The sequence below is a fragment of the Drosophila pseudoobscura genome, chromosome X (assembly GCF_009870125.1).
Source record: "Drosophila pseudoobscura strain MV-25-SWS-2005 chromosome X, UCI_Dpse_MV25, whole genome shotgun sequence".
Taxonomy (NCBI): Eukaryota; Metazoa; Arthropoda; class Insecta; order Diptera; family Drosophilidae; genus Drosophila; species Drosophila pseudoobscura.
The window spans coordinates 63,752,117-63,871,023 of NC_046683.1; the positions used below are offsets into that span (position 1 = coordinate 63,752,117).

Below are 118,907 nucleotides of genomic sequence, written 5' to 3' on the forward strand. Positions count from 1 at the left end.
AATAAACCCAAAAACAACATTGAAAATCATCCCAAAGACCGAACCCATCTTCAAGATACGAAACGAGAAGCAGCAGCAGATAATAAATTTGAATTTCAATAAATTATTTTGTTGCTACAAGACACACAGAGCCACAGAAAGAGACCCGAGGCCCAAAGAGGGTCTGACTTCTTTGGGCCTGGTCCTCATCCTCGTCCACATCCACATCCACATTCTCATCCTCTCGGTCTCTTCTCTTCTGGCACTGGGACTGGCACTGGCACTGGCTCTGGCTCTGGCACTGGGACTGGCACTTCATTGGACAATGAATACTCGTAGCCCCGATCTGAATGGTCAACGCGTTGATCTTTCGCTTCTTGCGTGAATTTCATTCAACAAAAATGTTTTCTGTTTAGCAATTTCTTTTTTGGCGTTGGGTCGTCTTTCATTTCTTTTTTTCTTTCTTTCTTTTGTTGTCTCTTTATTGTTGGCCAAGGCTGTTGATCGGGTAGTAGGGGTATGGGTATGGTTATGGGTATGGGGTATGAGCCATACCAAAATCTGTTGTAGTTATGGTCTGATGAAGTGATCAGGCCTTGACATTGATCAAATGCCAAGAGGTACACCATACACACACACACACACACACACACACTCCATGCGTTGTGGGCGTAGAAACACACAGTTTTGGCTGTTTCTGAGATTCATATATGGACAAGTGCTCAGGAAATGGGTGAAACAGTGATCTCTATATTGTTTGTTTGAAGGTGAAGCGGTTTTAGAGGTAGGATCCCCAATGAAAGTGATCGATGGTGATCGTTTTTGGTGATATTCGATCTCCAAAGAGATCTTAGAGGTAGGATACTCGACGAAAGTAATCGGGAAACATCTGCAAAAGATTATTTTATTGGTCTGATCTGTGGAAGGAAAAGTTTGTTGCCCCCACCGAACCACTAGAAAATATAAATCATATTAAAAGGGTGTTCTCGGAGAAAATATTCTTTGAAAGTGGAATACTAAAGATCTCCGAAAGAAGAACCTTTTACAAAACGTTCAGCAATATGATTTATAGCTAATTTTTTAGTGTTACAAACTATAAATCATGTAATGAATAACCATATTTTCTTAGCTTCATTAGGGGAAACAAGATCTAAGCCATAGATCATCTTTGGAATTAGATCTTAAGATCTTTTCTATTACAATCTTTTATTAGATAGATTCCTGCAAACTAACAATCAATCCCAAAGAAGCCGTAGATCATATTAGAAGATACAGAATGAATCCATTGTCTTATTCAATATTAAATAAAAGACGTTTGCTACTGAATTGAGTTCCGTTTATAAATCCAACCAAATCTCAGCTCATCCCAGAATAGTGGCAAAATTTACCGCTCGAACAAAAATTTAGGGCTGGACACAGCTTGACATTTCATATCTTCCGAGATGTATGCATATATCCCATATTTGAGGCACACACCTGAGGAGTGGACAGCATAATCCGGCAGGCAGCATTAATTCATGGAAATTCCGTCAAAAGAAATTCCCTCCTCACCAAAAGCCCACTCGAATCTCACTCTCGCACACGGTAACCAGTTTTCTGCCTTTGGTTTTGGGTTTGGGCCTGAGTCGGAGTCTGGGTTTTGGTTTTGGTTTCTTCTTCTAATATTTTTTCCAACTTTTTTTTTTTTGGTTTTTTTGTTCTTTTTTTTTGGCAACGGCGTCAAGTCAACTGACAAAGCTAACAAACAACCTTCGTCATTAGCCAAACTATGGCATGTCAACGAAAATTAGCATTTTTTTTTTACAGCGGGAGGCCGCAGCGCTGTGACTCTGACTAGAAAGAGAGGGGGATAGTGGTGTAGAGAGGGAGGGGGAGGGGGAGAGAGGGCTGGTTAGAACTCGATTTACACAGTGGAACACTGCTTGGCCCGAAAGCTATGCGTAGGTAAAAAGCCCGAACCAAACCGTACCGACTGTTGATGAACTATATATCCAAGATATATCCACACAAGCACACACATTCGATGCCACATGCCATGTGGTGTTGTTGTCGCATTTGTGCCGCTCGATGGAGCAGCAGCAGACCCGGCAAACGTCTCTGTATCTGAGTCTCCGAGTCTCTGGGCTTCCACCTCCGGTATCCAACCGAGTATGGAGCCTACGGCCTACGCATCTTTTGCAATATTCGTTTGAGACGCCCACGCATACCCGAGCTTTTGCTTAGAAAATAACCCCCAGCCACAGCCACAGCCACAGTCACAGCCATAGCCATAGCCATAGCACAACCTACAAATTCGAAATTAAAGTTGTACATATTCGCGTTATTTCGATGGATAGTAGTATTTTGTGGAGGCTTTATGGCCCATAGATATACATACAATATAGTTTAGAGACCGCCCGAGTGCCGAGTGCCGAGTGCCTGTCAGTCTGCCGCAATATGGTCTACAACATTTACCACTACTTCAGTCTGTCGTCTATCTCTATCTATCTGTCTATCTCTCTGTATCTCTATATCTGTGTATCTGTATCTAGCCATCGGTTAAACCTCTAAAGTGCCATAGATTATTATAACACACGCGCTATTCGACTATTCCTGCGGTTAGCCGCAAAACTCAAAACCGAAACAGACACTGAGGCGAGTCGAGGCGAGTCGAGGCAGGGCGAGGCGAGGCATGGGCCCCACACACGTTGCCAGCACCACACCACCCTCTCCCCTCCCAACTCTTTCTGGATGCATTATGCATAACCAAATTGGGGGAAAAAGGGAGGAGAAGGAGGACTAGGAGTGGGGGCTCCACCCATAAGCAAAGCTTAGCGCGAATTAAAGAAAGAAAAGCGAGGAAAAGCGAAGGAAGGCTGTCAACAATGCAACGGTAAAGAAAATGAATGGAGAGGAAGGCCCACAACGGAAATGCTAAGGTAAAAATAAATTATGGTAGGTGGAAAAATGCTAAATGATATAGAAGGGGACAGAGGACAGAGGACAGAGGACGCCGCGAAAAGGTGGGGCCAGAAAGCCTTCTACTCGTACAGTTCTTTGGCTTAAAGTTGCATTTGCACTTGGAATAGTTCAAAGTTCAATCGAGTTTACCAAGAGAGAACTGATCTACTAGTTTTCTATTCGAAAGTCGTGTCTCTGGGAAATTATGGAATCTCTCATTGATTTATTCGCAGATTATCCAAAAGTTCCCTGCAAAAAAAAATGACAGAATACGTATAGAAAAAGTACACTCTTAAGGACTTAAAGCTATACCTAAAACTCTTTGCCAGAATTCGAAAAATCCCAATAAAATGTCTCCGAAAAATGTGAAAAATTGCTATGTTTTGAACTGTCGGGGAATATTGGCGAAAATTGTACAATCTACAGCCAATACTATAGATTTCTACTCTTAAGTCAAGGAAGTATTCCTACAGAAAATATAGGTGAATTCAATGGATTCAAAGGCTAATAGTTTTGCCCAAGTAAATGCACATGGATTAGTGATATTCGCGCTGCCTCAAACTCTTATCAAATATCATTAGACCCAAGGACCATTAAGTCATCTATGAGTCCCAAAAAGTCCCAAAAGAGAGAATTTTATAGTAAGAAAAAAGAAATATGATCGAATCATAAATTAGAGCTTGGCTTCTGGGGGCGAAAGGCTGCGTGTGTGTGTTTGAAAGTGCTGCCAAAATGCAGTTTAATCACCTCCCAGATAGACGGCCCACATGGTGGCCAAAACGAAGCAAACAACGAAGGCGGCGTCCAACATGAGGCGGCAGCGGCAGCCCACACCAAAAATGCACATTAGAGAGCACACACACAGATACACACGCGGAAAGGAGGAGGAGGCATGTGGCATGTGGCATGTGGCATGGGGCATCGATCAGGCAATGGACTAGAGATTTAATTACCAGAGCCAGAGGATTTTCACTCCCATGGCAACAGCAGCAGTCGAAGCGAACAGCGGAGTAGCAGAGAAAATGAAAGCTGGCCAGCGTTCCGTTCAAATGCCCCCAATGGCTGGTAGCCCCCTGGCCGCACCCCGCCACCAGTCCCCCGCTCCACTCACTGTCGCTGCTGCTGTTGGTGTCTCTGTTTGGGCGTCGACGCCAACGCAGTGAGACGAACGGAACGACGCGCGACGCCAACGTTGAATGAAATTTCATTCACAAAAATTCAGCAAAAACGAAGCCAAAAAGGCAATGGACACAAGTCACGCATGCGCGGAGCGGTCCGGAGCGGGAGTTTTATTCAAAGAGAGAGGGAGAGAGAGAGAGAGGGGAGAGGAGAGGAGAGCAGAGGTTGAGCAGAGATTGGAGACAAGAGAGTGGAGAATGGAGATCTCGCAGCGAATTACAGCGAAAAATATGCAACAACAAGCAAGCCCTGACGTCGCATGGGCGTCGCATTGCGAGCGACGGACGGACGGAACGTTTCGTTGCCCAACCGGAAGTATTAAATTCCAATTATGGCGACAAGATACATTCCCATTCCCATTCCCATTCCGCCCCGACCCCACTCCCCACCAACAGCCCCACCAAAGCGCTGGCTTTATGGCTTATAAATTTATTCAAAATTATGAGAAGCGAGACAGATCCACTGCCTCCATCAAACGCCGCCGTAGACGCTGTCGCACATCATCGAATTCGGGCATTGGAACGAGATTCAGCTCCTCTCCCGCATCCACACGATGATCATACAGCTCCTCGCCATAGATATCATGCCAATCTGCAAGATACAGATATATCAGATGTATCCGATATAAAGAAGGGGAGGAGATGGTTGAACCTACCACGACTGAAATTCTGTGCATGGAAACGCACCCACAGCGTATACCTGTAGATATCCGTGCGCAGGCTGTAGCCCATGATCTTGATGTTCCTCAACTTGGGTTTGTCGCTATTTGGATGCTTGGTGGGCAGCATGCCAGGACGGGGATACTGGCTCAGGGCCACATGATCATCCACTGATAAAGATACACAAATACAGATAAAGGATACCTCGGCGATTTGCAGATCAGAACTCACCCAAATCCAACCCCAAGCCCTGAAGCTGTGGGTACAAACTCTTGCCCTCGCCGCAGGTCACATCGGTGGGATGCCTGCAAACGGGTAGCGATGGCAGCCCCGCCAGATCCACCAGAGTGGGAAAGACATCCAGTAGCTCCGTGATGCCTCTATGGACCTTGGCTTGGGTCACCGGAAACTCCGGCGAACGGACGATCAGTGGCACCCGCAGGGCCACCTCGAAGTTGCTATATTTTGCCCACTCGGCGTGCTCCCCCAGCGACCAGCCGTGATCGCCCAGCACTACAACCACCGTCTGCTGTAGATCCAATCCGGCCAGCAGCTTCCCGAACAGATCATCCACATAGGCCACCGAGGCGTAATAGGCCTGACGGATCTGCGCCGCCTGATGCCTAGATATGGGTCCATAGGGGAAGGAGATGTTCAAGTGCTTGAAGTCATCCCTAGCTCTGACGTCGGTGTAGGGATTCCAGGCCACGGCGGGCATGTCCGGCGGCTTGAGGCTGTCCTCCGTGTAATTGAAGAATTGCTGGAGTGGAAACCGAGCGAGGAACTGCCGCGGGAAGCGGAAGTTGATGTGCGGCTTGTGAAAGCCAAGGGCCAGAAAGAAGGGACTACTGCTGCTGCTGCTCTTTCGCGACTCCACGAAGCGCAGTGCCTCCGTCACAGACTCAATATCCGGAAGGGTCTTGTAGGGCTGCGTCTGGAGGTGCACCGGACAGATGAGATTCTTGCGGAGCACACCCTCGCGATCGGGACAGACGGGCGAGTTCATGTACTGTTCGGTACGTGGACGGAACGCTGGCGCGGACCAGCTCAATGGATAGTCGTCGCTGTTATTCGAGGACAAACCCGGATGGAAGACCTTGCCGCAGCTGTAGGTGTAGTAGCCATGCTCCTTGAAGTACTGCGGCAGCGTGGTAAAGTTACCCACAAATGTGCGCCAATAGCTGTAGAAATCATACAGATGCAGGGTGTCCGGACGACGGCCAGTGAGCAGGGAGTTCCGACTGGGCGCGCACAGAGCTTGCTGGGAAGGGGAGCGTCAGTGGTGTTACTGCACTGTGGGGACGCCACCTGCAAATCCTCACCTGACTGTAGGCCCGCGTGAAGACATGTCCGCCCTGGGCAAAGGCATCCAGGTGCGGTGTGCTGGCCAGGGGATCGCCATAGGCCCCCAGAACTGGACGCAGATCATCAAAGATTACCATCACCACATCGTGCCGTGCAGCAGCAGGAGCTGTGGTTGGGCCTGCGAATGGGACTGCGGATGAAGCTGAGACGAGGTCGGACAAGTGCAGCGCCAGCAGCAGAGTCGAGAGCAGTATCAAAACACTGGACATCTCTACGGCAACGAAGATTCGCGACTGTTGACTCCAAGATGCTGGCACGACGGATGTACCCTGTGCCCATGAAATGTTTCACCGAGGTATACGGCTTGAGGGGTTTCGGATGTAACAATCATCATGTGATTTATTGATAAAGCTGCAAGAATCTTTCGGATTTCAATTAATTTGGATTAGATCTAGCCATATGTACAGAGGATAAACAATCTATTCACAGTCCACTAATCAAATCGCTGTGTGTTAAGGCCTTTAGGGTATCCTCTACGTCGTTCAATCCACTGCTCCGTCTGTTGTGCTGTTTGGCTGGCAAAATTCGCGGCATAATTCAAGACCGCCCTCCATTATATTTCAATTGATTTAAACGGAAGCGCGGCTCGACAACGTCGCTAATGGGGATGCACACGACACGAACATATGCACATATATATATATAACACTAATACATGACTGGCATCTGGAGCAATCTATAACCGTTCATGGAATCATGATTCATATTATGTACATACAATATTTAATGATTTTCTAGTCTAATGATTAACAATAATAAAACGTACGAGAGTTTTCTTTGTGATATCAAAAAAAGTTACAGTCCCAATGTGTGTGTGTGTGTCTGTGTGTTTAAGGAATATATAGGTCATAGGTCATAGCATATTTGTAGGAGTTAACAGGGAATTCCATCCATCTTCGTTTTGTGTGTTTGCACTTTAAATGCCATATTGCAGATGCGAATGGGAGGTGAGGGTTTCAGAGGTCTTAGAACACTGCCCCGCAGTTGGTGCACCGCTTCTCCTTCATCGCCAGGCAGCAGAGTATGCCCACCGGGAAGAAGAAGATGGCACAGCACAGCCCCAGCGCCGAGAAGGTGTCCTCCAGGTAGCCAATGCGACAGGACGGACAGCCGCCAATCACAATGATCTCCGTGGGCAAGGCCACCTGCGGCGGCTGGATGACCACACTCACGGGCGTCGTCTCGAAGGCCCCGTACGTGGGCATATGCATATTGGGGGGCGGTGCCGTTGGCGGTCCATGATGTACGCCCGCAATGAGGCGAGCATCTGCAAAATGTTCACTGATTAGATCTGCGGCTCTTTCTTTGTCTCCAGTCCAGTCCAGTCCAGTTCACGGTGTTGCTGCAGGCTGCGGCTTACCCTGCGATGAGGCGTTCATTACTTCTTCGTAGCTTGGTGGTGCGGCTTCTTTTGCGGGGTCCGCCATACTGACACGAAAGCTCTTTCTACCCTGGCCAATGACTCACGTTTGTCAATGTTTTCGCGATTATCTGCAATTTTTGTGTGCTTTGCTTTGTTTTATTTGCCTTTTTAATTGCGTTAACTTTTCCCCTATCGGTGTCTTTGTTTTGCTTTTTCTGCGATATATGTATCGCACGAACAGCTGTTCCCGATATCAGTTATGTTATCGATTGACAGCCGCACAGTGACGCGTGCGCCAGTCACGTTCGTCAAGTTCATATTTTAACGTGCACAGCCGATTTGTTGAATCAATTTCTCCGGTAGTTCCCAATTACTGAGATCTTTGGGCAAACTTATAGTATGCACTGATTTGGCTCTGGGTAAGCGATGATTTCAGCTTATACAGGACCTTTTCAAAGTCCTGCATCTCAATCTTTGTGGCCTCCGGGTCTCGCTGGAAGGTTTGGATGGCTGCCTCATTGCACAGATTGCATATATCCGCTCCAGAGTAACCCTCGGTATGCCGGACGATCGTTTCCAGGTCTAGATTCTCATCGAAGGGCATCCGTTTGCCATGCAGCTCCATCAGAGCCATGCGGGATCTCAAATCTGGGGCCGGTACATGGATCAGCTTGTCGAAGCGCCCGGGACGCATTAGGGCATCGTCAATCATTTCCGGACGATTGGTGGCTGCCACAACGAGTATATGCTTCTCATTGGAGCCCCCCACAATCCCATCCATCTCGGTGAGGAGGGTGGAGAGGATCCTTAGCTGAACCTGGCCACCGCCACCGCCTCCTCCCGTAGACACCGTGCGACGTCCCACCAGCGAATCTGCAATTCGATTGGAGAGTGAAAACAACTAGAAAACTGCCGATTCGTTTCAATAGGTACTTGCCAATTTCGTCAAGGAATATGAGACAAGGGGCATTCTTTCGGGCCAAATGAAACATCCGAGTGATATATCGCTCGGCACAACCCACATAGGGGGAGTAAACCTCCGCCGCCGAGGTGGCAATGAATGTCATATTGGCCTCCTTGGCCAAACACTTGGCAATGGTGGTCTTGGCACAGCCCGGCGGCCCATACAGCAGCACTCCCTTGGGCAGACTGAGGCCAAGGCGGGCAAAGACTTCCGCATGCTTCAGTCCGGCGAGAATAGACGCCTCCAGCTTTCGCTTGAGCCCATCCATCCCTCCAATGGCCTCAAAGCCGACCGTCATCTTGGCCACGCGCACATTTGTGGCTCGTGAGCCACTCGGGAAAGTGTGACTCAGCCACTTGCGGAAGATCTTATCCAAATGCGAGACTCCTTGGACCTTCACATCCTTCTGGACATGGGACAGCAGCAGGATCAGATCAGAGATGACATATCCTTGGGTATTCTTAGCCAAATGATCGATTAGTTCTCCGCAAGGGAGCGCCATGTTATACTCCTGGCACCAGGCTTTAATCAGTCTTCCACGCTGCTCCTCATTTGGCATTTCAATGGCGATCTCCCTGCCAAATCGGCCAGCACGACGCGCATGCTCGTGCAGGTGATCCGGATTGCTGGAGGTGCCCAAGCAAATGATGCCCGGATCCAGCTCGTCAATTAGTTTGTTGAACTGCGCGGCGATGCGCAACGAATTGTTCGAGCTCTGAGAAGCTCCACCCGAATAGCTGCTTGAGGAAGCGCAGAGAAGCTCCAGATCCTCAATGATTATTACAATGGGTGCTAGATCGGGGACGAAACAAGTGGGGGGATTATTAAGCCCATTTGGCTTTTTGAATACGCTTGTGACGCAGTGGCGACTTACTAGATGGCATCATATTGGCTTTGAATGTGCGCGCTGCCTGGAAGATCTTCCTTAGCTGCGATTCGGTGCCTCCTGGATAGGGGCGTATCACCCCTTGATTGGGGAGGATGTAGAAGCAGCTGCATTCGTGGCGCCGCAGGAACTCGGCCATTAGCATTGTCTTGCCGCAACCCACTGGACCCACAATCAGGGCCGTAGTAGGGAATCGATGGGCAAGAAAACTGCGTTTCGAGGTCGCCAGCAGCTGTTCCAGGGCCTCCGTTGGCTGCTCAAAGCTGTCGGACAGATATTTTGTGCAAATTGGAAGATATTTTGGCATCGCAAGACGTACATCCACAATGTTCATCACTGCACAATTGTCCAATGTGTAACACTGATTGTCCGGCACTTCGGGGGCATCCAATATCTGGATGGCGTCTATGCCTAATGTGCTAAACAGTTTCAGCCTCACGTAGCAGCCTTTCTCGAGAACTAGCCACCGCAAATAGATCTTAACATAGCCGGCGAGGTCCTTCAGCTGAAGATCTGGGCGTTTTTCAGGCAAATTCTGGTTGGCAAAGACCAAACACGAGACCTTCATCACATTGCGGACCAGGGTCAATGACTCGATGCTCGTCAGGCGTTGATTTGTGAGCGGGAATTGTGCCGAGGAGGTCACCGCGCTGTCCAGAAAGCAACAATGTTCGCTGCCAAGACGCCTAACCACGCGGCAAATGGCATAGCTCCCATTAGAGAGGCTGCAGCGCCCCCAGTAGCTTTTGGCAGTAGGATTTGGCGAATCCTCCACGTCGGGAATATAGCATCGCTGCAGATCGTTAGAGTTCACCAGAGACAGCGGAAAGGTTTCAATATTTATTCGTGTTTTCATTGCGCGGCGGCGCGCGTTTTTCGCACATGTAAACACAAAAGAGGTGAGAAAAACAACAATTAGCAAAAGCCCTTTACCAACACTGGAATTCATCTTGAAAATTAGTCGAAATATATATACATATTTGCTATATCCATAGCGAATAACAGAGTAAATCTATATGTTAAAAGTAGGAAATCCCGTTTTCTTGCATCTCATTCAGTAGTATATTTATTATAATATGGTAATCGATATCAAACTTAAAGCGCGGCTCTAGCGACTATTCAGTCGACAGGGTCCGTATGTGTAGTTACCTGTTCAAAATTTGCATTTTTGTTGACCTTTTTCGCTTAAACTTTATTTAATAGACAATCCAATAAAGAAGAGTACTTCAAGTTGACCAGTCTTGTAGGAAATTGGTTTATCAATCGCATAAAACCATGAGTTGAGAGACGAACGATTAACCCATTGTAAGCCAAGGGGGTATTTAATATTCCACCGAAAATTGTGAAAATTGTATTATTTTAGCGTAGTTCAGGTGAAAGGTATCGTGCTTTTTTTAAGTTCAGAGGAAAGATGGCATGGATAAACAGGAAGAGTTTACAATCAGTAATATTTGCCGCCATTTACCTCAAGTCGTTGAATTGTTTAAATAGAGGGGACTAAGTGGGCTAAGTTCGATTTCTTATCGATATACGCGACGCCATCGCTGTGACGCAGAAATTTGTGTGTAAAAAAATTAAGCTTCGCTAATTTTGTTGTTTCTGCAAGTGTTAATTATAGAAAAGAGTGCATCAAAAGTTGCACGGACGCAGGGTCCCCTAAGTTGATGCCCCGAGCAGCGAGTGAGTGTTGGATTTCGGTGCTTTTTCAGCGATTGTTTCTCACCTGCCAAATCGATCGGCATTTTTTTCTCTATATTTTCTTCTCCGCTGCTGCGTGTGTATGCGTGTGTGCATTTGTGTGCGTGTCTCATTCATGCTGACGGCCGGACCGACGCTACGCTGCAGGTAAACAAACGCTGCCAATGCGCGACATGGCCGACCTGGACGCAGTGAATCTTGGCCTGGACGAAAACGAGGCGGACATTGCCGAGGAACTGCAGGACTTTGAGTTCAACACACGCAGCGAGGCCTCCGAATCGAATGGCGGGGAGTCCTCCGACGACTCGGAGCCTAGCATCAGTTCGGTGAGCACGGCCACCTCCTCGCTTGTGGGCAGCGGCAAGCGCAAAACCAAGACCAAGGTCAAGGAAGCAGTACCCCCGTTGGCCGAAAAGAAGGAGAGGCCGCAGCAGCAGCCCACCTCAAAGAAGACCAAGCGTGAGGCCACTCCCGAGGACCTGAATGGGAGCAAAAAGAAAAAGCACACGGGTAGCGAGTCAAAGAAGCCGTCGTTGAGTCAGTCGTCCAGTGAGCAGCCGGCGGATAAGTCCAAGGCCAAGTCCCCGCCCACCGAGGAGCGGGAGGCGCAGACGAAGAAGTCGTCGCGCAGCAAGAAGACCCCGAATCCCAACGATTCGGGCAACAAGAGCGAGGCAAGCGATGCGGAGGACGAGAAGCCTGCCGTGCCGGCCCTCGAGTCGGACAGCGAGTCCTCCGACTCGGATTCGGGCACACAGCACAAGCGGAACGGCGGCGGTGGGGCGCGTGGCAAAACCAACACAACGGCCAGCAGCTCAAAGAGCTCCACGCCCGAGAAGGACGGCGGTAGCTCGCAGACGCAGAAGGGCTACGACTACATGACGAAGCTCAACTATTTGTTCCGGGACACGCGCTTCTTTCTGATCAAGTCCAATAACATTGACAACGTGCAGCTTTCGAAGGGCAAGAGCGTCTGGGCCACACTGCCACAGAACGATGCCAATCTGAATCAGGCCTTCAAGGAGGCCCGCAACGTCCTGCTCATCTTCTCCGTCAACGAGAGCGGTAGGTCGTCTTGTCGTCGTGTCCATGGAGTGCACGCATTCATTCTGTCCTCTCGTTTTGCAGGTAAATTTGCAGGATTCGCCAGGATGGCGGCGCCCTCCAGACGCGATATTCCCCAGGTGGCCTGGGTGCTGCCACCCAGCATCTCCCCGAAGGCGCTCGGTGGCGTCATTGAGCTGGACTGGATCTGCCGCAAGGAGCTGTCCTTCAATGCCACACTGCACTTGCACAACACATGGAACGAGGGTAAGCCCGTGAAGATTGGACGCGATGGCCAGGAGATCGAGCCCAAGATCGGCGGGGAGCTGTGCCGCCTCTTCCCCGAGGATGAACAGATTGAATTGACGCCGATTCTGAAAAAATCAAAGGAAACCGCCCGAGTGATGAGGGAAAAGGGCATGCACGTGATCTACAAGCCTCCCAGGAGTCTTTCCTCCCGCGGTCACGGCCATGGTAATGGCGGTGGCGGCGGTGGTGGGAGGGGGGGATCGGGCCACAATCACCTCGGACCCATGCGCCACAAGAGGAGCTACCATGGACAACAGCATCAGCATCGGCCGTACCACCGACATCCCCATCACGGCATGGGCGGCATGCCACAAGGCGGTGGAGGCGGCTTCAAGCGCGGAGGATCTCCCTACCGGCAAATGGGAGGCGCCGGTGGCGGGGGAGCTCCAGGCGGACCCCCAGAGATGTCGATGCCATCGTGGGAGCGTTACATGTCGTCGGCCGCCGCTGCCGAGGCGTACGTTGCGGACTACATGCGGAACATGCACGGCCAGCTGCCGCCGCTGCCCTTCGTGCCCCCCTTCGCCCAGATGCCACTGCCCGGGACAGCGGGAGCAGCCGGCGCCATGCCCCCGGGGGCGACGGCCGCGATGTACGAGCAGCTGCCACCGCCGGTGCGATATTACGATGGCCCTGGAGCACCACCACTGCCAGATTACCCGCCCCCGCAGCGACCACCGCCGCCAGGATTCGACAAAGCGCCCAGCTACGAGGAGTTTGCCGCCTGGAAGAACGCCGGCTTGGCCACGGTGCCGCCGCCCGGGTTCCCCGTCTATGGCGGCAGTGCTGCCAATGGCGGGAGCAATGGGGTGGCGGGAGGTCCACCGGCCCCGGGCATGGGCGGAGCGGGAGTGGGTGGAGCTGCCGGCGGCGTGGGAGGAGGACCGGGATATCGCAATCGAGACAACAATGGTGCCGCGGGTGGCGGTCGTCGTCGGGAGTACGGGAATCGCAGTGGATCCTCGCGGGACTCGCGTTCGTTTCGGGGCGACCGTGGCGGCGGTGGCGGTGGCGGTGGCCAGCGAAGCTATCGGGACAACAGGCGCTAGATTATCGACCAATCTTATCGGTATCGGAAAAAGTGAAAGAATTGTGTGCTCGCGTGTGTGAAATGAGAAAATTGAGAATTCGTAACGGGTATAAGATTGTAGGGCGATGCGATCGTTTAAAAGATATACATGAAAATGAAAATGATAATTCCTAGAGCCAGCTATATAATCGAACATATAGCTGTAGCTATCGACAGCTACCGAGCGAGAGGCTGGCGCTATCGGCTATCGATACACCGCCACACTCCGACAACAACTCTCTTTCTCTCTTTCTGCATCTCTCTCTCCCTCTGTCTCGCCGCTACCCCCGTCCCCCCGCCCCTTGAACCACCATTTGATTTACAAAACAAAAAACTTACGCATAAGCAAATTTAAACAAGAAAACAACACCTAAATTCTAATTAAAAATATTTTAAACCACAAAAAAAAAATACAAAATGAAAGAGAGAAATTGTGAACTTTTTTTATACGAAAAACGATGAAATGAATAAGGAGAGAGACTTTTAAACGAAAGAGACGCCAAAGAGACACAACAGCCAACAACAAACAACCACAAGAACGTACCGTTATTCAAATCGAAGCAGTGATGTGTGTGCATATGTGTGTTTTCCCACCCCCAACTCCTCCATCCCGCATCCCTGTGCTTCGCCCCCGGCCAAACCAAACTAAAAACAAAGCAAAAAAAAAAACCAGCCGAAACGAGAGTTGGACAGAGCGTTCCATGGAACTAAGCTTCTCGAACGAAGAAGCGAATCGAAGACAGTTTTTACAAGAGGAGTTATCTATTGGGATCCGAACCCCAAACCACAAACCACAAACCAAAGCAAAGCCAATCCAAACTTTCTTATATCTTATGGTATAACCACTAATGCAACAAAATATTAACATTTACATACATGTCTTTCAGAGACAGCGAGGACCCAACCCCGACACACATCCGAACGAAAACGTATGTCTGGTGACCACCACCACCACCACCACCACCCTTGGGTGGTCCGGTCCATCGTATCCATCCACCATCCACACTCTGAGATCGAACGGTCGCTCGTTCGCTCGCTCGCTCATCTTCTCCCACCGTAGAAACGTAGCAACGTAGCAACGTAGAATCGTAGCAATTCGAACTGTTTGACACGTTCATTTCCACTCAAAAGACTGCCCCCAAAAGATTCGCTGGATAACATCCAGAGTCCCAGAGAGAGACAACAGACAAGACGACACACCTTTGGACAGAGAACTAGGAAGTTTTGCTCTTTTTCATTTCAGAAACGAAACTGGAGGAGCAGGCGCCCACCAGAGCTTCATAGATGTCCCGGAAGAAAGAGAGACCCACCCAAAGACTGATGTGAATAAAGACTTTGTTTGATTACAAATCTATAAAAAAGCTTATTACTTTATTCAGAGATATCACACAGGGGGCACGATTTACATTCCAAAACATATATCTTATATCTTATGGAGTGTGAGAATCTACGTCCCAAAAAAGTAGTCATGAAGTGGTTAAATACAGGGTCATTGATGACTTTTAGAACATTTCCAAAAGGAGTTTTTCCCCCTTCGCATACTTAGGCTGTTTTTGGCTTTACTGATATCTCATCGTCGCTGGAGTCCAAGTCCGAATCAGAGCCAGCCCTTGCACCACTCAACAGCTTGGCAATCTTTTCCGTTCTATCAGCCACAACCACTGGATTTTCCGTGGGCGTGGACAGTACGGCGGCGGTAATAAGAGCAGAAGTTGATGGGGCATCCAACTCGGGTGCTACACAAAATCCGAATTAAACAAAGAAAAAAGTTCATATCGGCGCTCTTCCACTTACTCTCTTCGTTGAGGAGTCCATGATTGGCCTCCCGCCTCTTGGTCAGCACAATGACGGTGATGTAGAAGGTAACGATTGGCAGAAGGACCACAACGCAGACGGCAATGAGGAAAGTATTTAATTTTACATCCCGGTGGCAGCATCCTAAAGTTTTGGACCAATTCGAACGAGTGCGGTTCATCTAAAAAAGAGAAAGGATAAACATTAGAGTGAAGGCACCGCTCTGTGTGTGGTGCCTTACGCTGTCCTGCAGATCGAAGCACACATGTCCTTTGTTTGCCTTCTCCATTTCCAAGTAAAATTGGTTCAGTGCGATATAGTCATTCTTGCAAGAGATGCACGGATCATCTTTATGTACACTGAGACAGCCATTAAGAATATTCCACTTCACGTCATATAGGTCCGAATGATTGCCATTGAAGCAATCTGGAAGAGAGAAAAGCCCATCCCATTGTTTAGAGGGGAGGATGCATAATGTGGAGAAATGGTCTTCGTATTACCCTCGCAGTTTGCTTTCTGCCAGAGATTTGTGAGTATGCCCTGGGTGGTGGCCACCACGTTGATGCGATCCGAGTTGAGATATATCTTCGAACAATTTTCTTGGGAGAGCAGCGCATCGTAGGAGCTCGTTAGAATTCTGTACTCCGGTCCACAGCCAATGCAGAGCCGCACCGGAACGGACTTTGTGGTGGCGCAGTACACAAATTTACTCTGCCCATCGCCCAGCTCGCCCACCAGTAAGCTACAGCTCTTGTTTTTGGCAAGCAACAGGCTGCAGTTGCAGCTTAAAATCAGCAAAAATGCAAACAAAAGCGACATTTCTTTTGTATTTACTTCCCCCGAAAATCGTATCAAAATATCACTTGCGGCTATCGATACTTTGCCGCAACTATCGATGGGGAGCAAGAATATTTTGGCAGATATAGAATTAAATACCGAGGTATAAAATTGGTCTGCACAGGTTGTAGTGTCATACTTGCGCATCAAATTTTAAATCATTTGTCCATTTTTCATTTTCTGATGCGAATACAAGGAATGAATGATGTTGCACCCCGCACTTTGAATACCCAAATGGACAATTCTTCGAATGGGAGGCCAATAATGATATATCAGGCAGGCTAACGTTTTTACTTTCTTTTGCGTTATGTGTTTTAAGCCAAAACGTTCAGTTTTCAATTTTAGGTGCTCCCGCCTTGGCATTTTTTGGTCATGGCCTGTTAAACGTAAAATGTAGTGCTGTTAAGTGCACAATTTGGTGTATTGCGCGCACAAAATTCTCTGCTATGAAACTAACCATACAGTATATAGATGTGCCAGTTCATACAACGAAAGTGTCACACACTGGCTAGCGCGTTCAGTACCCCAGAGTGACGTCATCATGAGAGAGAGATCGCAGAGAGAACATCTTTGCATGTGTTAGTACACACGCAATATGTTTCGACAAAAATATGTGATTGTATGCTTTTTTCAGATTTTTTTGAACTCTCAGGTCTGGTTATGTTTTGCCTCCAGCATGTTTTAGTGTATGGGTACACATGCATTCTCACGTACTTTGCGTGTGTGTGTTTACTATTGCTGGCCGCTAGAACTGAAACAAATTTCAGTTTGGTTCTTGTTTTGGGTCTTTTGATGGACTGACCTACCGCCACAAAATAAATGAAGAATGGGCAGGGGGTGGGGGTGTGGTACACTAGGGCGCGGGAAATAAAATAAAAGCTGTTATTTGTTTGATTTATACCACAAAATATAAAATATTACGAGGGGGAACGTTGTGAGTTGATACTTAGTCAGTATGGCTCTCCTCCGGCAGACGCCGCTAATATTAAACGACATGACAAGGAGTGCGTGCGAGAGAGACAGAAAATCAGTCTGAGCGTGACGTCTTGTTGCTTTTGGCTATACAGATTATCCGATCTGATCCATATTCCGCAACCGGATAGATATGGTCAATCTCTATGATTCTGTTGTTATGATTTTTAGTTTTCCCGAATCTGCAATATTGTGGATGCCACAGGCTTTCGTCCTTTGTGGGAGCGGAAGTGGGCGGTGCGAAGTTATGAATTATTTTTGTAGCAGTGACATATCACATAAGTCTGGATCCAACACATCCTTGCTCTAGCTCTTATAGTCTTTGAGCACTAGGCGCTGAAGGGGACGGACAGACGGACGGACGGACAGACAGACAGACAGACAGACATGGCTATTGATGCTGATCAAGAATATATATACTTTATGGGGTCGGAAACGATTCCTTCTGGACGTTACACACATCCACTTTTACCACAAATCTAATATACCCCAATACTCACTTTGAGTATCGGGTATAACAATAATATAATTGCACATTTATTTCCTTATCTTAAGCAGGTTGATTATAAATTATAAAAATTATGTAAACGCCGTCGGTTCTCGCCTTTTTTGTTGATTATAACTAAAACAATGATGTATCTAAATATACAAAATAAATAAAAATATATATACATATATACTAAAATAAATATGCATAAATATAAATGGAATTGGTTTTACATATATTTTAAATAAATTGTCAATCGCGCGCTTTCCGACGGGAATGTGGAAAGAAAAAATTGAGATGCCGGTCGCACCTTGAATACTCTCATGGATAATTATTCTAATATAAAGTCTGTGTTTTCATGATAAGAGGCCTATTTGAAAACTGAAAATACGTTCTAAGCTATACTGTAACTGCAAACGGTATAAAACACGAAGCCCTTTTACGAACCCCACAGTCTTGAGTACGATTATGGCAACCACATGCAGACGGCCGTGCTCATCTATCGGGAGAACCATAGAGCCTTAAATAGAGGGGAGAATTGTGCATGTCCAAGTATATGGGAAAATGGTGTCGCGGTGTTTCCATGGAGCTAGTGGGTGATGGCTATCCCAGCATCTTGTTTCTGGACTATGGAAACATTGCTAAAATCCATGTGACGGATATACGTGGATATCCGGAGCAATTAACATACCCCGTATTGACTACGGAATATGTTTTGATGGACCTGCCCGAAGAACTCACCGATGCGCAGGCTAAACGTCTCGAGAAACAACTGGAAGTAGTTTCAATTGTGACCGTTGATGAGATTGTGGAGAACGAGGAAAACAATTACTCGCTGCGCATTGAGGGGTTGCAGAAATTTTTATCGTAAAAGACAACTATCACTATATTTGTACACGGCAAGGCAAGGCCCTACCTTCCATTATTTACAGAATATCTGTATTCATCTATTCTATTCAAACTTCATGTTTTAAGTTTCATTTACTTTACATTTATGTTTTTATACCCGATACTCAAAATGAGTATTGGGGTATATTAGATTTGTGGTAAAAGTGGATGTGTGTAACGTCCAGAAGGAATCGTTTCCGACCCTATAAAGTATATATATTCTTGATCAGCATCAATAGCCGAGTCGATTGAGCCCTGTCTGTCTGTCCGTCCGTCCGTCTGTCCGTCCCCTTCAGCGCCTAATGCTCAAAGACTATAAGAGCTAGAGCAACGATGTTTTGGATCCAGACTTCTGTGATATGTCACTGCTCCAAAAATATTTCAAAACTTTGCCCCGCCCACTTCCGCCCCCACAAAGGGCGAAAATCTGTGGCATCCACAATTTTAAAGATACGAGAAAACTAAAAACGCAGAATCGTAGAGAATGACCATATCTTTTAGACTGCAGAATCTGAATTCGATCGTATTATTATTATAGCCAGCATCAAGAAAACAATTTCATTTTTTCTCGCCCTGTCTCTCTCTAACACACACGTAGCATAGGCGGCTTTGCTTAGAGTAAAACATTAGCGCCTAGATCTCAGAGACTATAAAAGCTAGAGCAGCCAAATTTGGTATCCACACTCCTAATATATCGGACCGAGACGAGTTTGTTTCAAAATTTCGCCACACCCCCTTCCGCCCCCGCAAAGGATGCAAATCTGGGGATATTCACAAATCTCAGAGACTATTAAAGCTAGAGTAACAAAATTTGGTATCCGCACTTCTGTTAGATCTCACTATAAAACCTTTATCTCAAAATTTCGCCCCACCCCCTTCCGCCCCCACAAAGGACGAAAATCTGTTGCATCCACAATATTGCAGATTTGAGAAAACTAAAAACGCAGAATCATAGATAACGACCATATCTATCAGATTGCTGAATCTGGATCAGATCAGATCATTTTTATAGCCAAAAGGAACAAATCAATTTGCAGTGGCTACGCAGCGCGTGACGTCACGCTCAGACTGATTTTCTGTCTCTCTCGCACGCACTCTTTGTCGTGTCGCTTAATATTAGCGGCGTCTGCCGGAGGAGAGCCATACTGACTTAGTATCGGGTATAACTGTAGAGTTGCGGTGTCCGCAGCAACTCACAACGTTCCCCCTCGTTCTTTATGTAAATGCTACTGAGGCTCTCTAGATTATTGCTGAGAGACGCATCCTGCAAAAGACAAATAAAGTGACAGCTAATATTGAACGAGCACAAGTCTTAGGGCTTGATGTACGAGCAGCTATTTGCGACCAGGGCTGTTTTCAGAAGACTGGGAGTCGACATTAAGAACCCCAGCTTTAAAGTTCAAGATAAAAAAATATTTGCGATTTACGATGTTCCACATTTGATTAAATCGCTAAGGAACATTGTCCGAAATAGAAATCTTTATACCCCTGATGGCGTTGTTTCATGGAAAATAGTCGAAGAACGAAGAACGTATGAAATCGATTCTAGAAATTGAACGCGACTCTGCCCGAAATTAACAACAAAGCATATATATCCAAATAAATTAAGGTCAAATATGCCACTCAAGTGTTTAGCCATAGTGTGGCCGCTGCTCTTCGAACAATTATTAGTTCTGGAGGCTTCTTAAAGTGCAAAGAAAATGCAGAAGCGACGGCTACATTTATTGAAAAAATGAATCGATTTTTCGACTGTCTAAATAATCATGTCCTCTACGATAAAACCCCATTTAGGAGTGCACTGCAAGACAAAAATCTTGTCAATGAGACCCTTTCGGATATGCGAAAATATTTTGAAGAACTTAAATATCCACAGGAAGTCTACTGCATAAAGGGTATGATTTTAATAATCAACTCTATACTTTCATTGGCCCAAAATGTTTGGAGTGAAAGTGCTGAAGTTTTTATATTGCTACATCCAAATTAAACCAAGACCCATTAGAAAATTTATTTTATTTAATCAGATCTCGCGGTGTTAACAACAATAATTCAACTATGTATGATTTTAATGTAATTATTAGTAAAATGCTTTCTATGAAAGTTCTAACTTCCACTACAGTATCGATGAAGATACGATGTTAATTAGCATTGTGGAGATGTTTTTTATCCCCAATCGGCCGACTTATTATTTTGAATTAAATAAAACTCGGCGCAGAAATAAAATTACGATATGTTCTTTAATGCGTGACATCCAAATTGCAAGTCTGTCTTGCCTGCCCTTTATGTACATTGCCGCTCCGATCGCGGTAGCGGAGATAGCGAAGAGCTGGCAGAGAGCGTTTAGCAGCGCAAAACCCTGACGAATAAATGTGACTGACATAGACATAAGTAACAAACAAAATAAGAGGCTAAGGGCCAAGAATAAGGTGCTGTTTGGCAAGCAGCTAATCGGCTGGGTTCTGCTCCGAACAAGCATTATAAAATATAATGTGTCAAGTGAGTCGGCATCAGAGTCTAAAAGAGAGCGTTTAGCAGCGCAAAACCCTGACGAATAAATGTAGGTGACATAGACATAAGTAACAAACAAAATAAGAGGCTAAGGGCCAAGAATTAGGCGCTGTTTGGCAAGCAGCTAATCGGCTGGGTTCTGCTCCGAACAAGCATTATAAAATATAATGTGTCAAGTGAGTCGGCATCAGAGTCTAAAAGAGAGCGTTTAGCAGCGCAAAACCCTGACGAATAAATGTAGGTGACATAGACATAAGTAACAAACAAAATAAGAGGCTAAGGGCCAAGAATTAGGCGCTGTTTGGCAAGCAGCTAATCGGCTGGGTTCTGCTCCGAACAAGCATTATAAAATATAATGTTTCAAGTGAGTCGGCATCAGAGTCTAAAAGAGAGCGTTTAGCAGCGCAAAACCCTGACGAATAAATGTAGGTGACATAGACATAAGTAACAAACAAAATAAGAGGCTAAGGGCCAAGAATTAGGCGCTGTTTGGCAAGCAGCTAATCGGCTGGGTTCTGCTCCGAACAAGCATTATAAAATATAATGTTTCAAGTGAGTCGGCATCAGAGTCTAAAAGAGAGCGTTTAGCAGCGCAAAACCCTGACGAATAAATGTAGGTGACATAGACATAAGTAACAAACAAAATAAGAGGCTGAGGGCCAAGAATTAGGTGCTGTTTGGCAAGCAACAAAAAGTAACCCTTATTTGTGCGGCTTGGCTCGAGTGTTTTTTGCGCGTGTTTTGTTTTTGTTGTTGGAGGAAATGAACAGCTTTGTTGAAACCGTTTTAAAATCGAACAAATTCTTTTTATACAATTGAACCAAATTAATAGTACAAATTAGCGTACAACTAAATGTGGACAGTGAAAAAAAAGATGATTTCGTTGCTTTAAAAAGTCGTATTTCTCACAAATAATTTTTGCGTTGTCATTGGAATATAACCTAGACGGTACTTCTGGGAAGAGCTCGCTAAAAAATTATAAAGAATTTTACAAAAAATCAAACCGGTACTGCAGGGAATAAGCAACATATTAAGCCTTTTTGTGGCGAGAAATATTCTATATGGAAATTGCGGAGGTTCAATAACGCTCCAAGAAGTGTGGTTGCGGAGGTTCAATAACGCTCCAAGAAGTGTGGTTGCGGAGGTTCAATAATGCTCCAAGAAGTGTGGTTGCGGAGGTTCAATAACGCTCCAAGAAGTGTGGTTGCGGAGGTTCAATAACGTTCCAAGAAGTGTGGTTGCGGAGGTTCAATAACGCTCCAAGAAGTGTGGTTGCGGAGGTTCAATAACGCTCCAAGAATGTTGGTTGCGGAGGTTCAATAACGCTCCAAGAAAGTTGGTTGCGGAGGTTCAATAACGCTCCAAGAATGTTGGTTGCGGAGGTTCAATAACGCTCCAAGAAGTGTGGTTGCGGAAGTTAAAGTACAATTCGAGGAGGATAGACATTTTGGATGCAGCCGCTGGCGGGCCGATTCTGGCTCTGGCGTAGTTGCTTTATATACAAAATTCAGCTTGTAATGTGACCGTTGGTGTTGCGCTGCGGGCACACTGGGCACACTGTGTGAAATTTTCATACTCACTTACTTTGCCACTGTTTTTTGGTTGAACTGTTTTGTTTAAACCTTGTTTTAGACAAAACAAAAAAAAACGGAACACTTAAAAATAGCAAATCTTGTGGAAAATTTATTCATCAATGGGATAAAATTATGTGGGCAGTGCTAAATATTCTATATAGCTAGTAATATTTGACGGAATATCAAAAACGTGGTATATGTTCATTTCAGCTGAGAAAAATCAGCTGGTTTTTGTTTACCTTTTATCGATAAAATATACCAAAATATACCAGATTATGAGTCGGAAAAAGTTAAAAAAAATCTGCTCTACCCAAGTTTAACTGCTGCCGGCGGTGTCGCTCTGCCAAGGAACTTTTTTTGCGTGGTGTGTACGGCAGTTTACGGTATTTTTAATACTTTTCGGTATTTGTTGAGGTCAAAATGGAACCGACGATATATTTACGACATATCGGTATATTTTGTCAATTTCATCAATCTATTAAATTTCCTTTTCAACGTTATATAGAAATCCAATGAAAGCAAGTGTTTAGAATAGGCCAGACAAATAGAAAATTGATTCATCAATCGTATAAAATTATGTGGGCATGGCTAAATGGTCTATTTAACTGGTAATATTCGACGGAAGATCAAAATTGAGGAATTCGTCGTATTTCTTGAATCGGTAATGGCCCGGTTGACAACAATGATTCCCGGCAACACTAATTTTCATACCCTAGGGAAAAGGAAATTATAGAATTGAGAAAATGTTTGTCATCCAAGGCTCCGTAGGTATCAGGATCGAGATAAATATATACAAGATACTAATCAAATAAATGAATATGTCTAAAACATATCAATTTGAGAAAAGGTCTTAACAAATTACGTTTTATCTTCATATAAAATGAACGAAATAGGGTGTACAAAGAGCTATACACGCGTCACGTCTTCAAATACCAGCAACATTGCTACTGATTTTTTGATGAACTATTTTGTTTAAACCTTGTTTTAGTCAAAATACAATAAAAGCAAGGACTAAAAACTAACCTATTGTGTAGAAAATTGATTCATCAATCGTATAAAATTATGTGGGCATGGCTAATTGTTCTATATGGCTGGTAATATTTGACGGAAGATCAAAAACGAGGAAAACGTATAGTAGAACTTGAATTCGTCAGTATATTTACGGTATATTTTGAAAATGAGGCGGTATATTTTGGTATAGTTTTGAGGGTCGGACGGTATGTTTTGTCGATAAATCCGCGGTCACACTGCTTGCCACCCAAAAAAAAAAAGACGTGCGCGCGGACGAAAGCGCGCCAGTTATGAAAAATTGTTGATCGCTAACAACAAGTATCTACATGAGATCCCGTGCGCCGTACCAACAGCTACTAAGCCATTAACCAAACGTAATCCCTATCTCTTTCTCGGCGTGTGTTTAAGCCTGATTTTTTTTGTGTTTTTGTATCTGTGCTAATTAGAAAATGGTGCTGCTGCTGATGATCTTGTTGCTGCTGTTGCGCTTCTAACGCCGGTGCTTAAAACGCGGCTAATTCTAATTGCTGGCCCAAAAAAATTTTAACCAACAAAAAAACCTACAAAGCTGGTTTTTGCGCAGCACCGTGTTTGTGTGTGAAAGCGGCTTGTATGTTCATGTTTGTTTGTGTGCGTGTGTGTGTGTGTGCATTGGAATTTGTTATTAAGGTCAGCCGCAGTCGCCGCGCAGCAGCAGAAGGCGGCAGGCAGCAGCAACAAGTGACAAAAATTCTTTGGCATAAATTAAAAAACAGAATCCGAAAACAGAAACCAAAACTACAATTCTTTTGATTTCTTTTAGACAATTTTTTTGAGGCTTTTTCTACCAACAGCAACAGAAACAAAAAAAAAAAAACAGGCTAAGAACGCCGCCGCCGCAGCAGCAACAATAACAACTTTCCGGTTTTTCTCCTCCTGCCCACCTTCTTCGTGGCTTACGCGTCTTCTGCATCTTTTTCTTAACGAACACAAGAAAAGAGCAGCATCAGAAGAGAAAGATCGTAAAAAGAACGAAATCAAGTGAAAATATTGTAAATGAAAGATAAATAAAAAAGGAAATTTATGTAAATTTAAACAGCAGACGCCGACGCCGCGCAGCAGCCAACAAGGAAAGAGAGAGATCACAGCGCAGCAGCAGAGGATATCTACGCAGAGCGAGAGATCCCAAGAGGATAGAAGAGAGGCGCAACAGATATTTGTGTAAGCCAGAACTATAACGTAAATCATTCACGCTGGATTTGGGATACTACGAGGCTGTCAAAGGTAAGTGCAAAATGAATGGAATTAATGTGCATGCGAGGGGAGGCACTGTAAACTGTAAAGCTAAGCCAAGCACCAAATAATAGGGGTTTTACTGCCAATAAACCCAACGTGTTGCATAAGCGTGCAGAGGATCGAGATTGACTCTAAAACTGTACACACACACACGCGGAAAGGGTGCGTGTGGCCAGCTCGTAAAATTAGCGAAGGGAAGGGAAGCAAGAGGGATGGGATGGAAATATGGAGTACGTAATGCAGGGAGAGTGGCCCCCCCGCTACCTCCCTCTCTCCCTCGCTCTCTCTCTCGATCTGTGCATCAGTGTGCAGGTGTCTGCGACGTCATTAAAGCCAGGCTCTCTCTCTCACTCGCTGTTGGTCGTAAACTAGGCTAAGTAGGGTCTTAGCCAAAGCACGTTTTGGCTTCGCTTGTCTCCCTCGCTACAGCGCTGCCCCTCGCACGCTCGTTCGCTCTGGGCTTGGTTTATTTTTAAACCGCATTCCGCTTTGGCATTTGCCTGCTTGCCTGCTTGCTTGCTCGCTCGTTCATTAAGCATTCTACAGTACCGTTAGCTGCAGTTTGAGAGCAACTGATGATGGCGCTGGCGCAGCGTTGCTGTGATTTGCAATTTGCTGTAAATGCATTTCGCCAAGACAATTGCCGTTTAAATTCAATTACGCGCTTAACGGGTCAGCCAAGAGGCCAACGACAGCAGCAGCAGCAGCAGCCGCAGCCTCAGCCTCAGCAGCAGCGTCGGCAACAACAAGGCCAAGGCGATTCGTAGAAAGAGCGAATGGGGGGAAAGAGGGGGAGATGCAATGCCAACGCCCCTGTAAACAGATGCCCTGCAGAACTGACTAAAAATGCAGTCGCAAGCAGCAGCAACACTCCCCCAGTGCTTGTCCAACTGCAGGCGAAATACAATTCCTATTGGCAGGGAGGCAGAGGACGGAGACCCCCGTTGGTCCATTTTGGAATGCTCTTTTACACACACACAGTCATGCACATGCATGCATAGATATTCATATGCATATGCATCTATGTATGTGTCTGTGTTGTTCTTGTTGCTGCTGCTGCTTTTGTATACCCTTTGAACAGAGAGTATATTTAGTTTCGGGTATATGTACATACATACATACGTTTGCCATGCAGAGAGGGAAGATCGCAAAGGTACCTACTATATATGTATGCCTAGTATATGTTTTTGGCCATGCCTTCGTTCTATTTAGCGATCTACGGAGTGCTCATATGGGAGCGATCTGTCTGCAAGGGTATGCAATTAGCGATCACCGCATGTTTTTTGTTTTCCTTCTCCGCTTCTTTGGCATTTTGCGCAATTTGTGCGCTGTACTTTTTATTTGTTCTTTGTTTCCCTTTCCTTTTTCCAATTGGAGTTTTGAATGCTTTTAGTTTATTCCATTCAAAATCGGCTCCACGGCGAGTCAATCAATCAATCACCGCATTATATGGTTATATGACTACCTACCCCCCAATCCAATCCGATCCAATCAATCAAAGCCATTAAACGAATTTAGAACACTCTTTTTTTTTCTCTTCTCTTTTGGTCCGGGGCTGACTCTTATCTCTGTCTCGAAGGTTTATTTTGTATTTTTTGATATTATTTCAAAAGGGAAATCAAAGAGACGAGACGGGACAAGACGGGAATGGGAATCAGAAAGATAAAGCCTTAACATTCTCGAATGATGGTAATGGTAATTGCTCAAGTGCCGCCGATGAGGGGGAGTTGCAATTACCCTGTAATTAATTGAAAGGGTTGGAGACCCCACGAGACCCTGCAGGGGGCTGGGATCTCGATCTGCACTACGCTTGATGAGCGCCAATTGACTTTCCGAACTTGCAACTGCTGGATGTGGTATGTGGTGGAGTGCTTGTTGCTCGTACTTGTCGTATTATACGATTTTCCAACACCGATTTATGTAGCTATAGGAAGTGCCAGTGCGATGAGATTCTGATTTGATTTTGGACTGGCAAAAATGTATAGAAAAAATGCCTGAAATCTTGTGCAACATCTATCATCTGAAGTGATTTTAATCTCGGGGAAATAGCCCATACGTTCGGGATTCCTAGCTATACTAACTATAATCTTTTCCAACCTGTTGACTGTTGACTGTCGACTGTCGACTGCTGGCTGACGGATGTCACCCTCTAATTCCACTTTCCATGCCATGACAAATTCTATATAATACTAGAAATATATGTGCATAGATTCTACCCCATTTCAACCTTATCTCCCTGGCACATAGTCCAACAAAATATCATTGATTATTGTTTAATCTATATATGAAATATGGTATATGCACATACATACATACATACATACTATATATATACATATATATAAAAATAGCCAATGTCACTTGCCAAAATGATAAGGAGAGGATCGATGGATGGAATGGAGAACCTACCCCCCTGGAAACACGTTCGATCTGAATGATGTATCTGATTTAACAATTAATTTATTCAGTTTTTCAAGAGCCCTTAGCAATGTGTGTGATTCAATCATAATGTGCGGCGTCACGTGGGATCTTTAAGGAATTCATGTGGATACATGTGAGCGATGAATAACCAATATACCCTGTGTAATCGAGTGCAAATCTTTAGTGTTGGAGCAATGGTTTTTGTTTTTGATGTTGTTGTTGTTGTTATTGTGTGTGTGTGTGTTTTCCATAGGTCTTTGTCAAGTTATGAGAAGAATAGCCAAGCTATGCAGAGCAGGGCCACATAGATGAACATCTTGGAAAGTGTCTGTGCGTCCTGGTTTTCCGCGGTTGGAGTGCCAAAGAACATGAGAATGTCACCGGGGTGACGTAGGCCGAAGCGAGCCGGCATTGGTTCTCGGCGCTGGCCAGCAGGTCGTGCGGGGATCCTGTTGCGCGGATCCACTTGATGCTCGGCATTGCGCCCGTAAATTGGTATGACCTTGTCATTGTCAATCGTACCCTTGCACACGGGGCACAGCTTCACCAGGGGCCGCCTCAGGAACCACTGGTGCAGGCAGGGCCAGCAGAACAGATGCCCGCACATGGTGACCACGGCATCGGTGGCCGTGTCGAAGCATATGTTGCACTCATAGACGGACGGATCGACGCGTTCGGGATCCGCGGCACCACTTGAGCTGCCACCAGCTGCCGGCGAGTCAGTGCTCAGATCTGCAATGTTTCCACGGGGCAGCGAACTGCCCGTCAAGGAGTCCGATGTGGCACTGGAGGAGGCAGCAGCCCCCTCTTCCTCCGGAACCAGTTGAGTGGTAGTCGAATCTCTGTGTCCATTATTTTGCTCAGCATTTGTTGCGCTCACGTGGCCTTCAGTATCTGCAGTGCCCGTAGCCGGGACGTTGCAGCCGGTGCCACTGCTCGATGGGGCCGATTCCATGGCTTAAACGTGCTTGGGACTTGTGAGGCACTTGTGTGCTGAAATTTTGTATTCAGTTTTTGAGTTGTCGCATCAAAATTTGAGTTTAGAATGAGGATAATACAGTCGTCCTACGATGATTGAATAGTAATGGGGATCTGTGTCTGGAAATTGATATCTACATTCCGCACCTCATTTAGGCCCCGTTCAGACTCGTTCCAATTGGCTCCAACCATTGGCCAAGTGTGTCAGAGATATGCAAATAAATGGCTCGGAAAAGCAATTAGAAAATACCCGCTACAGAGACACGGTTCTCTCGATCTCCCTGTCTCTCTCTCTCTCTCTCTTTGGATTGCTGTCTGGTGGCAGTCTCTTTTCACTTGTCTATCAAACAGTGTTTTTCTTGGTTTTTTTTTTTTTTTGGGGAAAAACTTGGCTAACTTTGGCTTTAACTTGTTTTCTGTTTTCCTGAGTGCGCGCCAAAAAAAAAAAGGAGAAATACCACATGAAATGCACATTCAAGGCTATAAGCCAGAAACAAAAACAACGTCAACGCCACTAAAAAGTAAACTTGCTCTCAAACTGGTTTTCCTCTCTCTCTTTGTCTCTCTCCCTCTCTCTCTTTCTCTCCTTCTCTGTGTGTGTCTGGTCTTTAGTACTTGGCTTACTGGCAGCAGTAGTTTGCTTTCTTTTTTTTTAGTCAGAGTCAAAGTCTGTTGACTGTTGATGACGACGACTGCGACTACGACTGCGACTGCATGTGTCCAAAAACTATATGCACAGCATCTGGCTGTGTCCCAGGAAATGCTACCCGGCTCTAACCCCCACGCAACAATACAAAAAGGGAAATATTCTATGTGATCGCGAAGCTTGCTAGAACGATTGGTTCCAGCTAAAAGTTTAGTTCAAAGTTCCAGATGCTCCGGCCTTAAGACCCCCACCACCAGTCCCTACCCCCCATTGTCTGCCAGCTGTGATCCGCAACAATTACTAAACGTACGCGAGTACGTACTACAATCCACAGTCAAATCTGTTCCCGGGAACCACCACCGACTGGTTCAACCTTGAAACTGGATTTTCAGTGAAATTTCTCACCCAAATCACAGTGCTCCCTCCCTCTCTCTCTCTCTCTCTCTCTCTCTTCTCCCTCTCTGTGTAGCTTAACTTTCGAGTTTTTGGAGCTTTGAGCCATAAACAATTGCCACATTTAAGGCTTATTTATTGTGTAGCTGTCTCGTTTTTGGCCATGCCATGGCATGCCGTTGGAATTTGGCTAATTCCAGTCAAGTGCAAAGAGTGGTTTCTATTTCGGCCTCAAGCAGGGGAACCCACTCGAGGATGGAGCTGTGGGAGCTGGCTTATCCACAACGGAAGTGGCTGCTCTGCTGGAATTCCGGTTAGAAAAAAAACTAACCGAAAATCTTATCAGCAGGCGGCGTCTCTATTTGTGTGTTTGTGTGTGTGTGTGTGTGTATGAAGCAAAATACAACAACAAGAATTATGTATATTTAGCCTTGAAGTCGAATCTTGAATTTTTTGAGCAATTTGCCAATCATCTGAGAGTCATCTCTGGAAAACAAAACAAAAACTCACACACACACACACACACACACACACACAGGCAAATTTAATCATGTCTGCGAAGCGTTCAACAATTTGCAATTCTTTCAGCCGTTTGTTTGTGTTGTTGCCGTTTCGGGGACCCCGGGTCCAATCAAAATATTTCGCTTTAAAGTTGCAAAAAAAAGAAAGAAGTTCATCGACAAAACCAATAAACAAACAAAACTCCGCGTTCCGCTGCAGAGCAGAACCAAGAGTGGGATGTACAGCACGTGGCATGAACATAAGACGGAAAGTGCAAAATATGGCCAGATGATCGACGATCGTTCGGTACATCTATCGTTGCTTCTTTCGGTAACGCCCGCTTACAAATTTCAAACTCCAACCGATTTTATGCTTCTGTTCCCCACTGTAATAGCATCAAAGGTACAAGACGAATGTGTGTGTGTGTATGTGTATACGTAAATTCATCTCGTACCGCTGCTGCTGGTGCTGCTGCTGCTGCGCTGCATATGATTCTTCGGCGAATCGGATCTCTTCGGTCGTAGTGGGCCGCGGCTGCGGCTTCGGCTTCGGCTATGGCTGTGCCTTCGGGGCAATTAATTACATTTTGCGCACTTTGTTTCCGCTTTGCACCGCTCTCTGTCTGCGAAGCGGTAGAATTTCGTACTCTTTTTGCCTGTAATTATTTCCTTTGCTTTTCTTTGTTTTCGGTTTCCCCTCTTCGTAGTGGTTTACCCAGTAAGCAAAACGGAGTAGAGCGGGTATATCAGTTGTGACTCTGGGACTCTATGGTAATTACTAATGGATATCCCGCTAGTCGGTGCATTGAGAAGAAGAAGAAGATCTCGGCCCCCTGAGGAGAAGAGGGAGAGGGGGAGATGAAGCCGTAAAAGTGCCGCTGGTTCTTGGTTTTTTTGCTGCCGTTTTCTGCCTGCTTTCTGCTGCTGGGAAGAAGGTGTTGATGGTCATGCCCCATGTCCATGGCTGTGTGTGTGTGTGCGTGTATCTGTGTGGGGGCATTGATTTCGTATTTCGTATGCCTTGCAGCGGCCGCCTGAACCCCAAAGAACAATGCGCATGTGCGCTACTCGTAAATTGTTTTCGTTCGAGCTCCCTCTTCCCCTCCCCCTCCCCCTCTCTCCACACTCTTCTCGTTTGCATATGTACATCGCCGCGTATTCATGTACATCGATCGGAATCAAAAAGCGTAACAGAGCAAAAAGCAGAAATGCCAAATATTTAAGCGGCGGCCCCCAGATCCACCACCGAAGCACACACACACAGCTGTGAAGGCTGCCGAAGACCCGAGACACGAGACCGACCTACAGACGGAGAGACCGAGAGACAGAGACCTACAGAGGGAAAAAACAGAAACGCACTTAAAATATTTCATATTTATGAGGGGTTTGTCGTTCCTTCAACACCTCACCTTCAGAACTGTAAGCCAAGAATAATACCAATTGGGGCACATATGTACATATGTACATATTTTGTTTTTATTTTTATTCGATTTTTCCGTGTTTGTCATTCAATCATAATGATCATATTAGCTTAAGTTGTAAAAGTCACTCAGATATGACCCTTCGATTTATTCTTAAAATGTTTAAGAAAACGAGTGTTCCTCTACCTTTTTTGAAATGAAAGTATGTACATCCAGTACAAACATGTGCGTTTGGGCCACCCATTTCTCTTGGTGTAGCGTAGGCCCGGTGTCCGCTTGAGCCCTGTTTCGAGGCGCGACGTGGATTACCTTGCTATCGGCTTTTGGTTTGGTTTGGCCGCTTGGCCGCTTGGCTCTTCTTTCACTTTGGCATTCCTTGGCGTATTTTATAAATTGTTGTGCTTTATTTTCTCTCTCTCTCTCTCTATCTCTCTCGCTTTTGCTGTTGCTGTTATTTATGTTACGAGTATGAGCGTTATGCGTTCCAGTTCTTTCACATGGATTTAACGGGTAGGAGAGGAGCGTGGAGAGAGGAGGCTAAGCGATCAGTTAAGGCCATTCATTTAGGCCCAAAAATCGTTGACATTCTCAGGGTTGTGCCACCGCCACGGCCTCTTCGGATGATTGTGGATGATGATGATGGTGATGCCACAAATGAAATGTCTGTTTTCTGCAGCCTGTAAAACAAAAAGTTGCAATGTTATCTGCCGGCTGCTTGCTAATGGGGCCTCGAAATAACGACTCGACTGTTTTCCAGCGGAAATAGAGGTGACTCCGCGCAATCAAGGAATGTTGCTGTGTCCACTCAATTTATGACTTTCCTTCTTTCCTTTTTTCGTTTGATATTTGGTTTATTTATGGCCATTGAGTGGACTTAGCAGATAGTTGAGGGTATCTCTATGTACATATAGCACATATATGTATGTGGTATGTATTTGTATCTTTGAAGTGCTGTTACCGAGCTTATCAGCGATAAAAATTGATTGCAGCCGGTGCAAAATGCATGCGAGAATCGATGGAAAAAGCTGGCTGATGTCAGAGTGTTAAAAGTGCTAGAAAAGAGTGAGTCAGAGAGCGTCTCTCTATGGGAGATAGAATCATTGTTAGAGAGAGAGACAGACGGAGAGCGAGGAAGAATCATCATTAGAGAATGCGAATGGAAATGTGTAGCTTGAATGCCTCGTTTTTGATTAATTAGCTGCGAACAGCCCCCCCCTCGCTTCGCCTTTGCCCTCCCAGAAACCACTGATGACGCTAGCTCGTGACTCGTTCTCTGGAATCCACTGACAGCATGTCTTACATTTGCATTTCTGCTGGGAACACCGCGTTTAACCTTGCGATCAGCGACAGAATTGACGGAATTATCGGCACAACCCAACCTCTCTCTCGTGTTCGCCACCAAATTACACGCTTACTCGTAAATCGGGGAAAATATTTACTTAAGCGCTGACATCACAGGCATTGCCGCTGCACCAAAGAGAGCGCGGCAGAGAGAGAGAGAGAGCAGCAGAGAGACAGATCTGACTGACAGACAGGAGGGAGACAGAGCTGCCGCTAGAGAGCGAGAGCTAGCACGAGGAGTACCGCAACAAAGAGAGAGCTTTGAAGTTTTATTGCTTCGAAGCAAAGCCCGCCCTCGCCACCTGAAAACTTCCTAAAATTGAATTTATTTTTAGTTTGTGTAACTTTTACCGGTTTACTATTGCTGTTCTGCTTTTCGTCTGTTCTCTTCTCTTCTGTTCTGCTGTTTAGCATTGTAGCGTGAAGCAGGCAGCAGTCAGCAGTCAGCAGTCTTATGATCTTTTGATTTTCGGTCTTCGGTTTGTTTGCTCTTTTTATTTACGACGCTTTGATTATGACGCCCGCCCCTTTTCGGTGGTGGAGAGGCAGGAGTAGTCCAAAGACTTCATCGGGGCGGCAACGCTGACAATAATTTGCATATGCCGCCGCCGCCACAGGAACACGTTTCCAGACAGAGGACGGGGCAGGGCAGGGCAGGGCCCCCAGGTGGTGGCCACCCGGCAGAGACTGTGTTCCCAGGGGCCCCCCGAAAAAGCTGAGAAAAGGGTTCCACAAGAGGCAGAAAGGCCTAAGCTTTTGATACCCTTTTCAAAGTTTTTCGTTTCTGGCGCTACAAATTTGGTTTTAATCCCATTTTGCAAATAATTTTTTAGCTTTTTTGGATGATATTTCTTTAAATAATATTCAAGTTGTGTTTTTTCGAAAAGGTTTTGGCTTTGCGAGTGATCCTAGAGATCGATTTTGATCATTTTCAATGAATACTGCTGATCCTGACCCCGCAAAAGTGCAGCTTTGGGGAGATTTTTCAAGTATTTGTACTCCCCAAAAGATAACCAAAATCAAATTTCATACGAAACATCAGAGGGAGGGGGAAACACTGGAGGGTCCCTCTATTTTTAGCTGAAGTTCCTCTTCCAAAAAAAAACAACTCCACTCCACTCGAATATAATTTATTCGTGAAATGTTTTGCAAACAGCGAGAAACCGCACCATATCCCCCCCCCCCCCCGCCCCTTCCCCTATCCCCTCATAAAGTCATCGAAAATGAATTTCTCGTTTCGTGTAATTCTAAACTTGAATTTATTTTTGTTTTTTTTTTTATTATTATTATTTATTTTTTTGTGGTTTGCGCAACGTGCCTTTTGAAATGCAACAATTTTTGGGGCACCGAATGGGGTTGGGGCTCTCCACTGTAACTGTAACTGTAACGCGGTATCAAAGTGATTTCTGGGCCATAAAAAACACATAAAATCGTTTGAGATTCATTTAAAATCCATAAGCTATCAAGGAATTATGGGTATGGAAAAATGTTAACAACATTTGATGGGCCACAAGGCTATCTGTTGTCTAAACACAAACGATCCGCCCCCCGCCCCCTGCCCCGTTCCCCCAACACTTGAGTAAACAGCGGCTCCCAGGCGGGAGATGGAGATTCTCTGAGGCTAAGCTAAGATCTCTCCCTCTCCCCCTCTCTATTTCTCGCCCTATCACATGATTTCTTTCGTTTTCTTTTTTTTTTTTGTCAATTTCAATTACAGAGATCGAAGAACAGAACCCCTAGATAGATAGATACAAATTCTGGTACGGGAATGATGACTATATTTTCTGTTGAAATATTGCCTCCGTTTCGTTGCTGTCAAAAAAACGAAATTGAATTGTTTCCAGAGCCAGAGCTTGTTCGACGATCGTTTGATTGTCGTTCCGCGTACATTTTAATTAAAAACTAAGCAGCGAACGAGGCCCGAACGGGGCTAGGGAGGGGAGGGGAGTGGAGTGTGGGGTGCTGCTATCAGTGGGGAGTAATGCAATGTAACCTTAGCCTACTGAAACGCACTGTACTGCCTCCAAAAGAACAACTCGATAACGAAAATGCGAAATGAAAACGAAGAAGACCTTGCCCCAGTGCAAAGATTCTTGGAAGCCGTCACCGTTGCCCCAATGGAAAGAGTTTTGGTAGTCCTCCTTAAAGCCCTTCACTGCTATCCCCCACCTTTGGAAATATGTATTTGAAGCGCGTTCTTCAAAGTATTGGAATTATTGTGCCAATATTTGAGGAAACGATGTGGAGTATGGAGTGTATTTGTCATAAGAGAGAGGGGGCTCTGTACTACGAGCACATATTATATATCCAGCACATGGCACCTTTACACCACACCACACCACCCGATCCCTCCCTCCATCCATCCATCGCGAATGAGTCACATTTCGCTGAGCTTCCAATTTTGGATACACAACAACACGGACACACGTGTATATATGCAAATCATTCATTGATTAAGTCATAGTTTCAATGGGAGACACTTTTCGTGGGCAGATCGCCGGGTAATGGCAGGCCATTAATCAGTGGAGGTGCCACAGAAGGAATCGGAAGGGAATTCGATGGAGAATTCCAGTGAAAACTGTCTGCGGATCACTGTTTTGTATCAAAAGATTGTAAGACTGGCTCTTTCGATCCCAAGAATTCGGTATAAAAGTGGAAAATACTCGGGAAAACCTTCAGTTTCGGATTAGAAGTCTTTCGATTAAAATTTCAAAGTGTGCTTCCGTTTGATGGGCCTTGCAGAAGGTATGGTAGTGCTCTGGAATCGCTCTCTTTTATAATCAATTAACTAATGTTAGTCACAGTGTTAGCTGGGATTGCTCTCTGATTCCGCTTCCACTTCCTCCGGCTCGCAATGAAAGGAAGTCTCCAAACCCGCTTAATGGACTCTGGAGCTCCGTCATCATCTCCAGAGAGAGGTAGAGCTCTTTGGCTTGGTTTAATGGGGCCCTATATCCGCCGTAACGAATCTTAATGATGCCACAATTAAAAGACGGCGCGTGCCTCGCTTGGAGCCTCCTCTTTGGGCTGCAAAATTAATGAATTCCCAGAGCCAGAACGGCCTTCAAAGCAGAGTAGCAGCAGAGTAGAAGAGCAGAAGTTGTAGTTAGTTCTCATTCGAAATCGATTAAAATTGATTCGAAATTAACGCCCATCCCCCCCGTCCCTAAAGATGGAAGAATGTTTCGAAATGTTTTCACTTTTAATTGATTTTTATTGTGTGCCAAAAAATACAGAGAAATCTATGGAGTGCGGGCTGGAATCTATGGCATCTGTGGACGGATGAAAGATGAAATATATGTATCTCTGAGATATCCCGCTGTGGAGCGCCGTGGAGCGCCGTGGAGTGCCGTGGAACGCCGCGGAGCGCTGAGGGAGAAGCTTAACAAAAAGATCATCATCAGCTTTTGTCGCCCCAAAAAATGAGAGATTTCTATTTCCATGATGTCATCGTTTGATTATTTGACGGATTTATTTGTTTCGGCCGGCAGCAGCTCTAGGCCTGGCCCAAAACCCAAGCCCCCCAAAAATTTCCCAGGGCCCCGCCGAAAAGGAAAGGCTGGGAAAGCGCGACATTCATTCATTCATTCATTTGATTGGGAATTGGAAAACATTTCATGGCCAAAAACCAAAAAAAAAAAAACAAGCGGATTAAATCGCTGAAGCGGCGCCCTACAAAATATTTGCATAGACAAAAGACAGCAGAATGTAGAAAGAGATGGAGAATGTGGAAAGAGAGAGAGAGAGAAAGAGAGAGATGTGCGTGAAATACGGTAGCAATCGGTGGCGCATGCGCAGAGGTCGCCGCTGCCAAAGAACGAATCGAATGGGATTCAAACATGGCCCAAAAGAGAGACAACGAGAGAGAGAGAGGGAGAGAGAGAGAAGAGGGGGAGCGGCAGCAGCAATAGAGAGATCCAAAAAGTCCGACTCTTGCGGCGGTCCAATGATGAGGTCATCAAAAGAAGCATAGAATACGCCATGGAATATGCACGACATGCCGTGTCGGATCGTAGCGGGTGGGGGTGCCGCCTGGAAGAGGGGGCGTGAAGGCACATACATAAATAATGGCAATAGAATAATGGTAGAGGGGGGGGGGGGATAGAAGGGGCATAGAATGAGGAAGGGAAGAGCCGATGATAAGAATGTACCCAGAGGGAGCGGAGGAGAAGTGGAAGTCGGAGTAGAAGAAACATTGAATACAAAACCAAACATTGACTAATTTTTGCACAAAAAGCTGTTGGGGGAGGAGGTGGAGGCGGGGGCCAACGAGTGGAATGGAGGAGGTGGAGGAGCAGCAACAATTTCGATTTCAACAAAAGCAAAAGCCAAAACCAAAACCAAAACTCATAAGATCCATGAAAAGGCGAGCGAAGACACCGACATCGATGGAGCCCCCAAGTATTACCGAATGTAATGTTTCCCTCCTCCTCTTTAGTGGATCTCTTTTTTTTTATGGCTATATGTCTGCCTTTTTGGACAATAATCAGGCAAAATGTTTGGTAATCATTTTTAAAGAGCAAACCGCCAATTTGTATTGAAGCTCTTCATTTTGGAGTTCAAGTTTGGATCCAAAAGCAATGCAAATTGAATGATGGAATGATCGTAAAACAAATGCTAGAAGGTGGTTTGATGGATTAGAAGTGGAACTACTTTTAAAAGCTCATTGATTAATAGCTAAAGGATCATAAATCTATGAAATGATTTAGCAAAGATGATTAGAAATCGAAAGATAGAAGATCGTTCGATGGAAAAGAGATCGGAATGCGTTTAGTTGATCCGATATCTATAGATAAAGTACTTTCGATGATGGTAGATTAATAAATAGATGATGGAACAATGATCTATAGCTGAAACGAATAGAATGAAATCTGAGAATAGATCCACTCACCAGGATGATCGGAAATATATTGGATATATATTTTAAGGGATTAAAAACTACTTTAGGTTCATAAATCTTGAAAATAATACCCTGAAAAACGTACGAAACTACTTTCAGATGATCATAAATCTAATAACAGAAGAATAATTACACTCAACTTTGGATATTTCGAAAAATCTTTTGTTGTCTCTTGGGGAATCCTAACCATCGCTTCTTTAGAATTCTCTGCTTTTCTCTCCCTCTCTCTCTCTGACGTTTTTGTATGAAAATTGTATAAAATTCGAATCACATAGAAAAGAATTTATGACATTGCCTGTTTTTTTTTCGAACTATCTTTGTATCGCTTTTTTTGCTGGTTCGGAATTTAAATTTCCAGCCAGCGACAGAGCCACTGATGAGGTAATTTTATGCATAGAGAACTTCATAGAAAACAAAGCCACAAATTCCCTAATTTGCGTGGTGGTGACACAGGTCTCTCAGCCCCCCCTCCGCCTTCCCCACTCGATAAAAAAGAGAGATGACAGAACCAAGTTCTGTTATCCCCCATTTCAATCACTCACGCAAAAGCAATTAAAAAAGAGCGAAACTGCCTTTGGATGCTATCCCCGTATCTATGGTATTTAATGGACATATAATAGAGAGAGATACATCCCTTAGTTGTGCTTAAGAAGATCATTAGATGCGCCACAGACATAAAAACAGGGAACCCGAAAAGATGAGATTGGGATGGTTGATTTTTGATTTTTATTTCGGTTTTTAGCATAATTCCTGGCATACAAAATGTTTAGCTAAATCGTTGAAAACTTTATGGATTTATGCTAATTTCGCGGCTTATTTCGTGGTTCATTTGAGGTCTTATGTTCCACCGACAAGACTCCGTGAGATCTGTATCTAAGAACCGATTATACAGACAAAACTCCTAGAGACTTTCTCAGAGAATAATCGCCTGTGTCTGGATGTAGAACAATTCCAGAGATCTGTTGTGTCTTCCCAGAGGCAGAGCCATAACATTGTTAGAGGGAAAAAGATGTTTATAATTAGAATTTCGCAGGCACATTTGAATACCCGTGTATTCCTGTTTCTACATCTGCGATCCGCATGTGTTCTCTTTGGATTTCTGGTGGATCTGCGCCTGCGCCCGCGCCCAATCGCTCTTGAGGGGCATGCGGCTGCTGCTGCTCTTGAGGGTTGTACGGCAATGTGTTTATTTTTGTATCTTTGTGTGCTCTGTTCTCCCTGTAAACAGGAAGGAGGAGCATCCTTCGTTTTTCCTTTGTTTTAAGATGTTAAAAATAGTTTTTATAGCCCAAAGGCAGCTGTGTTCCTCCTTTCTGGGGCACAGAGAGAGTGCTGGAACGGGGTGCTTGTTCCTGTTAAACATATTAATGGTTTTTCCATTTAAGCCTAAAGTTATGCCTCGCGTTCCACCATCCACAATTTGGTGTCACTCCACGCCACTCCCCTCCACGCCCCTCTTGCTTTTGCTGTTTGCATTCTTTTCCGATAAGAGAGCCCCCATCCTTATCGCCAAACGGTACCGCATTTATGGTTAAAGTTTATTGTCACTAAACACAACCCAGCGATCGTTCCCTTGGTGTCTCTCTCTCCATCTCTCTCTCTGTCTGTGTGTGTTTTTTTGCCATTTATTGTTTGGTTTTCACCTCTTTTTTTAATTGATTTTTCTATTTGCTGTAGCCAACGGCACGAAGTGTTTTGTTTGCCTTTAGCCATTTTTGTAGCGGGACGAATGCCTTCCAGATGACCTCAGAATGACGTCGTTGGGGATTAGGGCTCCTCCCCCGTGCCTCAAGAATATTACCACATAAATGAAGCCATTCGAAGAATGGTGGTACGACTTTTTAAATGGTCTTGAAATATCTGTCGATGGGAATGATATCATCAAAGATACTGCATATTGGATGGTAATATCGAGATATAGCCAGTCTTAAGCCTTAAGCCAGTCTGTTGTCTCCATTTAGAACCCATCAAAAGTATCTTTGAGAAATGATGTCATAGAAGGGGCAGAGCGAAAGAAGTCTTTGATGATATTGTAGGCAATTTCCTATCGGGGCATATGCCTACCTCGAAATATGTTAAGGCCGTCACGCGTCATGCGGCAGCGCCCTTCGGTCGGTAGGCGTTCAGGGTGCATGGATTTCCCTAAGCAAAATGGCTAGTGATCCCATTCCATGGGAATTTCTGGCTATGGCAAATCCTTTATCGATCCCTGTGCAATCGCTGGACATATGTCGAAAGGAATGCCAAGGGAGATATCGAACGATAAGATAACTTTGTTTTGTGTGTTTCGGTTTTCTGCCGGGAGATGAGGCTTAACCCAAAGAGCAGCGTCACCCCCCACTCCGCCCCCCCCTAACCAGCGTGCTATCTGTCATTTAAGCCGTAGAGAAATACTCGTAACACGATAGCGATAAAAGGAATATTCACCATAGCCCAAAGAATTTGCTGCTCACTTTCGGTTTTCGTGGCCTCTCGTGTGTCGCTCTTTGATGATAAAAAAAAAGAAGGGAGGCAGGCCCCGGCGGGGAGGGCTGGGAAAGGGGCGGGGGGCGCTGCCATTCGTGGCGACCAGCCCCAGTCGGCCCCCCTTTAAATTCAGTGACCAAACGACGCGGCTGGTGCGAGCAACTGCCTCCAAGAACGATCGTATCCGTATCCCGTACAAAGAGAGAACGAGAGAGATAGAGAGAAAGCGAGAGAAAAACGAATCTAGAGTGCCGCGGGCCTGGACTCTGAACAAAATCAAAAACAAAAACCAAAAAACCCAAAAAGATTCAAACACTCGAAGAGGACTTCGATTCGAAATTCTCAAATGTTTTGATCGTAGAAATCGAGTAGACAGAAACCCCACCCCCCCATCGAAATTTCAAGTGTGTTCTGAGACCCAAGGCCAGGAAGGGAGGAGGACATTGTACACCGCACCATGGAGGAGCATAACACTCAGTATCGTTCCAATTTCACGCGGAACGAATATCGGAGATATATATCCTATGAGCGTCAGTCATTGGGTAGGTCTTCCCTTTTTTTTTTTTGGTTTTCTGTGAATCCGAATCCGAATCTGAACTTGAACTTGCCAGAAAAGAACGGCCTGCACTTTTAGTGCTGGAATTATACAATTTACCCGCCCACCCACAGCCCTCCACCCCCTGAATGAAAGTACCTTTCTCTTATCTCTTATCAGTTCTGAATGCGTGATTGCTGGATGATAAGAGATAGAGAGTCCACAAATATTTGACAAATGACTCCTCCTCGGACACCGAAAGCGAACTTCAAACCATGCCACAGACACCCGTTTGGCATTGGATTTCGTTTTCTGCCGAAACTCCCTATGAGTACGACTATGAGTACTATTTCCATGCGCCCCTGCCTTGCCCTGGCTCTTGCGTAACCCAAAATGTTGATAAAAAAAAAAACGTTATATGTTTTTTTTTCTTTTTCCTGTGGTATGAAGTAATTTTAACGCTCGTCTGATAACACCCCGTCTCGTCCGCCGTCAGGGCGTTATGACATTGCTGATACACTTCCGAGCAGAGGTACACACATATACCAGGGGCCCAGGGGACACTTCCCCTTAGCGGATTTCGACTCGAGTCGTAGTTTGTTTTTGCATTCTCGGCCATGGGAGCAGCTAGAGGCAAGGACTTGCCTTAGGGATGTTCCATAGTACTTGTAATCGAAATATTCCATTCCCAAACGTTGCTTTTCAGCCCAGAGAGACCATAGTTTAAGCTAAAAGTGGCCTTAGCTTTTCGGGGGCTCTTTTGATTAGAGCCTTGGGTAAAACTTTCCTTATTCCCTCCCAATCTTCTTTAACCACCGATGATGAGACAAACCGACTTATGTGCTGGCACAGCAGCTTTACCATCGTGATTTTGAGAAGAAAAATAATATTATCCCATAAGTTAATCAATTTTCTTTAAGATTGGATCATTTTTTGTACAATTTTTTAACCGATAGGGTCTAAAATTTGCCGCACAATAGTTCTTTATGAGCTCTATGTTCTTGTGATTTCTTCGATCTGGCCTTAATAGTAAATCCATCAAATCTACTTTCAATGCCGCTCTCTACACCGCTACATTCTGTAACAGGTTTCTGGGCTCCTCCAGGGACCTAAAAACCCAATTATAGGAGAATAAACCCTTGTAAATTTATTGATTATCAATCGATGGGGACAATCTTTGTGACTAAAAAAAAGGTACAACATTTTTAGATCCAATGCGTAGGAATTGTATTTTCGAAATTCCCCTTTGGGTAATCTACGGGTAAAGCATTCGTAATGCTTTAAATTTAGGAATTACGACAAGACTATAAATGAATTTCGAACGGAATGCGACTCCCAACTTTAGCCGAAGATTGTTGTATGTTGTTTTTATTGGAGAATGGCAATATACCAAAGGCGATAGGAACCCCGAACCCCGAGCCCCGAATAGCGAATAGCGAACACCACGTACTTATCTCTTTTAGATTCCAATAAGCAATAACGTCATGGGTTCCCATTATCTTTTGGACTTCCTCTATTGATTTCAGCTGTTGGCAAGGGGAAAAATCAAAACAAAATACTAAACGTTTTTGCTGCTTTTGCACACTTGTGGGTCTTCCAGAGCCTAATTCTGTCTCTCTGTCTCTCTTTTGTAGCATCACAGTATGAGCCGGGAGGCTATGCCACGCTGCAGACCTCAAGCTCATCGGCAACATCCATGAACCGCAACACCGGCAACATGACGCAGCGCGACGGGATCATCAAGTTCGAGAACGAGCGGATCAAGACGCTGCAGGAGGAGCGACTGCACATCCAGAAGAAGACGTTCACAAAATGGATGAACTCCTTTTTGATCAAGGTAAGGGGGCGATCCCGAATCGGTTCACCAGGAATGGAGCTAACTCTTTCTGTTGCAGGCCAAAATGGAGGTGGAGGATCTATTCACAGATCTGGCCGATGGCATAAAGCTGCTCAAGCTGCTGGAGATCATATCGTCGGAGAAACTGGGAAAGCCCAATAGCGGACGGATGCGCGTACATAAAATTGAAAATGTCAACAAGAGTCTGGCATTCTTGCACACAAAGGTGAGAGACGCACACACGGTAAAGAGAGAGATAGACAGATGGACGGACACTCTCCAAAAAAAAAAAAAGAAAAGAGAGTGGCGACAGCGAGTGGAGGGAGTGCAGAGGGAGTGGAGTGGATCTTTACGCATTTGTAGAAAGTGCAAGTCTGCGGCTGCGCAGCCAAGCGCGTGGCTCGTTGCGTGCCTTGTTTGCCGTATGAGCGGGAGGGACAGATGGTGGTGGTCTCCCCCGGATCCCCTCTGGCCCATCCACCACAGAGGAGGTCTCCAGAGAAGCCAGAGACCTGAAATATATTTAATTACCTGCGCCATGGCATTTTTCTTGGCAATTTTCTGAAATATTTGCATACTTTCTAATGCATTTTTTCTCCGCTGCTGCCGCCGTTGCTTTCCTTTGGCACTTTCTTTGGAGTTTCGGTGATTTTTTAATTGTTGCAAGCAGAAGAGTGTGTTGCATGTGGAAGCCATGCAACAGGCCATGCAATCGCATGCGACATAGTTTCGCTTTTTATTTTGAGTGTGGATCGGATCGGTGCCTGCCTGCCTGCCTGCCTGCCTTCTCCCTCTCTCCTTTTGGCTGCTAATCTAATTAGAAGCAATGGTCGCTTGCTCGTTCGTTTAATGCCTAATGCAGCCGATTAAACCGTAGCAATTTCAGTGGCACAAAACGACACATAGACCAGGCCCCAATCCCCAATCCCAATTCCCCTCTTTCTAATTCGTTTTGTTTTCTGTTAAATGCTTTTCCAGTGAAAGTTTTTTCGGTTTTACTTTTTTTTTTGTGTACATCACATACCCCCACACACCACACACCACACCCATTTCATTTCGTATTTCTTGTGTGTGCGCTGTGCTTTTATGTGACACGGGTATTGGGAGTGCATTTTAATTGGTTTGAGGCTTGAGGCTTGAGCCTCGAGGAAGCCCCAAAGATTTGCTTAAGGGAACTGCAGCCAAGCATCGACTGGGACACGATTCTTGGAATTTTTAGAGCCAAAAAGAGGATACACTTACAACCGAACCAGAAAAGTAATTTGTGGAACTTCAACGTGTGTGAATCGCCATTCCCCTCAATATATACCACCATTGCTCGAAGAGTCTAGGAATATGTTCCAGTAGGAAGCTGTGCTGTCCCAGAGCTCAGAGACTATAAGAGCTAGAGCCACCAACAAGCGATAAAATCGAAAACCCAGAATCATAGATAATGACCATATCTATCAGATTTCCGAGTCTGCACCTGTTTGGATCTTTATTATAGCCAGAATGAGCAAATCAATCGATTTGCCAGGGCTATGCTCTTGCCCATTCTCTATCTCCCTCACACACACTCTTTTCCTCGTGCAGTGTGCGCCTCCTGGCGGAAGGGAGCGAGATATAAGGGCTGGTGCTGGTGCTAGAAATGAAAGAGAGAGAGACAGATGTAGCGGAATGAAAAGTGAACAGAGGATAAACGGATGTACGGATGTACGGAATAGAGGATTCCTTTCTTTCTGTTTCTATGTTCTTTGCAACTCTCAAGAATTGAGAAAGATCTCGTGGCTTTCGCGAGCAGCGTTACCAAAAGGCAGGCAGAGAGAGAGAGAGATAGAGGGAAAAGGCATGTGACAATCATCGACTGCGGCGCTTATGAATATTTACATATATTTAAATATATCAAACAAGTACCGGGCTTTGTAGAGCCGCGGCCCTTGCTTCTGCCTCATTTCTGTTTTACAGTGATTCAATATCTTACGATATCTCCTTTCCTCTTTCAACCCAATAGCGATGCAAATGTTTCCTTTCGCTTATGGCAACATTTGTACAGAATCAACTAATGTTTTCCTATCACTTATGGGAACGTTTCTGCAGTGATGCTTATTTCTTGTGGACCTGTTTCCCTTCCACTCTCCGTCTTGTGTTTCTGTGGGCCATAAATCAGTCTCAACGCTGACCATTTTGTAGTCGCTGATAATGCGATGCTGATCGGCTATCAGTCGGGGGGTAACTTATGCTTTCTTCGGGCCATGACCTACTCGTAGACACAAATGCGAGGCGACGAACCCCAGCAGCGGGGCTCAGGCAGGGGTCAAGCACCTTTTCACCTGATAATGCGTGACCCCAGACCCAGTTTACCTTTTCTGTATCTGTATCTGTATCCGTAGCTGTATCTGTATCTGTATCTCTGTGGCTGTAACCCGATACGCAGCTTACAGCCCACTGCACGCCTCACTCCAAGCCAGAGAGAAATTGAAAGAAAACCCAGGGCGGAACGGAACGGAACGACATAAAAAGAGAATGCTAATGTGGTCTCCACCTACTTCTCCTTCCATTTACCATTTTCCAATTTTTCCCATTCAAAAGGTACGCCTGGAGTCCATTGGTGCCGAGGACATTGTCGACGGTAATCCCAGATTGATTTTGGGTCTCATTTGGACCATCATTTTGCGATTTCAAATACAGGAAATTGAGATTGATGTTGTAAGTAAAGCCCCAAAACGCCATATATCGAATGATTATTCATGACTATTCCCCTCCCTGCTTTAGGACGAGGAAAACGAGTCCAGCGAGAAGCGTTCGGCCAAGGATGCCCTCCTGTTGTGGTGCCAAAGGAAGACGCACGGCTATGCGGGTGTCAATATCACGGACTTCACCTCCTCATGGCGTTCCGGCCTGGGCTTCAATGCGCTCATCCATTCGCATCGTCCGGATCTGTTCGAGTACAACACGATTGTCAATTCGAAGAACTCCAATTTGGATAATCTGAATCATGCCTTCGATACGGCGGCCAACGAATTGGGCATACCAAGGTAGGGCCCCCTCCAAGCCCTGCCTGCAAACGCATTCTTCTATTGTCGGTCTCTATTTTCAGTTTGCTCGATGCAGAGGACATTGACTCGGCCCGACCCGATGAGAAATCGATCTTGACCTATGTGGCCTCCTACTATCACACCTTTGCACGCATGAAGAACGAACAGAAGAGCGGCAAGCGTATAGCAAACGTAAGTAGTCGAGTCGTTGCAGCGTAACGAGCGTCCAAACCAATCCAAACCAATCCAATCCAATCCAATAAATTTCTACGCTCTGTTTCACAATGGAAATGTCTCTCTGTCTCTTGTCTGGATAGATCGTTGGCCAACTGATGGACGCCGATCGCAAGAAGATACACTACGAACGCCTGACCACAAATCTCCTGAGTTGGATCCGCCAGAAGACCCTGGAGCTGGAGCAGCGCAACCTGCCCAACTCCCTGGAGGGCATACAGCGTGAACTGATGGCCTTTAAGGAGTATCGCACCATTGAGAAGCCACCAAAGTGAGTCCCAGCGAAAGCGCTGCGAAGTAAAAGATATTCTAAACTATTTTGTTCTGTTCTGTTTCGGTAGATACAAAGAGCGCAGCGAGATCGAGGCCTTGTACTTCACCATCAACACTCTGTTGAAGGCGCTGAATCAGCCGCCGTACAATCCGCACGATGGGGTGATGGTAAATGACATCGAGAAGGCCTGGCAGATCCTCGAGTATGCCGAACACAACCGCGAAGTGGCGCTGCGCGAGGAGCTGCTGCGGCAGGAGAAGCTCGAGCAGTTGAACTACAAATTCGAGAAGAAGTCGGTGCTGCGCGAGGGCTACCTCAAGGAGATGATCCAGGTGCTGTCCGATCCGCGGTACCTGCGTCAGGTGGATGCCACACTGAAGAAGCACGAGGCCATCTCGGCGGACATACTGGCGCGCGTGGAGCGCTTCAACGATCTGACGGCCATGGCCAACGAATTGGAGAAGGAGAACTATCACGGCAAGGAGCGGGTGAAGAAACGCGAGCAGGAGGTGATGGAAAAGTGGCGAAAGCTGCTGGAACTGCTGGAGAACCAGCGCCTCAACCTCTCGCAGATGAGCAACCTGATGAATCTGCTACGTGAAATCGCCAGCACCACGGAGTCCGTAAGGGAGCTGCAGCAGCAGTTCGCCTCGGAGGATGTGGGCCCGCATCTGCTGGGCGTCGAGGAGCTGCTGCAGGCGCACTCGCTGCAGGAACTCCAGGTGAACACGTACGGGGAGACGCTGAAGCGCTTCAATCGCCAGGCGGTGCCCTACAAGAGCTCCGAACACAAGGATGCCGCCGTGCTGGCCCAACGCCTCGGCGAGCTGGAGGAGGCCTACTCGGAGCTGATCAGGCGCTCGGCCGATCGGCGGGCACGCCTGGAGGAGGCCCGCAACTTCCACCATTTCATGGAAGACTACGACAACGAGGAGAGCTGGCTGGTGGACAAGCAGCGCATCTGCAAGACGGGCATCACAGCCAAGGACCTGCGGGCCGTGCTGTCCCTCCAGCAGAAGCACAAGGCGCTCGAGGATGAGATCAAGTCGCGGAAGCCCAAGTCCTCGCAGATGTCGGACGCTGGCAAGCGACTGATCGGAGAGAAGCATCCGCGTTCCAGCGAGATTAAGAGCCGCATTGATTCCCTGGCGGAGCACTGGCAGGCCCTGGAGGCCCTGGTGGAGGTGCGACGCCGCCAGCTGGAGGATGCGGCAGAGGCCTACCAGTTCTACACGGATGCCAACGAGGCAGAGTCCTGGCTGAACGAGAAGATGGCCTTGGTCAACAGCAAGGACTACGGCAACGATGAGCCCTCCGCCCAAGCGCTGCTCCAACGACATCGCGACCTCCAGGGGGAGCTGAATGCCTACTCCGGGGACATCCTGAACCTCAATCAGCAGGCGGACAAACTGATCAAAGCCGGCATCTGCACCCTGGAGCTGACGGCTGCAGAGCCAGAGCTGCCCGACGTCGAGCAAGAGGAGTGGATCAATGAGACGCGCCTCGTGCCCAAGGAGGTGTGGGAGGACGAGTGGGTGGAGAAGTTGGAGCACAAGAAGGTCACGGAGACAAAGATGCTGCCGCACGTGCGCTCGCAGTTCCCCTTCGAGGGGCAGGGCATGAAGATGGAGAAGGGCGAGGTGATGCTCCTGAAGTCGAAGACCAACGACGACTGGTGGTGCGTGCGCAAGGACAACGGTGTCGAGGGCTTCGTTCCAGCGAACTATGTGCGCGAGATCGAGCCCCGCCCGGTGGCCTGCATTGTGCCCAAGGCTGAGAAGGTCAAGTCCCTGCAGAAGGTCAAGAAAACCATTCTGGTGCGCCAAGTGGTGCCCGTGAAGAGGATTAAGCCGGTGAGTGTCGCCCCCAAGCCGCTCGTCCAGCGCCGTACCTCCACGCAGAGCATCAACGAGAACGCGGACAGCGTGGAGAAGCGCCAGCAGAGGATCAACGCCACCTACGACGAACTGCAGGAGATGGCCCAGAAGAGGCATGCCCTCCTGGAGGATTCCATCCATCTGTTTGGCTTCTATCGCGAGTGCGACGATTTCGAGAAGTGGATGAAGGAGAAGGAGCGTATGATCAAGTCGGACGACGGGGAGGGCGTGGACAATGCCAAGCGGAAGTTTGAGAAGTTCATCACGGACCTCTCGGCCGCCTCGAAGCGCGTGGAGGAGATCGACGGGGCAGTGGACACCTTCCGTCGGCAGGGCCACTCGCAGCTGGACAAGATCATTGCCCGCCAGCGCCAGATCCATCAGATCTGGCAGCGTCTCAACAATGCCAAGGCCCAGCGCGAGAAGAGCCTGGAGGGAGCGTCCAGTGTGGAGCTCTTCAATCGCACCTGCGACGAGGCCAAGGTCTGGATGAGCGAGAAGATGCTCCAGCTGGACACGGCTGTCATTACACCCGATCTGCGCACCGTTCAGGCCCTGCAGCGTCGCCACCAGAACCTCGAGCGAGAGCTGGCGCCAGTGGAGGACAAGGTGAATCGCGTCACGTATCTGGGTAACTCTGTAAAGAATGCCTATCCCGCGGAGCGTGACAATGTCAACGGGCGCCAGCAGGAGGTCCAGGACATGTGGCAACAGGTGCAGCAGCGCGGCAACGACCTGCGCAACCGCATCGAGAGCGAGGTCGGCCAACAGATATTCAACAACAGCGCCAAGACCCTCCTGGCATGGATCGATTCTGTGAAGGATCAACTGAATGCCGACGAATCGGCACGCGATGTGGAGACGGCCAACAATCTGCTGAAGAAACACAACGACCTGGGCGACGACATCCGGGCTCACGACACGGAGTTCATCGAGGTCATTCAATTGGGCAAGCAGCTCTCCGATGGCAAACCCGACATGGCCGAAACTGTGGCTCTGATTGAGCGGTTGAAGGCCGAGCAGGATGCCATCCACAGGGGCTGGGCGGAGAAGCAAAAGTGGCTGCTGCAGTGCGTCGAGCTGCAAATGTTCAATCGCGAGGCGGACAAAATTGATGCCACCACCAAGAGCCATGAGGCCTTCTTGGAGTACAACAATTTGGGGGTAAGTGGAGCTCCATTTCTAGCTTTAAGCAAGGATACATAGGTGACGTACTTTTCCTGGTGTCTTATTTTGCCAGAGAGAGCCATAAAAAAGGAATGCATCGTCACCTCTATATCAATGTACCCTGCAGTGCCTTTTCGACTGTCAAATCTGCCAATAGTTTTTTATCGATAGTTGCCATCACTATTTGTGTATTCAAATATCACATATCTAATGCAACTGTTATCGATGGCTGGCGTTACGCGCGTTATTTGAATTTGTAATCGCAAATCTAATTCCTTAATTGTTTTTCCTACTTTTAGGCATCTCTCGACGAAGTCGAGGCCATACTGAAGCGTCATTTGGACTTTGAAAAGAGCCTAATGGCCCAGGACAAGATCCTCAAGGGCTTTAGCGACAATGCAGACAAGTTGATTGCCAATGATCACTATGATGCCAAGTAGTAAGAGTCCCGCCATCGCCTTTAGTGGCATTTCCCTAACCATAAATCGATTTCTTGCAGCATCGGCGACCGACGCAATCAAGTGCTGGGCAAACGAAAGGCCGTCAAGGATCGGGCATTCGAGCGGAAGCGTCTGCTGCAGGCCTCCAAGGACTACAACAAATTCGCCGCCGAGGCTGACGACTTGAAGGTGTGGCTGCAGGACAAGACGAAGATTGCAGGCGATGAGAACTACCGGGATCTGAGCAACCTGCCCAGGAAGCTGCAGAAGCACAAGGCCTTCGAACGGGAGCTGCGCGCCAACGAGGGGCAGCTGCGGAACATCAACAAGGATGGGGAGGATCTCATTCAAGCGGGCAATCGTGTGCCAGAGGTGGAGTTCCGTGTGGCGGACCTGAACAAGAAGTGGAAGGATCTGCTGGCGCTGTCCGAGGACAAGGGCCGGAAGCTGGAGCAGGCCGCCTCGCAGCGAGAACACAATCGCGCCCTCGAGGATGCCAAGAAGAAGGTGGACGAACTGGATTCCGCACTCAAGAGCAAGGATGTGGGCAATGATCTGCGCAGCTGCAAGGATCTGATCAACAAGCAGCAGATCCTCGAGTCGGAGATCACCATCTGGGACCAAAAGGTGGCCGAACTTGTGTCCACGGGCGACGACATGGCCCACGAGGGCCACTTCAATGCCAAGAACATCGAGGATGAAACCAAGGAGCTGCAGCAGCGGTTCAAGGACCTGCGGGATCCCACGCAGAAGCGCCGGGACAAGCTGGAGGAGAGCCTGAACTTCCACAAATTCGTATTCGAGCTGGATGCAGAGTTCCAGTGGATCAATGACCATCTGCCTGCCGCCAAGTCGAATGAGCTTGGCCAGAACCTCCACCAGACGCAGTCGCTGTACAAGAAACACAAGAAACTGGAGGCCGAGATCAAGGGGCACCAGTCGATGATCAACAAGGCGCTGCAGGCGGGCCAGACACTGGTTGCCCAGCAGCATCCAGAGAGCGAAAATGTGGCGGCGCTGTGCAAGCAGCTGGAGGCCGCCTGGCAGGACCTGGAGCTCCACTGCAATGAGCGGTCCCGCAAGCTGGACATGTCCCTGAAGGCCCAGCAATATCTGTTCGATGCCGGGGAGATCGAGTCCTGGTTGGGTGAGCGCAACAATGCCCTGCGATCCACGGAATACGGCCGTGATCGCGACTCTGCGGCCAAGTTGCTCACCAAACACAAGACGATCGAACTGGAATTGGACACCTATTCGGGCATCGTCACCGAAATGGGCCACAGCTGCGCCGCCATGGTGGCTGCCAATCACCCGGACAGCAAAGTGCTCACCGCCAAGCAGCAGCTGATCGAGAAGATGCTCAAGTCGCTGCACAAGCTGGCCTCCCAGCGGCAGGGACGGCTCATGGAGAGCCTCAACAAGCACGAGTACTTCCTGGAGTCGGACGAGGTGGAGCAATGGATACGGGAGCAAGAGCAGACGGCCTCCTCGGAGGACTACGGCCAGGACTTTGAGCACTTGCAGCTGCTGCAGAACAAGTTCGACGATCTGAAGCACCGCGTGGAGGTGGGAGCCGATCGTGTGGATCAGAGCGAGCTGCAGGCCAAGAAGCTCATCGACACGGAGAGTCCCTACGCCAACGAAGTGGAGAAGCGACAGGAGCGGCTACGGACATCGTGGGAGAATCTGCTGCAGCTGCTGAACCAGCGCGAGCAGAAGCTGCATGCCGCCGGGGAGATCCATCGCTTCCATCGGGACGTGGCGGAGGCCCTGTTCCGCATTCAGGACAAGAATGCCGCCCTCTCGAACGAGCTTGGCAAGGATCTGAACTCTGCCTTGGCATTGCTGAGGAAACACGAGGGTTTCGAGAACGATTTGGTGGCCCTGGAGGCACAACTGCAAGTCCTAGTCGAGGACTCGGTGCGTCTGCAGGCCAAGTATCCCTCGAATGCTGTGGCCATCGCCCAGCAGCAGGACAAAGTGGTGGCTGCCTGGAATGACCTGAAGGAACGTTCGACCGCACGCGGGGATCGCCTGGCGGCCAGCTCCGATCTGCAGACATTCCTCACGGACGTCAGGGACATTGTTTCATGGTCCTCCAACCTGCGGGCGGCCCTCCAGGCGGAGGAGCACGTCAGCGATGCTGCCGGAGCCACTGCCCTGAAGATCCAACACGATGCCATTTACGGCGAGATCGAGGCCCGGGAGGACAAGTTCCGGTATCTGAACGAGTTGAGCGATTCGATGGTGCAGACGGGACACTATGCCGCCGCCGATGTGGAGGAGAAGTGCGCCGCCATGCTGGACGAGCGACAGAAGCTGCACGCCGCCTGGAACAAGAAGAAGATCATGCTGGAGCAGAAGATCGATCTGTTCTGCTTCCTGCGCGACGCGAAGCAGATTGATAATCTGTCCAGCAGCCAGCAGGCGGCCCTCAGCAGCTCCGACTTCGGCCAGACGGTGGAGGATGTGCAGAACCAGATCAAGAAGCACGACGAGTTCGAGCGACTCATCCAGACACAGGAGGAGAAGGTGGCCCTGCTGCAGGAGCACGGAAGGAAACTGATCGAGCAGCGGCACTACGACAGCGCCAACATCCAGACAATACTCCAGGGAGTGCTCGCCCGCCGCCAGAAGGTCAAGGATCTGTGCGCCGTACGCCGATACAAGCTGGAGGATGCCCTGCTCTATGCCAAGTTCGTGAGGGATTGCGCCGAAGCGGAGTCCTGGATCAGCGAGAAGCAAAAGAAACTGGAGGCAGATGCCGCCAACTACGCGGAGGTCACGAACCTCGACGAGAAGATCAAGAAACTGCAGAAGCACCAGGCCTTCCAGGCCGAAGTGGCCGCCAATCAGGGCCGCATCAAGGAGATCCAGGACACGGGCGTCATTCTCTTGAGCAAACAGCACGAATCGTCGCCGGAGATCAGACTGGCCATCGAGAGGGTCCTGAATGCCTGGCAGGGACTTCTCGCAGAGTTGGATCAATGCGGCCGCGGGCTGGAGGAGGCACAGGACATCCTCGAATTCAACAACCAGCTGGACAAGATCGAGGCCTGGATTAGGGACAAGGAAATGATGGTGCAGGCCAGCGACACCGGCAGGGATCTGGAGCATTGCAATGCTCTGATGCGGAAGCTCGACGACGTCGACTCGGACATGCGAGTGGACGACCAGCGGGTGAAGCACATCAACCAGCTGGCGGACAAGCTGATCAATCAGGCCCAGCTGCCAGAGGACACGCAGAGCGTGGACAAGCGACGACGCGACTTCAACCACAATTGGCGGCAGCTCCAAGGGGCCCTGAATGCCTATCGTGCCCTTCTTGGCGGAGCCAACGAGATCCATGTGTTCAATCGCGATGTGGACGACACGGCGGAGCGCATTGCGGAGAAGTCGCTGGCCATGAGCTCGGCGGACACCGGAAGAGACCTGGCTGCCGTCGAGGCACTGATTCGCCGAGAGGAGGCCCTGGAGAGGGACATGTCTGCCGTCAAGCAGAAGATCGATCAGCACGAGACGGCAGCGCAGTTCCTCATCGGAAAGTATCCCGAAAGAGGCGCCCAGCATATCGAGCGGAAGCTGGAGGAGCTCCACAAGTCGTGGGCCAATCTGCAGAGCCTTTCGGTGCGACGACAGAGTGTCCTGAACGAGGCCTACCTCGTGCACAAGTTCGTGTCGGACGTGCGCGAGCTGGAGCTGTGGGTCAACGACATGGTCAAGAAAATGAACAACGCCCAGGCCCCGTCGACCATCAACGACTGCGAGACGCAGCTAGAGCTGCACCAAGAGCGCAAGGTGGAGATCGAGGGCAGAGATCAGGCCTTTGTGGGCCTCAAGCAGCACGGCGAACAGTTGTCCGGGAAGCAGAAGCCATCGGAGAACGTCAAGAAGTATCTGCTGGTGCTGGAGGAGCTCCACCAGACGCTGCACGAGGCATGGAGCGAGAGGGCCAGGGACCTGACGGAGGCCCACCAGCTGCAGCTGTTCAAGGCGCAGGTCGAGCAAGTGGAGATGTGGTTGGCCAACAAAGAGGCCTTCCTCAACAACGACGACCTGGGCGACTCGTACACGGCGGTGGAGCGTCTCCTCAAGAAGCACGATGCCTTCGAGAAGCTGCTGAACGCGGACCACGTCGATACCCTGCAGAAGTTCGCCCAAAGCATACTCGAAGGCGATCCGAAAGACGGGGACCTGATCAGGGAAAAGCTCGCCTACATCCTGCGGCGCAAGCAGAAGCTGCTGGATCTGTCGGAGGAGCGAAAGCAGCGACTCCTGCAGTCCCTGCAGTTGCAGGAATTCCTGCGGAGTCTCTACGAGATCGACCGCTGGCTGGTCCAGAAGCTCCAGGGGGCGCTGGACGAGAACTACCGCGAGCCGAGCAATCTGCAGTCCAAGATCCAGAAGCACTCCACCTTCGATGCGGAGCTGTTGAGCAACAGTCCGCGCGTGCAGTCGGTCATCAGCGAGGGTGAGCGCCTCATCAAGGGCGAGCACTTTGCCAAGGACGAGATTGCGCAGCAAGTGCAGCTCCTGGAGGGCGACTGGCTCAAGCTGAAGGCCGCCTCGCAGGCCAAGAAGGAGAAGCTGCAGCAGGCCCACGAGGCCTTGGCCTTCAACCGAAGCGTCGACGAATTCAACAACTGGATGGACGATGTGGAGCTGCAGCTCTCGAGCGAGGACTATGGCAAGGATCTGGCCACCGTCAGCAATCTGCTGAAGAAGCACGAACGCCTCGAGGCCGACGTGGCGCACCACAACGACCTGGCGGATCAGCTGAAGCTCAAGGACGAGCGCTTCTTCCAGGCGGATCACTTCCTCAAGCACGAAATCCACGAACGGGCAATGGCCAGCATCAAGCGGTACAACACGCTGCACGAGCCGATTGCCATTCGCCGGGAGAACCTCGAGGACTCCCTGAGTCTGCAGCAGTTCCTGCGCGATGCCGAGGACGAGCTCCAGTGGCTGGCCGAGAAGCAGCTGGTGGCTGGGTCCCAGGACCTCGGCAGCAGTCTGCTCGCCGTGCAGGGACTCCAGAAGAAACACAATGCCCTGGAGGCGGAGCTCACCTCGCAGGAGCCGCTGATTCAGGCGCTCCTGCAGCGCGGACAGCAGATGATACGCGACAATCACTTCGCCAGCGAGGAGCTGCAGTACAAGTCGGAGCTGCTGCAGAAGCAGCTCCTCCAGCTGCGCGACCTGGCGGCCATTCGCCGCCTCAGACTCCTCGACGCCGTCGAGAGCCAGCTGTTCTATGTGGAGGCCAACGAGGCGGACGCCTGGATGCGGGAGAAGCGACCGATTCTGACCAGCAGCGACTACGGACGCGATGAGATCTCTGTGCAGGGACACCAGAAGAAACTGGAGGTCCTGCAGCGAGAGCTCACCTCGTTCCGTCCATCCATCGACAAGGTGAACAAACTGGCCACGGGATTGGTGGAGCGCAATCACTTTGACAGCGCCAACATCCAGGAGAAGAACGGCCAGGTGGAGCAGCAGTACGGGGACCTCCTGCGTCTCGCCAAGGAGCGCGAACTGCGTCTCGGCGAGTGCAAGAAGCTCTTCGAGTACCTGCGCGAAACGGAGGAGCTGCACGAGTGGGTGGGCGACCAGATGGCCGTCACGGCCAGCGAGGACTACGGCGAGGACGTGGAGCACGTCGAGCAGCTGATGCTGGCCTTCGAGTCCTTTGTGTCGAACCTGAACGCGAATGAGGCGCGTGTGGAGGCCTGCCTGGACCGCGGCGACCGCCTCATCCAGGAGAACAATCCCTACCGCAACTCCATCAAGTCGAAGCGCGACGAAACGAAGCAGCTGTGGGACGAGCTCAAGGATCTGGTGAATGCCCGCCAGGATGCGCTGGCCGGGGCCAAGCAGGTGCACGTCTACGACCGCGTGGCCGATGAGACCATCACGCTGATCCAGGAGAAGGACGCCTCGCTCATTTCCGAGGACTATGGCCAGGATCTGGAGAGCATCCAGGCGCTGGGACGGAAGCATCTGGTGTTCGAATCGGAGCTTGTGGGCATCCAGGGTCAGGTCGAGTCCGTGCTGGCAGAGGCCGTGAAACTCGGCGAGATCTATCCGGACGCCAGGGAGCACATCGAGGTGAAGCGGGACGAGACGGTGGAGGCCTGGACGGACCTCAAGGATAAGACGACGGCCAGGAAGAGCAAACTCTCGCAGGCGGAGCAGCTGCAGTCGTACTTCGACGAGTACCGCGATCTGATCGCCTGGATCAACGAGATGCTGGCCAAGATCACGGCCCCCGACCTAGCGAACAGTGTGGCCGGAGCGGAGCTCCTTTTGGCCAGCACCAAGGACCACGACGCGGAGATCTGTGCGCGCGACGAGACCTTTGCCAACTTCGCGTCCAACGGACAGCAGCTGATCAAGGAGAAGCACTTCCTCGCGAACGAGGTGGAGGATAAGATCAAGGTGCTGCACTCGCGGCACGAGCTGCTGAAGCTGACACTCCGCCAGAGGCGGGATATCTACGAGCTGAACCTGGACACGCAGCTGTTCCTCAAGGATGCGGAGATCCTCGAGCAATGGATCAGCAGTCGGGAGCCGCAGCTGAAGGATGCCAAGCTCGGGGACTCGATACCCCAGGTGGAGGATCTGCTGCGACGCCACGAGGACTTTGAGAAGACAGTGGCCGCCCAGGAGGAGAAGTTCCAGGCCATCAAGCGGATCACGCTACTGGAGCAGCTGTTCCGCAAGCAGCTGGAGCAGGAGAAGATCTCCAAGCGGCAGGAGAAGGAGCGCCAGGAGAAGGAACGCCTCGAGCAGCTCAAGCAGCGGGAACTGCAGCGCCTCGCGGACGAGCGCAGACGCGCCGAGAAGCAGCAGGAGCATCGCCCACAGCAGGAGAAGACACCCATCTTCTCCTCGCCGATGGTCACGATATCCGGCACAGCGGCAGGCGCAGGAGCAGCCAGTGGCCCCCATTCGCCGGCCGTCAGCCAGGCCACACTGCGCCCCACCTTCGGGGATGAGAACGAGCACATGGCCCTGCAGAAGAGCAGCTCTAGCGGCATGTTCGGGGATCGGCTGCGACGCGGCTCCGCGGATGCCAATGTGAAGCGAGCGGAGAGCATGAAGGTGCAGCCGAAGCAGCCCAAGCGCACGCCCTCGTTCACCACGCGTCGACGCGCGCAGTCCTTCCGCAAGAACCAGAAGGGCGAGGGCTTTGACCTGCCGCCCGTCGAGATCCAAGGGATGCTGGAGCGCAAGCACGGGCTGCAATCGGGCGGCAAGAAGGCGCCCGTTCGCTCCTGGAAGCAGTTCCACACGGTGCTCTGCGGCCAGCTGGTGTGCTTCTTCAAGGACGAGAACGATTTCCTGCAGCAGAAGACGGCCACGGCTCCAGTGAATATCCTGGGAGCCAAATGCGAGCGAGCCGATGACTACACAAAGAAGAAGTACGTGTTCCGGCTGAGGCTGCCCGACGGCTCGGAGTTCCTCTTCGAGGCGCCATCGCTGGACATCCTGAACGATTGGGTACGCAAGATATCCTTCCACGCTAGTCTGCCGCCAAATCTACAGCTCCTGAGCTACGACGAGTCTATGAAGGTAACAAAACGGAACAGGACTCGAGCCTTGAATGATTTCTAACGTGTTTTTTTCTGTGCAGCAACAATCGAGCAGCTCGCCGGACATTAAGGTTAGCAGCAGCGTGGAGTCGCCCGTGAGTTCGAGGAACTCCTCGCCGGACTCGCAGCGTCGTGCCAGCAGTGGCCAGACGCTGGATGTCACGGCCACACCGCAGATGGCCTTCCTGCAGCGACAGATGCAACAACAGCAGCAGCAGCAATCGCAGCCCAGCTCCCCCACTTCCCCCACTTCCCCCACAGCCGGAGGCTTCGATCAGAAGCCGCCAATTCCGCCGCGTGGCGCACCGCCAGTGGCCAGCAATCGCCAGAGCCAGGAGAATCTAGTGGTCCTGCGCAATCGCCAAAGTTCGAGCAATGGTAGGATGGGAGGTGCACCGTTGGGGGCTCCAAGAGTTGAAGCTAATGATGGATTCCCCTTTTCAGATCTAACCGATGGACGCTCTGCCACCTTACCCGCCGGAATGACTGGAGTCCAGCAGCAGCAGAACGGCAGCACCAAGGACGACAGCACTGGGCTGCAGCGCAACAGCGAGGCCAGACAATCGGGTGAGTGTCCTCCGGCCGTCGAACCATATGAATCGAGTAGAGATTCTGTGCGATCCATTTGTCTGTTTGTTCCACAACTCCACAACAACACCACACATTATTCCTCCACTCACAATTCCAAAGATAATCCGCCGCCATTGCCAACCACGATGCCACCCGTTGGGGGCCATGGCCATGGCCACCATCATCAGCATCAGCATCCCCAACATCCCCAGCATCAGCATCAGGCCCAGGTGCAGCAGCGCATCAATGCCTTCAATGCTGCGGCCAGCAGCAACCAGCAGCAGCCGGACTTCTACAGCAACAATCTGACGAGACAGCAGCAGCACCATCACATGTCGCCGCAGAGGGTGCCCTCGTTGGGCACGGGACGGATCGACTCGACGCGCAAGTTCATCGAAATGGAGGCGGCACAGCAGCAGCAGCAGCAGTCGCCCAATGGGAGCCCCGCCAAGCGCACCGTCAGCTACTCGAACTCCAGCAGCGGTGCGAGCAGCAATGGCAATGGCAATGGTAATGTGAAGTCCACTACGACTACGGCCACGACCACTGTCAGTAGTAGCACATCCACCTCCACGAGCAGTCGCACGGTGTGGCATCTAACGAGCTCTTCGCCCACCTCATCGACCAAATCGAAATCATCAGCCTCTGGGGAGCCGGCATCATCGTCATCATCATCCAACAACAACAACATCAGCAACGCCATCAGTAATCCAAGCTATATGGGTCTGCATCTCCAGAATAACAATAACGAATCAAGTGGATATGGATTTGGTGGTTAGAAGAGTCCTAACATTACTATATAGCATGTGGAATGATGTAGCTCTTAAGAATGGAATGGTCTTTTCTCTACTTCTCTAAAAATACCTCCTCTCTCTCTCTCTCTCTCTCTGTGTTTCTGCATGCCTGTTTCTCTGTAACCCATTTATGCGGAGAAGGTACCTCCTCTTCCTCCACTGTTAAATCTGCAAAGCTGACGCGTCGATCCTATCTGCGCACGAGTTTACAAAGTATTCAGAATTTCCTATATATTGTATAATCCTCTCCTTTTTAGGCTAAGAAACGTATACCTCACTTTCTGTTACACTCCACAGCACCCCACATATGCATGCTTTTTCCTCGCCATTGAATCAGATCTCCCAGCACTCACACTCTTCTGTTTATGCTTCGCAGGTTGGGGCACTACACGCTTTGAGAGCAACAGGCCCGTATCCTTGCAGCCGGACTCCATTAGCTTCTCCCGTGTGTCCGCCGAGAGCTCCAGCGAGAGCGAGGCGCAGTCCATATCCTCAGTGTCTGGGGTGAAGGGCAGCAGCGGCGGCAGCAGTAAGGGGACTAAAGAAGAGCGTCGCAGTGGCATGTTCCGCATCTTTGGCCGCAAGGGCGACAAGGAGAAGGAAAAGGACAAGCGGCGATCCAGTCAAGTGCCGCCACAGTGAAAGGGGCAAAGGCAAATCGAGCGGAGGCAAAGCATTACAAACTAATCAAAACAGACCGAATTGTTTTTGTATTTTTTTTATATAAAGATAAATATATATACCCCATAATAATTTAATTTGTATCCCAAAAAAAAAACACACACACCCCCAACAAAACACATTGCGCCAAGGGCAGTATATCTTAAAAAAGCAGTAAAAATATGAAACGCCTTTACTTAGAGCTAAAGCGATTGAAGAACGATCGATTAAAAGTATATATATATAAAGTCAATGTTTTAATTGCATTATAAAATCTATGTGTAAGTCTTGTTCGTTGTATGATTAAATGTAATTTTCGTAAAAAAAAAGATTTAATAAATATTATACATACATATGTGTATGCAGAATATATGTGAAACAAATTCCAATGCTTATCAATTCGTTTAATCTCGATCACTAAGCGGTTAGAACGTCCAGATCCAGAGCTATAGCGGTTCAAAGACACTGGCAATATCCTTGGTTTTCCTTGATGCCTCCAAAAAATCCTGCCCCGCCCTGATCCTTGATAAGGACCACATTAATCAAGGATATTCCCCCGATCATAGGAAGCCACTGCATACTCAGATCGTCCCACAAGTAGAGCAGAAAACTAAATATGTTTGACTGGGCATGTCGAGGTCCCAATCCAAGGATCAATGAAAGTTCTCTAATCGCATTCGATAAATTCTGCATCCATTTTTTCCCTTTCAACTATTGCCAAGCAATCATAATGTATTCTTCTACCAGCATAGGTAATATTGGTAGCATATGTCAACGATAGTCAGCGGCTAGTCCACCACTAGCTATAAGTGTCATCACCGGAACACATGGTAAATATGCATGTGGTCATCTGTCTCTCTCTCTTTCATTTCTTACACCAACACCAGCCGTTTTATCTCGCTCTGGCCACAAACTGCTATGCCGCGACCCCGTCCTCTTACATGCCAGGTAAAGTTATTAAGCTATTATATATTAATTAACTTTACTTAAATCTTCCTTTCATTTTAGCAGGACGCGACCACGGACACCGATATGCCCACCATCGTTTATCAGGGACCCTTCTGGTCTTTCGGTTTATACGATCGTGTGGACGCTCGATGACAGCTATCCACTCCAAGCGCCTGACTGGCAGATATCGCGACATGCCAATCTTCGGTAGGCTATATCTCAGACAAATAGGGCCAGATCGGTGAAGGACCTACTTTCCCAGGATCGCGAGGACCCATGGATGTCCTTCCTTCCGATGGCAGTCGACTGGCAGGACTATCCCGATCACGGAAAGGTATGCCGCGCCCCGATCGGCTGTCGTATGGCAGAGATATAGCGAACAGAAAAAACCAGTATTTTAATCATATGCCAATCTTGGGTAAGCTATATCTCAGACAAATAGGGCCAGATCGGTGAAGGACCTACTTTCCCAGAATCGCGAGGACCCAAACTGTCGATTTGCACCAAAATCTCGACTTCGAGAACGAGGCCGATTTTTGGCAAATTTAATGATGTAACCATCATGATTTTTTGCGAAAATCGTGTAAAAATGGATGTCCTTCTTTCCGATGGCAGTCGACTGGCAGGACTCTCGCAATCACGGAAAGGCATGCCGCGCCCCGATCGGCTGTCGTATTACAGAGATATAGCGCACAGAAAAAACCAGTATTTGAATGATATGCCAATCTTCGGTAGGCTATATCTCAGAACTATAGGGCCTGATGGGTGAAGGACCTACTTTCCCAGAATCGCGAGGACCCAGACTGTCGATTTGCACCAAAATCTCGACTTCGAAAATGAGGCCGATTTTTGGCAAATTTAATGATGTAACCATCATGATTTTTTGCGAAAATCGTGAAAATATGGATGTCCTTCTTTCCGATGGCAGTCGACTGGCAGGACTCTCGCAATCACGGAAAGGCATGCCGCGCCCCGATCGGCTGTCGTATTACAGAGATATAACTTACCGATTAGACCAGTATTTGAATGATATGCCAATCTTCGGTAGGCTATATCTCAGAACTATAGGGCCAGATCGGTGAAGGACCTACTTTCCCAGGATTGCGAGAACCCAGACTGTCGATTTGCACCAAAATCTCGACTTCGAAAATGAGGCCGATTTTTGGCAAATTTAATGATGTAACCATCATGATTTTTTGCGAAAATCGTGTAAAAATGGATGTCCTTCTTTCCGATGGCAGTCGACTGGCAGGACTATCCCGATAACGGAGAAGCATGCCGCGCCCCGATCGGCTGTCGTATTGCAGAGATATAACTTACCGATTAGACCAGTATTTGAATGATATGCCAATCTTGGGTAAGCTATATCTCAGACAAATAGGGCCAGATCGGTGAAGGACCTACTTTCCCAGAATCGCGAGGACTCAGACTGTCGACTTGCACCAAAATCTCGACTTCGAAAATGAGGCCGATTTTTGGCAAATTTAATGATGGTTACATCATGATTTTTTGCGAAAATCGTGAAAAAATGGATGTCCTTCTTTCCGATGGCAGTCGACTGGCAGGACTATCCCGATAACGGAGAAGCATGCCGCGCCCCGATCGGCTATCGTATTGCAGAGATATAATTTACCGATTAGACCAGTATTTGAATGATATGCCAATCTTCGGTAGGCTATATCTCAGACAAATGGCGCCAGATCGGTGAAGGACCTACTTTCCCAGGATCGCGAGGACCCAGACTGTCGATTTGCACCAAAATCTCGACTTCGAGAACGAGGCCGATTTTTGGCAAATTTAATGATGGTTACATCATGATTTTTTGCGAAAATCGTGAAAAAATGGATGTCCTTCTTTCCGATGGCAGTCGACTGGCAGGACTATCCCGATAACGGAGAAGCATGCCGCGCCCCGATCGGCTATCGTATTGCAGAGATATAACTTACCGATTAAACCAGTATTTGAATGATATGCCAATCTTGGGTAAGCTATATCTCAGACAAATAGGGCCAGATCGGTGAAGGACCTACTTTCCCAGAATCGCGAGGACTCAGACTGTCGACTTGCACCAAAATCTCGACTTCGAAAATGAGGCCGATTTTTGGCAAATTTAATGATGTAACCATCATGATTTTTTGCGAAAATCGTGTAAAAATGGATGTCCTTCTTTCCGATGGCAGTCGACTGGCAGGACTCTCCCGATAACGGAAAGGCATGCCGCGCCCTGATCGGTCCATAAATAGTCGAGATATAGCCAAAGAAAATATTAAGAATTCAGACATTTTGGTCGCCCACAAAGGGCCATCACGAAGGGTCCATGGGTCCTTGCAGGCGTACTCAAGCCAATCGTACTAAGCAGGTCAGGGCAATCGAGCAGCAATGGTCCTTCCATCCTAGAGGGAGGAGAGATGCACGAGACGAAATCTGCGGGCTTTATGGATGCCAGGATGGGCTACAGCTTCAAAACGCGTGAGTGAATCAGTATATAATTGTAGACATATTTTAAAGTATATCTTCTTTCACAGAGAACTTATGTACCCTAAGCTTCATCTCAAACCGAGTCGTATCCGATTTCCCCTAGCCATACGGAGTCCTATCCAAGCATTAGCGAGGCGTATTCGAGACAGACCGAATCCTATCCCACCCCTTGCAAGATCCGAACCTAATAAGCCATCGTCATCCTTCGACCTGGCCAGCGACAACAAGGACTTTGACTATGGCAACCAAGGGAGGGGCTACGAGAGCTAGGCGGGCTGCTAGACTCTAGATAGATCTCGTTGTTGTTAGGTTTAGGGATATACTTTAGATAGTAGATGTTAATGTTTCCCACTTGTATATTGATTTATACTAAGTTAAGTTATGTGTGATGAATAAAAAAACTATTGAAAAATCATCCTTGCTGTATCCTGTAATGGGGGAACTATCCCGATACCAAAAAGGTCGGGCACGAACAGATCGGTTCACAAATAGCGGGGGAAAAATCATATATTTGATTGGGAAAAATGTCCTTGATCCTTGCTAAGGATTCCATTAAATCAGGGACATTCCTCTGATTTCAGGAAGCCGCCGCAAGTCCCTATAGAGCCACGAATAGCCGTGAAAACTATATTTGTATGGTTAGGGTTGTTGTAGTCCTTACAGAAGGATCAGGGGGATTTTTCTTGTCACGGGGGGCCATGACACGGACTAAGGATTCCATTAAATCAGGGACATTCCTCCGATTTCAGGAAGCCGTCGCAAGTCCCTATAGAGCCACGAATAGCCGTGAAAACTAGATTTGTATGGTTAGGGTTGTTGTAGTCCTTACAGAAGGATCAGGGGGATTTTTCTTGTCACGGGGGGCCCCGATCGGGCCACAAATACAAGCACACAAAAAAAGAAATCAGCATAAGGTCGTTGTTTTTTTTTTGTTGAGCTTTATTTCAAGCAAAAAATAAAAATCATGAAAAACGTTGCATACTTTTGGGGTTTGAAAAATGGCGGGAAAATTAAAAAATTTAAAAAAATCTAGCGACCTTCTGCTGATTTCTGTTCGCCTGGTATCCCAGATCTGAAATGATCGATTTGGGCCTTTGAGCGGCCGCAAGTTGAGAGTTGTTGTTGTACAACAATTGACAACGACAACTTTTGATGTTGTCTCCGTTATTTGTGGCCGGATAAGGACGTGAGGCGGCTTCCTAAGATCGGAAAAACATCCCTGATTTGGTGGAGTCCTTATCAAGGAAGAAGGATCAAGGATATTTATATTGTTTTCTCCGTTATTTCTGGCCCGATCGGGGCGTGTCATGGCCCCCCGTGACAAGAAAAATCCCCCTGATCCTGCTGTAAGGACTACAAAATCGTCAACCATACAAATCCTGCTTTCACGGCTATTCGTGGCCCGATAGGGACTTGCGACGGCTTCCTGAAATCAGAGGAATGTCCCTGATTTAATGGAATCCTTAGTCCGTGTCATGGCCCCCCGTGACAAGAAAAATCCCCCTGATCCTTCTGTAAGGACTACAACAACCCTAACCATACAAATCTAGTTTTCACGGCTATTCGTGGCCCGATAGGGACTTGCGGCGGCTTCCTGAAATCAGAGGAATGTCCCTGATTTAATGGAATCCTTAGAAAGGATCAAGGACATTTTTCCCAATCAAATATATGATTTTTCCCCCGCTATTTGTGAACCGATCTGGGCGTGCCCCGCCACTTGGAATCGGGATAGTTTACCCAATACAGGACACAGAAAGGATGATTTTTCAATAGTTCTTTTATTCATCATAACTTAGCTTAGGATACATCAATATACAAGTGGGAAACATTAACATCTACTATATAAAGTATATCTATCTAGAGTCTAGCAGCCCGCCTAGCTCTCGTAGCCCCTCCCTTGGTTGCCAGAGTCAAAGTCCTTGTTGTCGCTGGCCAGGTCGAAGGATGACGATGGCTTATTAGGTTCGGATCTTGCAAGGGGTGGGATAGGATTCGGTCTGTCTCGAATACGCCTCGCTAATGCTTGGATAGGACTCCGTATGGCTAGGGGAAATCGGATACGACTCGGTTTGAGATGAAGCTTAGGGTACATAAGTTCTCTGTGAAAGAAGATATACTTTAAAATATGTCTACAATTATATACTGATTCACTCACGCGTTTTGAAGCTGTAGCCCATCCTGGCATCCATAAAGCCCGCAGATTTCGTCTCGTGCATCTCTCCTCCCTCTAGGATGGAAGGACCATTGCTGCTCGATTGCCCTGACCTGCTTAGTACGATTGGCTTGAGTACGCCTGCAAGGACCCATGGACCCTTCGTGGTGGCCCTTTGTGGGCGACCAAAATGTCTGAATTCTTTATATTTTCTTTGGCTATATCTCGACTATTTATGGACCGATCGAGGCGCGGCATACCTTTCCGTGGTCGAGATAGTCCTGCCAGTCGACTGCCATCGGAAAGAAGGACATCCATTCTTTCACGATTTTCGCAAAAAATCATGATGTAACCATCATTAAATTTGCCAAAAATCGGCCTCATTTTCGAAGTCGAGATTTTGGTGCAAATCGACAGTCTGGGTCCTCGCAATCCTGTGAAAGTAAGATCCTTCACCGATCTGGCCCTATTTGTCTGAGATATAGCTTACCCAAGATTGGCATATGATTAAAATACTGGTTTTTTCTGTGCGCTATATCTCTGTAATACAACAACCGATCGAGGCGCGGCATACCTTTCCGTGGTCGGGAGAGTCCTGCCAGTCGACTGCCATCGGAATGAAGGACATCCATTTTTTCACGATTTTCTCAAAAAATCATGATGTAACCATCATTAAATTTGCCAAAAATCGGCCTCATTTTCGAAGTCGAGATTTTGGTGCAAATCGACAGTCTGGGTCCTCGCGATTCTGGGAAAGTAGGTCCTTCACCGATCTGGCCCTATTTGTCTGAGATATAGCCTACCGAAGATTGGCATATCATTCAAATACTGGTCTAATCGGTAAATTATATCTCTGCAATACGGCAGCCGATCAGGGCGCGGCATGCCTTTCCGTTATCGGGAGAGTCCTGCCAGTCGACTGCCATCGGAAAGAAGGACATCCATTTTTACACGATTTTCGCAAAAAATCATGATGGTTACATCATTAAATTTGCCAAAAATCGGCCTCATTTTCGAAGTCGAGATTTTGGTGCAAATCGACAGTCTGGGTCCTCGCGATTCTGGGAAAGTAGGTCCTTCACCGATCTGGCCCTATTTGTCTGAGATATAGCCTACCGAAGATTGGCATATCATTCAAATACTGGTCTAATCGGTAAATTATATCTCTGCAATACGGCAGCCGATCGGGACGCGGCATGCCATTCCGTGGTCGGGAGAGTCCTGCCAGTCGACTGCCATCGGAAAGAAGGACATCCATTTTTTCACGATTTTCGCAAAAAATCATGATGGTTACATCATTAAATTTGCCAAAAATCGGCCTCATTTTCGAAGTCGAGATTTTGGTGCAAATCGACAGTCTGGGTCCTCGCAATCCTGTGAAAGTAAGATCCTTCACCGATCTGGCCCTATTTGTCTGAGATATAGCTTACCCAAGATTGGCATATGATTAAAATACTGGTTTTTTCTGTGCGCTATATCTCTGTAATACAACAGCCGATCGGGGCGCGGCATGCCATTCCGTGGTCGGGAGAGTCCTGCCAGTCGACTGCCATCGGAAAGAAGGACATCCATTCTTTCACGATTTTCGCAAAAAATCATGATGTAACCATCATTAAATTTGCCAAAAATCGGCCTCATTTTCGAAGTCGAGATTTTGGTGCAAATCGACAGTCTGGGTCCTCGCGATCCTGGGAAAGTAGGTCCTTCACCGATCTGGCCCTATTTGTCTGAGATATAGCTTACACAAGATTGGCATATGATTAAAATACTGGTTTTTTCTGTGCGCTATATCTCTGTAATACAACAGCCGATCGGGGCGCGGCATGCCATTCCGTGGTCGGGAGAGTCCTGCCAGTCGACTGCCATCGGAAAGAAGGACTTCAATTTTTTCACGATTTTCGCAAAAAATCATGATGGTTACATCATTAAATTTGCCAAAACTCGGCCTCATTTGCGAAATCGAGATTTTGGTGCAAATCGACACTCTGGGTCCTCGCGATTCTGGGAAAGTAGGTCCTTCACCGATCTGGCCCTATTTGTCTGAGATATAGCCTACCGAAGATTGGCATATCATTCAAATACTGGTCTAATCGGTAAATTATATCTCTGCAATACGGCAGCCGATCGGGACGCGGCATGCCATTCCGTGGTCGGGAGAGTCCTGCCAGTCGACTGCCATCGGAAAGAAGGACATCCATTTTTTCACGATTTTCGCAAAAAATCATGATGGTTACATCATTAAATTTGCCAAAAATCGGCCTCATTTTCGAAGTCGAGATTTTGGTGCAAATCGACAGTCTGGGTCCTCGCAATCCTGGGAAAGTAGGTCCTTCACCGATCTGGCCCTATAGTTCTGAGATATAGCCTACCGAAGATTGGCATATGATTAAAATACTGGTTTTTTCTGTGCGCTATATCTCTGTAATACAACAGCCGATCGAGGCGCGGCATACCTTTCCGTGGTCGGGAGAGTCCTGCCAGTCGACTGCCATCGGAAAGAAGGACATCCATTTTTTCACGATTTTCGCAAAAAATCATGATGGTTACATCATTAAATTTGCCAAAAATCGGCCTCATTTTCGAAGTCGAGATTTTGGTGCAAATCGACAGTCTGGGTCCTCGCAATCCTGGGAAAGTAGGTCCTTCACCGATCTGGCCCTATAGTTCTGAGATATAGCCTACCGAAGATTGGCATATGATTAAAATACTGGTTTTTTCTGTGCGCTATATCTCTGTAATACAACAGCCGATCGGGACGCGGCATGCCATTCCGTGGTCGGGAGAGTCCTGCCAGTCGACTGCCATCGGAAAGAAGGACATCCATTCTTTCACGATTTTCGCAAAAAATCATGATGTAACCATCATTAAATTTGCCAAAAATCGGCCTCATTTTCGAAGTCGAGATTTTGGTGCAAATCGACAGTCTGGGTCCTCGCGATCCTGGGAAAGTAGGTCCTTCACCGATCTGGCCCTATTTGTCTGAGATATAGCTTACACAAGATTGGCATATGATTAAAATACTGGTTTTTTCTGTGCGCTATATCTCTGTAATACAACAGCCGATCGGGGCGCGGCATGCCATTCCGTGGTCGGGAGAGTCCTGCCAGTCGACTGCCATCGGAAAGAAGGACATCCATTCTTTCACGATTTTCGCAAAAAATCATGATGTAACCATCATTAAATTTGCCAAAAATCGGCCTCATTTTCGAAGTCGAGATTTTGGTGCAAATCGACAGTCTGGGTCCTCGCGATCCTGGGAAAGTAGGTCCTTCACCGATCTGGCCCTATTTGTCTGAGATATAGCTTACACAAGATTGGCATATGATTAAAATACTGGTTTTTTCTGTGCGCTATATCTCTGTAATACAACAGCCGATCGGGACGCGGCATGCCATTCCGTGGTCGGGAGAGTCCTGCCAGTCGACTGCCATCGGAAAGAAGGACATCCATTCTTTCACGATTTTCGCAAAAAATCATGATGTAACCATCATTAAATTTGCCAAAAATCGGCCTCATTTTCGAAGTCGAGATTTTGGTGCAAATCGACAGTCTGGGTCCTCGCGATCCTGGGAAAGTAGGTCCTTCACCGATCTGGCCCTATTTGTCTGAGATATAGCTTACACAAGATTGGCATATGATTAAAATACTGGTTTTTTCTGTGCGCTATATCTCTGTAATACAACAGCCGATCGGGGCGCGGCATGCCATTCCGTGGTCGGGAGAGTCCTGCCAGTCGACTGCCATCGGAAAGAAGGACATCCATTTTTTCACGATTTTCGCAAAAAATCATGATGGTTACATCATTAAATTTGCCAAAACTCGGCCTCATTTGCGAAGTCGAGATTTTGGTGCAAATCGACACTCTGGGTCCTCGCAATCCTGTGAAAGTAAGATCCTTCACCGATCTGGCCCTATTTGTCTGAGATATAGCTTACCCAAGATTGGCATATGATTAAAATACTGGTTTTTTCTGTGCGCTATATCTCTGTAATACAACAGCCGATCGAGGCGCGGCATACCTTTCCGTGGTCGGGAGAGTCCTGCCAGTCGACTGCCATCGGAAAGAAGGACATCCATTCTTTCACGATTTTCGCAAAAAATCATGATGGTTACATCATTAAATTTTCCAAAAATCGGCCTCATTTTCGAAGTCGAGATTTTGGTGCAAATCGACAGTCTGGGTCCTCGCAATCCTGTGAAAGTAAGATCCTTCACCGATCTGGCCCTATTTGTCTGAGATATAGCTTACCCAAGATTGGCATATGATTAAAATACTGGTTTTTTCTGTGCGCTATATCTCTGTAATACAACAGCCGATCGGGGCGCGGCATGCCATTCCGTGGTCGGGAGAGTCCTGCCAGTCGACTGCCATCGGAAAGAAGGACATCCATTCTTTCACGATTTTCGCAAAAAATCATGATGTAACCATCATTAAATTTGCCAAAAATCGGCCTCATTTTCGAAGTCGAGATTTTGGTGCAAATCGACAGTCTGGGTCCTCGCAATCCTGGGAAAGTAGGTCCTTCACCGATCTGGCCCTATAGTTCTGAGATATAGCCTACCGAAGATTGGCATATGATTAAAATACTGGTTTTTTCTGTGCGCTATATCTCTGTAATACAACAGCCGATCGAGGCGCGGCATACCTTTCCGTGGTCGGGAGAGTCCTGCCAGTCGACTGCCATCGGAAAGAAGGACATCCATTTTTTCACGATTTTCGCAAAAAATCATGATGGTTACATCATTAAATTTGCCAAAAATCGGCCTCATTTTCGAAGTCGAGATTTTGGTGCAAATCGACAGTCTGGGTCCTCGCAATCCTGGGAAAGTAGGTCCTTCACCGATCTGGCCCTATAGTTCTGAGATATAGCCTACCGAAGATTGGCATATGATTAAAATACTGGTTTTTTCTGTGCGCTATATCTCTGTAATACAACAGCCGATCGGGACGCGGCATGCCATTCCGTGGTCGGGAGAGTCCTGCCAGTCGACTGCCATCGGAAAGAAGGACATCCATTCTTTCACGATTTTCGCAAAAAATCATGATGTAACCATCATTAAATTTGCCAAAAATCGGCCTCATTTTCGAAGTCGAGATTTTGGTGCAAATCGACAGTCTGGGTCCTCGCGATCCTGGGAAAGTAGGTCCTTCACCGATCTGGCCCTATTTGTCTGAGATATAGCTTACACAAGATTGGCATATGATTAAAATACTGGTTTTTTCTGTGCGCTATATCTCTGTAATACAACAGCCGATCGGGGCGCGGCATGCCATTCCGTGGTCGGGAGAGTCCTGCCAGTCGACTGCCATCGGAAAGAAGGACTTCAATTTTTTCACGATTTTCGCAAAAAATCATGATGGTTACATCATTAAATTTGCCAAAACTCGGCCTCATTTGCGAAGTCGAGATTTTGGTGCAAATCGACACTCTGGGTCCTCGCAATCCTGTGAAAGTAAGATCCTTCACCGATCTGGCCCTATTTGTCTGAGATATAGCTTACCCAAGATTGGCATATGATTAAAATACAGGTTTTTTCTGTGCGCTATATCTCTGTAATACAACAGCCGATCGGGGCGCGGCATGCCATTCCGTGGTCGGGAGAGTCCTGCCAGTCGACTGCCATCGGAAAGAAGGACATCCATTCTTTCACGATTTTCGCAAAAAATCATGATGTAACCATCATTAAATTTGCCAAAAATCGGCCTCATTTTCGAAGTCGAGATTTTGGTGCAAATCGACAGTCTGGGTCCTCGCGATCCTGGGAAAGTAGGTCCTTCACCGATCTGGCCCTATTTGTCTGAGATATAGCTTACACAAGATTGGCATATGATTAAAATACTGGTTTTTTCTGTGCGCTATATCTCTGTAATACAACAGCCGATCGAGGCGCGGCATACCTTTCCGTGGTCGGGAGAGTCCTGCCAGTCGACTGCCATCGGAAAGAAGGACATCCATTTTTTCACGATTTTCGCAAAAAATCATGATGGTTACATCATTAAATTTGCCAAAAATCGGCCTCATTTTCGAAGTCGAGATTTTGGTGCAAATCGACAGTCTGGGTCCTCGCAATCCTGGGAAAGTAGGTCCTTCACCGATCTGGCCCTATAGTTCTGAGATATAGCCTACCGAAGATTGGCATATGATTAAAATACTGGTTTTTTCTGTGCGCTATATCTCTGTAATACAACAGCCGATCGAGGCGCGGCATACCTTTCCGTGGTCGGGAGAGTCCTGCCAGTCGACTGCCATCGGAAAGAAGGACATCCATTTTTTCACGATTTTCGCAAAAAATCATGATGGTTACATCATTAAATTTGCCAAAAATCGGCCTCATTTTCGAAGTCGAGATTTTGATGCAAATCGACAGTCTGGGTCCTCGCGATCCTGGGAAAGTAGGTCCTTCACCGATCTGGCCCTATTTGTCTGAGATATAGCTTACACAAGATTGGCATATGATTAAAATACTGGTTTTTTCTGTGCGCTATATCTCTGTAATACAACAGCCGATCGAGGCGCGGCATACCTTTCCGTGGTCGGGAGAGTCCTGCCAGTCGACTGCCATCGGAAAGAAGGACATCCATTTTTTCACGATTTTCGCAAAAAATCATGATGGTTACATCATTAAATTTGCCAAAAATCGGCCTCATTTTCGAAGTCGAGATTTTGGTGCAAATCGACAGTCTGGGTCCTCGCGATCCTGGGAAAGTAGGTCCTTCACCGATCTGGCCCTATTTGTCTGAGATATAGCTTACACAAGATTGGCATATGATTAAAATACTGGTTTTTTCTGTGCGCTATATCTCTGTAATACAACAGCCGATCGGGGCGCGGCATGCCTTTCCGTGATCGGGATAGTCCTGCCAGTCGACTGCCATCGGAAAGAAGGACTTCAATTTTTTCACGATTTTCGCAAAAAATCATGATGGTTACATCATTAAATTTGCCAAAACTCGGCCTCATTTGCGAAGTCGAGATTTTGGTGCAAATCGACAGTCTGGGTCCTCGCGATCCTGGGAAAGTAGGTCCTTCACCGATCTGGCCCTATTTGTCTGAGACATAGCCTACCGAAGATTGGCATATCATTCAAATACTGGTCTAATCGGTAAATTATATCTCTGTAATACAACAGCCGATCGAGGCGCGGCATACCTTTCCGTGGTCGGGAGAGTCCTGCCAGTCGACTGCCATCGGAAAGAAGGACATCCATTCTTTCACGATTTTCGCAAAAAATCATGATGTAACCATCATTAAATTTGCCAAAAATCGGCCTCATTTTCGAAGTCGAGATTTTGGTGCAAATCGACAGTCTGGGTCCTCGCGATCCTGGGAAAGTAAGATCCTTCACCGATCTGGCCCTATTTGTCTGAGATATAGCTTACCCAAGATTGGCATATGATTAAAATACTGGTTTTTTCTGTGCGCTATATCTCTGTAATACAACAGCCGATCGGGGCGCGGCATGCCTTTCCGTGATCGGGATAGTCCTGCCAGTCGACTGCCATCGGAAAGAAGGACTTCAATTTTTTCACGATTTTCGCAAAAAATCATGATGGTTTCATCATTAAATTTGCCAAAACTCGGCCTCATTTGCGAAGTCGAGATTTTGGTGCAAATCGACAGCCTGGGTCCTCGCGATTCTAGGAAAGTAGGTCCTTCACCGATCTGGCCCTATTTGTCTGAGATATAGCCTACCGAAGATTGGCATATCATTCAAATACTGGTCTAATCGGTAAGTTATATCTCTGCAATACGACAGCCGATCGGGGCGCGGCATACCTTTCCGTGATCGGGAGAGTCCTGCCAGTCGACTCCCATCGGAAAGAAGAACATCCATTTTTTCACGATTTTCGCAAAAAATCATGATGTAATCGGCCTCATTTTCGAAGTCGAGATTTTGGTGCAAATCGACAGTCTGGGTCCTCGCGATCCTGGGAAAGTAGGTCCTTTACCAATCTGGCCCTATTTGTCTGAGATATAGCCTGGAGTGGATAACCGTCATCGAGCGTCCACGCGCTCGTATAAACCGAAAGACCAAGAAGGTGAAGCAGATGATAAACGATGGTGGGCACATCGGTGTCGGCGTCCTGCTAAAATGAAAGGAAGAGCTAAGGAAAGTTAATGAATAAATAATAGCTTAATGACTTTACCTGACGGGTAAGAGGAGGAGAATCCATCATAGCGGTTGGTGGTCAGAGAGGGTCTGGCCTATAAGAGGGAGGAAATACAAAATTTAAAAAAGAAACAAGAAAAAATAGTCAACGGAAAAGTTCCTCGGCAGAATTGTTCCCTACCTGACATACATAGTTTTACCATGCGTTCACAAACAAGTTCAAAAGAGCAAGAGAGATAGAGAGATAGATAGCAGTTCTCCTCGCAATCAGTTTCTAGCCTGTGCATCTTAACTGGATTTGCATTTCCCAACCGGCAAATTGGGCCTTGGGTGGTATACCATTCAGGCTGGGCCACTTTAATAGCCAACCGCTAAGGGTGAATATGCCGAAATATTAATACTTGCCATGTTGGACAGTTTAACGGACCCCGGGACTAGTATTAAAATTGGTATTGATAAGTTACTTTTAAAATGTATGTATTTCATGTACACCACATATAATATATCCATATAAACTTATATTTTCATGTCGTTGGGTTTCCTTTTCCACAGGTTTAAATATGTCGCACATTAACTGAAACGGGTTTGCAACGGAAACGACGCGATTTTTGCTTTCGTATGGGTCAGACTCATGTGCCGAGAAAAAGAGCAGCATGTCCCGCAACATGGTCAGAATTCGGCATACCCTAGGAAAAAGGATGTTATAGAACTGCGGAAATGTTTGTCATCCCAGGCTTTAATTAATTCAGATACTAGTCAGAGACTGACTAAAGGTATTCCAACGATATTTTGAAATTAGTGGTCTTCTTACAGACCCCAAGAACGAGTATCGGATATACTGTATTTACAGGAATCTAATCAAATGCATAAATACGTTTAAAACATATCAGTTTGAGAAAATCGTTGTACTAATTTCGTTTCAAAAACTGTTTGGATATCAGGATCTTAGTAATAAATCAACGAAATAGGGTAAACAAATGTCTATACACTTTTTGATAAGCAATAGGTCTTGAAATACCAGCAACATTGACGTGATAACATTGTTGTTGACTGTTTTTTTGCTGAACTTTTTTGTTTAAACCTTGTTTTAGTCAAAATGCAATAAAAGCAATGACTAAAAACTAGCCAATCTTGTAGAAAATGTATTCATTAATAGGATAAAACTATGAGGGCAGAGCTCAGAGGTCTATCTACCTGGTAATACTCGACGGAATATCAAAAACGTGGTATATGTTCATTTCAGCTGAGAAAAATCAGCTGATTTTTGTTTACCTTTTATCGATAAAATATACCAAAAAATACCAGATTATGAGTCGGAAAAAGTCTAAAACTGCTGCCGGCGGTGTCGCTCTGCCAAAGAACTTTTTGTGCGTGGCGTTTACGGCAGGGTGACCGTTTACGGTATTTTGAATACTTTTCGGTATTTTTTAGGTCAAAATTGAACCGACGATATATTTGCGACATATCGGTATATTTTGTCAATTTCATCAATCTATTAAATTTCCTTTTCAACGTTATATAGAAATCCAATGAAAGCAAGTGTTTAGAATAGGCCAGACAAATAGAAAATTGATTCATCAATCGTATAAAATTATGTGGGCATGGCTAAATGGTCTATTTAACTGGTAATATTCGACGGAAGATCAAAATTGAGGAGTTCGTCGTATTTCTTGAATCGGTAATGGCCCGGTTGACAACAATGATTCCCGGCAACACTAATTTTCATACCCTAGGGAAAAGGAAATTATAGAATTGAGAAAATGTTTGTCATCCCAGGCTCCGTAGGTATCAGGATCGAGATAAATATATACAAGATACTAATCAAATACATGAATATGTCTAAAACATATCAATTTGAGAAAAGGTCTTAACAAATTACGTTTTATTTTCATATAAAATGAACGAAATAGGGTATACAAAGGTCTATGCACGCATCATGTCTTAAAAACCAGCAACATTGCGACTGTGTTTTTTGGTGAACTATTTTGTTTAACCCTTGTTTAAGTCAAAGAACAATAAAAGCAAGGACTAAAAACTAGCCAATCTTGTAGAAAATTGATTCATCAACGGCCTAAAATTATGTGGGCAGAACTAAGGGCTTTAGTTAGCCAGAATTATTCAACGGAATATAAAAATTGAACAATATGAATGACTATCGTCTTTCGTTTTGTTGTGTGGTGTGTGCGGCCAACGAAATAACAGTCGCTCTTAGTTGCGTTTTGCGTCAGAAAAGTTCCGCGCGCGACGTTGAGAGGGCGTCTACGTCTGGTTTTTCTCCAAAAGCACTGGCAACAATTTTTTTTAAATCGAGTGAATAATACATAGATAAAGCACGTGCAAACAGGTACTTGATAATTAGCGACAATTCGAGTCGAAAACGTCGTCGTGTGTTCAAAAAGAGAGCCGGTGTCTGGGTCGAGGGCGAAGAGAGTGCAAAAGAGAAGGGAAAGCAAAAAAGCCGACTTGTTAATAATTAATTGCGATAAGTTAAAGCCGGCGTTGTAGAATCCGAGTGCTAGTCGTTGTGCCGTTGTTTTTTTGTGCATGTTTTGTTTTATCCAGTGCTTCAAGGAAGAGTGAAAAAACTCCGGGAAGAGTCGCTGCCCTTCGGCCATCACCTGTCCACAGCCCAAACCGGTAATTCTCTCCTCCATTGTCATTCCACGTTTTTGGCGCTCGCTTTCGTTGTTGTTGCTGCTTGTTGCATTGCTGAACAACAATTGACATTGAAATAAATTACATTCGTTTTAGTGCTCAAACTAAATTTAAAGTAAAATATTTTTTATTATTGCAGTTCAATTTTTTTTCTTGTAAATTCGTACGGTTAAATGTTTGTAGAGTTTGATACATTCGTTTTTCGAACACAGAATGCGAAGATCGCAAGAACTTCGAAGACAAATCGAATTTTTTTGAAATTTTTGTGACCCGTTTGACCAAATAAAATTTTTCGTGAACCCAAGATCGGTTTAGTCGAAAAACAACAACAACAACATCGGAATTTCGAGTCAAGTTCGTGGAATAACCGTTACGCTCACTCATTTCTTCTTAACACGCTCGCAGTGTGTTTGTGATTCACTCAAGTCCCCCCCATCCCCCACAAACGTATTGCTGTGATCCGGTAGGCGTGACAAGCCGTCCCTCCACCAACCACCCACCACCCCCTCGAAGTGCTGGTTTTTTTTTTGTTGTAGTGTAGTGTAATCGGACGGAAAGCAGCATGTCCAGAAGCGGCGCTGCCGTGGTGAGCGCCTTCCGCCTGCTCCTGCGTCCCTCGGGTGTCAGTCGGCATCGTGGCCTGCGTTTGGGCCCTGTGACGGCCTTTGCTCTGGTAAGTGGAAGACAAAAAACAACCAAAAAAAAAAAATAGAATACGAAAAAGATACAGACACAAACATACCCTGCGCTCCGGGGGAGCAGCTGTTGCAGACGTCACTGGCGGGTGTATTGGAATTTATAAAAATATACTCAATGTACACGCAAAGAGATACACAATACATATGCAAGAAGATGTTCGCCTCATGCGTGCGTTGTCCACGTTCCTGTGTGTGTGCGTGTGGCATATGTTTTATTTGAATTATTATTAAAATTTAAGCAAAGAACCAGTCCGAAAAGTCAGACAAACAAACAAGCACTTTTGTTGTTGCTTGATTTCTTTCTTTCTGTCTGTCTGTTTGTCGCTCTTCTTTCAGCATGTGCGGCCCCCTGTTCGCACTCCACTCTCTTCTTGTTTGAGTCGGACTTCAGTTGGAGTTTAACTCCCTCTCTCTTTCGCTCTCGCTGACTCCGTTTCGGGGCTCTCTTCGAGTGAGAGTAAATGAGTTACTATGTAGTTCTGTAGCTTTGTGGCACCTGCGCGTCGTCAACTCTATCTCCATCTCCATCTCCCGCTCCCTGGACCCTGGGCAAAGGTGAAGCAAAAGAAACAGCAAACAAAACAGCTGTCAAAAATGTTTATCATTGCATTAGGGAGAATGACAGCGATGGCATGAGGCGGTGAAGGGGGGAGGGATGATTGTTAATTGCGGTTTTTCGCGAGAGCGAGAGAACAGTTTCCTCTCACAGCAGGTCAGGCTTGAAATTGAATAGATTGTTGAGCTTCTCGTATCGAAATGAATGAATCATTCAATAATGATGCTGTCTCGGATTACAATGAGAAAGAAAGCACTGCTTATCAGCTCTCATACATACATACATACACACAGATCTCTGATTGTACGCGAGTGAATCAGCAAAGGAAGCGTAGATACTAGAAGCAACATATAATGCAGGAATACAAATGCTTTTCCTCTCTGTTTTACTTTTTCATGTAAAACTCGATTTGCATGCAAAATGTTTAAATTTAAGCGTCACAGAGAGGCAGCACAAGCCGGCGTGCTCTCCCTATTATGACAGGCACAGAGAGAGAGAGAGAGAGTGGGAGAATGGGAGAGCGGTAGGCACACGGGCAAACAGTGGAAGGGGTGGGGTGGTGGGGGGGGAGGTAGAGTGCAAAGATAGCGGCGCCACTCTTCGTGTCATTTCGGGGAGATTTTGTAGCGGGATTATTTACCTTTCAGCAAGTTATTTGTGCACACATACACACACATACATATATCCCTCTCTCTGTCTGTGTGTGTGTGTGCGTTCTGTCTATCTCAATTTGCATTGCTGTCTTTTTGCTCTCTTTTCGGCTGATTAAAGTCAACAAAAGCAACAACAGAAGCAGCATTGATTGCGAAGAGCACACAAAAAACACTCGCACTCGCACTCGCACTCGCGTATTTGAATAAAAAGTTTCGTCAACCTCTCGACACGGCTGGCTTTTGGCCTTTGGACCCTCGAGGCTCTGGTTCCCGCCTCCCGAGTGATACATTGAGGAGGATATTTAGATTAAAGATTGGATGGGATCTCATATTTATTACCCCCTCCCTGCTTGAGTGAAGTTTTTTCTTCGTAGTCGTCATTCTTTAAGCTCGAATTTCGGAAGTTTTTCCGGCCACAGGAAGATGGCTTCATCTTTAAAGTTTCGCCGAGTCCTTCCTCTTTGCTGCGTCGAAAAACTTTTATTGGCGCCATTCTGTCTGCCACACAATACTCATACACGGCGGAATGTGTGTGTGTGTGTGTGTGTGTGTGTGTTTGCAACATCTCTCTTTCTCGCTATGCTCTCCACTCTTTCGCTGTCTCCCAATTCGACAGACACTTCCCTTTTCAATGGGATTTTTGGCTTGCGCTCGGATTTTGGATTTTTTGGCCATTTGTTTGTGCCTTTGTTCCGGCCATACTTATATTCGTGTTCCTGATGGGCGCTGGGGCGTGGCTGTTGCTACATATGTGATCAGCCCCCCCCCCCCCCCCCCCCCCCTACCCCCCGCTCTCTCGCTGCCTCTCTTTCTCTCTCGGTAAACAATTATTTTTGGCCCTGGGAACAAAGGATGGCGTAGCAATCAATTGATATTTGATTAAATATACGAATTCGAGTGCAATGATTCAGGCTTTGGAAGTCGGCTTTATTTCTGTCCGTGTTTGTGTGGAAAAACGAATAAACTATGCGACATTTATGCAAATGGAAATACATCCTGCACTCGTATGAATGGAAATGTGCCACACTGCCACTGTGCGGCCAAAGGTCAGGCTTTAAGCGGGAGATTATGCCCCCCGAGTACATCCATGATATGTGTCCAGAGGTCACTTTTTCCACGTCGCCACTCATTAAATCAGGCTTAGTGGGGGATACTTAAAATTCCCCGCTTGGTCTGCCCCCCCCCGCCCCTGCTAATCTGAAGAGCTCTCTCTGCGCCGCTTAAGCACTCTATTAAAATCATTTTCTAGCCACTTGTCACCGAGGAAAAGCCAAAGTTTGTTCAAGAATTAGTTGGATTGTGGCAAAAAAGGCTTTTCCTATCTGTCGCCCAGCGCCTTGACTTTTGCTAATCTACAACTGCCTCGAATGCTATCAAATATTGTTTGATCAACAAATTCCCACCCCCCACCCACCACCCACCCACCATGGGGTGGGGCACCACATGGCAGAGAACACACGACTTAAGCCCTGGCAAAGCCGCAGCAAATCTGCATATAATGGTAAGGGATTTTGCACCCCCACACCCCACCCCCCCACCCCCCGTCTTGGGGGATTTGCCAACTTGTGCACGTTTTTGCACATTTATCAGCGGCCACGAAATCTTTTGCGCCCAAAACCGAAAAGTAGAATTTGCATATGGCAGAAGGGATATTCGCTTCCCTTTCCGTAGAGTGCAAGATTATATGCGTAATTAATGCTATCGCATGCAGGATGCTATCGCACGATGAGGGGCTAATTGGGCCCGCCAGGAGGCTGGAGGCTGGCCCAGCGAGCGACCTCATTAGGGGCCCTTGTCGACGGCATCGGCGGAAAACTTCAAGTTATGCCTGCGGAGGAGGGGCATCTACTAGAGGGGGCATCTACCAGAGGGGGCATCTACTAGAGGGAGGCATCTACCAGAGGGGGCATCTACGCATGAGTATCTGTGTATCCTCTGGCCATAACAGTTTTGCAAGTACTTCCCATCGCAAAGCCAAAGCCCAAAGCCGGGGGAGCGAAGGACATTACAAGTATCTATACAACTATTATGGCTGCTTATCTGGCACTCTCATATATACATACATACATGTGTATTAAATACGTGTTTGTATGTGTATACCGTTTAGTGAAGTTGGCTCTTGCGTGTTATTGGCCTGCACTTGACTTTGGCTTTAACTCGACTGCCACCAACACCGCCCCCAACGCCGCCCATTGAATGCCACACGCTTTGATGTTTATCTAATGACTATTGGCTGGCAGCCACTAGAACCATGCCCCACTTGCTGCACGTGTATCTATTAGATAGAAAGACACGCTCTACCCCCACCCCCACCCCTCTCTTTCTCTAATCTACATATTTAAGCATTAGCTACTTCCCTCTCCCGTCCCTACCCCTCTCCCCCTTTAACACGGAAATTTATTCATTCTTTATCAATGTTTTTTTTTTGCCGCCCAAAGCACTTAAACTGCCACAGCGATACCACACTCTTATCAGCAGCAAAGATTGCCAAAGGGAAACTATATATATATATATATCCCCCCACCCTTCCCCCTACCCCTACCATCCACTGAATATTCTGCACACAAATAAATAAATTGCTTGTTAAATCACAATTCAATTTAAGATTTCTCAAGTGCTGCCGCAGTTGAAAGATGAGATACATCCACGCTTTTCACCGGAATATTAGTGGGGTGTGGGGGGGAGGGTGTGGGGGGTGGCAGCACTTGTATTCCTGCACTGTTTTGAAGTCCATATATTGGACATTATCTTGCCGTAATCCCCACCACAAACAGACAAGTACAAAGTGCGAGTTTCGAGTGGCAAATATTTGGAGCAGGACACCAATCTTTGAATAAATTTCGTGGCGGGGGGGGTGGAGGTTGGAGGGGGGGACAATTTAAGGGCTAAACAAAAGGGACAGCGAGCGAGCGAGAACCGCATAAAAGGTTCCATTATTAATTCAGGCCATGTCTAAGGCACGGCACTCCTCTCGTGGCATGCACCCCAGCCCTGCTGCTGTTTGCCCCACAGCTGGCGAATATTCCTGCTATTATATGCAAATTTCTGGCACCGGCAGGCGGCGGGCGGCGGGCGGGCGGTGCCACACAGAAAATGAGCAACATAAATTCTGTCTCTGGTTTTTCCCAGGAGAGGGTTTGCTTAATATCCACTTAAGTCTGTCATACGAATGGGGATACGTTAACGGATGTGGATGCCACCAATGCCACCAATGCCACGGATGCCGCCGATCTGTGGTGCATATACAAAATTCTGTGGACAAATACTGTATCTTTAAAGTATAATTGCAACAGTTTTTCACACACACACACACGGATTCCACTGATTGAAACGATTGAAATTTTCCTAATTTTCTTTTTTTTGGGAGATATTTCAAAAAAATATTCCACTCCATTTGCAAGTCCATGAATTCCATTAAACATTCCATCCCCGTGTGTGTTTTTTTTGTGCCTGTCGCCTGGCGAGGCCTTTAGGCCATGTCCCCTTGGCCTTTTCGCTGATAAGCATTGGGCCGTGTCGCCGCAATTCTGTGTCCTCTTTCTTTTGTCGCTGGAATTTATTTTATCGCTTTTTGTGAGTGTTAATTATATTTATATTAAAATTAAAATTACAAGCGACTGTCTGCTGCCGCTGCTGCTGGAAATTGCTCATGCATATGGCCAAGAGGCCGCAGCCACAACGTGTGGCAGAGCAGGGCAGGGCAAGGGGCCAAGGGTCGTCACTTTTCAAGATGCCGACAGCTGGATTTTCCTGCCAGCCGAAAGGCAAAGGGCGTGTTTTCCTTTCCTTGGGAGGAGAAAGAACGAAAGAAAGTACTCAAAGGGGGCAGGGGCAGGGGCAGGGGCAGAGAAGCCTCTTGTGGAAATTCTGGCGAGTATTCTGCTCATTAAAGCCTGCCCATTTTTCTAGGCAATCTCCTGGTCCTTCCCCCTCTTTCCTTTGAGCCAATGAGCCATTATTTTGAGTGAGTAATGCAATTACTGTCCGGGGTTTGGCTCTAAGCCCACACACGGGCAGTGCCCTCCCCATTGAGGCGCTTGAATCGGTTGAGGCTTTTAGTGGCCGCACGAACCACTTAACCGGCGGGCAGGTGCCACACAGAATCTCTCTCTCTCTCTCCCGATGTGTGCCCCCTGGGGGCATCTCTCTTTTTCAATTACAATTAAACCATTAATTAATGGAATTTCGTTTACGTCTTTTCGTAATCCTCTAATGGAATCAATGCCCAGCAAATGTCATATATTTTCACGCCTCACATGGCCTGGCCATTATCAAAATTGGCCAAAGCGGGAAATTCTCGAATATTACGCATACGCCATGCAGGCCCGGCCACAGCCGACCCCTCAAGACGGGAGTCGACAAACAATTCCCACAGCAGGCATTTAAACAGAAGTAAAACATTTATAAATGGTGCCATAAAACCCAAACACTTTTCGGCGAGGGGGGAGCGGGGGGGGGATATGCCTGGAAAAGGCCTAAAACAGGCGGACATTCCGTTGGAGGGGGGGAAGGAGGAGGATGAGCTGTCTTCGTACGTGTATCTAAGTATCTAAGTATCTTTGCATTCAGGTCGAAACTCCTGTCTATCTTCTTGGCCATTTAGTCAATATCTTTGCCTCCCCCCCTCTCTCCCTCCCCCTCTCCCTCGGTCTCTCTTGGAATGTACATATCGCCAAAGTTCTATCAAAATATGATAAAACCGACAAACGAAAGACGACAAATTGTGGCAGCTCTTTTCTCATGTGAAAAATCTATCTCGTTCCATTTATTTTCGGCTTTTGTGCCTGTGTATGCGTGCGTGTGTGTGTGTATCTGTGTATCTGTCAATATACACGCTCGCAGCACATACTAATTTTAGTCCATCGTCTGGTCTGCCTTCTGGCTTCTGCCTTCTGCCTCTTTCTGTTGCTTTTATCTAGTTTTTCGCTCTTTCCTTTTTTTTCTCCGTGTTTTCTGCGAATGTCGGATGATTTCTGATAGTCTCTGGACTGTCTCCCTGTCTCCCTCTCTCCCTCTATTCCGCGGGCGGCAGTACGGATTTTGGCCAAGAAATGCCCGAATTCTGGGGATCTCTACAGACAGTTTCGGTTGTTCCTTGCTTGGCGATCGACCTGCAGGGCACAGGTTCGGGCCAAGGTTCTTCAGGGTGTTTTTTTCGCACAACTAAATATTTACTTTGCACAGCAGAAATGTCTGCGGGTTTCTGGCATTTCTATTTACTGTGAAAATCAAGAGGAAAACCCAGAAAACACACAAAAAAGTATACAGAATTTTCCCACCGGCTGCCCGGCTGCCGACTGCCGGGGCATGTGGCTAATTTATTAGTTGTGTTTTCCTGCGCCACACCGCTTTTCTCTTGGCTTTCTTTTGGTTTTTTCCTTCTATCATATATTTATAGACAATCTGCCAGATTATTGACGTGTCTTGAGATCTGCTTTCAGGCTATATTTCATACTTTTTCCAACGCTTTGCCCTCGCTCGAAGGATGGATGTTCTCTCGTCCTGGCATTTCCAACGCTTCGGTTTATTGTTTCTGGAATTCGCTTTAGTTTTACGAGCGCTGTGCTCTGGAGAGGCTTTTCCTCAAAAGTATTTTGCTTGTTGACAAATGGATTCATTATTCCATTTGCTCCTTTGCCCAGGAGGCCCCCTCCGCTCCCCCCACTTGACACGCGACTTTGTCAAAGAAAAGGAAGAACAAAGGAGGAGCCAGGAGCCAGGCAGGGCTTCTGTTTGGGACTCTCTTTGTTGCAGGCTCTTGTGTCCTGTTTCCTGTCTCCCGTTTCCCATTTCCCATTAAATGCAGCTGCTAAATGCCTCTAAATGTTTAGTTTTTATTTCGAATGAAAGTTGCAAACAAAGTTTTTGTCTCGCTTTTATGCAAATTTCACTTTCAATTAAATTCGGACTCGTAGATTTTCAGACGAAAAAGATTTGAGGAACAGCCGGAAGACAGTGTGACATTTCCAGGGAAGCCTCGTGCCCCAAACACACAAATTAGCTGGAAATGATTTGACTCTGTCCCTGCCACACTACTTGCCACAAACACAGGGAAAAGCAGGTGTAATTTATGAAAATACATTTCCCCAACCCCCACTCCCCCCCGCACGTGGAAGACGCAGAAAAGCTGAGCCGGCCCGAAGGTTATCCTCCCGCAGGAAGCGGCGGCTGCGATTTCAATTTATTTGGACAATCATAAAAACTTTTGAGGCCGTGTGGCAGCAGGCCGTGTGGCAGGCATGCCTCACCCGCTGTCGGAGCTTGTTAAATTCATGGCCCGCCTAATGTTTCATTCGGGCTGCCTGTTTCGGGAGGTTGGGGGCCAACTTTTGAGCATTTTTGATGCTCCACGTTGGGGCGAGGGGGGTCATAACTTGCCTGCCGTTTTCCCAGGGAAATTCTCGGTGGAAACTCGATTTGTGGCAGTGCTGCTCCCGCAGGGATTTGTGTTTGTCTGTGGTGTGGTGGAGGGGGGTGCTAGGGGCACTGGGGGGAGGGGAAACTGTATTTTATTCACCGTTTGTGCAACTGTTCTCCCATTCTGTGGTGTCACTGGCGGCTGGACAGGCGGCCAAAAAATCAGGAAAAGTTTTTGGTGTCCCCCGAAAATCAGTGATCCTTGTGGCGGCAGGGGGGGAGGTGGGGGTGATGGCATGCTATTTAAATTTCAATTACTCCCTGGATACAATTTGATATTTCTTCAGTTCCTTGAGGGGCTAGGGGCGTGGGGCGTGGGGCGTGGCGGGGCCATTTCCAATTGCCATTTGAATTATTGAAACGCTTGATTGGAGGAGGCCCTGAGCTTGAGCGTGAAATCCAATCAGAGAAAAAGTTACAGCACATATGTGGCGGTGGCGGTCTGGCAGGGGGTTCTACGGGGGGGTAGATGTGGCAGGGTGGCGGAGGGTGCCAGTCTAAGGAACTTGCAATACACATACATATGCCCACCTGTATATACATGTGTTCTCCTGTTTGTATCTATGTGTATGTTTGTGGCAAGAGGCCACGGATGGCACACAGATACAGGCACAGCCACAGCCACATTGACGGCTGCCGCCCAAAATTATGCAATGAATTTCTAAACATGAATTTCCAAAACATCATCTGAAGGCAACACAAGGGTCGGAGGGCACTCGGGTGGATGGAATATACATATTTTGAGAATCCAAGGGACTTTTCAGGGGAGATCCCAGACTTCCCCATTTCCATGGTTGCCTTTTTAGGACTTCCCCCAACAGGTTTTTAAAGAAAGAAATTTAAATATCAAAATTTAAAAAAAATAATCAAAATACAATCCTAATTATACAAAAAAAAAAAATAAATAAAAATTTAAGATAAAAAAAAATTAAATTTAAAAAATATTTTATAAAATAAATTCTCCATAAGTGCAAGAATTCTACCTGTATTTCAGATCTCAAACATATAGCATATATAGAGAATCTCTCGGGGAATTTGTGGTACGGAAAATTCGTAATATTTGTGGCACAAAAGTTTGCCATAAAGAAGTGCCACTGTTGCAGATTTCTGCCCATCGTTCAATGATATTTCCATCAAGAATCCACGAATTAATCCCTTAATTAAATGTTGATCCTTGAGAAAAGTTTGGAAATCAAGTAATCTCTGATTGAAGGGGTTTCCCTTTAGTTTTTGGTAAATTAATCGGTAAATTGGGGTCATCCGTGAGTGGGGAAATCCTCAATATTGTATATCCGATTTCAATCACTTTCGATGCCAGAAAATGGCAAAAACGAAGAGTTGGGATTGTTTGTGTGTGTGGTTTTTTTTTTAAAGTAATTCCAATCAATAAATTGGCTTCATGTGGAGTTTGAGTGTGGAGCCTGGTCGGGATTAACCTTACGACCGTGGCAGGAGGTCCGGGCTCCGGGCTCCAGGCTCCAGGCTCCAGCCTCCTCCTCTGTTTCGGGGCTGGGGCGGCGGCCTGACAGTGTAAACAGTTACATTTTCGATTTCCTTTTTTCCCATTTCGAGTTTCGAGTTTTCCCCAGGTGTGTGAAGGGGTGGGGGGGGGGGGGGGTGGTTCAGCAGGAACATAAAAAAAGGTTCTTGAAGAAAATTGACGTGGCAGAGAAACAGAGAGGCAGAGAGACAAGAGCTCATGCCATGCCACCAACAATAACTGTATTTCCGCTTCACCCCCTCCCCCCCTCCTTTCGCCGCCTGCCGCTCCTCGTTGGCCCTCGTTATGTGAAGCACGTGATTTCACTTGGGAGCATTTTAACTTAATTAGGAAACAGGTCCTGAAACGCGCTGAAACATGCAACAGCAGGAGGTGGCTGACACTCCTAAAGGTTGGCAAAGGGGGGGGGCAAGGATGTGCCACACAACTGATGGGCGGTTTATAAATTTCCCTCAAGGCTTTCGCCTTTTTTTTTGTATTTTTGTGAATCTTTGGCGCCACATTTAAGCCACAATCAATATTGCGAAATGGTTTCGGTTTCGATTTGTGTTTCATTAAATGTTAATCCTTTTTCTTTTTCCCATTGTTTGCAGCACTTGCGGCCTTGCGGCGGCCATGAGCTGCAGCAACACAGAACTTTCGCTGCCACAACGGAGGACGATGACAAACATAAAACGCCACTGGAAACGGGAGGTGAGTGGAGTCTGTGGCAAGGGATATACTCATTGAGGGGGGGATCAATGGGGAGATCAATCATTTTGCATTTGCCCGACCTGTCGCAGATACCATGGGGCATCAAGATGGGCAAACCCCCGAACAGGAAGGGGCACAGGGCCAGGAGTCCGAAGAGTCCGAAGAAGCCAAGGAATCGCTGGAGCAGGCCCAAGCTTCAGAGGAAGACCACCCGAAGCCCAAGCGCAGGGAAATTCAAGAATATCCATATCCCATATTGTTAGATCGAGGCCCAAGGGGCAGCAGATCCAAAGACCAGCAGAAGAAAGACACCCAAGAAACCTCTAGAAACAGAAAGAAGATTCAAAGGCAGATTTTGGATCTGATCGAAAGGGAAAGAAGTGAGTTTTTGCCGCCTTGTCCAAGGGGGGGGAATCATTCCTATAATCTCTTCCTAAACTCCTCAAAAATAGCTAAATTTGAACCAAGGCCCATGAAGAAGAACCAAGAATACAGAATCAAATGCGTGGGCCCTGAAAGTGGGAGTGGCAAAGAAAGGAGAACTGAAGGTAAGCCAGAAAACTGAGGGGAAAAAAGTAGATCCAAGGCAGAGGCAAGGGCTGGCAATGGGAGAATTTATTATACAAATTATAGAAAATTCTGGTGTTATTCATTTTGAATATTTAAGCAATTTGGAAGACCCCAAAAGACCTGGAAAAGAGCTGGAAATGTGGAGGGGCTCTACATTTTGTGTTGCCTACTTTTGGGCTGTCTATTTTAAAGATATTTCCTTTGCACCCTTAACAGCCCTAATGGAACTCCACAAAAATTAGTACAGTTGTGCCGCCTTATAGCTAATCTAAAGGGGAATTCGTTACACAGAAAATTCGTAGTCTGGAATTTATTTTACAGGCAAGGGGGCCCTCACTCGTATGTGTCTGTAAGGATGTGCCCTTAAGGCTTTCGTTTCGACCAGAAATCACCTCTGCAAATCATCGGGAATGCCAAAATTATTAAATATAATTAAGAGACGAGAGTTCTAAGGCCACAGACATACGTGGGGGTTGCTGGGGAGTGCCAGAGGCAAATTCCAAGTGGCTTACATTCACCTTTCATGAGGGATTGATACGGCCAATGATGGACACTTGATGGACTTCAAGCTCCAAAGAGTCTCTCAGCCAAACGACTCCTTAAAGGCTTCTTCGAGCCGAGCTTTTGCTGGCTGCCCTTTAGGCCCATTAGTAGACCTTCCAAAACTCCCAGTAGTTGCTAATTTGAAGGGAAATTGCATTAAATTCAAAGAAAACTGATCCACTGTCCATCCAATTTCATAAACATTTCTGTGCCATTAAAGGCTGCATAAATCGTTGATTAATTATAGATTAGTTCTGAGGCAATTAGTGGCCTGCACTGGGGCCTGCTCTTCCCTCTCCTCTCTCCCCCCTCTCTCTCCCTGCATTTGGCCATCAATTTCATTAGCCATTAACTAAATGAAAATGCACTTGGTCGGCGGCTTGGGGGCTGGCAGGATGGACTCTTAATGGGCTCTTCCGCGTAGATTATTAAATAAATTGCATATTTATTTTATCATCAAATGTTTCTAATTTACAAATTGAACAAATCGCAGGGACATTCGATTTATGGGGTTATCGATTTATCGATTTATGGATTTATAGATGGATATCTCCTATCCTCTCTTCATGAATTACTAACACTAACACACCTCTCTCGTATTCGAATTAATTATTCTCTAACATCGCGTCATGCAGCAGCGCCTCTCGGTCGGTTGCGCGTATAAAAAAAAGCAAAAAAAAAACATATTTTATGGTAGTTTTTGGATAGTTTTAAACCTAAATTAAGGCATAAATTGGAGCCCGAATTGGGGTCCGAAAACCAAAAAAAAAAATAATGTGTAATAATATGATTATATTTTGGTATTCTTTATAGATATTATCGATGCGATTCGATTGTTGATTGTCGACTGAAACCCCCTTTGAGCATTTGATTCGTTTTACATTTTGTCGTCGAGGCTGTCGTAGAGCTCCGCGTCCGTGGGGGGCCTCTCCTGGCGCCCCTCCTGGCGCCCCTCCTGGGGCTCCTTGCTGGGATCGTACACCTCGAACTCCTCGAACTCGATCTCGTCGTACTTGCGGCGCTCGTAGATGCTCCTGTCGTTCGCCACGTAGTGCCGCACCACCGTCTTGTCCACAATCGAGGCGGCGCTGCTGCTGGCATTGCTCAGCCGTCGCTCGGGGCCAGCACTGGGCAAAGGACCTGCCACCTGCTGCTGTATCTGCTGGTGTATCTCCACTGGCACAATGATTTGTGGTCTGCCACTGCCACTGCCACTGCCATTGATTGCTGCTGCTGTTTGTTGCTTGCTGACAACTTTGGTCGCTGCCACATCCTCGTTTTGTGGCAGCCGCTGATTGCCTTCGAGGGCCGGGCAGGCCCTTGCCTGGGGCGTCGGCTGCTTGGCCAATGTATAGGCCAAATCCACATTTTTATTGCGGCAAACTTTGCTGGCACTCGAGGCACTGCCACGTGCCACATCGAGGCGTATGTTCATGGCCTGCGACTCGTATGTGGGATGAGATATCTCAGTGGCCTCTGCCGCTCCATTGGAGCTTTCATTTCTGTGCACCGCCTGGACGTTGATGTGATTATTTACCGTCACTTGGAGGCGTCTCGGCGGGGCAGCTGCCTCCGTTATCTGGCTGTTGATGGTCACCGGGTCCGTGGCTGTTGCCTCGAAATGATGGACCATCTTGCGCACCACCTCGCTGTCGGCGGCGCCCCCGTTGACCTCCGTGTCGGCGCCGGCGAGCTCCAGGCGACTGCTGCAGCTGTTCGACTTGACCAGCTTGAATTTGATGCCTGCCAAAGAGGGGGAGAGGGAGCACAAGTGTATCTTTCTCTCTGTCTCGGAGATCTGGGAGTATCTGTGGGCCTCACCCTGGTAGGAGTCCTGCGACTGCTGCTGCTGCTCCTCGAGGCTTTGCTTCGTCTGCAATCGGTGCTCGCATCTCTCGCTGGGCAGGCACACGTTGCATGCCTCGATCTGGCGTATGCGAGAGCGTGTGCCGCCATTTGTCTGCTGGGCGGCTGCGGCGGCGGCCTGGGGCGGCGACATCTTCGAGGCGGGGCCACCATCCAGGACCCGGCCGCCGTAGTAAGTGACTGTGGAGCCGCACTCCCGTATCTTGGCCAGAATGTCCTGCAAAAGGCAACACGGAGATTAGTGCTGGGACCCAGCTCAAGGACATCAAAAGGCTGCGCCACACACGCACAAAAAGAGTCGAGCCGCACCCAAAAAAGACAAAGAGAGGGGGGGAGGGCTAAGGGGATGGGGCGCTACTTACGTTGCTGACATAATAGTTCTCGCACATGTCCTGCTCGTGGGCCTGCTCCTCGTCCTCGTCGTCGTCCTCCTCCTCCTCCTCCTCGTCGTAGTGGCCCTCCTCCTGCTCATCCTCTGCGTCGTGGCCCAAATTTTGTTCGTAAATCTGACGATAGAGCGAGTCGCTGGTGGCCGAGGCCCCGCCCATGCACCAGGTGCGTCGCGAGGCGAACTTCGCCCGGGCCTTGGCGTTCGCCGCATTGCTGTTGTGGCGCCGGACCACGTCCTGGACGTGCACATCCTTGCAGGCCATCACGGGCGACGACTCCTGCGGATGGCAGTCGCCGCAGGGGGAGCTCAGGTCGCCGCTGGAGATGCCGCTCGAGAGACTGCCGGTGTCCCAGTGGCCCAGCTTGGAGTGCTTCTGCTGCTGCTGGTGCTGCTGCTCCTCCTCCGCCAGCAGATCCATGCCCTTGGGCTGCTCCACGCCCGACGAGGAGGAGTCGCCTCCAAAGCTCGTGTCTATCGTCAGATATCGGTACGACGACCCCTGGGCGGCCCGCCTGGCTGTCTTTGGACTCAGCTGACAGGCGGAGCCTCCGAACTTCTGCTGCGACTGCACGAGGAGGCCCTGCCCCGGCGACGGCATCACGTTCTGCTCGAAGAACCGACGCACATTCCGCACGGTGTCCGGATCGGGCAGCTCGTCCTCGTACAGCTCTCGGTTGACCCTCACGGGCTGGTAGAAGAAGTGCCGCTTGGCCGCGGCGCCTCCCCCGCCGCCCCCGCCCCCCATCTGCCGCTGGCGGAGGGTGGTGCGTCGCGGCTGCGACCCCGAGGCATGGATCACGCGCGGCGGCTTGGGTGGCCCGGCGGCAGCCACCCGCGGCGCTGGGCCGCCGCCCACCTGCAGCGGCCGCTCGATCTTCGTCCGCACGGGCTCCACGATCACCACGTTGTTGTTGCTGAGCAGCTCCTGGAAGGAGTAGTCCTGCAGGTACTGGATGAGCCCGTCGAACTGGGCCTCCTTCTTGTTGCGCGTCGAGTGGTGCAGGATGTTGCTGCGGATCAGCTGCTGCGACTTGAGCACCTTGTAGCGGATGTGATCGAACTGGGCCTCGTCCTGGTCGTCCTCGTCGGCATCCGGGTCGGGGGCGGCACTCACAATGGTCGCCTTCTGGGCGCCCTCGCCCAGCTCCACGATCTCGATGGAGGGCGGCGGCATCATGCTGCAGAAATCGTTGCTATGCGGCTGCTGCTGTTGCAAGGCTGTGGTCTTGCCACCCAACTGGAAGTGGAGACCCGTGCGGCCCTCCGCCTCCCCCTTGTCCGTGTCGGCGGCTGGCGTTTCTGGTTCATTGCCCGCCAGCTTCTGCCAATAGCAGCGCACGGCATCCACTTTCTGGAGGTATTCCGTGGCCACTGCCGCGCCGCCCGCCCCACTGACGGTGGAGGCTATGCTCCTGGCACTGCTGCGGCGCCTCAGGCTGCCCTCGGCGGCGGCGCCTCCGTCCACAACGTGCAGGATCTGTGGTCGCGACATTTTGCCCCGGCCAAAGGTCGACTCGCCGTGGCTGTGGCCTGCGGCCAGGACTTTGATGGGCCTCGCCTTGTAGATGGGCGCCCCGCCGCTGTGCAGGATGCGGCGCTCCGGGGGCTTGCCACACGACGAGCTCTGCGAGCGGCGTACGGTGCGGGGTCGCTGCAGTGAGTGCTCCTCGTGAATGGCTTCCTTTTCGATGATATTGTTCTGGGCGTCGGTGACGATGATGTGGAACAGGGTCTCCCCTTCCGCTTCCTGTTCCGCCTCCTCCTGTGGCTGCTGCTGCCGGCGCTGCTCCTGTCTTCCGTCGGGGTCCTTGCGTTCACGGATTTCCTGGGCACGACGCTCGATTAGTTTGCTAAAGTTTGCCACTTCGATGACAGGCGCCTCCTTGGGTTGTTCCACTTGTGCAATGGACACTGGCTCTGGCTCTGGCTCCTCCTCGGCCTGGGGCTCCTCCTCCTCCTGCTGCTCCTCTTCTGTTAATGGAGGGGGAGGTGGGGGCAATGGTGGCTCCTCCTCCTCCTCGGGCTCCTGCTGCCTTTGTGGCTCTTCTGCTGCAACGATTTCCTTTGTTATCTTTGGCTTTTCCTGTCTTTGGGTTTCCTTCTCCCCTCCTCCTCCTGCCGCTGCTGCTGCTTCCCTCTCCCGTTCGCGCTCCCTCTCCTGGTGCTCCTTCTGCCTGGCCTTCTGGTGGGCCCTGCCGAAGCGTCTGATGGAGTCGTAGGTCTCTGCGCGGGTCACCACCTGCGCCCCCCGCTTCGAGTCCTTCCGCTGCTGCTGGCGCTGCTGGTTGTAGGAGGATCTCAGCTCCTTGTCGATGCTCTCGCAGACCTTGAGGCTCACGCCGATGTTGACATCCGGCAGGCTGTGGTACTGGTTCTCCTGCAGATTGGACACCACCACAAAGGAGTCGGTGGCCGGCTGCTGCTGCTGCTGCTGCTGCTGCTTCCCTTGCGCCTCCTCCTGCTTGAGCTTCCGCTTCTCGACGACTGCCAGGATCTTGGGCTTGTTCTGCGGCGTGTGCTCCACCTTCAGGACCTGCGTGAAGATCTGTGCCTCGACCTTGGCGGTGGTAAGCAGCGGCTGCTGCTGCTGCTGCTCCTCTGAGGCTCCGCCCTTCTTGTGGTGCTTCGCCTGCGGCTCGTACACCGTGTCCTCGATGGAGATGTGCAGCAGGCTGCGCGTCTCCAGCTCCCCGCTCTCGCCGCAGCTGGTGAAGGTGCGCTGCTCGAAGGACTCGCAGGACTCGCCGATCAGAGTGCAGTCGGAGCTGTCCTCCGACGACAGATACACCGAGTCGTAGGCAATCAGGTGCTCCCCGTGGCCCCGCTTCAAGGTGCTGTCGCTGTCGCTGGCCGGGATCTCCCCAGAGGTGGGGGTGAGGCGGCTCTCCTCCTCGGCCTGGTCGCCTCCCTCCTGGTCGTCGTCCGCCTCCTGGTCGCTGCAGCTCTCCTCGAATCGCGTGGTCCTCGCCGTGGTCGTGAGGCTGATGATCTCGTAGCTCTCCTCCACTCCGTTGGCTCCCACTGCCACACCCACTGCCACTCCCACTCCGCCTGCCTGCTGCTGGTAGATCTCCTCGATGTGGGTGAGGTCGTACTCCTGCTCGGAGAGCGAGGGGCTGTCCGTCTGGTCGTCGGAGTTGCTGGTCGTTGTCTCCGGGAAGACGCTGCTCTGGCTGTGCTCCGGACAGGACTCGCCGCCCGTGTCCTGCTGCAAGTGCCGCTGCAGGTGGCACTGATGGTGGTGATGGTTCCGCTGCTGCTGCTGCCTGCGCGACTGGTAGATGCGCGGCCGCTCCTTCAGCAGATTCGCCGCCGCCTGTTCCAAGGCCTCGAACTCCAAGGATGAGGGCCCCTGCTGCTGCTGCTGCTGCTCGAGATGGTTCTGATGCAACGAATTCTTGAAGTAGTCCGAGTTGAGGCTCTCCAAGTCGCTCTTGTCGTTGTGCCACGGATGCAGCTGCTCGCTGAGACCCAACGCCAAGGCGTCCAAGCGTTTCAGATTATCGTAGTACAAATCAAAGTCACGCGATTCCCCTCTTCCCCGGGGATGTGCCTGCTGCTGCTGTTGCTGCTGTTGCTGTTGCTGATGCGAATCACAAGTGCCGCTGTTGTTGCTGCTTCTGTGACTTTGAGTGTCATCCGCCGGTGGCGTCTCCAGTGGCTGCTCAATCGTGGAGGAGGTCGTCTGCTGCTGCTGCTGCTGCTGCTTGGCGTTCAATCTGTGGGTGGGAATCGAAATGATGATGATGCCATTGTCAAGAGTAAATCGTAAACTAAAGGGCCTCCAATCTGCCGCACTTGACGGCCTTGTTGGCTCCACAAATCGCATGCCCCGTCCCCGTAGCACGCACTCCAACAGTCAGTCATGTGACTGAGATTGTTGGTTCAATCAATCAATCAATGGATGGCGACAAATCAAACAAACAGCCGCCGAAAAGATGACTTTCTCATGCCGCAGTGGAAAACGGAAAACAGCCACTACTAAAGGACTGATTGATGAAGTTTGACGGGAAAAAGCACAAGGGATTACATGTGTGCTGGCTCCTTGATTAGGGACTCCAGCTCCAGGTGCAGCTCCAGCTCCAGAAGGAATCTCTGGCAGCTCTTTTGATTGGGGATTCAACCAAAAGTCGCAAGTTTGATGGAATACAGATCCCAACAGAGGTTGAAGCTGCTTGATTGGGCACAAAAAAGGATAACAGGAGTATGAGAGACCCTTAATGCCAAGGAATATCCCAAGAAAGGTTCCCCAACAAGTGGCAAAGGGCTCTCCCATGTCCGTTCAAGGATTGCAACGAGCTGCGATAGTATTCCAGGCGTTCGTTCAAGGACTGGAATCCCGCAGAAGTTGGAAAATCACAGCCAAAGGGGAAGCTCTGCTTCGCCCATCAGTCAACATCTCGAGTGGCGAAAAATGAGCTTCCATTAGCCAATATCCGTGTCATCCTTTGCCATCCGACTGCAGCGGACATGGACATGCCCCCGATGGAGTCAGCTCGGTTACAGCTGCACGTGGCTGTGGCAGTGGCAGTGCCTGATAGTGGGATGCGGCGAAAGTTTACCCAGCCACTTGATGCGACGATTTGCGGCAAATTAAATAAAAAGCGAGGGACAGCGAAAGCTGCAACTGGCAGCAGACACATTGCCTAGGGATGGCAGCAGGAAGGAAGGAAGGAAGCTTCTTCCCCTATTCCATGCCGCATGCCGCATGCCCCATGCCTCAAGCCCCGGCTGTCGTTGCCAGGATAACGTGTGTGTCTGTGGCTTTGTGTGCGTGTGTGTGTGTGTGTGCTCTAATGGCATGACGAGTGGCACGAGGGCTAAAAGCTTTTCCATCTCGCTGCCATGCAGCGCCTGGAGGCAGGTTGGCAGGCGGGAGGCGTGGCAGGCATCTGCCCAAGCAATTGACAAACAAAAAAGTTTGAAATTTTAATTAAACAAGCAACCAATGAGCCAGAGAGGGAGAGAGAGAGTTTTGGCACTCTGTTATGCAACACGCGACACTGCCACTGCCACTGCGTGGACTTTAAACATTCTCGATCGCTCGATGGACTTTGCAGCTGTAACAAATCAGGGCTTAGGCCACAAGCCGCAGCGGCAGCGGCAGCCACAGCCACAGCAACAGCATCCGACGGCTGTGTTACGGGAGTGCAACAAAAATGACCCCGCGAATGAAATGCTGACCCTGACCAGATGACAAAACCCATAAAACCAACACAAAACACAAACAACAAACAGCAAACAGCAGCAAACCAACCGCAACAATTACGCTGCCGGCGACTGTCGGGTGGCGCGCGGGACGTGGCACGTACTGCGATTTGAAGCCGTTAATTTGCGCCGTGTGTCGCGCGGAGAGTTACGGGCGGAGATACCTGTTGCACTTGCGGTGAGCGTAGCTCGGCGACTGACAGCGGATCTGGCAGACTAGCGCAAGCCAGTGGTCTACGGGGCGTATGCGTGACGGGCACCAGACAGCATGAGAAGGTGTTTGGGCTGGCGGCTGGCGGCTGGCTAAAACTGATGTCTCTGTTCGATAAAACTAGTTTGGGGTAATAGAATTTCACTGGCTCGGCCTGAGAAAACCAGATTTAACTCAATTAGAAGACGTTTATGGGGGCGGGCGGTGAGTGTTACACCCAGCACTAGACAACAAAACTGGGGTTTACCATACGGAAGGTATATCTTAGATTTACTATGGGGTTTTTTTTTTATTTTTCTGTAATTTTTAAGGCAATATTATGTAAAAAATCCTCCAATTTAATTGAAATTCCTAAAAAAATCTATCATTTATAATTCAATAAAAACTGTAAAACGGCTAAAAACTCCACACCAGAGCCCTGCGTGAATCACCCGCCGTATATACCCTCGCTGCTGCTCGGTACTCAATTCCTTCGAAGACTAAAGCCCGTGTCTCTCTCTCCCTTTAGCCTTCTGCTTTCGCGCTTCATTTGATTTGCTGCTAGAGCGAACGAGAGAGCAATACAAAAGCGTCGCATCTGCCTAGAAAAAATATTGTGCTTGTGTGGCTGTGTGGCTGTGCGAGGGAGGGTTCGTTCTCGCATGCAAACGAAGAGATAAGCCGATCAGCCCGGCAGCCGAAAGCACGAAAGCTCGAAAGCCGAAAGCCGAAATCCGAAACCCATGTAAATTGCAATACAAACAATTTCGCCTCTCTTCCCCCTCCCTCGACCAGCCAGAACATTTCTTATCTTGTATTTGTGCATTTCCTTTTGTGCTCGTCTCAATTGCTGTGCAGCCCAGTGTCTGGGTGAGTCACTTACCTCGGCGATTCACGGAAAAATCCACGATTAACGAGCCGCGCACGCGGTATTAGCTGCGATCTCCGCCTGCTGCTGTTTGCCGAACCAATTTGCAGGTCACTAAATGTCTCCTCACGGATCACCGCCAAGCTGCGCGATCGCCTCAGGCTGCACGATTCGCTGCCCAACAGATCGAAGAGTGTAGCGGCGGCAGTGGCTGTCGCTGTGGCTGTCGCTGTCGCTGTGGCACTGGCTGTTGTGCCACCGTTTACTGTGCTGCTGGTGGCTGGTGGTTCTCCTGCTGCCGCTGCCGCTGCTGCTGCTGCTGGAGTTGCCTCAAAGTTGTCGTTGCCGGGAAGCACTGGGGAAGCAAGTTAATACAATATTGTATTAATTGATTGAATTACAAGCGATATGCTCGAATGGATGCCAAGGCTGGCACTCACCCGCGTAGCTGTCGCCGTGGTCTAGCGGAGCTTCCGCATCGAATCGCCAGTAGAACTCGGCGATGTCCAAGGCGTTCTCCTCCCGCTCGAGCTGCGTGTAGTCCAAGGAGCGGGCGTTCCTCAGCTGTCCGCTGCCTGGTCCGCCTCCTCCTCCTGCTCCGCCAAGGCCCACGCGGCACTGCGTCCAGTGGGGCTGGGCGTGCGGATGATGCGAGTGGTGGGCGTGGTGGGCGTGCTGCAGGTGGTGCGGATGCGAGTGGTGGCCGTGTGGGTGGTGCTGCGTGTGGCGACCTATGCCATTGCCAGCTGCTTCATGGCAGCTGGTGGCCAAATCGAGATGCGACACGGATTTGTGCGTGTGCCGCCAGCCAGCGGCAGCAGCCCGCAGTCCCTGCGGACACCTCGGATCGTGGACGTTGCCGGTGCTGCTGCTGCTGTTGTGGTAGTGGCTGTGGTGGTGCTGGTGCTGGTGCTGGTGGCCCCCGTTCGTGTCCTCCAGACGCACCCGATCCACGTAGTTGTGCTGGTAGCTGTAGCTCTCCTTGCCCCTGCCACCGAATGAACAGAATGAACGCCAAAGGTTAATTGATTTTATGGAAATTATCAGACATTTTCATGGGCCATTGCCACCTGTCGCGGCAATTGAATTAAGCCCCCCAAACGGTGCGAGTGATTCAATGGCCAATAAACAATAAACGTATTTCCCATCCCCCCAGCAAAAGCCAACACAAGCCAAATGCAATCATTCATTCCATTCAATTCTATTCCATCTCCTCCTGCCCCACACACACACACACGTGCCCCACCTTTACGATTCTCCGGTAGAACAGAAAGTTTCGCCATGAAAGCATTTAAGCCAAAGGACTATTTGCTCTTTGAAGGATTGGAGGGAAAATTGCTTAGCCACCAGTCGGCAGCCGGGAGTCACGAGGCAGGAGTCAGGCATCCCATTCCGAGAGCAGCGCGAAATGAAGCGTGGGATCTGCGCCACCTGCCGCACGTGGCGTAGTTGTTGTGGGCGGATGCCATTTGCAAAGTGGAATACGTCTGCCATGGATTCCCAGATTAATGGCCAGAATTATGGCCGTGGCTCTGGCTCCGGCCGTGGCTGGGTTTTTCAATTGGTTGTAGCTTTAACTGATTGGCGGCTGGGGGCGGGGTCCAGGGGGCTGCAGGGGGCTGCTGGAACCTCGATGATTCGGTGAAAAGTGCAACCCAAATCGGGATCCCCATTTGAGTGGGAAAAACTTCCATTTCGGGGCCAAAATGTATCTCTCAGATGATAATCTATCCCCAGGATTTGGTCTCTTTTTCCTCTCCCCCCTGCCCACCCTCCCCTCTATAATCTCTCTGCAAATAGTCGCAAGTGAACTTTTCGTGAGCCAAATCTCCATGAATATTGGAACTTTTGCAATGGCCTTGCCACCGATTGTTGCCATGCTAATTGTCAGTGCTTCCCGCCTCCTGCCTTCTGGTCGACCTCCTGGCATAGGCGGCGCCACTTCAGAGCACACATTTTACCGGATGGCTGCATGTTGCAGGGGCATGGGGCACGGGGCACGGGCCACCAAGCAGGGGACCCAGCATTTGCCATTACAATTGCAAATGCTGCCAACTAATGTTTAACTATGCGGCGATCCATTGGATGCCATTGGGGCGCCATTCTGGCGGCTGCCGGATGGCTGCTGCCCCCAGCTCCCTCCTGCGCCCTCTGGCTACCGTTTCGAGTCCTGGCTCCAGCCAGCTCCAGCACATCCTGCCGTGCTGTGACTGTGTGTGGCGGGGCGGCCTTGTCCTGAAACAAATGCCACTCCCCCCCCTCCACATCTCGGAGCCGGCGCCTGGCCCCCACTTTATGGGAGGAACATAAAAACTAAGGAGCCAGAGAGTACTCTTACTCTGCTCGCCAGCTCTGGCCTCATTTCTGGCCTCGGGCTTTCGGTCTTGCATAGGTACTCGGCGAGGAGTACTATTATTTATTTTCTATTTCTATTGCTCTCTCCATTTCGGGGGCACTGTGGGGTTAATGTGTCTGCTGTCCGTGCTTGTTTGTGCAACATTCTGTCGGGTGTTGCGGCATACCCTGCCCTTTCTGTTTCAATTAAAAGCCAATTGGGCGCGATGTCACCACACTGTGTGGCATGCCGCCCGATAATTCGTTGCGTGTTTAGTTTTTCCAGCCAATAAAATCGGACACTTTAATGATTACGATTATTTTCGCTGATGAAATGTGAAATGCTTTTCCGGTACCCAAGGATTCGGGCCTCGGTTCCTGCCACATACATATGTATGTATGTATGGGGCATCCACTTGCTAATTACTTTTTACGAGTACCACCACGAAATGCCATAAACATTCATTGTGTCGGCATTATTTCTCTCTTGTTTCTCACTTTTTTTTCTCCTTTTTCTCGCGTTTTTTTTTTTTAAACTGCAACAAAAAATTGCGAAAAATTGCGTTTCTGCTTTCATGTCACGTGCTGGCCTTTTGTTTCATTTGAAAACTTAATTTTATTGTGACACGCGCCGCATTTATTTCTCGGCAGCAGCAGCAGCAGCATCTGCTCTGCCGCGAGGCCATGCCACAAAAAAAAGCCGCACAAAAGCGATTTGCGTGCGATTTTCATGTGATTAGCAGGCGACTTTAATCGCGCAAAAAAACGAAAAACGAACAAAAAAAAACCAAATATTTATTGCTTCGGACGCTTCAGGCGTTAAATAAATAATCTGAGAAACCAGAAAACAAAGCTAATTAAAGTGCCACAAATTATTTAGCATAAAACCAGCAAAACAGAAAAAAAAAACCAATGCAAAAAGAAATAAATACAATTTAAAGGCCTTTAAAATATTTAAGCAAATTATTCAAACAAGAGAAAATAAATAGAAACTAAAAATCAGCATATTCGTGCTAAAATGGAAATGGAAATGGAAAATGCGAAAAACACTCGCATGACGGACTCAAATTAATTAACACAGATATCTATTGGATGTAGTACGTGGAGTACGAGAAAAACCAACAACAGAGAGCGCGATTTACATGGCCAACAACAACAACCACAGCGGCCCCGGCGCCCACGAATGAACAAACAACAACAAAAATAAAACATTTGCAGAAAATCCAACAAACGAAGCGTAAATCTCCTGCCCTGCCCCCCCTCTCGCCCTCAGATAACGGCAGCAGCTAATAAAATCCATGAATAAAATCATTTTCAATTGGCATTTTCACACAGGCAGCAGACAATACAGCAGCACAAACGAATGTACATATTTTTGGAATTGTGAAAAATAGAATTAATATTGAATAAAAGAACGAACCCACCGTGCACCGCGCAACGCAGCGCATCGCAACGCAACCGGAATAATCAGAGCGTATTGTCAGAGACACAGATCCAATGACTAGACATCTATAGATATGGATACCCGAACTGCATTACCAAATTTGTGAAGCACGAAGCCCCAGGGTGCCGCCGCAGCAGATACCCTGTCAACAGCCTCGAAGCAGGGCATATATTCTGTCGTTGAACATGCCCTTCTGCTGAGAGGATGAAAAACACCCCACAGGCACTATAGGGCTAAAGGGAAGGCAGCATGCGAAGAAAGTCCAATGTCCAATCGAAAGAGCGAGCGCCGTCGGCTGCTGTTTGAATGGCAAGAGAACGGGAGAGGCAAAATCATGCGATCGCTCAAAAATGCGTCACACTCCAGGCTGACGAGAGAGAGAGAGGCAAACGAGCAAAGTGTGGGAAAAGGAATACAGGAAAGACTTGCGATTCATGCTGGGCAAACTTCTAATGGGAACAAAAATACCTTCTTGAAAGGGTATGAAAAACCTGTCGAAATCCAGATACGGGGCCCAAAGCGATGAGAAGAAAATAATGATGACAACAATAATGAGGATGGGACGATGACGGTGGCGGTGGCGAACGACCGGCGACATTTCAAATGACATTTTCGGCTAAATTGCTGGCTACTGCCGCAACTCATGGCTGCTGCTGCAGGCCAATGGAAGTACAGAAGAAGCAATGAAGAAGGGAGGTAGAGGGAGAGGGGAGTAGGAGAATAACGGAATAGACTGCGTTACTGACGGGCGAAATAAATGCTAAATCAATTTGCCGCTGCTGCCGCTGCTGCCGTTGCCGCTACTGCGGTCGCCCACAAATTGCATTTGCAGCCTTTTGCACGCGATCTGCTTCGCGCGGTCCCGTTGTAGAGAGACACTGCTGCAGGCAGGGACATCAATTATGTGAAAAGTTTGCTGCAGCCAGAGGACAGAAGAGAGCGGGAAGCGTCCGTTGTCAATGAGCGGACAAATAAGTTTCGCAGTTTGTCGCAGGATACTCAATCATCGGAAAGTGGAGAAACGAAAACACGATTATGGTCCCTGTTTTGAGGGTAATAGGTTTCGAGGTGCATATTTGCCCGGATTTTGTCGGGGTGGGATCATTAGCCCACCGATAGGTAATGGCCACCATCAGAGCGAAGCCTTGGCAGGATTGCACTCCAATTAATTGATGGTTTGAAGCCCAGCCTGAATGGCAAATCGAATGCATTCCGAAATGTTTAATTCATGTAAATTAATGAGCCATTCAATGCGCCTCATTGATTCCTTAAGGCTCTCCATATGCAAACGATGATGTGTTCAGATATTCGAAAATATTTACAGTACAGACACACACACACACACACACACACACGCACACACAATGACCGATTGATGTTGCTGTTGTTTGTCTGTGGTTTTGTGGCCCACATCTTCATTGCGGCTTGAGCTGCGGCGGCGGCGGCGTCTTGGCCAAGTGCCCTCCCCTCCCTTTTCCCCCCCTCCGGCTCCCACTTGGATGAATGCTTTCTATTGATGGGCGGGGCGCCGCGGCCGCCTTTTGCACAGTTTGTTGATTTTTGTGGTTAATGCAAAATGTGTTTATTGTCCATGAAATGGCCAAAGCGTCATGCCAAAAAAAAAAAAACAACACAAAAAAATATGTGGAAAACACGCGCGAAATTTCTATGCTGCACACACTTTTCTCTCTCTTTTTCGCACTTTTTTCTCACTCTCTCTCTCTCTCTCTGCCACTGCTCTCTGCGGCTTTTCTCTACGGTTTACCTTTCTCTCTCACTTTTTCGCTATTATTTTCTCCTCGCACCCGCTTCGGCTTTGATTTCCTCTGGTTGTTGCCGCTTTTACGTCTCGCCGCTGACTGAAAATCCACAAAAAGTTGAGCGCAAGCGCCGCTGACGCAGACTCTGAGGCAAGTGGCGACTGCGCAGCGGCAGCGGCAGCAGCACCTCTGTCAACGCTGACGTCGCTGGCATTTGTTTATTATTTTGTTAACCTTTTTCAGTGGCAAGTGGCACAGCCCTCCAGCCCTCCGGCCCTCCAGTCCCACTCCACTGTGCACCCTTTTTTTTTATTTTTGCTCTTTTTTTGTGTTTATTCTTCGCTTGCTACAAACAAAAGAGTGATTTTACGAGCAACTCTCGAGTTACAAAGTTTTTGTTGTTGTTTTTTATGGTATACCCTTTAGGAGTGGCGGCGGGGGTATAGGGGTTTTTCGGAGCAGGAGCCAAGGTTCTAAAAATATATATTTTTTGTGCAAATATTAGGAATATTTTTTCTATTATTTCCCTGGGCGCTCGCTTTGCTCGTGCGCCAACCCCAGGCTCACTCGCTTTTTGATATAATACAGAGATGTTTTCGCACAATCCCAGAAGGTTTTGTGCCAATCGAAAGACTATTTATACATATATAATAGAAAGGCCTTTGGAAAAATCTATCTTTTGTATGAAAAACGATGTAGTTTCTGAAGATACATCTTCCAAATCATAATTCAATCGAATCGAATCACTTTTAAAGGGTTAAAGGGTATCAAACCGTCGGCCCCCCACTTTGGGGCCGCCTTTCGTGTGCTGTTAATGAAAATTTCATGTTTAATCGTTATCGCAAAGTGAAAAGTAATTTGGAGCTCAATTAAACAAAAGCCAGTGGCAGAAACTCGGCTCATTATTGGGCGATTGGGGGGCTGTCGTGCCACAGCTGGTGGCAGCTTGAAAATTGCAATTGCCGCACCATCAAAAGTGAATTTGTAATCCGCACGGGGGTGGCAACCCTTTCGCCTGCGAGTGGATGATGCCTTTTGAATGACAAATGACTTGGGAGCCAAGCTGTTGGGGCACGCAAAAAAAGGGGAAAGAGAGAGGGTGAGAGGGAGAGAGGGAGAGAGGGGAGAGATTTGTTTGCTTGCCAACCGAAAATAAAAACAAACATTGGGAAACATACAATTTTCTTCAAGTTGAAGCCCACTCGAATTTTCACTCTTGAAGATGTTGCCCCCCCCCCCCCCCCACTCGCCCTCCCCCGTGGCACCTCTGGGTACGCCATGTGGCAACGTGCTCGTGAATAATGCAAAACGAAAAAGTTCCCAATGGGCAATGGGTCGGCTTTTGTGTGTTGTTTGGGCTTTGAACTCGGATGAACTATGGGGCGATGGAGCCCATGAGTACACTCGTTGAACCTTTGACGTACACTCGCACTTTCGCAGTGCCTGCCGCTGCTCTAGTCAGGTGTTTCATCATCGGAGAGCCGGACTCTGCCGTGCTGGAGCGCCGGAAATGCGTTTACTCACGCTCTCTCTCTCTCTCTCTCTCGCTCTTTGCCGGAAGTGAGCGGCTTGCACCACTCAGTGGCTTATTGTCGCCACACGGTGGGGCAGTGAAGCGCAGAAGAGCCATCAAATTTGATGCAAATGCCACCGCGTGGCTGGCTCCGTGCCACCGCCACTGTTTTTGGCCACCTAAAAATGACTTTTTAATGCTGTTGTGACGTGTGTGGGGGGCGACGACAGCCAACGGTTGGGAAATGACCTGTCCAGAGCGGGCCTGGCTCTGCTTTTCCCCACTGCTTTTCCCACTGCTTTTCCTCTGCTTTCGTTTGCCCATTTTGACTGGTTTTTTGAATTGGTTGCCAGGCACGCATGGAGCTCTGCCACTGCCACTGGTTATGCCACTGCCTTTGCTTCGGATTTGGCTTTTGATTGGAGCTTAGGGGGTGAATGGGCTTCCTGTTTTGTCGCCTTTTGTTTTTTTTTTGTGTTTTTCGGTCTCTCTGTGGCTCTCCCTCTCGCTCGCTCTCTCTGTGGGGGCTCTGTGCTCAGCCACCGTGAAACCAATGAAATAATTTTTGCTCTTTCAGCCCCTTTTTCAGAGCCGCTCCGCACAAAAGAGTTGTGTTTTTATGAAATACGATTTTGGCAGAACTCCGTTTCAGCTTTTTGGTTTTTGGTGCGAAATAAGTCAACTGTGACGACAGATTCTTTTAAAAGAGTTCTTTGGGGGTGGTGGGGGGGGTGGGAAATGCTGGAAAAGCTTTTCGAAATAAAGGTTTTAATTGTGGAATTCCATGGGGAATATCTTTTATCTTTGATTGGCATTACGCCATGATTTGGTTATAGTTTTCCCCTGGTTTTTCCCCACAAGCCAGAGCTTTTAAGTCTCGCCCTTCATTTGGTGTTGCCCCAATTTATATCCAACTTTGGGGGCAGCATCACGTCCTGCATAAATTGATATGAACTGCTCTTTGGGGCTGCCGCGCCCCCCAGATGATCATTGGGATTGAAGAGAGCTGGCATGTACTTGAGCTATGACCTGGCCCTCGCCCTCGCCCCCCCCCCTCCTACAATGGCGCCATCAACTTGAATCCTCCAGCGGAATATTGTACTGCTAGACGTGTGGGGGGGGCCACAATGCCCCACAACGCAATGCCTTTTGGCCAATTTCGAAGCTGAATACTCCCTGGCCGTGGCCGTTGGCCAAAAAGGAGTGAAAGGCAATGTCTAATGCAGTTGCAACGTGCGCTGCAAGCGATTGACAGACCGTGCCCCTCCGTGTTGAATATTTATAGAGCGCTGCGCAGCCAGTGATTTGTTGCCCATTGATTTATCCTCCGTTTTGGCCCGGCTCTCTCTCTCTCTCTCTCTCTTTGGGAGCTTGCAGAGGCAGAAGCAGAGGCAGAGGCAGAGCAAATATCTTCAAAGTGCATATTGAAAATGCAACGAAATGGAAATGAGAGTTCCTTTAAATTAAAACAAATCTTGCACAAATGCCCGCTCGTCGTTTCATTTTGCTCGCTTTCTCCGCTTTGCTCCGCTTTCCTCGCTTTTTTTGTATTTCTCTTGGGCTTGAATCGTTCTCGAAAGTTGGGAAAATCATGGCCGCATGACACAACAAGCGCTCTTGAGCGACGGGGATACCCTTTCCCAGCTGCTGTCACGTTGTGGGCGGCTGGCGGGGGGAGGGGCCGGCACTGGGTGCCTCCTCTGAGACATGAGGCACGTTCTGGACGAGCAGAGATGTAATGGCTGTTCGCTGTGTGTCCTCCTCGACTGCAAAAGTTCCACTCGGGGGTTCCTTGATACCCTCTAGCACCCCCCGAGCCATGGGGTGTATCTTTTCCAAAGAATATCGTATGTTATTTCTTGTGGTTTCCACATTTTTGAGGCCATGGAGCTCTGCTTTGGCAGGATTATATACAATGATAAAAGCCCCCTAGAAGCCCAAAATCATAACAAATGGTTAATAATGGCAGCCAGGACACCAACTAAATCCCTCTTTGGTAACCTTTTGAGCTCGTTTCGACTTACAGGGTACCCCTTTGGTCTCTGGGCTTTCTGGGGGGGTGGGGGGTGAGTTCTTGCCTGCTTTGCTGTGTATTTTTCTGCCGCTTTAAAGTTGCCAAAGTCGAGAAGTGCAATAAAGCGTCCTAAGCCAAAGCATTGCCAGCAACAAAGTGCAGAGAATAAGAGGGGGAGAGAGGGAGGGAGGGAGAGAGAGAGAGGGAGGGAGGGAGGTAGAGGAGGCTTTAAGAATGGAGGTGGAAAGCCAGAAGCCAGAATAGAGCCAGAACAAGCGGAGTAGAATAAAGTTCTAAGCAGCAAATAAATAAAACATATGCCTTCCATCCACCCTGCCCCACCCCCCGCACCCCCCCACACCCCAGGACCCCCACTTTTTCCCTGTCTCTCTGTTAAAGAAAACTTAGTGCATTGTTTTTGTGTTGTTTTTTGCTTTTTGCATTTTTCCAGAGGGGCCAAGAGAAGAAATTGCAAACTTGTTTACGCTGTTTTGACACATAAACTAGAATGCATGCATAAATTTATGTACTGCACTGTACACTGGCCGTATCCGTGTCCGTGTCCGTAGCCATTTTTACGAATAAAATATTGCGTACTCCAGAGAGTCCCCAGGACGGAGATCAGGCCAAATATTGTTAGCCGCAAGGATATGAAAATATATGGAAATACTCGGATGTATTTTCCTGTATGCGTACTCGGTAAATACAAACAATTCGATGGAGTACGTGTGTGTGTGTGGGGGGGTGGGGGTGGTTAATGGATCGCATACGGTGGTAGGGGGTGGTTGGGGCGTCGCTGCTTCCCCAAATAAATGCAAATGCAAATAGTTGCAACCGTGTGTTTACTTAAACGTCAGTCAGTCGATGGATAGACAGGCGGATGAATGGATGCATGTGTGCCCGCGGGAAGGGGGTGGAGGGGGGCGGGTTGTGGGTACTACTCTTGCAAATTGCCTTGGGCCCAGGGCTGGGGTCTGTCTGTCAGTTTGTGCATTACGAAAATCTGACTTGGAAGATAATCAGACAGGTTATCAGAGAGCGGAGGGGGAGGGGGAGAGCCTGTGGGGGCAACAACAGCAACAGACTTGACATCGAGACAACCCAGAATATTATCCGCCTCGCCGGACAGACATTGGCATCCTCCCAGTGAAAGCCTGAGAGAAGAAAGCCCCAGCCAGCCAGGTACGGGTAGACAATGAGTTGTTGAGGAGTAGCCGGGTCTCAAGCGATATTCTCGCTCGTTACGCCATGCCGCCTCACCCGCCCCTCCTCCCATAGGCTGGCTGGCTGGCAATTTTGTGTTGCCTACTTTCAGGCGGCTGTCGCTCGTTCGCTCGTTCGCTCGTTTTGCGGAAATTGTCTCAGGTTCTGCTTTATTTTGCCCCCCCCGCTTTTGCTGTCATTCGCAGACACACACACACACAGACACACATTTGCCGACAATTTGTTGCCCCTCATTCGGTTCTCGTTTCGCTTCATTTGAGCCCCGATCCGGGTCCTGGGGCCCGGGGGCCCGGGGGCCTGTCTCTCGTTTCGCGTTTCCTTCTTTAGCCTCTCTTTTAACACTCATTGTGCAATTTAGTGTGAAATATTTATTATGCTCGTGCAGTCGTCATAAACCGCAGCGGAAGGATGGCAGCAAATGGCAGCGAAGCGAAAGAGAAATGCAATTATTTTGTACTTATTTTTGTGTGCCACAAAAGTTGTGGCACATTCTAATTGGTAAATTGTTGCCGGTCCTTTCTCGCTCTCCAGTTCTCCAGAGCTCTGGCTCTTCGGGATTTTTTTTGTATTCCTTGGAATTAAATTCCGAAATATATGCACAAAAGTTGTCGGCTGTCGATTATCCCTGGTACTTGGCAGCTCCTGTTGTTGGCTTTATATATATATTTTTGGGGGTTTTTTATTGGGGCATGGGCATGGCCCGAATGGGCTTCAAACTTTTTTAATGAACATCGAAATGTTCGTTAAAAGTTTGCAGCCCGAAAGTATGCAATGCCGCTCGACGGCACTCTCTGCAGTGGCATCAAATTTCGCCCGCAGCACAAAAGTATGCAATGCAATTCGAATTAAGCCCAGAATTAAGCCCTTTATGTGTCGTAAAAACATTTTGCTAACGATCTATTTCCTCGTTTTGATCTCTCTTTTCTTTTTGTACTCCATTTGCAGGTGAGTTACGAGGCGAAAAGCGGCTAAAACGAGGCGAAAGAGAGAGAGAAGTACAACAAGCCTTACGTGTTACATGCATACCACTACCACTACACCCACACACCTATAGACATGAATCAGTCATCCCCCCGCCCCATGGCCAGGCCCTTAGACATCTTTTTCTCGTGTGTGTCTGTGTGTGTAGACATTCAATAAAAATTCACAGCTACAACGTTTGATACGTGACCAAATGCCATCACCATCGACAATCCACCATCATCATCGCCGGCCATGAAGAACGGAGAGTGGTGGACGGGTGTCCCCCCCTGTGCCCCTCTGTGCCCCTCTTTGTGTATGTTATGCATAAATCGATTGGTGTTTGTGTTTGTGCCGCCCAGTGGCCGAAAAAATTGTCATCGAATCGCTGTTGTATCTCGTGGAACATCTTTATGTATAATTTTCCTCCTCCTCCCCCCCTCCCTCTGGCTCGACTTGCTAACGGGCTGTCAATATCTCCACCCCCCACACACACTCTATATGCAAATGAAGCCGTATATTCCCTGCCTCTCTGCCTCGTCCCTGTCGTAGCAAAAGCGGCACAAGAAAATTTACAGCCAGAGAACAATTCAATTTTTGGGAACAGGAACAGGGGCAGGGGCAGGGGCTTCAGTGACAGGGATACTCTTGTGTGTGTGTCTGCGCCCCCCCCCCCGAAACGAGGTGTGCTGCAAGTCTACGCATAGCTGCCACAACCATCTAAGGACCAACTAATTAGGGAGTGAATTCTAGAAGCGCATGCTGGAAAACTTAATTGAAAAATGCCTCGCATGGGGAATGCGCCGCCTCTCAATATTAATTGGAAAACGTTTGCGGCCGCCCTCGATGGAGGAGCATTGGAATTCGAGCTGCAGCCCGCGTCCTGGACCTGGCCCTGGACCCGGCCCTGGACATCTATGCCACCATTTATCCGTCTCATGTAGGCAACGCGGCGATGGCCATTTTTAATTGCCACCCCTTCCGGCTGGCTTTGGCGTTTAATTAATTGCCAGACACCAAATCCCTTCTGCTTTGGCCTTCAGTTCTCTGCCTCTCTCTCTGCTCTCAGCTCTCTGCTTTCAGTTCTCTTTTGCTGGCAATTAACTTGGCAAATCAATTCGATTTTGAGCCCCTACTTGGGTATTCAAAGGTCAACCAGTTGACCCGTCCCTCCCGTCCGTCCTGGCGCTCGCGTAATTGTGTTTGCAGCAAATCCCAAGGAATTAACATTTCCTTTTGGCCCTCGAAAGTTTTCTCTTGCATTCCCTACTTTCACACGTGCCACAAAGAGGCTTCTGCCTGCCACTGCCACTGCCACTGCGACTGTGAACACAATTGAAAAAGTTGGCGCTGCTCTCAAGTCCTTGGAAAGTGGCCTGTTGAAAGGATTTATTCTGGCTGGGAGGCAGGAGGGGCTGGGCGAGGGGGACATTCCTCACAGTTCATTAAGTGGCACAAGAAATTTACAAGAAAATACTTTGGTTTTTCGGTCGACTATTTGTCAAAGTCATAAAGTAAACCCAACCACATGCCACATGCCCCATGCCACATGCCACATGCCACAACTATCGATGTTCTGATTAAGGCGACAGATGCTGGCAGCGGCAGCCTCATGTGCTTGCAACTTTTATGGCTTTCCGCAGCCCCCCCTTGACCGCCCTTTATTAGCCACAACTCCCTGTCTCTCTCTCCAGAGACTTGACCCACAATTCAGGGGGGTGGGGAGGGGGGAGTTGTCCTTCCACTTACCGCTTATCCCGCTGGCGGGACGACGATGTTGATGTTTGTGACGTTCGAAAATATCCGTTGCCCATCGTGCCGCCATAGCAGAGGCTGTGACTCTGTCCGGAGCCTATTTTGACGTGCAAAATGTGCCGGGACGGACTCGTAGCCAAATAAAAATCAAGCTCAAATATTTAGTCCTGTCCGGGCTCCTTCCTGGGGCTCTGTTCGCTCTCCTTCAGTGCTGCAACGGATAAAGTAGTGTTTGGCTTGACATTTAATTTGCAAAAAGTTTGTGCAATTAATTTAACTTCTGGGTGCCCTCAGAGGCAGAGGCAGCGACGAGGGCGAGGGGCAAGTGGCAAGTGGCAAGCCTGCCCGCAGACAGACACGTCACGTTGTTGTGTCGTCTCCCACTCGACAGCCTCAATGTCCTCGTTGGCGCCCATGTGAAGTGCTTAAAGAGTTTACCCAGGCATGCGAGGCTTTCCTCTTGTTTTCCCAAAGGGCCAGAGGATTACACATGGCGCACACAGGCGCCCAGGGAAACACACAATTTCCGCCCTGTGCGTCGAGAGTCCAAGGTGAGCGGACGAGGGTGAGAGAGGGGGAGGCAGAGATGGGATCCCTCAAGGTTCAGTGGTTCAGTGGGTGCCTAAAAAGGGAAGCCGCACATCAAAGGCAGGACTTTATAAAGAGAATACTGTTTCCACAGGCCACTAAATGATGGGCCATCTCCGAGATTTTGATGGGTAACAAAAACCGGGACATAAGATATGCATTACCTCCGAAATCACATTTCCCTTCCAAGTACATAAATAACGGCACATCCTTTGGGCCCAGGCCATGACCTCGTTTAGGCCTGCACTCTTCGCTTCAATTGCTTCAATTTTTAATGCAATGCTAAAAACAGATTTCTTTCTTTGGCCATAAATATTCGCCACACAAGTGTGTATCTGTGTGTCTCTGTGTGTGTCTGTGTGTGTGTGTCTGTGTGTGCACTCGACGGCACAAATTGCATTAGAGATGGCTTCCCGATGGCACTCGATGGATTTCGTGTACCCTGGCTGCACCCTCGATGGGTAGACACAAGTTATGGATGGAATGGAATCAGAAACGAATAATTATTATGCGGTTTATGGCAAAAAAACTGTGGGTTTTGTCCCTTGAGAAATGTTTTATTCGAATATTCGATTTATCTCTCGATAAACCCTGGGGGTCTGTTGACCTTCTTGGAGCCAAAGAATAATCGGAGGCCAAAGGTGTGTAGGAAGGACGATTAACGAATATTTTAATGCAATTTTCTCACGAATCGCTAGGTTTTTCGGGCCCTTCTGGCCACAGCGATTCCCCTTTTCGATTCCCAATTGCTGCCAAGTTTAGAAGGGACTGTCCTGGGGAATACTCTACGGGATTGCAGCGTTTGAAGGTTTCCACTTCGCGGAAGAGCTGGCAAACAGAAGAGCGAAAATTCGTTGCCTACTTTTGTGCGGCAGGCCACTCGACGGGGCCCTGGCTCTGCATTTGAAGTTGCCATCCATCCAGCCCATCCCCATCCCCCTCCATTATTGTTTTGCAAGGTGGGGCAGGGGGCAGGGCCAGGGGGGCAGGGGGTACTTGCTGTTTGTCTTGGCCCACAGTTCGGGGATTACTCTGCAGTTGAGGCTGCCTTCGGCTTATGCGGCGGAAAATGAAGAACATATGCGGGAGAGATGCAAGAGATGCAGATGGAGATGGAGAGGGTGCCGTGCCCCAAGCCGCAGAGCCACAGAATAGAATGGGGCTCAAGGTGAGAGCCGGAGAACACGGCGTGGAATAAAATATAAAGCAAACGGCGTTCCGTTGAAATATTAAAAGGCCTAAGCACAATGCAAAAACACAAAAGAGGTTAGCGCTGCGGTGCGGTGCGGTGCGGTGCGATTGTGGCTGCCACAAAGCCTGCCTCCCCGCTTGCCTCACGCTTGTTTGAGTTTCGAGAATCAGCGAAAAGCGGCCTGCAATTGAGGGCGGGGCAGGCGGCGGCCTTTTTCCATTAATTAAGTGGATACCCGGCGTGGCAGCAGCCGCAGCCGCAGCTTTCATGGCAACAGTATCCGTGTCTATCTTCCTCCCCCTCCCCCACCCCCCCTAAATGATGCCGAATTTAATTGTTGGAAAATATGATGCGGATTTAATTGTCGGAAAATCTGCATTGAAAGAGCGCCAGCGGGGGGCAGGGGGCGGGGCGGGGGGCCTTCTGTTACCTGGGGGTTCAATCGATTTTGGAGCAGGCTTTGGGGAAATCTGTGTCTGTGTTTCTGTTTCTGTGATTATATGATGCCCATTGGCCAAATGCCAATAAATAAACCCGACAGTAAACCGAAAAATAAACCACAAATAAAGGGCCACATAAAACAGGGATATTTTACAAGATTTTTGTGTCTCCTGTTTCGGCAATTTCATAAATATTTTATGAGCTTAAAGTCGCCTGGCATCCGATTTGTGTGGGGGCGGGGGGGGGCGGAACTTTTGGATGGAAAATTCATTAAACAGGAATAAATGAATTGAAATAATGCGAAGCGGCAGCCTGGAGAACTTTTATCCTTAGTTTAGCAGGGGGCAGAGGGGTGGAGGGGTGGCGGGGTTCAGGCATTTATGAACAAATCAGGGAAGGAATGCCACAGTTTTTCCTGCCTTCTTTTCTTTATTTTTCCATCATAAATCCTCATGCCATCCGTCATTCGTTTTGGTCGGATCTGATCTGTTGTCATGCCTCCTGCATGATGGCTATCGGGACTGTCATTGTGTTAATTTTAAGGCTGAAGCCTCACAGAGCCATTAAATTTAATGTCCTTGCATTTCGTTTGATGGCCCTCGCCCACGCAGCCTCCTTACCGCCCCACCCCCCCTCTTTTGTGTGTGTGCGTGTCATTTCCCGGTTTTCCCGATAAGAAAAAGAGAAGAATAAAACAGATGTCACGGGTCCGGAGGCGCCTCTTCCGGCCCCTTGGAGCGTGGGCCTGGGCGTCAACATTTTTCATGCTTTTTCCTTGTGTACATTTTGTTAAACACATTTTCCGACTCTGCTTTTCATGTGCACTCTTTTGTGGCGTTAACTGCACGTGCCACCATTTTTACTGCGCTTTCTCATCTTTTTGTTTGCCCCCCCCTGAACGGGGGAGGGGTGGGGGGGATTCAGCGCACCTTTTGATGGAAATTTTCCCTTTTTAATTTCTTCTTTTTTTCTCCATCACCTTTTTTTTTTGTCGGCACGCCTCTATTTGCGCCCCGCCCTGCTCTGCCACGCCTATCATTATCATGGGGGGGGGGATGGGTGCAGATATCACGCGACTCACTTTGCCCGAGCTGAGGACACGCCTGCGAGCCCTCGGACTGAGTGCAACGGGCAGGAAGCAGGCGCTAGTCGAACGCCTAACAGCGACCCAGGCAGCTCCCACGCCCCCCCGAGCAGCCTCCTCTGCGGAAACAGACTCCAATTTGTCGATGATGGAGGTGACAGGTGGCGGGGGCCAGGGCCCTGGCGCTGGCGCTGGCGCTGGGATGCCCGGGACGGCAGCAGTGGCAATCTTGGCCGTGCAGCAGCTCGTAAATAATTCGAACACGAGCGGGAGTCCTGCCCTCGACAGCCAGACTGCAGCACAGCATGGTAGGTAGCACCCGAGGAACAGGACTACGAGGAGCACAGGAATGCCTGTGTCCGCCAATCAAGTACAGGGCGGCGCACTTTCGTGTCCTTCTAATCCCCGAAACCCCAGCGACTTACCCGCTAAATGGCCTTGGCTCCGGCCTGTCCTGTCCGGGCGGCTGGAGCTCCCCTTTGTTTTTATCGTTCAATTAAAGCGTTTGTTCGTTTATTTTTTATTGTGTTTTATGCCTGTTCTGGCCGCAGCTTGGGGCTTGCCTCGTGCCTCGTAGTTCGTACTGTATTATGCATTTAAGGCTGGCCAACAGCTCAGCGACTGCTCTGCGGCTTTATAATTTGATTTAAATGCAGAGGCACGCGGCATGGCCACACACACACACACACACACACAGTCGCACACGCTCGCACACACTCGAAGGGGCAGAGAGAGAGAGCGAGAGAGACAGATCCTGTGGCAGTGGCACGCGAATCTTGCTGAAAATGTGGTACCGACAAAAATTAAATCACAAAAAAATATGCAAACACGGAGGCGGCCACAATTCCTGGCATTTTTAATACTCCACAAAGGACAATTTTTGCATGTGTGGCAAAAAACGGAGGCAGAAGCGGGAGGATGGAGCAGACAGCTCCTGCTCATGTAATCACACACACACACACACACACACACGTGGAAAGAAGCAAAAGTCAGGCACACATTTGTCGGGGGCTTTTTCCGAGATTGCAAACTCAACAGGAACGGAGGGGAGTGGAGGGGAGGGGAGGGGAGGGGCGGCCGGAAGCGCCACCTTATCGGAGAAAATGAAACTTAAGTGCTGGCATAATCATTGCTATTCCTGTTGCTATTTCTGTTCCTAGAAAGGGTGGCCCTGGGTGCCACCTTCGCTCTGGCTCGGAATTCCCTGCAACTTCTGATTCCATGCAACTTTTAGCCCCACCCTGACTTCTGGCTTCTTTCTGCGAATAGCCCCTGACTTCTGACTCCTTCTGCGAGTAGCTCCTGACCCCTGAATCCTTCTGCGAGCAGCCCCTAACTTATTAATCGTTCTACGAATAGCTCCTGACTCCTAACTCCTTCTAACTCCTTCTCCTTCTGCGAGTAGCCCCTGACTTCTGGCAGCTTGTGCGAATAGCCCCTAACTCCAGAACTCTTCTACGAATAGCCCCTGCCTTCTGACTCCTTCTGCGAGTAGCCCCTGACTTCTGAATCGTTCTACGAATAGCTCCTGACTCCTTACTCCATCTACAAGTTACTTCTGACTCCTTCTGCGGTTAGCCCCTAACTCCAGAACTCTTCTACGAATAGCCCCTGACTTCTGTCTCCTTCTGCGAGTAGCCCCTAACTTCTGACTCCTTCTACGAATAGCCCCTAACTCCATAATCCTTCCACGAATAGCCCCTAACTCCAGAACTCCTTTTACAAGTTACTCCTGACTCCCGACTCCTTTGTTGCAATTAAATAAAGGAGTGTGCTACTAAATTTAAATAAGAGTTAATTGCAAGGGCTATGGCCAACACACACACACACACAATAACAAGGAGAAATGGCAGAGAAAGTCCTGTGGCTGAGACTCCAGCACTGAATGCCCTTGCAGATGCTTTCTGTTCACTCCTTTTGGCTCAATGAGAAATATAAACAGGCTTTGCTTCCTTTTTATTTGTTTACATCTTGTGGGGGTTTGCACGAATTTCTCCAAGAATCAAAGGGGATTTTTTGTTCAGGAACTTCTTCCTTAAAAAGATTGATATTTGTGCCCTGCTTTTAAACGATTTTTGTGATATAACGACTCCAGTGAGTATTGAGCGGCGAAAACTGAAGGATTTACTCCATATAGATCTCTGTTTGAATGAAGGATTAATCTTCCCAAAAGAGTCGGCAAGTTCTTGCCATTTTCCTGCATTGCCAAAGACCCACACACGATCGGCAGAGCCCACCGAAAGGGTACCAAAGGAGCCCCTTAAAAAGGAGTTTTCTCGTTATAATATTGTGGGCTGTGGGCTGATTGCCGCTTGCATTTCCGCCGACGCTGCCAACAGGCGGAAGCGGTCGCAGGGCCACACTTCACCTCCCCTGCCCGGCCCTGCCCTCCCGTGCCACATTCTGCCCTCATTTTGAGTGGCAGCCACGTGTTTCAGCCACACATGCAGCAGAAGCAGCAGGGGGTGGGGGCCATGGGGGGGAATTCCATCAGGAACGTACTCGTACGAGTATGCTTGACACTTGTTAGCCCTGTTTTGGCAGGGATGCGGAAACTGCCTATTAAGTTTTGATGAGGCAAAGTTGTTGTTGTTGTTGCGGCGCCCTATCAAAGGATGTGCCCGGACTGCTGCCTGACAGGACAGGGTATTATCAGTGTTGGCACGTCGTCTGTGGCAGAGGTACGACGGTGCTGAGGCACGGTGGCACGGAGGTGCGGTACGGGAACACAACCGAAAAACCCCACAGGAAAATCAGTGACAGACCCACAGAGAAGTTTTTCTTCCTTTCCCCGTGTATGTGTGTGTGTGTGTGTGTGTGTGTGTATCTGTATCTGTGTGCGGCTCTGTGGCATGTCATAGTTTGTAAATTAAACTTTTCCAGCGATGTTATCTGCTCCGTTCTGCTGTACGTTGGATGTGTGTGTGTGTGTGTGTTTTCTGGGGGCATGCCACACAGAGAGTAGAGTTGAATTGAATTTTGCAACGCGGGCTGGGGATGTTCTCCTGCCGTCGGTTATGTCAGCGACTGTACTGTGCCACAAGTTAATCAAATACAAAAAAGTCTCTGTGGCACGGTCAGCTGTGATTGTTGTGATTGTTCTGATTGGGCTTTCGTGCGGTGTGGCTGTGCTGGTTGCTGCCACGTACACACAAAGAAAAGAAAACACGCCGGAGACCACACACCGTAGAGCCCGAAGCGAGCGATCGGAGACGGAGAGCAGACGTCTGCCAGCGCGAAAATCTGAAAGTTAACTGAAAATTATAACAAAAATCTCAAACTATCAATAAAAGAAGAAGCGGCCAACGGCAGAAGCGGCCAAACAGAAGGCACAAGGCAGAAGGCAGAAAAAGAAAACATAAAATGTTTAAAATCCCAAAAAATCAAAGTCCATGAAAATAATCATCATAGAAGAAGCGAGCGGCACAGAGCCGCAGAGCCATGGCCATAACCACTACCAGCAAAACCATTGAGATAGCGATGGCGATGGCTAACACACTAGTTACCCACATTTGGCGCCGACTGCAATTGCTAATGGGTTGAACAGACCCAGACCCAGGCACTGGCACCCTCCCGCCGAATCTTCATTAGAAGAGGAGCCACATCCAGCAGATTGGCGTGTGGTGGTTGCATCTTGGCTGCTGGCTGCTGGCTGCTTGCATGAGTGGCAGCGATACAGATAGATGGATATACTCGTATGTTTTGTGCTACTTCATGGCTGCATAAATCCCACATGCGACAAAGTGAAAACTTTTCACTCCGAAATGAAGCTGTGCCTCTGCCTCTGCCTCCGACTCAGGGAGCGGGTAGCGGGTAGCAGGGGGGGGGCCCTGCTAATTGAATTGTTTGTCATCTGGCAGTACGCTTATTGTGTGTGTCATCTAGATCATACGGTAGACAATAACTGGTGTTGCCGTTGCAGCCTGTCTATAGATCCCCGAGGTATATTGCACTCTTAGCCGTCGTCATGCCTCGGCGGACAATGCGAGCGCCTAACTGCATTCGACTTGCAGCAGCGGCAGCAGAGGCAGCAACGGCAGCCCGCTCTATGAGCAAATAACCTTGAGTGGCTTTTGATTAATTAAAACCAAAGCCGACAACTGTGCTCCACATTACAGAAACCGCTAAGAAGGGAGGGAGTATGAGCCGGCTGTACGCCAAGACCAACAGCAGATAATCCAGCAATCCCCCTCTCTCGTTTCAGATGACATCTTCGTGGAGTACGTGAACGGTATGCCGCACATGACCGTTCGACTGCCAAGTCGCAACGAATTATGTCAGTTCGCCCTGAAACCGATCACGCACAACGTGGGGGATCTACTGTCGATGCTGAGGCAGGAGGACCGGGGCATTGACCGGGCGGCGGTGATCAACAAGAACGGAGTGCGCATCGCCTCGTCCTGCACGATCGACAGCCTCCTGGACGATACATTTAGGTGAAGTAGCTTGCTCTGCTCTCACGAGTGCCCCTGCTAATCCATCCCCCTAATGTACTACAGCATACAAATCAACAATCGGACTATGGAAGTGAATCCACCGAAGCGCGACAAGATCACAGTGGAGTCCATGGACAAGGTGGGCGACGTGCGTAAGGTTATTGCTCAGGTAAGATACACACACAAATCCCCATTAAGTGCGGCTTTTAATGTGTGGCCATAACTCTCTGTCGGCAGCTCTATGAGGCATTCAACGTCGGCGAATATCAGCTGGAGAAGAGCAATCAACTGGCCAAGGAACTGGAGAGCATACGCTACGAGCTGGAGCCCCTCGAAGAGGTACGATTCCATTCTGCGAGCGACTGCCACACGTGCGAGTGTTCCCATTGTTCTCCCTCCACTTGCAGAAAAAACTGGAGCTGAGCAGAAAGGCCGCTCGTCGCACCAACTTCATGACCTGGATGGGTCTCGGCCTGATGTCCGTGCAGTTCGGCATCCTGGCCCGATTGACCTGGTGGGAGTACTCTTGGGATATCATGGAGCCGGTCACGTATTTCGTTACCTACGGCACGACAATGGCCATGTACGCCTACTATTGTGTGACCAAGAGGGTAAGCGGGGCCCAGAGGATGGGAGCCACGGGAGCCATGATACTACATATGTCTTTTCCCCCTAGGAGTACATGATGGAGGCTGTGAAAAACCGCGAATACTCGCTGGCCATCTACAAGAACGCCAAGAAGATCCAGTTCGATGTGGATCACTACAATCAGCTGAAGCGCAAGACGGCGGAGCTGGAGTACAATCTGAGGAGGATCAACGATCCGCTGAACATGCAACTGCCGTCGCATCTGGTGCGCACCCAGGAGAACACGCCCCCGACCGAGGAGCAGCAGCAGCGGCAGCCGGACGACCCCAGGGAGGGTAAAAGTAACTAAGGACATGGCTGGACTTTGCGGCAATCAGCCGCAGGAGGACACCGAAAGAAGGAAATGAAACTCAAACTAATTTTTAAATGAAAAATAAAGGCCCCTCACCCACTCCCGACCCCCACACTTAGCAAATGTTCAGGGTGCAACCCCCCCTCCCCCCAGCAAGCACAAAAACTCTTTGGGAGTTTCCCCATTTTGTATGTTAACTAAAATGTTTTAGTTTTTTATGCCCATGCTTATAGTTAATTAGCGTAAGCCCAAGAGTGGAACGCATACTTAAATGTCTGACGCAGGCCCAGTTGTAGAGCTTACTTTATGTTTAATCTTTATTTATTTTAGTGCAAGAGATCGAGATTTGTTTAATGCCCAAGGCGCCCCAGTCTACTCTACCCCTATACCCTACCATCTGTGTGCAAAGTTCTAGTAAAATATATGATTTATTTATTGACTATTTTTTGCATATTGAGTTTTTCCTTTTTTTCGTTTTCGTTTTAGCAGAAACATCCAAGATTACCTTTTGGGGGATCCAACAGTAGCTTGTAGTCGAAAATTGTGGGCGGGGAATGCCGCTAAGAATTTCCACAACAATTTACAACGATAGTTATCAAACCGTATAGAGAGATACATTATAGAGATACACAAACACAGAGATGATCAGCATACTGTGGTCCAATCTACTCGTATCAGTGAAAACTCATGAAAACTCATCCAGTGAACTCTACTAACTCTTCATAAGCTTTAATCTAGCATACTATATATACTACAAACTATACAAGTACATATACATATACTACCGTGAACCACTAGAGAACGAGAACAACAATTTGTACATAAAAACGCACCAACTATTCCATTAAGATTTTAGCAACAGAAACGGAAACGGAAACAGAAACGGAAACAGAACAGAGAGATTCGTAGTTAGTAAAAGTTAACGAAATCCTAAACGTAATTTAGTAGATACGATTAGATATGTAAATATTATAAACTGCTGTGTTTCATGACAACGTAAACGATATGATGAAGAGGATGAAGAAGAAGAGTCGCCAGTCGCCCCAAAAACGAGACAACATTTAGCTTAATATTAGTTTAGTGAGAGGCATCTACCCAAACTTGTACCCCAACTTACGCTTTCTTCAGAACTCTGCTCGGACTCTAGATGCGGGGCGATATGTACTTTTAAAACTTAGAAATTGCCAAAAGGTTGTGTTTGAGAACTGTTTGCCTGTGCTATACTATACTATACTATACTATACTATACTATACTACTATACTGTACACAACCCCCAGGAATCCTAGAAGCCAATCCGTAGACTACTCTACCTACTAGTACTATTCTCTGAAATTTACCTAAAAAAACCAACAAACACCCAAACAATCTCTACACCTGCATCGCTTTTCAATGCACTCACACATACACGCGGGATGCACACACACACACACGCACACACACTAAATACTAACCAAAATTTGGAAAGATTAACTCTAGCCTAAGAAGCGCACTATCTATGCCTCTAAATACTTTAATGACATTTGTGATTCAATTTCAAATTATAATGGTGGAGACGATTATTTACTGTACAAATCGAACATTAACTTTAATCAAAAAACAAACAAACAAGCGAAACCAAAAAAAAACTAGCCCGAAACTAACTTTGAAAGTTTATGTATTTTTGCCTAATCCAAGTCCCAACTAATTAATGTTTATGTTAATTGTATCTAATGAATTATACACTTGAATTACCTCCTACACGGGTACGCGTATCTCTTATCCTATACACACACACACACACACACACATATATGTATGACATACGAGTATATGAATCTTAATCCTAATCAGCGCCAAAGACTTATGAAGAAATTTAACAACT

At 48.3% G+C, this 118,907-nt stretch overlaps 9 protein-coding genes and 1 long non-coding RNA gene across 19 annotated transcripts; 3 read left to right on the plus strand and 7 right to left on the minus strand.

Annotated features, from left to right (window-relative positions):
- Positions 1-4,511: 4,511 nt before the first annotated feature.
- Positions 4,512-6,364, minus strand: Ids (iduronate 2-sulfatase). Its single transcript, XM_001352823.4, has 4 exons — positions 6,080-6,364; positions 4,989-6,018; positions 4,754-4,927; positions 4,512-4,689 (listed from the first exon to the last, which is right to left on the minus strand). The coding sequence occupies exons 1-4, from the start codon at positions 6,329-6,331 to the stop codon at positions 4,538-4,540; spliced, it is 1,608 nt and encodes a 535-aa protein (XP_001352859.3). The 5' UTR covers positions 6,332-6,364; the 3' UTR covers positions 4,512-4,537.
- A 452-nt stretch (positions 6,365-6,816) lies between these two features.
- On the minus strand, positions 6,817-7,811 carry LOC4811911 (brain protein I3). Its single transcript, XM_001352822.4, has 2 exons — positions 7,483-7,811; positions 6,817-7,389 (listed from the first exon to the last, which is right to left on the minus strand). Exons 1-2 carry the CDS (start codon positions 7,547-7,549, stop codon positions 7,088-7,090), a joined length of 369 nt encoding a protein of 122 aa, XP_001352858.1. The 5' UTR covers positions 7,550-7,811; the 3' UTR covers positions 6,817-7,087.
- Positions 7,574-10,265, minus strand: LOC4811910 (cell division cycle protein 48 homolog). Its single transcript, XM_001352821.4, has 3 exons — positions 9,324-10,265; positions 8,423-9,241; positions 7,574-8,358 (listed from the first exon to the last, which is right to left on the minus strand). The coding sequence occupies exons 1-3, from the start codon at positions 10,189-10,191 to the stop codon at positions 7,856-7,858; spliced, it is 2,190 nt and encodes a 729-aa protein (XP_001352857.4). The 5' UTR covers positions 10,192-10,265; the 3' UTR covers positions 7,574-7,855.
- A 571-nt stretch (positions 10,266-10,836) lies between these two features.
- Ythdc1 (YTH domain containing 1) lies at positions 10,837-14,265 on the plus strand. Its single transcript, XM_002135484.3, has 3 exons — positions 10,837-11,015; positions 11,181-12,098; positions 12,162-14,265. The coding sequence occupies exons 1-3, from the start codon at positions 11,000-11,002 to the stop codon at positions 13,433-13,435; spliced, it is 2,208 nt and encodes a 735-aa protein (XP_002135520.1). The 5' UTR covers positions 10,837-10,999; the 3' UTR covers positions 13,436-14,265.
- Positions 14,266-14,798: 533 nt separating this feature from the next.
- On the minus strand, positions 14,799-16,126 carry LOC4812425 (osteopetrosis-associated transmembrane protein 1). Its single transcript, XM_001352820.4, has 4 exons — positions 15,750-16,126; positions 15,491-15,675; positions 15,250-15,430; positions 14,799-15,191 (listed from the first exon to the last, which is right to left on the minus strand). The coding sequence occupies exons 1-4, from the start codon at positions 16,066-16,068 to the stop codon at positions 14,998-15,000; spliced, it is 879 nt and encodes a 292-aa protein (XP_001352856.4). The 5' UTR covers positions 16,069-16,126; the 3' UTR covers positions 14,799-14,997.
- A 7,612-nt stretch (positions 16,127-23,738) lies between these two features.
- Positions 23,739-59,216, plus strand: kst (spectrin beta chain, non-erythrocytic 5 kst). Of its 8 annotated transcripts, none has more exons than XM_033384649.1 (15): positions 23,739-23,897; positions 24,602-24,786; positions 42,034-42,236; positions 42,295-42,462; positions 44,805-44,921; positions 44,988-45,250; positions 45,313-45,442; positions 45,568-45,755; positions 45,826-48,799; positions 49,102-49,241; positions 49,302-56,817; positions 56,879-57,215; positions 57,282-57,404; positions 57,528-58,181; positions 58,578-59,216. In XM_033384649.1, exons 3-15 carry the CDS (start codon positions 42,096-42,098, stop codon positions 58,841-58,843), a joined length of 13,017 nt encoding a protein of 4,338 aa, XP_033240540.1. In that variant the 5' UTR covers positions 23,739-23,897; positions 24,602-24,786; positions 42,034-42,095; the 3' UTR covers positions 58,844-59,216. The 8 variants fall into 8 exon arrangements, with proteins under 8 accessions (XP_033240540.1, XP_033240541.1, XP_015043919.2 ...); XM_033384650.1 differs by having other exon boundaries at positions 24,605-24,786; XM_015188433.2 differs by lacking the exons at positions 23,739-23,897; positions 24,602-24,786 and adding exons at positions 40,119-40,406; positions 58,343-58,414 and having other exon boundaries at positions 57,528-57,917.
- LOC6900180 (E3 ubiquitin-protein ligase RNF185-like) lies at positions 27,239-28,453 on the minus strand. The gene has a single exon (XM_002135483.3). It carries the CDS (start codon positions 28,172-28,174, stop codon positions 27,485-27,487), a length of 690 nt encoding a protein of 229 aa, XP_002135519.2. The 5' UTR covers positions 28,175-28,453; the 3' UTR covers positions 27,239-27,484.
- A 15,486-nt stretch (positions 59,217-74,702) lies between the features above and the next one.
- MCU (mitochondrial calcium uniporter) lies at positions 74,703-117,489 on the plus strand. Of its 3 annotated transcripts, XM_015188428.2 has the most exons (10): positions 74,703-75,188; positions 75,743-75,879; positions 85,625-85,724; positions 85,814-86,104; positions 86,177-86,272; positions 115,874-116,105; positions 116,169-116,274; positions 116,343-116,444; positions 116,513-116,716; positions 116,782-117,489. In XM_015188428.2, exons 2-10 carry the CDS (start codon positions 75,769-75,771, stop codon positions 117,040-117,042), a joined length of 1,503 nt encoding a protein of 500 aa, XP_015043914.2. In that variant the 5' UTR covers positions 74,703-75,188; positions 75,743-75,768; the 3' UTR covers positions 117,043-117,489. The 3 variants fall into 3 exon arrangements, with proteins under 3 accessions (XP_015043914.2, XP_033240368.1, XP_033240369.1); XM_033384477.1 differs by lacking the exons at positions 74,703-75,188; positions 85,814-86,104; positions 86,177-86,272 and adding an exon at positions 111,651-111,977 and having other exon boundaries at positions 75,749-75,879; XM_033384478.1 differs by lacking the exons at positions 74,703-75,188; positions 85,814-86,104; positions 86,177-86,272 and having other exon boundaries at positions 75,749-75,879.
- Positions 75,631-76,231, minus strand: LOC117185027 (uncharacterized). The gene is made up of 2 exons (XR_004470517.1): positions 75,949-76,231; positions 75,631-75,876 (listed from the first exon to the last, which is right to left on the minus strand). It is a non-coding gene; the product is annotated as an uncharacterized lncRNA (long non-coding RNA).
- Positions 87,610-108,441, minus strand: jv (javelin). The gene is made up of 6 exons (XM_001352818.4): positions 108,359-108,441; positions 95,801-96,348; positions 95,376-95,715; positions 89,066-92,813; positions 88,659-88,920; positions 87,610-88,580 (listed from the first exon to the last, which is right to left on the minus strand). The coding sequence occupies exons 1-6, from the start codon at positions 108,421-108,423 to the stop codon at positions 87,715-87,717; spliced, it is 5,829 nt and encodes a 1,942-aa protein (XP_001352854.4). The 5' UTR covers positions 108,424-108,441; the 3' UTR covers positions 87,610-87,714.
- Positions 117,490-118,907: the final 1,418 nt, after the last annotated feature.

Coding starts and splice junctions, on each gene's coding strand:
- Ids (XM_001352823.4), bottom strand. CDS start 6,331: ATGTCCAGTGTTTTGATACTGCTCTCGACTCTGCTGCTGGCGCTGCAC. Junction 6,019..6,079: donor TCACGCGGGCCTACAGTCAG/GTGAGGATTTGC, acceptor TCCCCTTCCCAG/CAAGCTCTGTGCGCGCCCAG. Junction 4,690..4,753: donor TGCACAGAATTTCAGTCGTG/GTAGGTTCAACC, acceptor TGTATCTTGCAG/ATTGGCATGATATCTATGGC.
- LOC4811911 (XM_001352822.4), bottom strand. CDS start 7,549: ATGGCGGACCCCGCAAAAGAAGCCGCACCACCAAGCTACGAAGAAGTA. Junction 7,390..7,482: donor AATGAACGCCTCATCGCAGG/GTAAGCCGCAGC, acceptor AACATTTTGCAG/ATGCTCGCCTCATTGCGGGC.
- LOC4811910 (XM_001352821.4), bottom strand. CDS start 10,191: ATGAAAACACGAATAAATATTGAAACCTTTCCGCTGTCTCTGGTGAAC. Junction 9,242..9,323: donor AGCCAATATGATGCCATCTA/GTAAGTCGCCAC, acceptor TCCCCGATCTAG/CACCCATTGTAATAATCATT. Junction 8,359..8,422: donor CATATTCCTTGACGAAATTG/GCAAGTACCTAT, acceptor ATCGAATTGCAG/ATTCGCTGGTGGGACGTCGC.
- Ythdc1 (XM_002135484.3), top strand. Junction 12,099..12,161: donor CTTCTCCGTCAACGAGAGCG/GTAGGTCGTCTT, acceptor CTCGTTTTGCAG/GTAAATTTGCAGGATTCGCC.
- LOC4812425 (XM_001352820.4), bottom strand. CDS start 16,068: ATGTCGCTTTTGTTTGCATTTTTGCTGATTTTAAGCTGCAACTGCAGC. Junction 15,676..15,749: donor GCAGAAAGCAAACTGCGAGG/GTAATACGAAGA, acceptor TCTCTCTTCCAG/ATTGCTTCAATGGCAATCAT. Junction 15,192..15,249: donor TGGACTCCTCAACGAAGAGA/GTAAGTGGAAGA, acceptor GATTTTGTGTAG/CACCCGAGTTGGATGCCCCA.
- LOC6900180 (XM_002135483.3), bottom strand. CDS start 28,174: ATGGAATCGGCCCCATCGAGCAGTGGCACCGGCTGCAACGTCCCGGCT.
- kst (XM_001352819.4), top strand. CDS start 40,322: ATGGAGGAGCATAACACTCAGTATCGTTCCAATTTCACGCGGAACGAA. Junction 45,443..45,567: donor GCGGCAAGCGTATAGCAAAC/GTAAGTAGTCGA, acceptor TTGTCTGGATAG/ATCGTTGGCCAACTGATGGA. Junction 57,405..57,527: donor CAGCGAGGCCAGACAATCGG/GTGAGTGTCCTC, acceptor ACAATTCCAAAG/ATAATCCGCCGCCATTGCCA.
- MCU (XM_015188428.2), top strand. CDS start 75,769: ATGTCCAGAAGCGGCGCTGCCGTGGTGAGCGCCTTCCGCCTGCTCCTG. Junction 86,105..86,176: donor TCTGATCGAAAGGGAAAGAA/GTGAGTTTTTGC, acceptor CCTCAAAAATAG/CTAAATTTGAACCAAGGCCC. Junction 116,445..116,512: donor AGCTGGAGCCCCTCGAAGAG/GTACGATTCCAT, acceptor CTCCACTTGCAG/AAAAAACTGGAGCTGAGCAG.
- jv (XM_001352818.4), bottom strand. CDS start 108,423: ATGGGCAACGGATATTTTCGAACGTCACAAACATCAACATCGTCGTCC. Junction 95,716..95,800: donor CCACGGCGACAGCTACGCGG/GTGAGTGCCAGC, acceptor TTGCTTCCCCAG/TGCTTCCCGGCAACGACAAC. Junction 88,921..89,065: donor AGAACTATTATGTCAGCAAC/GTAAGTAGCGCC, acceptor TGCCTTTTGCAG/GACATTCTGGCCAAGATACG.